At 29.6% G+C, this 122,884-nt stretch overlaps 8 protein-coding genes, 1 long non-coding RNA gene and 3 pseudogenes across 15 annotated transcripts; 6 read left to right on the top strand and 6 right to left on the bottom strand.

The window, feature by feature from the left end:
* Positions 1-16,764: 16,764 nt before the first annotated feature.
* LOC149886675 (cyclic GMP-AMP synthase-like receptor) lies at positions 16,765-25,615 on the bottom strand. Of its 3 annotated transcripts, none has more exons than XM_090091240.1 (4): positions 25,347-25,615; positions 19,452-19,657; positions 18,093-18,464; positions 16,765-17,810 (listed from the first exon to the last, which is right to left on the bottom strand). In XM_090091240.1, the coding sequence occupies exons 2-4, from the start codon at positions 19,636-19,638 to the stop codon at positions 17,047-17,049; spliced, it is 1,323 nt and encodes a 440-aa protein (XP_089947366.1). In that variant the 5' UTR covers positions 19,639-19,657; positions 25,347-25,615; the 3' UTR covers positions 16,765-17,046. The 3 variants fall into 3 exon arrangements, with proteins under 3 accessions (XP_089947366.1, XP_089947364.1, XP_089947367.1); XM_090091238.1 differs by lacking the exon at positions 25,347-25,615 and adding an exon at positions 20,518-20,636; XM_090091241.1 differs by lacking the exon at positions 25,347-25,615 and adding an exon at positions 19,994-20,449.
* Positions 25,616-32,330: 6,715 nt separating this feature from the next.
* LOC145193663 (uncharacterized) lies at positions 32,331-33,729 on the top strand (annotated as a pseudogene). The gene is made up of 2 exons (XR_016453750.1): positions 32,331-33,178; positions 33,356-33,729. The product of XR_016453750.1 is annotated as an uncharacterized LOC145193663 (transcript).
* Positions 33,730-36,929: 3,200 nt separating this feature from the next.
* Positions 36,930-55,461, top strand: LOC145189839 (tuftelin-interacting protein 11-like). 2 transcript variants are annotated; one of them, XM_090090063.1, is made up of 26 exons: positions 36,930-37,035; positions 37,190-37,436; positions 38,356-38,442; positions 38,552-38,582; positions 38,808-38,865; positions 38,989-39,027; positions 39,112-39,198; positions 39,419-39,502; positions 40,692-40,739; positions 42,661-42,717; positions 43,033-43,126; positions 43,344-43,449; positions 43,585-43,707; positions 43,895-43,997; positions 44,184-44,362; positions 44,649-44,711; positions 47,632-47,749; positions 48,464-48,542; positions 48,749-48,861; positions 48,998-49,103; positions 51,134-51,281; positions 54,128-54,186; positions 54,346-54,448; positions 54,640-54,673; positions 54,766-54,831; positions 54,994-55,461. In XM_090090063.1, exons 2-26 carry the CDS (start codon positions 37,196-37,198, stop codon positions 55,165-55,167), a joined length of 2,400 nt encoding a protein of 799 aa, XP_089946189.1. In that variant the 5' UTR covers positions 36,930-37,035; positions 37,190-37,195; the 3' UTR covers positions 55,168-55,461. The 2 variants fall into 2 exon arrangements, with proteins under 2 accessions (XP_089946189.1, XP_089946188.1); XM_090090062.1 differs by having other exon boundaries at positions 36,930-37,106.
* On the bottom strand, positions 45,056-46,985 carry LOC149886674 (uncharacterized; annotated as a pseudogene).
* A 15,911-nt stretch (positions 55,462-71,372) lies between the features above and the next one.
* LOC149886673 (uncharacterized) lies at positions 71,373-72,255 on the top strand (annotated as a pseudogene).
* Positions 72,224-74,618, top strand: LOC149886672 (uncharacterized). 2 transcript variants are annotated; one of them, XM_090091259.1, is made up of 8 exons: positions 72,224-72,428; positions 72,589-72,701; positions 72,814-72,885; positions 73,107-73,202; positions 73,620-73,801; positions 74,080-74,144; positions 74,311-74,405; positions 74,503-74,618. In XM_090091259.1, exons 3-8 carry the CDS (start codon positions 72,846-72,848, stop codon positions 74,616-74,618), a joined length of 594 nt encoding a protein of 197 aa, XP_089947385.1. In that variant the 5' UTR covers positions 72,224-72,428; positions 72,589-72,701; positions 72,814-72,845. The 2 variants fall into 2 exon arrangements, with proteins under 2 accessions (XP_089947385.1, XP_089947384.1); XM_090091258.1 differs by having other exon boundaries at positions 72,224-72,501.
* Positions 74,619-84,670: 10,052 nt separating this feature from the next.
* On the bottom strand, positions 84,671-86,521 carry LOC145189842 (superoxide dismutase [Mn], mitochondrial-like). Of its 2 annotated transcripts, XM_080066524.2 has the most exons (5): positions 86,076-86,521; positions 85,550-85,666; positions 85,269-85,375; positions 85,035-85,107; positions 84,671-84,906 (listed from the first exon to the last, which is right to left on the bottom strand). In XM_080066524.2, the coding sequence occupies exons 1-5, from the start codon at positions 86,293-86,295 to the stop codon at positions 84,764-84,766; spliced, it is 660 nt and encodes a 219-aa protein (XP_079922650.2). In that variant the 5' UTR covers positions 86,296-86,521; the 3' UTR covers positions 84,671-84,763. The 2 variants fall into 2 exon arrangements, with proteins under 2 accessions (XP_079922650.2, XP_089946591.1); XM_090090465.1 differs by lacking the exon at positions 85,550-85,666 and having other exon boundaries at positions 86,076-86,356.
* Positions 86,486-88,225, bottom strand: LOC145189841 (general transcription factor 3C polypeptide 5-like). The gene has a single exon (XM_080066522.2). The coding sequence runs from the start codon at positions 88,115-88,117 to the stop codon at positions 86,636-86,638; it is 1,482 nt and encodes a 493-aa protein (XP_079922648.2). The 5' UTR covers positions 88,118-88,225; the 3' UTR covers positions 86,486-86,635.
* Positions 88,226-88,498: 273 nt separating this feature from the next.
* On the bottom strand, positions 88,499-89,002 carry LOC145190646 (large ribosomal subunit protein mL54-like). Its single transcript, XM_080067531.2, has one exon. The coding sequence runs from the start codon at positions 88,934-88,936 to the stop codon at positions 88,613-88,615; it is 324 nt and encodes a 107-aa protein (XP_079923657.2). The 5' UTR covers positions 88,937-89,002; the 3' UTR covers positions 88,499-88,612.
* An 844-nt stretch (positions 89,003-89,846) lies between these two features.
* Positions 89,847-105,711, bottom strand: LOC145189738 (small glutamine-rich tetratricopeptide repeat-containing protein beta-like). Its single transcript, XM_090090464.1, has 11 exons — positions 105,599-105,711; positions 101,433-101,530; positions 100,675-100,741; positions 99,399-99,498; positions 96,637-96,741; positions 96,337-96,391; positions 96,109-96,205; positions 92,384-92,454; positions 92,266-92,303; positions 91,923-92,072; positions 89,847-90,106 (listed from the first exon to the last, which is right to left on the bottom strand). The coding sequence occupies exons 1-11, from the start codon at positions 105,696-105,698 to the stop codon at positions 89,965-89,967; spliced, it is 1,023 nt and encodes a 340-aa protein (XP_089946590.1). The 5' UTR covers positions 105,699-105,711; the 3' UTR covers positions 89,847-89,964.
* Positions 105,712-108,665: 2,954 nt separating this feature from the next.
* On the top strand, positions 108,666-109,606 carry LOC145189742 (uncharacterized). Its single transcript, XM_080066403.2, has 2 exons — positions 108,666-108,979; positions 109,148-109,606. Exons 1-2 carry the CDS (start codon positions 108,735-108,737, stop codon positions 109,542-109,544), a joined length of 642 nt encoding a protein of 213 aa, XP_079922529.2. The 5' UTR covers positions 108,666-108,734; the 3' UTR covers positions 109,545-109,606.
* Positions 109,607-116,093: 6,487 nt separating this feature from the next.
* Positions 116,094-117,245, top strand: LOC149886671 (uncharacterized). The gene is made up of 3 exons (XR_016453080.1): positions 116,094-116,204; positions 116,359-116,420; positions 117,058-117,245. It is a non-coding gene; the product is annotated as an uncharacterized LOC149886671 (long non-coding RNA).
* The last annotated feature ends 5,639 nt before the right edge of the window (positions 117,246-122,884 follow it).

The following is a 122,884-nucleotide window of genomic DNA, read 5'->3' as shown; positions in this document are numbered from 1 at the left end:
CATCACATTTTGTTGAATAGCTTCTAGATTTTAATATTGCTTGGCACCGAAGAGGCATAGAGTCAACTCAGTTGATAAGCACATCTTTGATGATATTTGCCCAACAATCCGAGAGGATCTTGAAGAAATCATTTTTATTGGTCAGTTTTTTGCCCTTCAATTGACGATCAAAATGTTCTCAAAGAGGCTCTATTGTATTTAAATCTGGACTTTGAGAAGGTCAGTCCAAAAGTGAAATTTTTTTTCGAATTTAAAATATTTTTGACAGAATTTGCATGATGCTTTGGATTGTTGTCTTGCTGGAAAATCCAACCACGAGGCATTTTGTCCTTTCTATGTGGCAGCATAACATTCTTGATTATATCTAAATATACATACTGATCCATTATGCCTTCAATGCGATTTGAGTGGACCATAATAATCACGAATCAAAGTGAACCAATGGAATCATGACTGAAAGATCCTCAAACCATTATATTGCCACCACCACGTTTAACTGTTGGTATTGATACTTAGGAGCAAATCTTTAACATTTCGGACGTCTCACGTACTTGATACCATCGCTACTAAACATGCAAAACTTTGATTCGTCACTGATAAAGACTTTTGACCATTCTTTTGAAGTCCAATGCAAATGATCTTTTGCAAATTTCACTCGTGCTAAGCAATTATTTAATAACTTTAATGGTTTCTTAGCAGGATGACATTCAAACAAATTATACTTACATAGCAGGATGACGATCAAATAAATTATACGTTTTGTAGTATCTACGCTGCACTTAACACCGTAGTTCTTGCTCAAAATACCAGTTAATTCGACAGCCCTTCTGCGGGGATCTTGTTTTGATTGTCTTACTAGAATTCTGTCTTCATTAGCTGTAGTTATCTTTGGCCTCCCTAGACGATGCTTGTTTTTGAGTGTCTGACGGTCTCTATATCTCTTAACTAGTATGCTAATTGTTTATTTAGCCACATCATAAGGCTCAGAAATTTGCTTATCAGGAATCTTCCTCTTTATAGCACCTATTATTACTTTTTTCTTTTCTAATGACAATTCCTTAGACTTTCCCATTAATTTTTTAACTCAATTTAAGTTTAATATTATCTCCAGTAAATTAGTTTTAATAAAATGTTTTCTTACAAAAATTTTGATTTTTTTTTAATGGGGCATGGAGCTGTTTATAAACTTTTGCATGATTATGTTTTCAATAAAATTTGAATTTCTTCCTCCCGTAACAAATTTTCATTTTTTTGAGTAAACTATGTAATAACTTTAGAAGAGCAATTCTTAAAAATTCCATTCATTTTCAGTGAAAAGGCAAAATGTTATGATGAAAAGGCTAGAAAATTTTAGCTGTTTATATACTACTGCACGCTCTATATATATATATATATATATATATATATATATATATATATATATATATATATATATATATATATATATACACACACAGTTTGTTTGATATTTGTACTCGCAAGTGCTTAAATTTATAAATTTTTTGACAGAACTTACTGTAGGTATAAGTTTTCTTGTAAATTACCAGCAGTGGAATGTGATTTTGATCCATTTTTCATCACCTGTAACAAATCGGTGATAAAAGGATTTTCTTTTACACCTTTCGAGAAGATTTTTATTCATTACCAATCTTCTTTCCAATTCTCTTTCTTTCAATCCATATGGCACCAATTTATTTTCTTTTTGGATCTTTCCCATCAATTGTTAATGCTTACTAACTGCAGCTTTTGTAACTCCAAAAAGCGTTGGACAATTGTTTTAGAATTTGAGCTGAATCTTCGTTCAATATTTCTTGTGATTCAAGGTTTTCAAACTTTTTTGGCTGACCAGGGCGCTCCTTGTCATTTAGATCAAAATTACCACAGACTTTAGTGTGGATATATCTTTTCAATTAAATCACCAGTAGTGGAATGTGATTTTTGGGTCGATCAGAATACAAGTAAAAAATGCATTACTGTCAAAGATAATACTTCTAAAACATTTAAGTTTGCAAGGAAGGAAAAAAGGAAATGTAATAAGTTTGAGAACAATCAACCAAAGATGGTTGATGAGTATTACAATAGTGATGATGACAGAGTAGAAGAATGTTGAACAGTGAAAATAGCACGTTCTTAGGTGATCAGTCAGTTGATGATTGGCATTCTCTACAAAATTGGCACAAGTATCCAGAATATAAGACTCTTTAAAGATACAAGATTAGTAACAAACAGAATTTTATGATTGCAGAAGCAGTTTTGAAAAAACTAAATCTGCTAACAAAGGAGAAGATGATTAACCCTAGTAAAAGAGAGAGTTAAAGGAAGTTTTGGAGATAACAAGAGGCTAGATTGCAAAGTGAAGAGAAAGAAACCTGCGCGTATTGAATTTGATGGAAAGCGGGATATGGCTTAGAACATGAGAGCTATGTTATAATTTCCTATTTAGGAAACAAATATTTTGATCATGTAGTTCCATAAAGCTATCGAGTTACTGATGTTGCAAATGTGGTCCATGCCAGTGCTAAAAGAAAAAGGATCTGTTGACACTCTTCAAGCAACAGTATGTTATGGAGCAAACAACAATACTGTAAAAACAATGGGATATTAACAAAAACTGAAGAATAGCTGGTAAGACCTCTACAATGACTGTTGTAGACCACTACAAAATACCAATTATAAAATACTTTTTACTTGTTAACGACGGACAAACAACAGGGTCTGTAACATTATCGGCTAAAAACAAAAATTATGTTCGATCCAAAAGACAAAAGATGGAAAAAGGTTGATTTTTTTTCCCATTTCTAGAAAATTAGTTGATATTCCTGATATGGTAAAGATCAGTGATATCTTCTAAAAGTATGTTCAACTGTGCAAGTAGATCACAATTCCAGTCAATACACGGTATTTCAAGAGACTAGCTCAATCAGGTAATCTCAATCATGGTAGATACACCTGCCCGGAGAGCCTCAAAACATAAAAGTTATGCTCAAAAATTAAAACCAATTGGGTTTGTTATCCCATACATCCATGTTTTAAAAAATAAAAAAATTGAAATCATCTGCCTACGTCCAAGGAAAAAAAATGACTTTGATTTTTTGGATTTTTTTGTTCCTTGCTTTATCGCCCGGAGAGTCTCAAACCACAAAAGACACACTCAAAAATTAGAAATAAATAATAAAACTGGTATTACTATTATTGATATGCATAGTCTATACATAGAGGCTTAAAAATAAAAAATTAAGCCATCAGCCAATGTGTAGGAAATCATTGTTACTTTGAACTTGTCAGTCATTTTGACCTTACTTTTAATGGAAAAGATTACTTTAATTACCATTTTTTCTTTGAATTTGAATCATTTCTAAACTTAAAAAACTGTCACAAAATAAAAAAACTATTAAAATAGTGTCTATAAATAAACTTTGGCAAAGTCTGTTTCAAAATTCCAAATATTATAGAATTAATTTACTGTGGGTTTTTTACAAAATACAATTACACACAGGTTAAACAAATAAATATTTAAAAAGATTTTATCTCATATATAAATTTTTGAATCAGTTTAAATAAATCCATAGGTATTTTCTCAGTTGATCTTTTTTGTCACAAACAATTATTCTAAAGTAGCAAGGTTTCAATGTTCATTAAAGATGCAACAGACATATTTCACCTAAATGTGCTTGCTATTGTATTCAACCACACATCTTTTAAGCCAATTTCCATATAATGGATGTAATTTTGAATGTTTGAATCTTTGCCACTGAGCAGAAAAATCGTGATGAAGAGCTTCTAAAGATTGTTCACTGAAAGGACCAAGAGATTTTTTCTTTATTCTGATAAAATCATCAATGTGAAAAAAAAAGATGTGCACTTTTGGGGTCACACTTAAAAATTCTAGACTTAATAAAGATGTCCGAAATTCTTAAATTTTTTTATATTCCTTGTCAAGGACTTTTCCAAAGCAGGCTCTAACAACAGCCCTGAATTTTTTGAATGCATCAATGATGGCCAAAACTGATGAATCTAGGTTCTCAAAGAGCTGATCTATCACTTCAATATTTTTCAGGAGTTTTTGGAAATCATTGCCAGCAAATTGCCCGCCATGATATGGTTGGATTGTGGTGTTGAGTTTTTTTAGCCACTCATCTGCTTCTGGCAATGCTTCTTTTAGTGCTTTGAACAAGTGATTTACAATCCCAATAAACAGATGAAGTTCCATTGGGGGAATTAGTTCGAAAACGAATTTGCTTGGATCAGCTTTTAGAAGCGGTTTATGGACAACATTGTTGAAAAACTTTCCCCTCCTAATGTCATCACCTTTTGAAAGAAAGTTTGTGTAACAATTTTGAAGATCAGACAGCGTCCTGAGCACACCTTTTTCAGCTATGTTCTTTGTTTCACTATCACAGTATAGACATGGATGTGAGCTAGAGTGACATTGCAAACCACATAAAATGTTAGCAACTTTCCAGTTGCAAGAGACCACAAAGTCTACATTTCCAGGTTGAACAAGCTCAATAAAGTTTTTGATGTAGCTGTAATTCTCATGTAGATCCTCTGCAACTGCAATTAGAAATTGCTTTTTAACTTCACTGTCTTTTAGAGCTCGAGAGGTGACAATTTTTTTTGAAGGTGGACTGCTTGAATTATCTTCATCATTCATTCTTTGAAGACTTACTGTAAACTTTAGGAAGCCTCGACCTCGATCAATCTCAACTTTTATAAGATGACCTGCTTGAAGTTATCTCTTAAGTGAAATTTCTGCTAGAAAGTCAGAGAGATTTTTGCAGTGAACAAATGTGTACTCTTTATGTGGCTTTTTTTCGCCTGATGATGCAAGTGTAGTTTTTGTAAAAAAATTTGCAAGTTGCAACCCTGCTTCATGAAAATTTGCTCAATAGTTTGGCTCAAAAAGAGGCGATTTGGAAACCAAATTTAGTGTTGTTGCAAGTTTTTTGACTTCAATATTAGATATGCCTGTAGCTTGCTAAATTTGCACCAGGTCTTGGCCACTTAACTTATACTTTTCTGCAGTTGTTGATTTTGAACATGATGCTCCTAAAGACAAATTTTAAAAAACCTTGTTATGAAATGTAATCTTAGAACAGACAAAATAAGATCATTAAAAACAGGAAAGATAAAAAATTTAAGTTACTGAGGGTAACAGGTAATGGACGACCTCCCTCACTCACTGACAGCCTGATTGTTCCGCCTAGTGATGATTCTTGACCTTTGATAGTTGCAATGGCTATCTGTTCAAAAACTTTTTTGTTTTCTGTTGAAATTTCTTTAAGGTTTAAACTCAAAGAAGAAGAGTTGCATTTATGAGGTAAGTCTTTTTCTTGTGGTGAAAAACAACCTGAAAATCTTTTTAGGGGATTTGTGGGATTTGAAGTTGTAGAATTATCCAAAGGATGTTTTTTAGTCAGCTTCAGCTTACCAATTTCGCAGTTACAGTTAAAACCTCTTGTCACCGCCTTGACATTGATAGTTTGAAAATTGTAAAGAGTAGGCAACTCGACAGATACTCCTCTTTCAACCCTTCTAAGTTGATTTCTACACGTTCCACACATTCCAGTTGGAACTCTAGAGTCCAAAAATTCAATGTCTGTTGCAAAAATGTTTTGGAATCTCTCAAAAACTACACCAGAAATTGATTAATTGCACTTTTTCATGCATACAACCCACACTATTTTTCTACACTCTTTGTGAGATTTGGCACTATTGGGCATTTTGAAAGAGTCCAAATAATTGTTAAAATTGCATAAAGTATATATTTGTGTTTTCATTTGATATAGCACTTACTTTATTGTCAGCAACTAATAAAAAAATTAATGTTTTTACAGCTTCTTTATTTCACTATTAAATGACATAAATATGTAACACTGTAACATTAAGTACTAAGCAAAAAAAAAATGGACCTAGCTATTCAAAAAATATGGGCTTAAAAAAACGTTTAAAACACTTGACTTTTAAGAGAAAGCGAATTAGCAGGTAAAGATACCAATAGGGTTATGCAATTTAAAATGGATTAAAAATAAAAGCAATCTACTTTCATTTAGTTTATTTTATATGGTCATTTTTTATCAAATTTTATTTTTTCTAGTGATTATCTATCAAATTTTATATGTATTCATAAATAAGTATCATCTTTTCTTCCTTATGCCTTTAGGAAAGGAGCCAATAACATGAGAAAATTCAAAGTCATTTTTTTTCCTTGGACGTTGGCAGATGATTTCAATTTTTTTATTTTTTGAAACATGGATGTATGGGCTACCAAACCCAATTAGTTTTAATTTTTGAGCATAACTTTTATGTTTTGAGGCTCTCCGGACAGGTGTGTAGATCGCTCACGGTGACTTTAAGCCATGTCAGCAACTTATTCTATCAACATTTCCATGCCATTAACAAGCTGTTAAACGAAAAATTTAGATACTTTAGTACCATGCTGTTCAATTACAGGGTGCAGCAGCGATTTGCGAACTTTTTAGAACACTTTTAAAAATAAGCTTTTAATGTAATAAAAGTTATATTCAAGGAATGTTAATAAAAAAAAAGTCGAAGATAAATGCTTTTCCCACTTAACATTGAATTAGGTCTCCTTTTTTTTTATCACTGCCTCAAGCCTAGGATGAAAGGACTGGCAGGTGCTAATTATGTAGCCTCTTGGTATTAAGTTTCAAGCACGGGTAATAGATAACTTTAGTAACTTGACATTCGAGTGGGCCATTTTACAAGCCTTATTCAAAAACTAGCAATGGTTAACATTTAGGTTTAAAAATGGAATTAGTTTTTTTTCTTAACATTGTAAGAACATTTTAATAGTGTTTTATTATTGCCACCAAACATTTATATGTGTGTGAGTGTCTGTGTATTACATGTAAGTACTTTTACTTTAAAAATTGGATTTTTCAAAGATATTTTGTGAGTGAATTACAGATTACATCAAACATTTACTTCAAAGAAACCTCAGTTTCTAATAAAAACTGCCTAAAACAATCTTGATATTCTCAAAACAAATTTTTCCAGTAGAGTTGTGGTTAGATTAGACCTAGGCATCTTGTAGAAGGTTCCAAGGATTATTTTTGGATGTTAGACAATGATTTTGAATATTAAAGTCTAGTTGTTCCCACATCAATTCAATAGATTTTCATATATGTGGATTGAGTCATACAATAGTTTGTAGCATGTTATTGTGTTCCTTCTTTTCTAAATCTCTACATAATATTGAGTATGTTTACGATCATTATCCTGTTGAAGAGCAAATTCTTTCCAAATAAAACTCAGCCCTTATTGGTTTGGATTATTTTTCAAAATATCTCTATAACCCTCCTTCAATAAAAAACCATGGAAACATCCCCAAACAATAACTGAGTTATTACTGTATTTTACTGTTGAAGCAATTCAGGCCGGTATTACCTCTTCTGATGAACACCGTATTTACATTCATCTATTTCAGCTAAAGATCTGAAATTTAGATTCTTCTGCCCAAAGAATCTTAGACATTTCACTCAAATAAAATTACACTCAAATCCTAATGTGTCTTTGGTTGTTTTATTCTCTTTATGCAATATGTTGTCTTAAGCATTGGCTTTTTTAAAGTAGTGAGTCCATTTGGTCTAGCATCTAATAGATGTCACAGCCATTGAAGATACTTTTTCGTGTCAGTCATTTCTCTGATGAAATAATGTGCTATGTGCAAAGTGATTTTTGCTCTTTTATTTGAAATGTTTATTTCCTTTTAATTTGGTCATAGCTATAAAATATATTCAGTGATACACTAAAACTTTTAAAGTTTGATCTTTTATTAGAAAAATCCTTGTATTAAATTTACCTATTACTTAAATCTATATACGCTTAAAAATGGTTGGGCACAAATCATTGTGTCAAATAATCAGTTAAAAATATTGAGCATTATCTTTAAACACTAATGGAATTTACCAGAAAGAATTGCTTTTCAAGTGATTATGAATTTTTAAAACAAGTATTTATTTTGTAGGTAGATCTGCGGTATTCTTATAATGGTGGTTCATTATTTGTTCGGTCAGGTTTTCTAAAAAGTACAACAAACAATTCAACAGCAACAAATAATACTGTTACAGCTGCAACAACTTGGTCCAATATTGATAAAACAAAGCCTGGTTTATGGGTGCTTCATCTCAACAAAGACCCTAATGATGCCAGTAATCGCTTTTATATGTGGGCAATTATATAACTTGAAAATAGTCTCTAATTCTCAAATCTGTAAGCTAAGACCTAGTTCTAATACTAACACATAATTTAAATATTCTTCTAACAAAAAAGTATTGTGATTTTTTAGGTGAAACTTCAAGTACTGCAGAACTAGTTACAAGTAAGTTCATGTTTACTAATGGAGAAAATTTAAATGTTTAAAACTTAAAAATAATTTTCATCAGCTTTGAAAGACACTTAACCATTCGTTACAGATAAAAGAAGCAAATGTCCCTAATTCTATACCAAACTTTATTTTTTAAAAGCCTCATTCTAAACTTCTGTAACTGTCGTAATAGTTGTGAATCAAGCGAAAATAACAGGTCAATTTATTCATAATGAGGTTGGCATTCATATAACTTCTATAGATTCCCAGCAAGCACACAACGTTAAAACAACGTTGAAATAACGTTGATTAACGTCGGTCAAAGTTATTTCAACGTTGTTTCAACGTTGTGTGCTTGCTGGGTTGTCCTAAGATGAATTGGGTATTTATTGATCTAGTGTATTTTTCTTCTAAAATTGCAAATTATTTAGAATCATTCTTGAAGCTTTTTTAGATTAACCTATAATCATTGGTTTTTCTTTTTGAAAATATCATTGAAAATGCTGTTTTTCAATTTTGCTCTTTCGAAATTAGTAAAATCGATTTAAAGCGTAAAATAAATCTTTTAGTTCAAATGAGATTTGTAAAATATTTTTCAAAATCAAAAGATTCAAGATCAAAAGATTTATTCAAAAATTACTGTTTGTTGCTAAGGTCTGTTTTTTTTAGCAGACCGTGGCCTTTTAAAAAGAACAGTCCGTGCTGCGGCACATTAATATGGTGACTAGCAACAGGACCATTGAGAGAGAGGAGGGAGTTAGGATGGGTTCGGTGGCTGGCAGGGATTTATCCTGCACCGTCAACTTTAGAAATGCTTTTTTTTTACTAGATTTTTTTGATTAATATGCATTTTTTGCAAATAGCTTAGTTTTTCATAAATTAAGTTAAGTAAATTGACCTGCATAAAAGCAGTGGAATTAGTTCTACATATTTAGCCTTACCATCCTTAATAATTTATTCAATTTTTTTGGTATCTTTAAGAATCATCATAACCAATATAATTTTTCTGGTTTACAATTTTTCTTTACTAACTTGTGTTAAACATTTGTTTCATTTTAAAATATTTTTGCTTGGTATTTGATTTACATGCATTTATAAGGAATTGTAATTTGAAATTAACCTCATAAGATTTTCATATTTCATAAAAATGTTAGGCGCTCCTCGACTTTTACTCAACCCCTGTTATTACAAAGTTTTGTTAAAATCTGATATTCTCATTTTGTTTTTTTTTATAAAATAAAGTTGCGCCCAGCGGAGGTTTACCTGTGAGCAATTACGGTAAGCATTGTGTTGCTTCATTTAACACTGAAATTGTATCAGTTATTGTCATTTAGTTATGTATCTGCTGAAAAAGAGTTATGGCAATAAGAAATTTAAAAAAACTTTGCACCCAATTGTTAAGTATTATACTTTTAAATTTAAAGATTTACACTTACAGGTGGTTTTGGACTGCGCGGTGAATTCACATTTGAAAACTTGACAATAAACAATACCGTACTATTATCAGACACCAATAATGATATCAATGTTGTGCTTGCTAAATCCACGGCAGATCCTCGATATAATCTCATGGACAGTCTAGTTAAAGAATGGGTAAACTGTTGTAGAATAAGTAGAAGATTAACAAAATTCTCTTTCAAATGTTTAAATAAAACCAGCGAGTTTTCTAAAGTTTTTCAATTTGATTTCAGCGAATTCTTATGTTTTATTTTTGCTTCAATAGATTATTTAGATATATATAGTATAATATAGTAAAATAAATATAACAAAATATAACATAATATAACATAATATAACATAATATAGCATAATATAATAAAATGTAATATAATATAGTATAATATAATGTAATATAATATGATATAAAATAGTATGATATGATAGAATATGATATATTATATTATGACATAATATAATGTAATATAACCATGCAATAAAATACAAATCAATATATAATTTTGATATAATATTATGAAATAGATATTTCTAAAAATGATCCATAATTTTTTTTGTTTTTTATAATAATTTTGAGAACTTTACTCTCAACAAATCATATTATAGATTACTGATGTCTATACAAAGGAACTCAATTTAACAAACGCTAACGTGAATATAGTAAGTTACAGGTAAAGTCTTAATGGTATCAATCATGAAAATCTTTAATACTATTTTTTTTAAATCGTTGAAAATTTTGATTATTGAACTTTTGATTTGTAGAGAGGGAAGTTTAGTAGTCGACTATTTTGTTTCTATAAATGACCCCAATTGCAATGAAATGTGTGTCAATGAAACCAAAAATAAAGTGAAACTTTTCACCCAAGGAAAGCTTATCGATAATGGTGGTTTAACTGGATCATCACTGAATAAGAATCCAATATTTAAAAGTACGTGTAACATTTTGTATTGGGGTTACCAAAGCATTGGAGATTTTTTTATCTCCATTCTTCTTATTTCTTTGCAAAGCTGAGTTTATTTTAGGCCGCGCAAAATACTTAAATCAACGTAATACGTGGCTCCTTATTACAAGTTTTTCACACAAAAAAAATTCTTATTTTTCAAGCTGCTCTATGTAAAGGTAATACGGAAGCTTGCGACAAAAATGCAGATTGCATAGAATATTCCCAAAGGTTTTCGTTTGGATGTAGTTGTAAATTGGGCTATTATGGTTCCGGTTTTAAAGGCAACTGCAAGAAAGTTATTGATTCTGGATTGAGTAAGATACGTCATTTTTTACAGTTACCGTTCATTCTTTTAATTCTAATTTTCAATTTGTTAATCATTTAGTTTGTTTATATATATTTTGCACAGTTTTTTTTTTTAATTTTTTTTTGTACTCCCGTACACTACCATCACCGCTTTTAAGCAGTAAAAACGCATGATTATACTTCCTTTAAGTTTCTGATAGTAGTTCTAAAAATTGTGATAGATAATAATATCAGGTTTTAAATTTCAGGTTTTACACCACAACTGATAATCGTTGGTTTATTTTCCGGATTCCTGGCAGAAGTTTGTTTAATATTCGTTGTTCTTCGAATTCTTCGTAAAAATTTTACAAATGAACACGTTTACGTACGCTATAGAGGTAGACGGAATATGTACAGATGAAAAAAAAAAAATTCTTTTACCTTTTTCCAATGATTTGAAGCTTCCAATTTTTATATATATATATATATATATATATATATATATATATATATATATATATATATATATATATATATATATATATATATATATATATATATGGCTGGTTGTGTGTTTATATGCTATACTGCAATAATAAAATTTAATTGTAAATATTAGACTTAAATTATAAATGATAGTCGATCTATTACTATTTGTGTGCGAGTGTTTTTTGTTTGTTTTTTTTTGCATTTATTTATTGCACTCACCAGAGTTCCATAGATTTCAGCAATTCGAGCAAAACGAAAAGAAAAAGTTTTTTTTAACTTGTTGGCTATATATGAATATATATGACGTGACAGAATATATATGATGTGACAAAATATATATGAAGTAACAGAATATATATGACGTGACAGAATATATATGACGTGACAGAATATATAGGACATAGCAAGAAAGTATCTTCAAGTGAATTTTCAATATAATTAGCTAACTGAAAGTATTGCAAACTTTGTCCTTTATTTTTTGATCTTTACTATTTGATTTGATCTTTATTCTTTGATTTGATCTTACATGAGTAACATTTACACTCACATAATTCACATATTTACTGTAACGTACTTCACACGAATTTGTCACTAAGTCACATTTCTTCTTCAGCAATTTTAGTACAAAAATTTGATAAAAGTTGGTATAACGAAAATTGTGCACAATTTTAAGTAACGTTTGATGTTCACCATTGAAGTAACACTTGGTGTTCACCATTGAAGTAACACTTGGTGTTCACCATTGAAGTAACGCTTGATGTTCACCATTGAAGAGAAAATATCAGTGGCAGTTTAAATTTTTTTAAGTTATAAAATGGGAAATAATTTGTTCTGAATCAAGTTTTAAGTAAAAATCTGTTTAGTCTTTCAGATGTTTAAAATTGAAAAAACTGTATGTCAGGAAAAAACAGTCCATTGTTTTCACATGAATTATAATTATAGACCTCAGTTTATTCATTAAAAAAAAATACTAAAAAATAAAAAATACTCTGCGCAAATTGTGTTGGCAGGTAATAATTACGTCTTCAGCTAAACTACCCCAAATTTCCAATAAACTAATATTGAATAAAAATATTATTGCTTAAGATTCAATTTGTAAAGTTGCTGATAAGTATAAACTGTTTAAGTTGGGATTAGTGTAAACCATTTTTTTCTGGAAAAAACTCTTTGTTTGTGAAATCAATCGCAAAAAATTTAAGTGGTGCATTGAGCACAAAGATTGGACTATTGAACAATGTGTTAAAGTTATTTGGTGTTTCTGAATAAGATGGAGCATTTCTTGATCTGTGTTTAGAAGGATCCATCATACAAATTTAGAAATTGGTTGTGTGATCAATTTGTTCTCTCATTTTTTTTAGTAATGATAAACCTATTTTAGATTTCACAGTTAAGATAAGATAATTTTATTCTTATCTTCTAAGCATTTCTTGCAGTGCTCACAAGCAAAAAGAGGTGCCCAGGTAGTGTCTTGGTCTTCAACTGGTATGTCAAAAAAATGATTTGTAAGGTGCACATGTTTTATTAGATGTCATTGAAAGCTTCTTTGCTCTTTTCTTGATAAGTGACCATATATGTAGCAGATTGCATCTGCAGAACAATTGCAGCCTCTTGATTCCATTTCACTTCATTTGATCAAATATTTTCTGATTATTTTCTATTGCTAATTTTTACTGCTTTCACTTGTTTTCCATATTCTACAACTGATATTTCTGTCATGAAACCTTGGCGAAGATTCTTAGCTTACCTGAAGAACAATAAAACCTTACATTGGGTTGTGAGATAAGTTCTTGCCGTTTTTTTAAATTACAAAAATTTGCAATCCAAATAAAATGCCTTAGTATGTTTTGTGTTATTCGAAAGAGAATTTTTTTCTGTACAAGATAGTCTATTTGTTTTTTTTTGTTTGGATTTGTTTTTGTTAACTTTTAGAACAATTAATTGGAGTGTCAAGTCGACAAAAGCAAGCATTTTCGTCACTACTTTCTTTTTGCGTTTAACCGAGGTGCCAAAGTCATACAGGAAAAAGACCTGATAGGTAACAAGGCGTTCTTCTGTAACTCGACAATGCCCGCTCCCACATTGTCATTATGACCAAGGAGGCAATTCAAACGCTTGGTTGGGAAAACCTATTACCTCCTCCATACTCTCTGGACTTTTTCACCTCTTCCGATCGCTTTCAGATGCTTTGCGCGACGTTTCGTTCAATAATGACGTCGAATTACGTGTGTAGTTAGACAAATTTTTCGAATCGAGGCCAGGCAATTTCTTCCGAAGGTGAATCGAAAAACTCGTTGAACGTTGGGAGCAAGTCATATTGAACAACGGAGAATACATTATTGATTAAATTCTTTTTATTTTATGTTTAAAATAAAGTTACAAAAAATTAAAAAAAAACAAAAAACGGTAAGAACTTATCGGACAACCAAGTTTATGAAAAGGCAAAACTTTAAATTTCATCATCCTGACCACAAAAGCGAAGTTTCAGCACCAAAAATGTTTTTATTCATGTTTTTCAGTTACAAAGAACTTATAGTTTTTCCCAGAAACAAGAAAAAAGTAAAATTTTGTTGCATACTAAAAAATCATCAGTAAAAAAATACAAAGACGTTTTTCTTGCATGGTATGAATTTATAGATTCTTGGCTACAATTGTTTTTATACAGCAATACATTTAATTTAATATATCATTTAGCTTTTCAATAACACAACACAGCAAAATGTTTAATTTTTCGATTATTTTTAGTTATAAAAACCAAAAGAAAACTCACTGTTTTCGTTGTTTAAGATTAAGAAATGTTTTTTACACTTATTTTGTAACAAACTTTGTTACAAAATTAGAGTGAAAAAATGCAATCTTTTCTAAAAATTGGAAAAAATAAAATTTTTTAAAAAACTTCGTATAATTATTTTTTGGTGTATATTTATTATCTTCAGATAAAAGGATATTCCGTAGTCACTTTTACCTCCGGGATCTCGAAATAACAAGATTCCGGCATCCGGTGGAAAGAGTTAAATACTATCCCAAAAATATTTTTTTCCCCCTGATTTCAGTTGCTACCATTAATTTTTATAAAGCTGTGTTTGTATAGATGGTATAACAATATCAATAATTGTAGCTGAAATAGATAATGGTAATTGTGCCAGAAATTCTTTATTTCAATTTTTCACATTAAGGATTAACTAGCATGTCTCATTATGTCTCGGTATGTCCCGTTAAAAAGATGCAAATTCCGGGAAATTGTAAAGCTCCTATTTTGTCCGGGACATCTCGTCTCGTCTCGGTATCGTCCCGGATTTCGAGTGAAAATTGAAAACTGTCTCGCTATTTATCGCTAATTGGGACAAAGCTTTTAGGATCGTCTCGTCTCGATTAAAAAAAATAACGAGACGCAGACCCTTAGTGGTGCACGCTTGGTGTCGGGGTTCAAGGTTTTTTTTATGGGTTCATTGACATTTGTATTTTTTCAATAACTCCCTATACTGCAGGTGAGCGCAGCAATCCCTTTATATTCTAAAAGTAAAAGTGTTAATTAACTGAAAAAAATATACATCTACTTGGAACTCGGTGGAACATTTTGTTTAGCTGATATTTAAAACAAAAAAGTATGTATATATTCTATATTACTTTAGAAAATTCTTCTAATTTGAACAATAAAAATCAGGATGCAATTTTTTTATCCAATATATTTGAAATATAAAAAGCTAAAAGATTATCTTTAAAGTAAATATAGACTTTAATTTAGATTAAAATGTCTCCATTTTTACTGAATAAAATTCTCTCATTTTTTAGATTTCTTTGAAAATAATATTAAAGTTTAACTTCTTTTAACCATAAAACACAAAATATAAGTTTCATGAAAAAACTGTTTTTACATTTTAAATATATATCATTTTAATTTAATATTACTAAAAAAAGTGCACTATATTTACAAAAAAGTTGTGAGGGGTTTATTTTTTTGTTGTTTTGAGTCACTGTGCGTCATTTTCTGGCTGGCAAAACAAACTTGGTTTGCAAAAAATTTTCTTCACTGCGAAAGCTCGAGTTAGATATCTAGTTAATATAATTGATCTGTCTCGTAACGTTTCATAATTATCCAGGATACAGTTTTTAAATTCCGAGACAGAATTTATGTCCCGATTTATAACTTTATTCCGGGATAATCTTTTCCTTTGGCTCGTTATTTTTTTCCCGGAAATTTCTTGTCTCGTTACGCTTGTCCCGGTTCATTTCGAGAAAACGATTCCGAGACGCAGACACTTACTCTGTACACCCCAAATTCTGTAAATTTCAAAAGAAAAGGCAGCTATTTTATTTATCTTACGGGGGGGATATCTGATAATGTTCTAGAATAGTAATGAAAATCAGTTTTGACATGAAATAGGTTTTATTTTTCAGTGTAACCCTCCCCTAACTTCAATACCCTTGCTCTAACTTTGTTTCAAAAAAATCTGTTCCATCATTACAATTTGTTACAGGTTCTGGTTTGGTTATTGTTACAAGTTTAGGTTTGGAAATCGTTGCAATTACAAACATTGCTACTACTCGTCTTGAATTACAAAAGTTAATTCAAACATCGTTACAATTCATCGTTACAGGTTCTAGCTTTGGTCATCGTTACAGGTCCAGTTTTGGAAATAGATAATATTCACTGAGAGACAAATATCGCAAATACGTAAGATGGAACCACCCTACCACCCTACCACCCGTCTTTTGTAACTTGCAGCTTTAATAAAAATATTTGAAAGAGATTATTTATTACTCGCTTATTACAGAATCGATATTGTGTTTAATTGATTTTAAGAGAAATTATTGGAATAGTTTTTTTTAACTTTTTTTTTAACTGAGTTTTTCGGACAGCTTGTTAGATTGACAGTTATTAACGAAAAGTTTCGACATTTTTTAGTGAATTAAACTGACTAGGATTTCTTTCTGAACAAACGAGTCAAATGCCGGTTTTAATATGTGCCCATAATTATGAAAGTGGTCTAAGTCATGTATTTCTTGCTTCGAGATATTTAATGATTCGCATTTGAATAAATTAAAAAATTCCGTATAACGTTGTAATTACAACTACTTTTTAAAGGTTCATTTTTGACGATATCGTAAAAATTACATTGAATATATTCAGTTTAAAATCATGTCGTTTGAAATAAGTGATAAATTCATTTTTTTTTTAAATTTTGATTTAGACCACTTTCATAATTATGGGCACATATCAAACTTTAATAGTTTTGAGAAAAAAGAAACAAAAAAATCTGATTGACTACTAAAAAACAAGCAAACACTTTTCTTCATAAATAAAATATAAAACAGTAAATCTAAAAAAGTTATAAAACAGAAAGAAAAACTTACATACGAATTACATATACAATTTAAATTGATGGCATTTCTAACAAAACATCGATTTTTGATGGGAACATAAATCTCGTTTATATCTTTTTTTTTTTTTTTTTTTTTTTCGGTTCTTGCTTCAAAAATATGTATTACCTTTTAAAATTATTTTTATTAGTGACTTTAATATACAAAAAAAAAAAATTTTCTAATTTATTCTAGTTGCATGAGTTTGAGACTAGCTTCAACCGGCAGACTAGCTTCCATCGGTAGACTAGCTTCCATCGGTAGACTAACTTCAACCGGTAAGTTAGTTTCAACCGGCAGACTAGCTTCAACCGGTAAGTTAGTTTTAACCGGCAGACTAGCTTCCACCGGTAGAACAACTTCAACCGGTAAATTAGTTTCAACCGGTAGACTAGCTTCAACCGGTAGAACAACTTCAACCGGTAAATTAGTTTCAACCGGTAGAACAACTTCAACCGGTAAGTTAGTTTCAACCGGCAGACTGGTTGTTGCCTGTGAAAGTAAACTGTTCTCTGGTGAAAGTGAAAAGATGTCCAAAAATCTTGTTCCACTTTTAACCCAGCCATTTATTGTGGTTGCTAACTGGGGGTTCTTTTCAGTTTTATCTAAGAGATTGATGCTGCGATCAAAGTAATGTCTTAGGTCAGCCTTTTGCAAGCTTTCTTTAATATAAATCAAAAAATTGAGAACATTACGCCCAAGATTATCTTCAATTGGTGAGGTGATATTTTCTCCCCAATAATGGAATGCTGCTGTTTTTATATGATATGATGTGAACTTCTTAAACAATCCATCTGTTTCTAATTTAAATAAAGCTTTGACAACACGGATACACATTTTTACATCAGGATGAATTTTACTCGCTAAATCTCTTTCACAAACTGAGTAAGATATTCTCCAAATCAAATTTTGATCATCATTTGGAGGTTTTGGAACACAGTAACATTTTTCTAAATTGTGATATAAAAAACATGGATTACACATCAAGGCAAAACTAAGGACAAATAAATCATGTTTTACTTTTTACAGTTAATTTTGTTCAACTTTTTAGAAAGAAAATTAATTTTTATTAAGTATTCCAATAAAAAAGTTTGAGCAATAATAAAAAACTAAAATCCTTTTTTCAAGTATTTCTAAACAACAATCTTTAAGAAATATTTATATTAAACTTTTCGAAATTCTTTGAGATTATTTAAGAAGAGCAAAAACCTCTGTAAAAATTTAGTTATCACCTTTGCTTGATGCGTTTGACCTTACTTCAAAGCATGGGACTAAGTCAACCTGATACCAAACCTCTCCATCCCCATTAAGTACATTGATTTGTACAGCAACGCCATGTTCTATTACAGAAAAACTTTTATTTTTATGAACTTTCATCAAATTTGACCAAATTTGTATTCGCCCCTTGAAAAAATTACGGAATTTTTTAGCATCAAGGTAGAAATCTTTGTCAAGTTGATAATTTAACATTGGATTGTTGCATTGAATCTTACAATATCCATTATTGCATTCAGTGAGGTATAAAAAATTGGAGCGTAGAGCAATGAACATAACGTCAAATTCTATTTTCTCTCCAGATATATTTAAATTTTCAAAAGCACTACCTAAGAAATATAGACATAATATGCACCTTCAAAAAAGTTAAAAATTATGAATTACAAGAAGATAAATCCGGCGCTACTGCAGTTTCTTCCCCCCCCCCCCCCTTCTTTTTTTATGATTGATTATGATAGAGAATTTTATGCTGATTCAGAAAAGTATAAAAACATGGACCTGAAAATTAACGAAAATCGCTCTAATTCAAAGTCAAAGTTGTAAAAAATTCTACAAAAAACCCTAATATTCGCCATATTTTAAAAACTTTTTTTAAACGTTTTCAGTTTTAACGAAAATTATTTACCGTTACATTGCGCAATAGGTAAACCTGGTTTCAATTAGCTTTTGCATTATTGTTTTAAAGTATTACAATGAAAGTCTTAAAACGAAATGAAATTAATGGTAAATTTCAAATAAAGGTTGAACGTAGAATGTGAGAATATAGACAAATTGATGAATAATTATTATTGTATTGTAACTGGGTTTTTTTTATTAAGAAAATGGTCTGAAAGTTACATTTTATAAATTTTACATGTGATAAAACAATTATGAACTAAATTTCAAAATTTTTTTTTAGGAAACAAAACTGTTGAATTCTTTTTTAAATTTTATTACGAAAGTACATTACTTGCATTATAGTTTATTTTCTAATAAATCAAAAAACGACTATTTTCATAGCCGCAAAAAATTGTGCAAGATAAACATACTTTAACGACTTTTTTTAACGCAAAAACCATGCTATTAGTGTATTGCTTTTGTAAGCTAAAAGATCATTAACTTAATATTCTCAAAATGGCGAATATTAGGGTTTTTCGTAGGATTTTTTACAACTTTGACTTCGAATTAGAGTACTTTCCATTAATTTTTAGGTCCATGTTTTTATATTTTTCTGAATCAGCATAAAATTCTCTATCAAAAAGGGGGGAGGGGGGAGAAACTGCAGTAGCGCCGATAAATCCAATTCAAAATATGTTAAAGGAAACAAAGCTGGGTACCTGAATAAATAATCTTATCGCAAAGGTTGAAGTTAAACTCTAGGTAAGTTCGAAGAAATCCAATATTTTCTTTAAGATCTTCCCTTGCACTTTGAGTGTTAGAAGGAATGGCAGCTTTCTCTTTATGAAAGCTCTTAATAACATCAGATGCTTTCTTCCACCACTCTGAATCAGGAGCAAACGCCATCTTTAATACTTAGTCTTATCTAAACCATAGCTTGTATTCATAAGGAAGTGAGAAAAACATTTAACAATAATTATGTTTAAATAATATTATTTTAGGTAATTTTTTATTTTTAGATGTTTTAATACTACTTTAATATAATATTATATTTGGATAATATATAATATAATATTATCTAAATATATTATCATATTGAAATAATATTATATTATCGTTTAAAATAATAAAAAAAGACATAAAGTCGTAGAAGTTTCTACAGTAAGAGAAAAAGCTGTTGTTTCTACTGAAAATTTCTACATAAAGTCGTAAAAATAATACTGTTGTTTCTACTGAAAATTAATTAGAGATATTAGCTTACATAATCAAAGCTTTCAACGTAATCTCCTGTTCCTTGTTTACAAGATAAAGTGTCTTTGGTCGACAGTGTGTTGATATGTAATCAACATACTTTTTTATAGGACACTCCTATTTACAAAGGTTGTGTGAGTGTATATCATTTTTTTAGACTTGGTATTTCCTTTATCTACTAATTTAAAACAATGCCAAAAACTTTTGATGTTAATTGAAATTTAAAAACCGGAGGAGCTTAGTTGCTGACTTGTAGTTTACTATAATGTAATATTGTTAAGCTGCACTCTTTACAGGTAAAACTTTATCATCTACAAACATACTGCGTTAAAATATTTTTTTTTTTACTAAGGGCTATTTCCCAGAATAATAGAGAGATTGTCCAGAATAGCATTGAAGTTGAAATATTCTCCGTAATGCTTTCTGGAAAAAAAATTTTTCATAAGAAAAAATTTACCTGGAAATCTAAAAAGAGTTCTTCCAAGAAACTTAACACCCTTTTTGTTTTACAAAAATTGAGATTTATGGACTTACTTTTCTCTTTTGAAATTGCACTTTAGATTCACCAATTTAAAACTTAAATAAGAAAGTTCGAAACTACGAATTTTATATAAAATAACAAAAATATTCCGAAAAAAATTTTCGTTAAAAAAATATTCCGAAAATGATTTTCATTCACGAAATCTCGTTCAACGAAAAAGACTTTCGTTCAAAAATATTCTGAAAATGATAATCTTATTTTTCGTATTTTTTTTTAACGAAGTTGAAGAAAATGAGATTATGATATTCGAAATCCGGCTTCAGAACACCTAAATGAAACGGTTTTGTTTCAGAAATTTAGCACATAGATATTAAAAATGCACCAATTTATCATTTCTCTATACATTAATAAAATCAAAGAAGCAAGAGAGTTTCCAAGGTGCAGTATTACTTATGTGAGTTTAATATTTCCAGGGTGTAATACTTCATCTGTGAATTTATCTTTTCCAGGGTGTCATATCATATGAGTTAATTATTTCCAGTGTGTATTACTTCAGAGTTTATTACTTTCAGGGTGTAGTATTATATATGTGAATTTATTATTTCCAGAGTATAATACTTCATATGTGAGTTTAAAAGCTTTCTTTGTATTTCCAGCGAGTAGTTTGTCATGTCATTTTTTATTTCTCAAGTGTAATACTTCATATGTGAGTTTGAAAGTTTTTTTTTAGTTTACATTTTAGTTTATCTTTATGATAAATTTAATGCAAATTTGCCCGACTAATAGGTATCCTGATAGCCAATAAAGATTGTTATTTCCATTTTACACGTTATCTTAATTGTTTTTTACAGAATGCATATTATAATAAAACACATAAGTTTTTTTCGTGTGATTATGGGAGTGATTTACAATTTGATTGAGAGTTAACCATTATAGCTGATGATTAGCATTAACAGAACGATTTGAGTCACTATTTTATCTACAGAAAACCTGGCACCATTATGTCATCAAGATTCTTAACCAAGTAGGGATCGCGTTACGGTTTATAGAGCTGTCTCTTTTTAGCATCATTTAAAAAAGTGTTTTCTGATGCAGTGTTTCTAAAATAAGAAGAAAAATTTTCTAGCACACTAAATTTATTGAGTTTTGCATTCTTCAACCATGGACCTAAAAGAGATGGATGTGCAACCTATTGTTTTATTTGCGAACCATGCTCATTGCGCATTGCTACAAATCTTTTGTTTCAAACAATAGAAATTAAATTATATTAAAGTCTGTCGGATTCGTCGAAAATTTTTGGTCTCGTTTAATCTGTCACATCAACTTCCTTTTAGTTATTCAAGATAACAGCAATAGAATCAGGTTTTAAGCTTAATTTTATATAGCTAGACATTCTTAATATTTTAAGAAATAACGCTGATTATAATAATAAAATTGAGGTCATTTACTTAACTACTTTAGTACATGTATAACAAGATATATAATAAATAATACAAAATATCAAATAGTTTTGGAGCTACCTAAACCGCAATGGTTTCATGTCCAGGGAACTACTCCATCTATTATATTGCTGTAGACTTCCAGTTTATGAATATTATAGAATTTTCCATTTTTATGTTTAACAACAGAAATATATACATTTAAGGATAAATAAGTTATACACAAAATGAGTGTAAATACAATATAGAAAAAAATAATTTGTCACAGCTTTAAAGAATTTAGCAAAGCCAATTTATGGCAAACCGCGAGAATAACTAAGTATTCAATTTTAACATAACATGATTTACCAGCTATGTATAAACTAACTTTTATTTGACAAAAACAAATGGGTTATTATGTGCCTTTTATGACAAATGAAATAATACATGAAATATGAAAAACGAAAACATTAAATATTTGGCCGCATTTTGCAAGATAATTATAAATTTGAATAACTTTTTAAAAGGCTTTGCTATATCAAATGAATTATAAAAAAGCCCATTAGAAAATACACCTATAAAAAAATAATAGGCCGGGTGAATAAAATCGAGCAATTGCTTTTACTCAGTTATTGGTCAGCTTTACGTGAACAAAAACTTCAACAACTTTTCTTAAGTTTTCATTCACATAAAATTGAGCAATTACTGAGTAAATTGCTTACCTTTACGTGAATAAAAATATGAGGAAAACTGCTGAAGTTTTTATTCACGTAAAGCTGATCAGTTACTGAGTAAAAGCAATTGCTCATTTTTATTCACCCGGCCTAATGCTTAGTGGAACATATATTATGGAGCTTATAGAGTAGTCAAGGCAAAAAATGGCGACATATCGGAAAAAATACTTAAAAAATACACAAAATTAAGGCTGGTGAATGAAGGACCAAGGAGTTGAATGAAACCAGAACTTGACAAAAAATTTTATTTAAGCTTTTTTATATTTCGCTATATTTTTTTTAGCCATTTTAAAATTATCCTCACAGGTCTATTTTATTATTGACAGAACTTTGTTTACACGAAAAAAGTTCCCAAATTTACAAATGTTTATCTCGGAAATATGATGAAAATCTGTTAGTGCCAACAACTAATTTCCTTTACCTTGGTATAATTTGTTTAGTAATTTGTCAACGCCTGAAGTAGTTACTTTATCATGAACAGTCTTATTAAACAAATGCTTTAAAAGTTTAAACTTATACCACGTGATCCGAGCTTCTGTTTTAAATCTGTGGGCAGCCGTTTTAATAGATTTTTTTGTTGACGGGTATGGGCTTCCGCGATCTAATTAGACATCCATGGAGGTCCAATTAAGTCGAATTTCGTCAAGATTTCAAATTCGGTCGTCTATTGACATTCAAATAAAATTTTTTGGACATTTTTTTTAACACGCTTGCGTGAACTGTTAACCGCCATTGTTTTTTTCTGTTATTGAGTTTAACCATGGACATATAAGAAATGGACGCGCAACGATATTGTTTTTTTTTGCAAACCATGCTTGTTGCGTATTGTTACAAAATCTTTTGTTTTAAACAATAGAAATTAAATCATATTAAAGTCTGTCAAATTCGTCGAAAATATTTGGTCTCGCCTAACCAGTCACATCAACTTCCTTTTACTTATTAAAGATAACAGCAATAGAAACAAGAATATAGCTAGACATTCTTAATATTTTAAGAAATAACGCGGATGATGATACAAAAATTGAGATAATTTACTTAACTACTTTAGTACATGTATAACAAGAGATATAATAAATGATACAAAATACAGCGGAGAAAATAGAATTAGCCTCACCTTTATTTTTTGTTCTAATTTAATAAAAGTTGCAGGTAAACAATTATGAAATCTACTTTATTTCTTATTACTTCTACTACAACTAAAAAGTTTATAAATTGGTATGTTTAATTAATTACAAATGGAAAAAAAATTAAAAGTATTCAATTTGTGGAGAAAATAGAATTAGCCTCATTAACGTTATATACAAAAAATAAAGAAAATATTTTGTTTTTACGCTCATTTAGTATTTAGTATTGCTTCCTGAATTTTTAATGACTTTAAATATGCGGTTTGACATACTAGTCACAAGATTTTGGATAGTTTCTATAGATATTTCATTCCAAGCTTCTCTGATACGAGTTTTCAGCTCCAAGGTGCATTCAAATTGCTTACCATTTTCATAAACCTTTCTAGAAAGTATTCCCCCAAAGATTTTCAATTGGGTTAAGATCTGGACTACGTGCGGGCCATTCCATTACGTGAATATTTTTTTCTCTAAACCAAGCTTTTGTAAGCTTTGAATTATGGATAGGAGCATTATCTTGTTGGAAAGTGAAAGTTTCACCCATCAATTCCTCACCATGTTCAAGTAAACTTATTTTTAATAAGTCAATGTAGTCCTGTGAATTCATTTTTGTTGAAATCCATGCCAGTGGAAGTTTTCCAGCAAAGGAAAAAGCCCCCCAAACCATAACATTTCCACCCCCAAAGTTACGACTCATCAGAGTTTCTTTCTCTTTTCCAAGATCGTGCCAGTAATATTGATAGCCATCAGGACCATCTAGATTGAACTTTTTTTCATCACTAAAGAGAACTTGATGTCACTCTTCTTGCCAAGACATGTGTTCTTTCGCAAATTGTAATCTAACTTTTTTATGACGAGCAGTAAGTTTTGGTTTTGGTTTACGCTTTTTCCAAACTGTGTTTGGATCTTCATGTAAGATTTGTCTCACACGTTGAACAGATACAGGTAATTGTAAATCAGCACGAATTTGAGATGCAGTCATGTGCTGAGCAGCAGCACGACGTACAATAACTCGTTTAGTACGATTATCAATTTTACGTTTGCCACCACTTCCCTTATAGGCTCCATAATTAACGCCAATCTTGAAGTAATTGTTAACCACTTTTGGAGATCTTTTAATTTTCTTTGCTATTTCCCGATTAGATAAGCCTGTATCTTTGTATGCTTTCATTACTGCTAATTCTTCATTCGTTAAACGCTTACCACGTCCCATTTCAAGTAAAGGTATCAAAAACCAAATGTTAAAAACTTTATGAGCACTGATTTCACAGTCTTTGTTTAACTTACAAATAATAATAAAAAACTAACTCACAAATGCGTATCACCAGATTAAAATATACAAGTAAACTGAAAATAATTATTGATGAGGCTAATTCTATTTGCTACCGCAAATATCAAGTATTATACATTTTATGGTTTTATCAAATGTACCGCAATTTAATTATGCTATATTATAATCTAAAAAGTTGTTGTTTGTAACAGTAATTATATGTGTGTGGATACAAAAGTTGTACCGCACAAACTTGTTTACAGATTTACAAAATATTGGATCAGCACATGGTGAGGCTAATTCTATTTTCTCCGCTGTATTAACTAGTTTTGTAGCTACCTAAAGCACAATGGTTTCATGTCCAGGGAACTACTCCATCTACTATATTGCTGTAGACTTCCAGTTTATGAATATTATAGAATTTTCTATTTTCATCTTTAACAACAGAAATATATACAGTTAAGGGTAAATTACTTATACACAAAATGATTATAAACAAAATAAAGAAAAAAATAATGTCACAGTTTCAAAGAATTTAGCAAAGCCAATTTGAGGCAAACCGCGAGAATAACTAAGTAATTAAATAATAACATAATATCCCAGGAAGCACACAACGTTGAAACAACGTTGAAATAACGTTGATCAACGTCGATCAACGTTATTTCAACGTTGTTTCAACGTTGTGTGCTTGCTTGGATGATTTACCAGCTATATATAAACCAATTAAAACCAATATAATTTTCAGTAGAAATAATAATGAGTTGCACGTCCATCTCTCATAAGTCCATGGTTAAACTGCGTGCTAGCCAATAAGTAAAAAGTCCGATCGTTATATATTTTATAAATCATAATCCGAAAATTAATTTACGAACTACGAAGCGAATTTTTTTTTTTTTTGCGAATTGTCTTTGCTGTTCCGATTATTAATCCGAAAAATTTTTAGGAACTACTTGCTGATTTTTATTTTGCGGATTCTCTTTGAAGTGCGGATTTTTAATCCGAAAAACCTTTACGAATCAATTTAACTTTAATTCTCTTAGCGAATTATATCAATCGCATTCCGTTCGCGTCACCATTAAATGGTGCGGTCCAACAAAATTACATTTTTATTATGTGCGCGCCATATAAATAGTGGATTTCTTTTTTATTTTCAATCAGTCCTATTTGGAAATCTTAACCAACAACAATTCAATCAATAAGTCCACTATTCTTCACTTACATCTATTACGGCAAGCCATTATTATATTATTTTCATTTAAAAGTTAAGAATTTTTCGAACTGAGTTTTTGCGGATTTTTTTTTTTTTTTTCTTTGTGGATCGAATTCCTTTGCGAATTAATTTGCTTTGTCGATTGCTTCATTTAGTGGATTGGTCCGATAAAATTTATATTGTTATATTTCTTCTACTTAAATGTAAATATAAATAGAAAAAAAATAGAAATAGAGATAAAAACTAGTTTGAAAAATTGTTACTTTCATTTGAACATTTAAGGCAAATAACCTTTAAATAATTAGTTCTTTAATTGAAAACTTTATGCATGCCTCAAAAATATCATTTTTTATTAAGACAAACATTAAGGAAAGTTTTTAAATAACTTTTAAATAATTAGTTCTTTTTTGGAAACTGTTTGCATGCATCAAAAAACACGTTTTATTAAGGCAAATGGTAAGGAAATGTTGAGGTAAATATTTCAATAAAAAGCCCGTAAACCGAAAATGTTATATGATCCGTGTTTTCGAATTTTTAATCCGAAAAAAAATCCGTATTATTAATCTGATCCGTTTTTGTGGATTCAATAAATAATCCAAAATATTCGTCCGATCGTATCTAATCCGAATCGTTTTTTTTTTTTTTTGTTATTTCACTTTTTTTTCTTTTCAGATGCCTAACATTTAGCTAACACTTAGCTATCTAACATTTGGGAATTCTTCAACAATGTGGAGGAAAACAAGGCAAAATATAAGGCCTGTGGCAAAACATACTTAATCAATGAAAGCACCACAAGTCCTTTAAGGAACTATTTGAAAAGAGCCCATTTGAATTTATATAAACAGTTAGAAAGGAAAGACAAGGAAAAATTAATAATTCCACACATTTTTGATCCATTTTTGATGATTTTCATGAGCTTGCCTCTGAAGACTCAGATTTTGAACAAACACAAGAAAGAGGAAAAAAAAGGAGATGTTCACAGACACAAAAAGATACACCAGCATCGCTACAGCCTGGACTAAGTGGAATTTCCAACTAAGTGGAATTTCTAACACTTAGACACGGTATGGTAGAAAACAGGCTACCAAACCAGAATGGGAAGTTACTTACATCAATCAAATAAGAACTGTTGTTGACATTACTAGATGGGTGATTGAGGACAGTCAACCATTTACTACTGTAGAAATTGTCAACCATTTTTTATTCAGAGCCATTAAAGCAAAGAATATATCTACAAAATACATTCCTCTCCTTTTTAAATTCATCAAGCAACAAGTAAAAAACATTTTCAATACAGACAAGTCAAATCTTGATGGAGTGGCCTTTACATCCGACGTGTGGACCACTGATCACACCAATTTGTCTTTCATGAGCCTTACACTCCACTTTATAGATTCAAAGATTAAAAATGTCCTACTTCCCCGAACAACATACTGGCGACAATATTGCCAAGAAGCTCAATGAATCTATCAACAAACTTGAACTTGATTTTGGAGTCAAAACCTGGATAACAGTCGACGGTGCAGCTAATGTCCAAGCAGGTGTTAGGAAATCAATTGGGGTTCAAAGTGCAATTTGATGTGTCGATCACCGTCTAAATCTAGTTGTCAGTGGTGCTGTCGATGATAAAAGATGTCCAAAGTGGTCAATTCTCAACCACAAAATAACAAAATTAGTAGGTCACTTCAACCAGTCCTCTCAAAAAGCTATGACTTTAGTTAATGCTGCCAAAGCCTAAAATAACTCCAGAACGAAGTTAGTACAGAAATTCCCCACAAGATGAAACTCTGACCTCCATCAAATGGAGTCTGTGGTGGATCTTCTTCCAGCGATGCGTTCTTTAAAAAATCCGAACCCAACTGTTTCTGGAGGTTGTAAGTTGACAGATCTTTTACCAAAAGAAGGTGAAGAGGAATCTATTCAATCTGTCAACCGGCTTTTAGAGGCTTTTCAGAATTCTCCGAAAAATGCAGCAGCGAAAAAATGTCAGCATCTGTTCCATTATTAATTGCCTATACAACCCTGAAAGAGTTTTCTCAACAGCAGCGAATATATAAAATTCTAGAAAAACCAATCTTTCAATCTCAAAGGTTGAGATATTGGTATATATGAAAGAATACAATAAGCAACTCAGTAAAATTCAAGACATTGTGTTGCCAAATGTCTTGAAATGAATTTGGAAAATGATTAGCTTTCAGTGTGGTTTTGACTTTTTTTTACTTCTTAACATGGAAATCATTTCGTTTCATTGTATATTTGAATATTATAAGTAAATAAAAATGAATCTTATTTCAAAAGCATTCTATATTCTGAATCCGTATAAATCCGCAAAAATAATATCGGTTCGGATTCCAATTCGAAAATAAAAATTTTCGGACTACAATCTGATCCAAAAGTATCGGATCGGATTGCAGTCCGAAAAAATAATCCGAAAAAATTTTAACGAATTTTATTCCGATACATTATTTTCAGACCAAATCAATCTGTAAATAATTTGAACCGTTCATCGTTCGTGGACGTCTAATATGTACGGACGAAAGGTGTTTCGTTCGGACGTCTACTAGACGTCCTTAGTAAACGTTTTAGGTCCAATTAGGACGTCCGCTGGACGTCGTTGGACGTCCAAACGCCTACTGGGTCACGTATACTTCTTAAAGTATCATTATGATTATATGTCTTTAATTGATCTTCTTGGAACATTTTCTTTTTTGAAGGATTTTAAGAAGTCTTTGAAACAGGCGAAGATACTTTTAAAAAGTTCTCTTGGATGATTTATTTCATTAAAAGAATTAACATAAATATTACACAAGCCAGATATACTTTACATTTTCAAATATTCTTTAAAAAAGTTCATTTGGATATTTTGAAGGAACAGAGTTCATAAGCCCTTTAAAAGTATTTTCATAACCTCTTTTTACAAGTTTCTCTTTTAAATGTTTATGTTGCAAAAATTACATTTTGATGCAGAACATTTGCATGTCGTTTTTTTTTTTTTCAAACATTTTAGTAGAAAATCTTTTATTTAAATTAGTAACATATTTTTAAACGTATTTTTTATTTTAAACACTTTTTTTAAGACAGCACGAAAGCTTAATTTTGCTCATTCAAAATGAGACCTCTGGTTTAATATCGATTTATTATTATTTGTTAATTAGTCTCGATGATTTTTACTAAAAAGAGTGAATTTAAAAATGTTGTAACTCGATAACTAAACATTTTTTTGTATAATAATAAAAAGAAGAGCCTAGCCAATTGAAAAACAAACTTGTTTAACTTAAAAAAACTCAAAGCACAAATTACAAGTTACTCGCACATTTAAACATTTTACACTTTAAAGACACTTTAAACAATTTGGAATCAAGATGTTTTACCAAAGTTAAGGCAGGACAAGGGCAAGGGAGGGTTAAAAAGGGTGAATATTGAAAGATTTTAAACCTTTGTTGCCATGTTTTTTTGTGTGATGGACGGGAATATTGTGTAATGGTAGCGTGATGCAGATAGCGTGATGCAGATAGCGTGATGCAATGTGAGTGTGAGAGTTGCGCAGATGTGATTGGAGCGTGGTAGGAGCGTGGGACTTTTAAATAACAATTATTAACACATAAAGTAATAATAAGAATAATAATAATGATAATAGTAATAAGAATAATAGTAGTAATAGTTATAATAATAATAATATTGCGTTAATTGAAATGCATACAAAAATAATAATACTTATCTTTCAAAATATCTCCAAATAAAAACTTTCCATATAATCTCTCATCAAATATCTAAGATTTTTTCAACCGTTCCTTTTCCATCAGTCCAGAGATTTTATTTTTTTTAATTCTCGTACAGACAATTGATTTCTTTTTCTTAAAGTTCGTTTTTTGTTTAAACTTAAAAGTCACGGAATTCTAAAACAGGTTTTACTAGTTTTCTTTTGATTAGTCTTTTTCTCAGAATTGCTACAGAACTTTCGAAAACCTTACTAATTAAACAGATATGATTGTATTTCTGGCCGTGTTTGCGAAAACAGTTTTAAACTTTAACAGTGAGAGTTATTTATTTTTCATGTAATTGAATATGTGTCCACGTGGTGTTTTGGTTGACTCGCTCTTTTCATTGATCGAATATTATATGTTTGAGTCGGGAAAAAACGTAATGACGATGTTTAAAATTTTCTCATTCTCTCTCCTCGCAATATTGAGTAAATATTTTATATACATTTATATATAAGTTTATGATGATCAAAAATTCACATCTGTTGGTTTGTTAACAAAAATTAATAATTTAAGATGGCGTATTGTATAACAGATCTAATTAAGTTGTACATTCTAAACATTAGGGGGGGGGGGGGGGGGGCTCTGATGGTGAAAGAAAATACATTACTATGAATTTTAAAATTTTTGAGGTTTTAAAGAGAGTTATATAAAATACATTCAAGTTTGGAGAATCGATGACTGGCATTCGTTTTACTCCAAATGATTTACTTCGATATGAATAGTGATAAATTAGTTAGAGATGATTATGATGATCATCATTATTTTTATTGGCACTTACAGGATACTGGGTTTTTCAAATTATAAATGAGTTTAACAAGTGTAGAGGATTCCACGTTGATAATTTGTACAAACAAAAAAAGTTTAGGTGTGTTACTACTTTCACGAGTATTAAACAACTGGAACATTATTTTGCTTAAAAGAAGGATTTTTTGATAGACTAGTGCTACAATAAATATACCAGTATATAAATATATTAGTGACAGAAATTGAATTAAACAACAATCAAATATAGAAATATACACTGTAAAAAAAAAAGGTTTCGCAAAAGATTTTTTTACACTTGCATAAAGTTTTCTACCACTAGAAAACCTTTTGGTGTGTAAAAAAAAGTTTTTTGAAAGGGTTCTATTCGAAAACGGATTAAAGTTTTTTAAAAAAGGGTTTTCTAGAAAACACTTAAAGGGTTCCACCCTCGGGACAAGTAAAAAAATCTTTTAAAGCTATTTAGAAAACCCTATTTTTTTTACAGTGTAGCTTTCTCGCAGCGAACACAATGTTGTAATTCTATATTTTCTCTTTTCCTCAAACGCTCTTCTCTACAAAAAGTTTTGCGTACAGTTTATACTTATCAAAATCTGTAAAAATGCCTTAAGTATAGTGTTAAAAAAAAAACCACTCAAACTATATTTACATTATATCAAGAAAACTACGTCGATATCCTCTTTACGTAATTTCTTCCGCGCAATTCAATAACATTCCTCCTTGATTCTTAGAGAACACATTCAATTCAAAGCAGCTCTTATATTCTGGAACATCACGTCAATGGTTTCTTTTGCGAATCCAAATCTTAGACACTGCTTTTGGCAATCCAACAACAAATACCAGTCGCACCCCCTTGCCAGGCTACTTCGCCAAATACGAGAAACGTTTTAGATCAGCAAAAATTACTAGACCGCTTTTAAATTACGATTGTCGGATAAGAACAATTTTTTTACTGTTTGATTATAGTAAAATATATTTGAGTATAATTTTTTTACTAACAGTATTTTAGGTATTGCAGTTTCATTATGTTTTCGTTATGTTTGCAATAACTATTTATAGATAATTCTATGTTAATTTTTGAAAATTGATTGAAAGATTAAGTTGAAAACACTGGTTTTTAGTTGTCTGAGATACTGTAATTAAACTATGCGCGAAAGCAATTACAAAGAGTGGACATTGCGCAGATTCCTTAAAATCCTATAAGCATACTTTGAGCGGTATTTTTATGGACATATTTGAGTTGATTTGTAAAGTGTAAATTGAAGGCGAATTTTTTGTGGATGGGAGTTTTTTATTAGAAGAGAAAATGTAGAGTTGAAACGTTGCGTTCGCAGCGAGAAAGCAACATATACGTTGTTAGTAATTTTTACCGCATATAATTTATAAAATCTATCTTCATTTAATTTATAATAAAACTATTTTGGTAATTGGGAAATATTTATAACCTAATAAGATTTTATTACCCATATACTTTTTTTATATTATTTGTTATTATATTATTATCTATTTATTGTTTGTTAATTAATTAATTTTGTTAAATAATAGAAAAACATTTTGTAAAAGTACGAAGATATAAGTAACCTTACTATGAGTTCAGACAGAACAAAACGTAGAAAAATTGCTGCTGAAATAGCAAGAATTGTGAAAGAAGTATCATGCAATAAATCCGAGTTGTTGAATAATATTTTAGTGTTTAATTCTTCTGAATCATGTCCAATTGTCAAAAATACTTTTTTACCCAAGTCTTCTCCTAAAATTCCCGAAAATTAATACTGGTCGGATGACAATATAAATTTACCTTTTACTAACTCTATCATTAGTTTTGAAGAATCTAGTGATAACATCGAATGGAAAACTTGTTTGCATGATGATTTTGACAGTGATGGTATTGATGGCAACAATTGCGTAACAAAAGTTAATTAAATTGCATCAGATGAATTAAAGCAATGGACGATTGCATTTAACATATCTCATAGTGCTATAAATAGTTTGCTTCAGAACTTGCGAAAACCAAATTTAGATTTGCCTAAAGATGCTAGAACACTTCTTAGAACTGATCGAAACAATATTACTGCTTCTGTAGCTGGTGGTGAATATTTTTATATAGGATTAAAAAACTGGTTATATTTGCTCCTAAATAAATCTTCAATTTCATCTGATATTACACAGCTTACAACTCACATAAATATTGATGGTATTCCTTTATTTAACAGCTCAAAAATTTCTGTCTGGCCAATTCTTGGTTCGATTGCAGAACTTGAAGGTAACAATGTCTTTCCTAGTTCTTGTCAGTAATGGTGGAGGCAGCTTGACACAATTTATCAAGCAAAACATGGCCTATTTAATGACATCTAAGCAAGCGCAACAGTGTAGCTTGATTGGCCAACGAAGCCAAATTAAATTTTGAGCACTGCAACACTTTCAGATTTTATTTAGTAAGTATTCACTTCAAATTTGTATGTCCACATTTAACAGCAACATATTAATCTTGAGTTATTTATTTAGATCACAACATTTAGCCCAGAAAAGTAATACTTGCTAAATGGTGTAACAATAATAATAATTTAACATGTATACTGCGGCATCAACATAATTGTTTTATGTGTATTTAGGTGCTGCTAAACAAAACTTTGCCACTAAGGACACAACCAAGGAGATGCTTGAGAAGGGACTTTCTACGTGGTTTGGAAATTAACGGGATCGTGGGGAAGGGAGCCGAAAACCGAAAGGGAAGAATGCAACAGAAGTCAATTATGTAATACAAGTTCCTGATGATGCAGTTACAAATGTTAAACAGTGAACAATGTTTTTTGATCTAGCATCAGTTAAGAGTTTACAAACTATTTGCCATGGTCTAAGTTATGATTTATTGAAAATAGTACCCAATGTGATCTGTTTTTCAAGCACTGTATACATTATACTGGTTTGTCCAGCCTGTAAATATATTTTGCCTTATACCACACAGGATCTGATTTTATATACTCTTATTTGTTTAATTCAGTTATGCTCGTTGAAAATTTAGTTAACTAATTGTTATTACTTGTAAGCATTCATGTGTATTTCTTGGTATGCTTTCCATCAGTTATGACTTACAGTAATGCAGTATTGCAATTTGCATCATTTGTATACTATATGATAGTAATGATGCATTTTTTTGAAAGCTTGATGGTATACGACTTGTACATTGTTTTTTTTTTTTTTTAAATAGACTCTTGCACATCGTAAACTGCTTACCAGTTTTAGCAATTATTTTTGGCAGTGTTATTGTTTCCATTAATAAAATGCATTTTATCTGCCAGCAATATAGCTACAGGACTTAGTAAAGTGAAATAGTGATAATAAAAATAAAAATAATAATAATAAAAAAATAACAATAATAATAATTATAATAATAACAATAATAATAATAATAATGATAGTAGTAATAATAATAATAAAAGTAATAATAATAATGATAGTAATAATAATAATAATAATAATAGTAATAATAATAATAATAATAATAATAATAATAATAATAATAATAATAATAATAACAATAATAATAGCAAAAATAATAATAATAGTAATAACAATAATAATAGCAAAAATAATAATAATAATAACAATAATAACAATAATAATAACAATAATAATAATAACAATAATAATAATAACAATATAAATAATAACAATAATAATAATAACAATAATAATGATAACAATAATAATAATAACAATAATAATAATAACAATAATAATAACAATAATAATAATAACAACAATAATAATAACAATAATAATAATAACAATAATAATAATAACAATAATGATAAAAACAATAATAATAATAGTTTATAATTATACCTACAATACCTGGGATTTATGAAGGATCCATGTGGGTTATCCCAGCTGAATACCAACTGGGTCTCATATGAGTCCCGTTTGCTATCCCGGCTAAATACCGTCTGGGTCCCGTTTGTGTTTTCTGGCGTGAATCCCGGACGGGTCCCGTCTGGATCCCGCGGACAAAAACCGGCGGGATCCGGCTGGGTTACCCTACGGGTCAGGTCTTGCGCACCGGCTGGGATCCACCCGGGTAACTTATGGGCTGGCTAGCTGGGTTATCAGTCTATAGCTTAGAAACCCGGGTAAAACTAAACTTAGGACTGCCATTATACTTCATGGCGTAGTAAAAGATTTAGACACAGTAACTGAATGTGAAACCACTTCTCAAGATATTGAAAAGGAAATCTTTAACGACCTCAACAAAATCGAAGAAAACTTAGGCGAAAGTTCTGATTCGGAATTCGGTGTAATAATAACACGATTATGTTATTTTAACAATATAAAATTTGATGTTAAAGTTTGTTATTAATAAGTGAACAAGTTAATATTTTTTATCAAATTTTATTAACCCTTTTTTATGTATTTCTTGAGTTTTGATTGATAAAATTTCTTTGAATCAATATACAATTTTATAGATACAGTTTTACAAATAATTTATTTTCTTTTTAAGTTATTTTGCCCATTGTTGGAGGGGTACTTATGTCTAAGCTAGTTTTTATTGAGTAATTATACCGTTTAATAAATTTATAAAATTTGATGTGCAACAGTTAATAATCAATATTTAACTAGTTCATTATTTTATTTTAAAATCTTTTTTTTTTTATTTCAATTTTATGAAAAATAAATTATTTTCACAACATTTAAACCTGTGGCAAAGTTAGTGGAATCTAATGTTCTAATAAAAAGCCAACTGGCTCTTAATTAGTCAACCCGGCCATTAATTGGTGTTTATTCAAAATTTAAGTTCAAATGAATTGTTTATATTGTTGTTTTTTTTTATATTTTGGTTACAATTACTCAAAATAAATTGAAAGAATGTCCATTATTAAATATAGCAAAGAAAAATTAAATCTGACAAAATTACTGTCTGCATTTTGCCTTTTAAAAAAGATGTTTTTTCCGAAATTTACTCATACGGAACTATTTGTATTTCGGATCACCGTGAAACAACGTAAAGAGAACACTTAAAAGCGTGAGAACCAAAAATGAGTTCATTTCAGATTATCACTCTGAATTTTAGTCTAAATACTGCCTTAATACAAGTTAATTATTGAAATAATCGTTTTTTAAAATCTGCATACAATAATTTTTAAAAGATCTTTACAAAAAACGAGAATATTTGATGATCATATTTTAAATCAGAACATATCCGGAAAAAGAACTCATCAAAATGTAAAAGGGACTTGTGTGACGAACCTTATGAGACAATAAATTTTAGCAAATTAATTCAAAAAGACGAAAAAATTTCAATAAATTAATTTAAAAGGTTTTCCTGGAAAAGTTCTGGAAAGTTTTTTAAACATAGTCAATGTTCATCTAAAAATTGTCCCTAGGGTACGATTGTACAACCTATACCAACAAGCTACAGCCCCATCAGGCAACTTCATAGTTTTTTCTTTGTTATTCAAATTTGGTTATACAGATCATCACATACAACAAAAAGGATCATTTAAAAAATACCTTTAAATTGTTCAGCAGAAATTTAATTTCAGTTAGCTTAAAAATAGCTAATCTCTATTCTAATCATTCTGTAATAGCAAACAGATACTGCAGGGTTGAAAGTTTTAAAAGGTTAGTTTTAGTGCTCATCCTCCTTCTGGACAAGTTATCAAGAAATCTTTGTTTTTTATCACAATTTGAAAAACTATCAGTTTAAATGCTCAGTAGTTATATGATCAGCTTTTACCAATTTTGGGCAAAGCTTGATTGGCTGATTGTGGAAAGCATATAGAACTTAAAGATCTAATTAGCAAACAATTTTTTTTAAAAGTATTAAAAAGAAACCATGAAAATTCAATAAAATCAAACACAAGAAGATATGTAGAGTACTTGACATGTTATAATTACCAATCTATTTATAAAGTATCACTGGCAGCAGTAAGGGAAGGATGTTTTCTGAAGATTGTAACACAGTTTCACAAAAAAAGCAAAAACACTGTTGTGTCCCTATTAACTGAAATTCTACATTTACTGATATAGAGGCTTTAGAAATATGATGAGAAAAATTTATTTGTAGCAACAATTAAAACTGACAAAGTTTCATTACTGCTGAACTGCTACATTTGTATAGGTTGTTTGGGAAAATTGTTTCTTTTTATTTTTTTATTTTTAAGAGTTAATATGTTTTTCTATATTTGCAGACTACTTTTATAATAGTTAATATAATATTAATGCACTACACATTGATTGGGCTACTTCATCAGTTTTCTAAGTTGTACAAAGTATTGGGGCACAGAGATAAGAGGTGTAAGAGGGGTTCAAAAGATTATTTGGGTTCTGTTTTGGGGATGAAAGTTTAAATAAAGTTTTTCCTGGGTATTATTTACATCTTCTAATTTATATTTGCCATGCACCTTCCTTAAATTACTTTTTTTACATTTATAAAACCATATTCCTAGTCTATAATGGCCTCAGATGAAGAGTTTGAAAGTTTTGAAATAACAGATTTTGATTTGGAAAGTGAGCTTTACCCTGGTCAACATAAAAAACAGACAAAGGAACAGGCTATATATGGTGTATGGGCAAATTCTGATGATGAAAATGATGGTCATATGCAAAGAAAGTCAAGAAAAAAATCAGGGATATCTGAATATGTTGATCCGATGGGATTTGTCAGTGGTGGATTATTTAATGATAAAGAAAGCGGTAAGTCATGATGCAAGTAATGTGTAAATACAGTTGTTTTTTAAGTAATGTGTATATGCAGTGTTTTTTTTTTGTTGTTTTTTTGTTTTTGTTTTTTTTTTTTTTCAAAAAAAAAAAAAAATTTAGATTTTTTTTGCTTAAAATTTATTTAAAGTACCATAAAATAAAACTAAACATGACCTCATTTTTTTTATTATTTTCTAGAGAAATTGTTCTTAAATAAATTTTGTATCAGTGTGGCATGGCAAAACATACAATTTTATTTTAAAATGTTATTAATTATGATAAAATAAATCAATTAAAAATTTTCTGATAAGTCATAAATTTTATAATAAAAAAAAATAATAATAGCAAAGTATTTGAAATATTCCCAGATGCTTTTTTGCCAGATAGGCATTTTCTTGTACATCAACAATAGATAACAAAAGTATATCAAAAGTATGTCCTCACCTGGTTTATGCCAATTGCATCTTAAATTTTTTGAGGTGGACTGTTAGTATAATGGGCATTTAAAAAGCCAGATTTTTTTGATATATTTTAGATTTTTTTTTCATTTTTGCTTAATAAATCATAGCTTAGATAAATTCAACTTAGAGAATATTGATTCTCAGTTTTTCCAAATCAATTTTAGAAAGGTAGTTATAACATATTTGAATTACATATCAGAATTGGTTTGGGACCAAATTTGTTAAAACAGTTTTAAAATACTATTTGTGTTGTGTAATGACAATTTAATCTAATTTTAGAATTTTGATCACTATTGATTTTTAGGCATATTTTTCATCTTTCTCATTTCAGTTCTTTTCTTCTGAGCAAAATCAAAGTAATCTGAAAAAAAAAATTTGTTTTGATTTGAGCTTTAATACTTTTTAAAATATTTTTCCGATTCTTTTAAATTCTTTCAAATTCAATAATTTAGAAAACAGTGAACATGAAGATAAACAACAAGATGATATAAATATACCTGAGAAATCAGAAGAAAAGAAAAAAGGGTTTCCAAAACCTGGTAATTATTTTTCTTTACAAACTTCGTTAATTGTTCTTATTCCTTGGTTATTACTTAAACATGTTTATAGCATACAGTTAAATTATAGATCCTATTTTTTATTTTACAGGCTTCAAAAGCAAATCAGTCATAAACACCAAGTAAACCAACAATTTTTTAAAACTTTTTTAAACTATATTGCATGTTGTGAGTTTATTTTTTTACATTTTAATATTAGCAATCAAATACTTTATGCAATATAGCTGAACTACAGTATTTGTAATTGCAATATTATTGTGTAGTTAATTTTACATAATGCTTTGAGCAAGCTACAAGGACAAGTTAAAAAAAACATAAGTTAAATAGAAGCTATTTTGTTTTATCAGAAATTTCGGAGCCTGGGAAAAATACACCACAGGGTTTGGCAGTAAAATGCTTGAGAAGGTGCAGAGTCAATTTTTATTTAAAATGTTTTAACTCTATTCCTGTTGATGTTGTTGATGTTTTTTCTTTTTCTTTTTTTACCTTTTTATGTAATAAATTTAAATCTGAATGTTTTTTTAACAGATGGGTTATGAAGGTAAAGGTCTTGGAAAACGTGGAGAGGTTTGTTACAGTAAGATGTTTAAAATGAAAATATGCAAAGATTGATTGCTCTGTATATAAGATAAATTCTATTATGTTTTCTAGGGCATAATTGAACCTATTGAGGCATATAAAAGGGGTGGAAGAGCTGCAGTTGGTGCTTATGGTTCTGAAACTAAAAAATCAAAAGAGGTCAGTATTTTCATTTAATTAAAAACTAGTAAAATTATTAGACATTTTAATGATCAGTTTTTGTTTTTGCAAAAGAATTGAAGCTTTGAACTTTATAGATGATGATGGTATAGTGTTAATATTTATAGATTATCACAGTGCAAATTTTCTCAACACTGGAAACAATGAAAATCTAAATTTTAAGTGCTGAAATTATGTTTTAACATTATTATTATTCTAGCCTGTTTATGACAGCGATGAAAATGAAGAAATTGAAATTAAAGCTGAAATTGAGAAATTACATCAATGGAAGAAGACTGGACAGGTAGATAATTGAGTTTACTACAAACAACTTCTTCATTTAAACAGCTTAAAAAAACCTAAAAATAATTATTCAAACTTATAAATTGTAATATGAGTGACCTAAAATTTTTTACAAATTAGATTGATTACAAAATAATCCATGTAGGAACTTTTAATTAATTTGACAATAAATTTTTATAAGAGTTATTTTTATCTGAACAGGAGTTTAAAAATAGTTCTTTTAAAAATAATTTGAAAAGGTCTTCTTCATTATAATGTTTTGAAAGAATCAATCTAGCAGATTAATTTTGAAAAGTGTCTGGCCTAAATATTTTTCTTAGCTGTAGTTTGTAACCTCATGTTTTGTCAATTTTTATTTTTGAAAGTTAATTTGTAGTAAAAATAAATAAATACTTTCTCACCATTGCATCGCCTTCAGACCATAAACTTTTTTTTAGAGTTTTTTAAAACTGCGTAGATTTGTAAATACCCTCTGCTTTATTGAGATATTTAGAAAATTTTCAAAATATAAGAATTATGCATTTTTTCAGCATATTTAGTTCAACTTACTTATATGCATTTTTTTTTTAAATGCACTTCATATCTATTTTTTATATTTTGCTGAGTCCTCATTCCAATCTTTACAGGTAGTAAATTTGATAATATTGTGATTATTAATAATAGCAATTCTTACAATAAATATTTCAATGAATGAAAAAATGAAGATTTTAAATAAGCTTCTGCATTATGAAGTTATATTATGGGTGTCGAAGTATATTGTAATAAAAGTTTCAAAGTTCATAAGTTAAACTTCAAAAGTTAAAGTTGAAATCAGTTAATTCAACTTCCGCATTCAAAAATTTCCGAATTGTTTTCTTTGAAGTGTTTTTTGAAACATTTAGAAAATAGTAAAATCCTTTTTACATTATTTTTTAGGATCATTGCATGATTTATCTATCAGCTTATCTATCAGCTTACCTATCTGCTTACCAATTATCTATCTGCTATTTCTCTATCAGCTAAATCAGTACAGTTTAGGGTCTCACAATTTGCTACAAAATCTTTTCAAAATATAATTATTACTTTTCTATTACTTTTTGTTTACTTATTTTTTTCATCTTGCAACATTTAAAAATCATGTCTTTTTTATTTAAAAAACAATAGCTGTAAGAATGAAATGAAATTTTTTTAAACGTTCTTTTATGTAACAGGAGACAGCTAAGCCAAAGTATGTTTACAAAACAGCTGAGGAAGTAAAGGTAAGAGTAATTATGTAATAGAAATCTTTTATGTCAAATGATCACAAGAATCTTATTTTTCTCCTAATGTTAGGTTGTCCCATCATGCACAAGCATTTACTTTATATTTTAAACTGTGAACCAAAGAACCGATTATCAATGTGATTGCTGCATGTTGATAATTGGTTCAAAATTTACAATTCCTAAAAGAATTTAGGACAAGGAATAATGAAGGCCAGATTCTTGTTAGAATATCAAATGATTTGAATACTATTTATCAGCCTCTGACAGCAAAGTACTTGAAAAAATTTATCTTTACATCTTGTTTCAAATGTTTGAAAATAGTTTTAAATGAGCAACTGTAAACACAAATGTCCTAACATTAATGATATTGTTCAACTAGTTGTGTAAATTTAGCTCAATCTTTTCAAATTTTTTACTTGTGGTAACTACAGCCATTATAGAACTTTAATATTATTTTTTGTGAAAAATGCCCAAAAAGCCAGACAATATCAAAAATTGTCTGTTAAATGAGGGTAATGTCAAAAAAAAGCCAAGAACTAATGACAAAAGTCCTGTTGCCAACCAGGCCTTAGTGGCCAAGGTCAAAAATAGAATCAAAAGGAACCCTCCCAAACACATGAGAATGAACATGTCAGAGAAGATCATGTAAAGTAATGTATGAGTAAAAATTTCTTTTTACTCAACCTCTTTAAGTATTGGAGCTTCAAGAAAGTAAGAAGCTTCTTTGGATTCTCAAGAAAGAAATGCTGGTAATTCAGTTTTCTGATGAGAAGTTTTTCACAATGGATCAGGTCCACAACAGCAGGACAAACAGATACATCTCTACCTTTAAAGTTGAGCAAGTCCCATATGAAACCAGAAGACAGAAATACTGGCAGCATCTTGTTGTCATTGGAAACAACTAAGTCAAACACTATTACCTGGCTAGGATGCTTTATCAGACTAAATTTTTGTTTTCTGGCTCTAGATTTGGCTCAAAGGTAGTTGCGGATAACCCTCCTGATGGTCTTTTCCAGGGCCTAAGAAGAACTAAGACAAGGTACTTTGTCCTCATGTCCTCCCTTGAATTCATGCCAATTTTGGGGACGACCAAAGTTATGTTCTGATACAAGATGGTGCCACCTGCCTTACAGCAAACTCAGTCCAAAACTAGGTACAAGAGATTATCAACTTCTGGGAAAGAAACTTGTGGCCCATTAGCTCACCAGACTTGAATTCTCTGGACTTCAGCATATGGCTGCAAGTTCAGGCTTGGGCTTGCTACAAAGAACATCCTAACCTGAATGATCATCATTGATCTGTTTGGAATTCATGGGATGATCTCTCCGTTGAGTACATCAAGAACAACTGCAAGAATTTCACGTCTTGTCTGGAGACAGTGATCAAAACTGGAGGAGGGTAATATTTTTAAGCTTAAAGACTTAATGTACAACACATGTACTTTGACACAAAGGCTTATTGTACAACATTTATTTAATAAATTATTGTTCATTTCTAACTGATCTTGTGTTTTAATTTTTTCATAATTAAATTTGATTGGGTAAATTAGCTTGCCACAAGCAGTATTATGGTGCTTTGTGGTCAAATCATGCATTATTTACTTCTTGTATGGATTTAGCTTTAGGTAAATCTAAAAACCTTCTTGAAATCTTTAAATAAATTACCTTGTCCATGCCCCCCAGTCCTGTTCTTGGTCTTCTTGTCTTTTGTGATCCAATATTTTTCAGAATTATCTTGAAACCCCATAGAAAATTATAACAATAGGTTTTAACTTTTCAGAATTATCTGTTAAATGGTGTTTAGTTTTTAAAACAAGTTAGCTATTTTCACATGACTATACTTATTTAATAATACTACCTATATTATATTAATTTTAATATTAATTATATTAGACTATACATTAATAATATTTTTTTAGAAGAGTAGTGCTACACAAAAATTGGCACCATTGCTTTCCTATGGAAACAATATCAAAGTATTTGAAATAATTTTTTCTTTAACTTTTATTAGTAAAAGATCTTAATAAATTTTACAAAGGCTCTAGGTCTTTTACTGTTGATGATAATTATTTTACTTATTGGTATATTCATTATTTCCTATTTCTGTTTTCTATTTAAGTTTTCTACTTTTTATTTGTATATTTATTTATTTATTTATTTTTATTCATTTTTTTATTTGTATATTTAATATTTATATATATTCTTTATATTAGTTATTTATTATTCATACTTAGCATTTATATTTAATTTTATATTTATATTTAAATTTCATATCAAGCTGTTTTCTTAAGGTTGTTGATATGACTGGACCAGAAACAAAAGTTTTACAAGGTTATAACTCAATTGGGCATCAACATGCAAAACCCGGTGATGGTGAGAAAAAAGGTATTGTTTAGTAATCATTAATTTATTTTTTTTTTATGGTTCAGGTTGAAATTGGTAAATTTTTAAAAAATTTTATATTTAAAGTTATTAGACTCATTCAGTTAATGCTAATTTTAAAACAAATTTTCAGAAAAAAATAAGTTTTCTGGATATTTCACCCCAAATTTATTTTTAGATTTTTTTAAAGATAATTTCCTTTTTTTTAAATTCCTTAAAGGTATTATTGGAGATGATTATAAAGCCTTTGATATTCCTGAACTCCTGTACAATTTAAACTTGTTGGTTGATCTTGCTGAATCTGAAATCATTCAAATTGACAGACAGTAAATTTTGCATGCAATAATTCTTTTTTTTTTATCTTTTATTTGCTTAATTTTGAATGACTTTTTTGGTTTAATCTTGTTTTTTTTAACCTTTTTTTTGTTTCTGCTTTAAACTTGCATATTTCTTTTTTAAAGGCTTCGTTTTGAGAAAGACAATGTCGTGAACTTGACATATGAAAAGGAGCGCTTAGATAAGGTTGTACAAAATGAGGATATAGAAATAAATAATCTGGAACATGTTCTTAGAATCATTGACAGGTCGCTAGAATCATTTTTTAGTTTTATGTTCCATTTCAAACTTTTAAGTATGGTTATATATTTATCTTATTCATGAGTGTCCATTTTGGCTTTTTTTTTGTTTTCTTTTTTTTCTTTTTTTATTATTCAAATTATTGTTTAAATATTTTAAATGATCAAATTCTTCAATTAAACTATTTTTAATTAGGTGCAAGGCAGGTCTGCAACCTGATAAGGATGAACCTTTATCTGTAGAAGGTTTGGTTCATTGTTTTCAAACACTTCAAGATAATTTTTACGAAGAATACAAGGTTAATTTTGCTCATCTTACTTTAATAGTTGAGATTAAGTGGGTTAAGTTCAAAAGCTAACGTTTTGTTTTTGTTTAAGTTGAACATTTAAGTTTTGTTTATGTTTATGTTTAAGTAGAAGGTTTAAAATTTGGAGAAGGATTAGCAGGTTTAAGGAAAAAATTTTTTTTTCTTTTTTTTGTTTAGTTATACAACTTGGATAAATTAGTTGTTCCATTGGGTTTTCCACTACTAGCTCGTCATTTTAGCTCCTGGCAGCCATTTTGTGAGCCAACGCATGGTATTGAATATGTAAAACTGTGGAAAAATGTTCTTGAGTCTGAGCAAAAAAATATAGAGTTTGAAAAAACAAAAGAAAATCGGAGGTTTTTTTTTTTTTATATTTACTGCTGCATTGTTGTTTTCTGAAGTATTTTACATTCTCTTATCTGTTAGTATAAATTTAAATGTGCAGAAAATTTTGAAAGTTATATAAATAATCATGTGTTATAAATCCTGAATAAATTTTATAATATGATTGGATCTCCAATTTATAAAGTTGATCATTTATACCTAAACCCCAGTAGAAAGTTATTTTATCTGATCTGTTAACAATTGAGAAATTTGATTGGATAGATGTTATCAAATTTTTTAGCTTTTTCTTTTGCTTAGCATGGGTCCATTTGAAAGAATTATCTGGGAGATATGGATGCCTCATATTCGTACTGCTATTGGGTAAATATTTGGTTTTTTACTTTATTTTTAGAATATTTTGTGTCATTTACAGACTAAGTTTTAAAGCAATTGAACTCGTCATTTCGAAAAGGAATCAAGTCTGTTAATTAAAACTCTTCAGGATCAACAAAAATATGTTTCTTATCAAAAAAGTCTACGTTGCTTGTAAAACTAAATATAAGAGTAGATAAATAAAAAATATATAATTTTTGTGAATTTTATTTACTAAAAAAAATATATAAATCATACAGATATTTTTAACTTAAACTTCTGGATGAATGCCTTTTTCAAAATGAATTCTTTTTTGTACATACAAATCAAAAGATTTTCAGAAAAATCTTTAGTTAATCATCTTTTATTTCTTGATATTGATTGTTTGTTGAAGTTGTTGGCCATGCAAAAACTTCTGTATAGAAGTTTTAATACTCTACTATTGAATATGGAATATATTTTTCTATTTTTTTCAAATCTGATATTTTTTTTTTCATTGATTGGCACTTTGCCAGCATATGCAGGAGTATTACTTGATGGTAAGGACAGCTTGATACCCATCCTTTGTAAGAGCTGGAAATCATGACTGACTAAGCAATCTATGGATTCACGTGTTGTCACTAGACCAGGTGTGGTTTTAGAGAAGGTAAAATGTGACACTTTAGAAATACCAAAAATTACTTTTTTGTCCTTAGGTATTCCTTCGCCATAGGAGTCCACAGATAGCACTAGTTTCTTATAATGGTTTGGCCACCATTTTTTTATGTCAATAATATCTTCACTTTTAGACCTTCCTATTTCAAAGTTTTCATTAGCCCCAGCTATGAGATTTTCATACTCAGTTGTAAATCCTGTCATTTTTTTGAATGTCTTTTCGCTGTCCCAAACATTCTATCATTTGGTAGGAATGAGTGACCTCGTTCGGGTGTGTAATATTGTATTTCATTTATATTGCTACCTAGTTCAGCTACCAGTGATAAAAGAACCCAGACCATGGCCAATATATTTTTTAATATAATCCAGCTCAAAAGTACATACTTCATTGGGACCTTTATCAGCAACTTCTTCACAATAAGAATAAAACACTGATTTACCTGTTTTAAGATCATATATGCAAAACTCATATAGCCATAGTTGATGTAGATAAAAAATCTCCTGAACAGGGATATGTGGAAGTGACAAATTTTGCATAAAATTAAATGCAATCCCATACACATTTGGATCATTCTTACACTTAGTTTCTACTTCCTGTATTTTTTTGTAAAATTTATTTGCTTGTCTTTTATGGATTTCAATATCTGCTTGATTGACTCTTTTTGCATTTTCATTTATGTGTGGATTTTTTAGTTTAATCTTTAACTCTTCACACAGTCCACAGACATCAATTTGCTTTCTACCGAATTATAAGCTAAAATTTTCCTGGAATTATTTTGAGTAAAATTTATATTTTACAGGATGATCTGGATATTTTTGTTTGTATGATGTGTGCATAATTTTCACATTGAGTTTTTCATCTAAATAATAAGATGATGCATCTTTATTATAGTAGTGCACATGTTTAACAGGAAATGACTCAATATGCTCTTGTACTTTAATTAATGTATCACCAGGCAATGTGTTGCTTTGTGATCCCTCAGATTTACCTCTGTGATCTATAGGCTGCTCATTTCTTTTTAAGAAAACTCATAAACATTTAACTTGTTTCATAGAAATTCCATGCATACTGCAAAAAGCTTTCTTGCACACTTTTTTTCTAACACCATTTATCTTAATGCGATAAGTAGAGGTAAATTCTCTTTTCTTAGGTTCTTCAGATCTAGGACGTTTTCTCTGTATATTCTTCTTTTCAATTAATGACTGCAAGTATGTGTTTAGGGCGTTTTTGCTATCAAATTTGTTAACAAACTGTATGGTACTTTTCATAGCATTTTCAGAAATAAGCTCCATACATTTTGAATTGCACCTGTAAACAAAGAAAACAATAAACATTATCTTGAGGTAATAGCATAAGAATTATACTATTACCTTAAGGTAATCATTTACTGCTAATTATTGGTGGTAAAAAATCATGAGTAAATAAACAAAATGACAAGATAGAAAAGCTAACCTGCAAGAAGCTCCTGTATGTCTTGGTGCCACATCATTCCCTTTGTGGTTTTTATGAGCTTCTCCAGCAATTTTAGCTTTTTTTATTTTAATATGTTTATATTTTTCACTGTTTGTTATACCAGACACTCTTTTTCTAGATTTATAAGCATTTTTGGTAAGCTTGCGATTCTCCATTTTTGTAAGTGATAAAGTGATGTCACATTTGTGCCATTTTCAAACAGATTTTAATTTTCATTTGCCTTAAAAGTTGACTTGTGGTTATGACAATGTTCCTTTTTCAAATTAAATATGTAAAAGACTTCAATAAATAAAATGGCTCAAAAAAGTGAAATTCAAAAAAAGTGTGACTTGTGCCCTTTTCGAAATGACAGGTTCAATTGATTATGAACTTTTATATTCATTACAAACTTCCCTAACAATAAGCATTAACACCATTAATTGATAAAAATATTTTTTTTTAAATTTCTTCACTTTTTGCTTAAAGGAGTTCATCAATTGGTAAATGAGTGTCTCATGTCAGTGTATGATATATTACATCAGTATATGATATTAAATAAATTTTAGAAGTATTATATTATATAGGACATATATGTTAACATAAGCCAATAATGTTTATAAAAGATATTTGTCATGAAATGTAAACATTTTGTTTCAGTTTTTTTGATTCTGGAATAATTAGAGTTTACTTTCAAAACTTATGACACTGGTAGACTTCTTAACAGCATATCCAACATTTTAAAAAATTTTGTAGATTGTGTTAATATGCTGCTAAAAAGCTTGTTGTTTTTTAGACATGGTATAATTTTTTTTTTAATAATAGAATTTGGCAAGCCAAAAACCCTGATCCTTTAATTTCTGTATTGGAAGCATGGGTACAACTCATTCCTGATTGGGTAGTTGCTAACATTCTAGATCAATTAGTCATGCCAAAGTTGCAAGTATTACATTACAAATTTTTGATTTTTCTTACCTTTGTTATTTTTATTTTTTTAAATCTTTTCAACAAACTTAGGTTAAAATAATTTTAACATACCTAAATTTATTCATGAAATATACTCACCATATATAGCCCTCTTTTTTTTATACCTTGTTACAAAAATGTGTATGATTTTCTAGTTGGAAATTTTCCTAACTTAAGCAACAATTTTTTGTTTAAGTGTAATTACATACAAAATTGTTTCAACTCATCCAAAACTGTTCCAAATTGACTTCTTAGTAAAAGATGTCTGTTAAATATCAAAATATTTTTGTCAAAACACAGTAAAAAATAAGTTTCACATATTTTTAGGCTGAAAGTTGATTTAAAAACTCGAAAATTTTAATTAAACAAATTTAATGAATCTCATTAAATACTTTTTATATTTTGAAGATTAGTGACAGCTTTCGGAATGAAAATTTAAGGAATCATTAGGTTTGTAATTGTTAATGTAATGGTGCTAGAGAGGTGGTGTTTTGAAACAGTTAATTTTTAATTAGACATATGAGCCTTGAATGTTGATTTCAATACATGTGGCAAGTGAATCTTAACATGAATCAAGAAATTTAGAACTTATATTTCTATACCTAAATATTCAACATTTCTATGATGTAATTAGCTATTTATATAATAATGGTTTTAAAGCAAGCTGCTGAAACAAAAATTAACTTTTTAGGCAGCAGTTGAGTTCTGGAATCCTTTGACTGACCATGTTCCAATACATTCTTGGATACATCCATGGCTTCCCCTAATGGGTATTTGATTAGTTTTTAAAGTAGATTGTTTAGTATAGCAGATTTAATGTATAGTTTTTTATTAAACAAGAAATTTTGTGTTTCACAAATTAAAATAAATAATCATAACTCTACATGTATAGATTAATGCATTTTGATTATCAGATCATTTTAAACAATTTTTCAAGTGTTCAGTTTTTTAAAGATGACAAAGCTTTGTATTTCAGGTGAGCGTCTTGAACCCTTGTATGCACCTATACGCCATAAACTAGCCACAGCACTTACAAATTGGCATCCATCAGATCCATCTGCTAAAGTTATTCTAGAACCTTGGGTTAAGGTATGTTGAGAAACCCTTTTTTTTTAAGTAAAATCAAGAGAGTAATTTGCTGTTTTTTAACTAAATTTTGCAAATTATGTTCAATATTCAGAAATTTTTAGTAATAATTTCATTTAAAAGCAAAATTTCAACGCAGGTATTTTCTCGAGGCACTATGGAAGCTTTTCTGATTAGAAGTATTTACCCAAAACTTGATCAGTGTATGAGTGAGTTTAAAATCAACCCTCATCAACAGATTTTAGGTTGTTTTTTTTTTTTTTTTCCAATTCTTTTTACATGTTTTGTTGAAATGACCTCTAGTAGTATGGTTATGGTGGTTTTACATCACTTTGTTTTTTAGGGAATGGATTAGCTTGGGAACACTAACTTTTGAATTGGGTTTAGGGTCAATTAGCTTTATTGATTTTTGATTGATTGTGGTCATCAAGTTTTTGCTACTAGTTTTTGATTATTGAGGTCAACTCATATCTCCCCCTAAATAAGGGTTGGCTCTGTGAAAACACTTTTATCAGCAGTGGTGACATATCATAGCACACAGAACACATGAACACTCGCAAGCACACACACTGTTTTTTGTCTAAAAAAAAAATCTATGAATAGGTGTGTCTAACTACCAGCATAGTATTAATTAGGACTGAAGGTTAGAGAGCAACCATTTCAGTGAGTAATTGATTTGTCTCAGGGGATAATTCTCTGTTACTACTAGATAGCACTCTCTAATTCACCTGAGTAGCATCATGTTTCATATGTCAGTGGCATATTACTTGTTTGAAAGGCAAAGCCAATTTTCCAGCAGGTTCCATTACTCTACTAGAAGCAAGCTCATGAGAGCATACAGATGAGCTAAGATGGCAGAATCCTTGACTGGTTAATAGCTCAAAATTGAGAGGTGTACACAATTGAGATAGGTTCTTTTCAAATATGGTGGTGAGGGCAGCATTTAGTCCAGTAGCAGTTGCAACATTTGCAATACTACAGAGCAGAGTTAGATTCTCTGGCTCAGCCTGGTTTTAGCAATTCTGTTTGTGCCTTTGTAGTTTTTTTAGGTACTCCCTAATATTTACAAAAGGAACTAAGGCTCTGAATTTCCTATCCTGCATGCATATGATCAAATGTTTTATGATCTCTTGATCTAGGTTGTTAATAGATCTGGTGTTCACATCAGTATCATGTGTGAGGGATGTACAAGATAAATTTTAGATAAACTTTACAAGAACCTTGAAATATTATCCAAACTTTCTATGAATAAGAGTTTCGTAAATATTTTATCTATTCACATTATGAAAAGTTTGTACTTATTAAAAACAATCAATTGAAATATTCAGATTTAAATGTGAAAAGCAAGAGGATCAAAACATTTATACTGACGAAAAATAATGGTTGAAATCTTAGAGCTTTTAAAAATATAAAAGCTTTAAGATTTCAACCATTATTTTTTTTCAGTATAATAGAGCTTTGGGAATGATAGCAAAAACACCATAGGCAGCTCAACCATGTGATTGGAAGCTTGCAGAGCAAGCCAATAAAAACATTGATAACATCTACTTCTTCGTCCAAAGTATTAACTGCACTTCAACCATTACAGAGATTTAATAAACGGTATGAGTAGCAGAATTCCAAAAAATGAGCTACAAAAATAAACTATTAAAATGGAGGAATTCATAGAAAAAGTGTTGGAAAAAGAAGAAAAATAGGAAGAAACTGTCATTGGTGAAAGATTAAATCTCTCAATTAGTGTAAAGTTGCTGGCAGATATGTGGATGAACTCACCAAGATGCAGAAAAGAAATCGCAAAAAGAAGCTTCATGTTCTACTGTGTTCCATCAGTAGTGAGCATGTAACACTGAGAATAAAGTGCAGCCATTTTTTACAAAGAGGGATTTATGCTTGGTACAGTTACAGTTACAGTTGTTAAATGTACAGTTACAGTTGTTAGATTAGTTTGTACATCAGTCAGGCTAGAATCTTAGTCAATATCCTTTGATTTATCACTTGGGAAATATGTTTGTACATAGTCAACCCTTATTTGGGGGAAGATTAAAGCTGATATCAATAATCAAAAACTGGTAGCAAAACATTGATGACTAAAGCTCAATCAAAAAGTAGTTATAAAAGCTAACTGAATCCAAAACCTCAATGCAAATATTAGTGTTTTCAGACTAATTCAGACTCTAGAAAACAAAGTAGTGTAAAATCGCCACACCCATGTTACTCCTTTTCTATAATATCTTTTTTAGATGTGTTTTTATATTCTTTAAATGTTATTACTTAGAACCCTTTCACTGGGTTATGGCATGGAAAGATATTATCAGTGTCCACCATATGGTGAGCATACTAGACAAACATCTTTTTCCCAAACTACTGCAGGTTTTACGAAAGTGGCTCCTTAATTCTCCTAACTATGATGAAGTTACGAAATGGTAAATAAATATGATAATAATAATAATGATTATCATTATACAATAATAATGCTGATTATTATCCTATAGAACAATAAATAAACTGTCTATATACTAGGGGTGTACCGGAATGGGTTTTTTCAATTCCGGCCGGAACCGGATTTGCCGGAATTATAAATATAATTCCGGCCGGAATTCCGGCCGGAACGAGAACTATATTTATGTTATTTTTTGCATCCGAGATTAAAGTGGAAGCATGCTCACCTTAGCTATATAATATATATTTCACCTATTTCATAAATTTTGTTCTTATTTTATTTAAATAATGTTGTTTTTATTTGTTTTTATTTTGTGTGTTGTAAATTTTTAACTGAATAATTTTTTTAAACTGCATTATTATTTATATTTAAAGTTAATTCTATATTTTTTATTTTTCATTTAGATTAAAATACTAAAATCATCCTATAGTTTTTAACTATTTAAATTTAATTAACATTTGAACATCTGAAAATGTCTTCATTTTCTTCATTTGTTTGGAGATATTTTAAAACAAATGATGTCACAAATACATTAGCAGAATGTAAGTTATGTCACAAAAATGTTAAACGTGGTAGCACCCCAAAAACATTTAGCACGACACCACTCCATATGCATTTAAAAAAATATCATATGGATACATATGATGAGGCTAAACAAGAACAGAAAAGAGAAAAAAAATCAAAAGCTGAGACACCACTAGAGAGAAAATTGGAAGCAATTAAGTCGCAGACACAAACTAGCATAGATAATTTTGTTCCCAAAAAAATTTGGAGCATAAAAGACTCTCGCTCCTCCAAAGTTAATCAAAGAATAATGAATTTTATTGCGATGGACAATCAACCTTTTTCTGTAGTTGAAGATCAGGGGTTTATTGAATTGATTGCTCACTTGCAACCACAATACCTAATTCCAAGTAGAAAGTTTTTTAAAGAAACAATGCTACCAGCATCATACGAAAAGTTAAAAACTGTAGTATTTAATGACATTTCTGCAGCTGATCATATTTCAGTTACAACAGACATTTGGACAAATACTCATAGTAATGATGCATTTATATCATTGACTGCACATTGGATCACAGATAATTTTATTAGAAAAGATTGTGTTCTAAACTGTAAGCATTTTCTAGGGTCCCATACTGGAATAAATATTTCAAATTTATTTGATGCGATGCTAGTTGATTGGGATATTTCCAAAAAGAAAATACATATAGTCCTTCGAGACAGTGCTTATAACATGCAACTTGGAATTGACTTGACAGAGTCCTCAGGAATCTCATGTTTTATTCATCAACTGCAGCTAGTTATCAAAGACGCCCTTTTTGATCAGGTTGCAGTATACGACTTGATAAAGAAATGCAGAAGCATCTGCACTCATTTTAACCATTCAAGTTTGGCTTGCACCAAATTAAAAGAAATACAGAAAGAATTAGATTCCAAAATTTCAAAACCTTTATTACCAATCCAAGATGTTCCAACAAGATGGAATAGTACATATTTAATGTTGGATCGAATTGAGACTCTCAAAAGATCTATACAACTTTACACAGCAGACCACCCTCATTTAATAAATTTGATATTAAGTTCAAGTGAATGGGAGTTAATTGAAAATGTATTGGGACTTTTACAACCATTTTTTATGATTACTGATACAGTCAGTAAATCAAAATCAATGTTGTCATCAGTAATTAGTCATATTCGTGCACTGCATAATTTTCTTGGAAGCCTTGCAGATGATTCTAGAGTCCAATCAATGAAGAAGATGCTAAGAGAGTCTATTGAAAAAAGATTCATGAGTAATGTTTCATTAAAAGGTCACTTTAATGTACTAATGAGTAAAGTACATGTTTTGTCCACAGCTGTTGATCCAAGGTATAAACTGTCACTTTTCCCTGATGAGCAAAAAAATTTGGCTAAAATTTGGCTTTTTTCCGAGATAAAGGATCAAATAAATTCACAAAAAGAGGCTAATATGGATAATATGTCAGAAACAGATTCATCTTCATCCGATAGTTCTAATTCCTCAAAAACCAATAAAGGTTGTCAGCCATCTACATCAGCTTTATATGCATCAAATTTAAGAATGACTATTGCAAATAGTTTTCTTAATTGCTATGAGCTAGAAGAAGAAAGAAAAAGTAACCCTAAAAGAAAAAAGCAAAGAAAAAGTATAAGAATAACAGATGAAGAGATAAAAAAAGAAATAGATTGTTTTATGGCTGGGAAAGGAATAGGTAAATTAGAAAATGAAGAAGCAGTGTTAAAATGGTGGAGCGATAATAAGGATTACTATCCTCATATATGCTGTATAGCAAGAAAACTTTTATCAGCCCCTGCTTCATCTGTCTACTCAGAGAGACTATTCTCAGAGGCAGGTAACATTTTTGAAGAAAAAAGAGCTAGTTTGTTACCAAAAACTGGAGAGCAGCTCTTATTTTTGCACCACAATATTACTAAATTTCCAGAAATCCTTACTTGATTATATTTACTCCTTATTTGATTATTGCAAATAAAGTTTCATTGTGTTCATCAACAAATTTGTATTTTTTACCTAGGTTTAGCTATTGTTATTTATTTCCCTGTAGAACAAGTATTTTTTGATTTAATTTACACTGTCTGTGTCACATGTATTAAAAAATAAAGTTGAAAAATAAATTCCGGCATTCCGGCTTTAATTATTGTAATTCCGGCCGGAACCGGAATGAACTGAATATCACAAAATCCGGCCGGAATTCCGGTACACCCCTACTATATACATATATGTGTGTGTGCGTTTTTATGGTATCGAAGGATTTAGAGTTTTAGGTTTGTAATTAAAATTTTATGAAGGTACCTGGGATGGAAATCCATGTTTGGTGCCGAGTACACTTCGAACCCGACTATTAAAGGTAAGTTTTTTCGTTTTTTTTTTTAATCATTTGTTCTCTTATTTGTCTTAATATTTCAGTCATCTAAAAGACTTTTATGGCTTTTCATTTTTTTATAAATGCATTTGTTTCCATTTAATTTTCGCGTTAAAAAAAGTATTTGAAATATTTTGTCTGTAGAACAATTTAATCGAGCCTTGACATTAATGAATCAAGCTGTTAGTGGAACTATGCAACCTGGCGCGAAGGAAAATGTTGCTTATTTAACAAGCACCGAAAGGAGGTTCTTACTTGTTCACTTTAATGTAACAGACGAGCGCTACGTTTTTCTTTTATTTTGATTATTTTGACAATCCAACTTTTCGGGTGCTATTCTATTTTATATTTTTATTTAATGTTTTTAATTGCGCTTATCAATAGTGTTAATGCTGATGATGTTATTGTAATTAGTTGTTTTTTAATGATTTTTTTTAGGCGCGAAGCAGAACAGGCCTTTCTTTCCGAAAAAGTAAATTATATATTTTTGTATTTTTGAAGTGTTTTATTGCTGTTATTTGGTCGTCGTCTTTTTTTAACTTTCTACAAAATGATAAATACTAGGTTCAGACATCAGTAATAACTGCCAGCTCCGTTCCTACGCGTTTTAAAGATCTTGTAGAACAAGCTGTAAGCTGTTGTCTTTTTTTTTCATTGTATGCATTTGTTTTTATTTTAACATTCGGTAGATATCTTTTAAGATGGCGTTTTCACTGATGACGACGATTATGGCGGGAGGCATAAGAGGAAAAGAGTACCGCAACAATAATAATAAATTATTTATTCTTTTAGGCTCTTGAGAATGGTTTAATGTTTATCCCTTTACCTTATCGCTGGCACGAGGGAAAGACAGTTTATTCATTCGGAAAATGTGTAATTTACATTGATCGCGATGTTGTATTTTACTCATCGGAAGGCAAATGGAAGCCTCTTTCATTGCAAGAGCTTGTTGAGTGTGCGAAATAACTAGCTTGCATTCAAAAATCTCACAATTAATACATATTTGCTAAACCTCGATTGCTCAGCCTGAAGAGCAAAGCGTCCTGTATGCGAAGAGTTTCATATTTGAGACGTATATGATAGAACCGACAAAACCAAAGTTAAATCTTTCTTTCAAAGAAACTTTTTTCGTAAAAACTTTCACCGAAAGAACAAGAAAATCTTTTTTCAAAGTTTTTTTTTAAAAAAAAAACTATTCGTGAAGAAACACTTTGACCAATTGTAAAACTAAATGAACAATACCATCAATTGGTACCTGGCTCTTTACTGGTTTTTTCAATCGTTTTGTTTTTTTCGTTATATCTCAATTTAATTCCATCTTCTATAACCATCCCAATTAAATCTAACGTTGAGTGCTTTTTTCTAGCGCGGTGTCCAAGGTTTTCTGCTCCAAGCTTAAGTTGGTTTAGACGCTCATTAATTTTTGCTCGATCAACCGAATTTACAGAGAAGTGAAGCATATCGGAAAGATCTTTAAGTTCTAATATTACATCCTCAATATCTTGCAGCAGCGTTACTACGCTGATAACTATTTTAAGCATGTTTGTTAGAACGTCTTTCATGTCATTTATGATTTGCGTTGTGTCTTGTTTTACACTATATATCAGTCCCATTTTAATTACTTCTAAACTGATATAAATATCTTTAGTTCTTTGATAAGCACAACATTAAACGGCAGTAAAACATTTGTTTGTGCGGTTGCACACCGAATGTGAGTAAACAAACGGTTGGTTCGTTTACATTTATTTACTGTTCGCTAAAATAAAACGTGTGAGTAAAATACCTTTTAATGCACAACATTTTTTCGCGATCTTCCAATGAAATTCAGTCAAAATTTTAGAAACGCCCATTTAAAATCTTTAATAAGGATCTTTCGCAAATAGTATGGAGCAGCATCAATTCAGACTTTGTCAATATTTGATGTGTTAACTTTTTTTGGGAGGCAAAGTGAATAAATGCATCTTTTTGAAGGTGCACATCGACTACCATTTGTCTAACGCCCTGTTGTTTTCATCGATCTACTTTTATATTTCGTTTTATTTAGCTAGGTTGATCTGCTTGTTTTGGTTTTATGTATATTTTTAAAACCAGATAAATAAAATTAGAAAGTGCTAAGTGGAAGTGGAAAGACTTCTAAATATTAGAAATATTTAAATTTAGAAATATTTATAAATCTAGTTAAAATTTTTTTAACTTTGCATAAATAATCATTAATCGTAAACTTTTTTTGTAAGTTTAAGAAAAAATATAGATTTAAAAAAAAACTTTAACGCACCCTGCTTGAGATTGAGTAGGGTTTTGGCAGACAAAAAAAATTTAATGGCAAATAATTTACTTTTCAAAATTCTAATTGTCATTGAATGAATCGTCAAGCAAATCTTTACAAGAATCTCGTTTCGGTCTTTTTCATCTCATTATTTGTGTGATTCGCGTGTTTTAGCGTTGGATTAAGGTTTGACGTAGAAGCTTGTGTTTGCGTACCACTCGTAAAAGGTTCTGTTGCTAAGATAAACAAAAAAATCACCAACTGGTAATTTTGCGTATAGGTAAGCTAATTATGAAGAAAATATTTCATCAAAAGTCCAAATATCCAATATCAGACATTATAAATATGGTAGCTATAATAGTTGCTAATGAGCTATCAGACCAGCCACTATTTGTAATCTATTATTAAAAGCTCTTTGTATCCACTCAAAATCAAAATATACCGCCTAAACGTTTTGTCTATATTGCGGCTGAATGATATGACCTTCAAAGTACATTTATCTCGTGATGTGCTTTAAGTTTGTGTATTCTTATGAGTATTCTTATGTGCTTTAAGTTTGCGTATTCTTATGAGTGGCCTTTGCTCCAAGAAAAGTTTTTTTTTTTTTTTTTTTTTGCTAGATTTAAAATAGTTTGTAATGAAAAGTTTGATAAATAAATACTACAGCTGCTGATTTAAACTTTGTATTAAAAAAAAACAAAAAAAAAAACGCATAACGTAACGGTAAATTTTTTTTTTTCGGCTGATCCCTCTGACTGAGGGGGGTCTCATTAAAACTGGTGATAGACTTAAGCTGTGTGTTTTCTAACACTTATTGCTCTTTTGACATTCAAGTATGTGAACCATGGCGACAAATGGTTCTGACATGATAGAATATTTGAAGCGCAATATATTTTAAAAATCGGAATATCAAAATTATCGAACAAATACAGCTTAATATTGTTGAAAAATCGTGCTGGTATGGGACAGAGCACAAACAAAAATAAAGTCAATATTCTTTTTGCGTGTACTTTTTAAGGTTGATACTTTTTTTAGATGGGATACAAGTTCAAGTAAATGAATCTTGTTTTCTAAGAAAAAAAAAAATTCAGAAAATTCAGAAACCAATAAAATAAGATCTCGGATAATCCAATAGAAAAATTTTAATGGTTAAAAAAGAAAAACAGAAAATGATTAAAGATAAACAGAGAGAAAAAAAAAAAGTTGCTAAAACTCGCGGGAACTGTTTGTTTAAAGAATTACAAATATAATTTTGCGAACAATATTTTTAATAGTATATTTAACTGATAATTGAAGAACTTTATTATATTATAAATATGTGCTTCTTAACGGAACCCGAAGAGTACTTAATACACGTTTTAATATTCTATAAATACAATCAAACTGATAAAATTTGAAATATTGTGTAAATTCTGAATTAAATTCAGCTAATTAAAGCCTTTCAAAGCATTTTTAACCAAAGTAAGGAAAAAGCCAAATGACTTTTATAAACATCCTTACGAATGACGAATAACTTTAGTTGTGATCTGAAAGGAGCTTAAAACCGAATAAAAGAAAATGAATTAAAACTTCACCTCCTGAGGTGAAAATTCTGTTGTCTGAAGTTCTGTTTTTTTTGTATGAAAAAACTTTTTTTCTTTTTAAACCTATGTTAAACATTAAAAAAAAAAAAAATTTTTTTCCCACAAATCACATGTTCACATGCTTCGGATCCCGAAGAAAAAAATGAAATGGCTTCGTGTAAACAAAAATAAAAAGTGGAGCTCCTGAAAAATTGTTGTTTCTATAAATGAGATATCCAGAAAACTCTAAATATGGTTCTTACTTTAAAGTTTAGTTACGAAACCATTTCACTTTATAAACAATATTACTTAGGATATTCTGAGATCTTTCACCTTGAGGTTTTTAAAAAGAAATTCCGTCCACAAGGTTGACTTGGGACAGCAGGTGTAACTTGTGACAGCAGAATTAAAATTGGAACAAAAACTTTAACTTTTTAACAAGTTTGACAGCCCTTGCATTGAAATTAGCGCGTTTACTGGTGTTACTAAATGCCAGTTGACGGTAATGTATTATTTTTTTTGCCTGTTGGTTCAAAAATTCGATTTCAACAGGGCCTTTTTCAGAAAAAACTACATAAAAACGCCATTCTTATTTACTTAAACATTTTTATCTGAAATATTAACAACTATTAACCAAATATACAAAATTTACAACTATCGACATTATTTACTGATAAACAGCCCTTCACCCAACGATGAAGAACTTATCTATGACGTTTGAAGAACTGGTTCCAACATGTCTGGAATGCGTCATTAAAGTCATTTTCGATACTTTTAAAACTTCCGAAAAAAAAAATTTACGTAACTAAAATGACTTCGTGTGTCCTCTCGAGAGAACTGATTTTTTTTCTGTAACCGCGTTTTAAATCCCCCTCAAGAATCGTTTCATTTGGTATTCCGTATGTAGGTTTTTCTAAAACTATTTCAAAATCTTCTCCATTTTTTCGATTATCTGGTATTGTGCCCCATATTTTTATTTTATATTCTGACAATGAAATCCGTCCAATAAACACGCGCACTTCTGTTGATCGAACTCTGTGAGTTATTTTGCACTTTCTAGTTTTTCCGGGAACGCTTTCTAACAAAGTAATATCCCAACTGCATACACATTCGCAACAAGGCTGTCCTTCACTAGGATACAAGTTTAAAAGAAACTTATTTTCCTTTAAGTTGAATGTTTTTGATAAAAAGTAACTATCTTCTGCCAAACTTATATCAAAGTCATCCCATGAACATGTTGAAAGTCTTTTAAAATGATATAGAGAGTCTTTAACTAGAGAAAAACTCTTTTTGCCAACATGCCGAGCAGCGCTCTGAGTATTTTGTCGAAGAGATACTTTTTTTATAAAACTCTCCATTCTCACTAAAGCACTTCTTGTCAATAAAACAAATTTTCAAATTTAGTCTTGCAAACCAACTGAACGCTCTTAAAAAAACGCTTTATCAATCTTTAATTAAATATTGTAAGAATCGGCAAAATAACTTTTGTTAAACAGCGAATGTTTACGTAAGCTTTTTATGATCAGAGTGTGTGAAGACGAACTGTCGCCAGGAAATTTGCTATTCAAGAACTGACGTTTTCACGAAAAGGAGAAGTATGTAAAATATCTAAAAAATGTCGAATCAGCAGCTTTACTAAAACTTAAGGCAATATCCGCTCTTTATACTTTCATAATAACGATGCAATGAATGAGTAATTGCGAAAAAATCAACGCCAATGTTATTTTAAGAATTTACGATTGCGTTTGTCTTTTTTTTCAAATTTAAAATATCCAAGAATGCGTGTTAAGAACGAGTCGTAAGATTTTGAACAATGGACACTTATTAAATAAGTGATTGAAGAATTTCCCTCAGAATTTTTTCAATATGAGAAGGGAATTTTTGTTAAACAGCGATGGGAAAGGAAATTGTACTTTAAACGATGTGTTTTTTGGTTGTGTAAAGTGACTTCATGTCAATAGAATTGACAGCGTTTCTGCATAAACGTTAAATATCTAACCTTAGAAGTGACTTTATAAAAATATAATCATAATTAGAAAACGTCTTTTTGACCAACAGCTGTAATAAAAAGTAAAATTAACAAAAAAGACAAGAGTCGCCATTAAATTTAATACAAACCAAATATTTTAGTAAAGAGAATTTTGCTTTTTTTTTTTTTTATTTTAGTTAAACCGAAATAAACTTTTTAGTTTTTAATTATTTCATAACAGTATTTTAAAAAGTTGATTGCATAATTGTAAAAATTTTCATTGTATAATTTACTAAAGATTTGAAATTGATTCGCTAATTGTTTTTTTTAATAACTTTTACGCGTTAGAAGAAATTTTATCTACGACCATCAAACGATCAACGCACCAATATTAACAATAATGTTTTTTTATTCTAAAAAATGCGTTACTACGACCAAATGATTTAGAAGAAAACTAATAATTTGCATATCATGAGTCAATTTGAATGCTATGCGTGCAATTACTCATTGTTTTATGAGCCTGAACTTTCATTTATAATAATTAATACGCGCGGTTGCAAATTTTCCATCAGCTTCTGCGAATTTATCTTTTTTCTCTCGCAATACTATCTTGTATATATTAATTATATAAAACTTATTCTAAAACTGATCCATCTATCCAGAGAAAAAAGTAAGATTAAAATGCAGACCAGATCTCAAATAGTAAACGTGTTTTTTTTTAACCCATAGAGTTAAAACTTTGTTAAGTTTTAAACAACATTATAAGTTTATTTTCACATTTCCTTTAGCATCGGCGTTTGGTTTTTTAATCAACAAGTAATTACGAATAAAGCACAAACTTCTATATTAGTCTTACAAGACGGATCGAATTTTCTGAACAAAACTAAAATAGAACTTTTTTATGCATTATAAAAGGCTGAATTTTTTAGGGTGACAAATTTATTTGCATGCATAAATTTGTTTGGTATTGTTGAAAAATAAATTTCATTGATTCACATAGCATCATCGAACATTATTTTCAAACGATTAAAACTAAATGATAAAAGGTAAGGCAGACTGGTATAGCAAATTTTTGATGAAACTTTATAACTTTGTATGTCGCACATTGTATTTCAGTTTGATATTTTAAACAAAGCTTCTAAAAAACTCAATGTTTTTTAACGCCTGCGCTTAGCAAGCTATACTGAAATACGAAACACCGATATTCCATTGCTGGTAAAATTCGAACTGGAGGTAAGAATAAGTAATAATAATTGAGCGCGGTGTTAAAGTTAGGCTAGTTCGAGAGTTAGTTCGAGCGGTAAAAAAATCATTTGGTGAACTAGTTTTACATTGTACGGTAGATACCCAATGCGCCCTAGATCCACAATCCCAACTACATTTTGACTTGGCATTGTGGATTTATATACTGCACAAAATGACTTTACTAACATAAGGTGGTAGCGTACCGTCGGGAAATACGAGGTAGATTATTTAAAAAATAAATTTAAGATAATCTTGCTGCTAAATACCTAAAGTTGCTGATTTCGCTTACGCAAACTCTATAAGTTACAAAAGGAACCGATAACGTTTTCTGTAAATCAACCTATGTAAGAGCAGGCCAACAGCCCCCCAGGATCTATTTAAAGCTTTTGAGAAAATTTGTTTTGACAAAGTTATATATAGGCTCTTCCTATTTTAACTATTACCTAATCTTAACTGTTCTTAATCAATATTCATTGTTCTTTCTTCAAATTAAATGGGTTCAAATAATTAATAGAGACAGATTTTAATCGGCGCTTCCTGCCATTCCACCCTTTGTACATCTTTTAACACTGGCTAATTTCCATGCGTTGTTCTAGTCCAGATATCTTGTCACTCGTTACCGCAATAAATAGATAAAAGCAAACGGACGAAACATTTCTTTTATTTTGCCGATCAATTCCCTTCACTTAAAATTATCAAGTTGAAGTTCAAAATTTATTCGGCGCTGACAGAAAAGCGCTCTGCAATTCGATTTTTATATAACGAATAAACAACCTCATCAAATACAGACCAATTACGATAATCAAGAAAACTTTCTGCTTTCTAATTGGTTCAAAAGTTAACTTTTAAAATTCTTCGAATTCCGCTTTAATAAAATGTCAATAAGCGGGCGTGTGCAAACAAGTCTGCTTTTTAGTTTCAAAAAGTCGTGTGAATAAGTGAAGATATGTACAGTTAAACATGAGAGATAAAGGACAAAAAAATAGTTGAACAAAGTAGATAATTTTTTCATGGCTAAAACGAAATGCACATCACCATTTATCAATACTCTATGCGTAAATAGTTGCTTTTTGCTGAAAAAGTCTTTAAATGAGTTTAACCGGCTATCGGAATGCTCGTGGGACGATTTTGACATCAGTTTAGCAGAAAAACAAATTCCGCAGACAAAGAACTTTAACTTCAAAGAAAATTTATTTAAAATAAATTTATACCCAAGTGAAGGACAACCGTGTTCATGCGTTTGTAGCTGGGATATAACTTTATTAGAAAGCATTCCGGGAAAAGCAAGGCGATGTAAAATAAAGCACATGGTACGATCCTCCGAAATACGTGCGTTCGATGCTTGGATTTCTTTATTTGAGAATAAAATAGTAATCTGGGGTGTCATATCGGATAACCGAAAAGGCGGCGAGGATTTTGAACTTTTATTGGAAAAACCTTCATATGCCAATTCTGTAGAAAATTTTCTAGAAGGATCCTTGAAACGCGGTGACAGAAAGAAAGCTAAATTGCTTGAAAGGACACACGAAGCCATTTTAGTTTGCTGAGAAAATATTTTCTTCAACAACGATGAATCCGAAAAATTACTTTATTTAAAACAAACAAAAATATTTTAAATAAGAAACGCAAAGTAGCTATAGATTCTCTTCCACTGTAGAAATAAATGTTTGTAAGACGCAAAATTGTTCACAATAGAGAAAGATGATAAATTAAATTTTCGAAAAGAGATGCAAAGAAGTAAATGTTTTTTGTAGAGATTTTGTTGGCCAAATTCATTTTCATATGAAAAAAAAAAAGGATTAAAAATCATTAGAATTTATAAAAAAAAATTACGTTAAGTTCATATCTAAACTTTACTGTTACAACTCAAATGTACAATATACATTGTATACGAATATACATTACATATTCGTTATGCGTGAAAACTTTTTTGTTTAAAATGGATAGATTTTTTAATTTATTTGTAATGATGTTGTCACAGTTACTATTATTATTTTTTTATTTAACTTATTTTTGTTTGTTTATCATAAACAAACATAAAAATATTTAACGTTGTTTTCGCTGTTCCTTTTTAAATTTACGGAAATTAATAAACAAACAAACATAGTGTAAAAACCAATATATATATATATATATATATATATATATATATATATATATATATATATATATATATATATATATATATATATATATATACGTATGTATGTATGTATGCATGTATGTATGTATGTATGTATGCATGTATGTATGTATGCATGTATGTATGCATGTATGTATGTATGTATGTATGTATGTATGTATGTATGTATGTATGTATGTATGTATGTATGTATGTATGTATGTATGTATGTATATAATGCTTTTTTTCTTTTTTTTAACATTAAATTATCCTCGCGTTCAAATGGAACATTTTCAGTTTGTATTAAGCAAAATATCTTTTACGAATAAATAAGTTAATCGAGTTTTGTAGGTCATAAATAAGTTGATAGAGTTTTGTAGGATTACAAATAAAAGTTCAGGATCATTAAAAACAACGTTCATATTTAAACCCGAACTGTTTGGTTTTTATGAATTCTCATAAAAGCTTAAGAATTTAAATAAATTAAGCCGATGTGAATTACCAAGAGATCAATATGGCCATTTTTAATAGCGTAATTTTAATTGGCGCCTTAAGCCAAATTTTTTTTTCTCAAAGAGCTTTTATTTTGTCAAAAAGATATCCACAAAAAAATGGTTTAGAGTGGCATTAATTTTAATCTTGAAGAGAAAAACAGTGGATATAAAAGATTACTTTCCACACTGAGCTACTCTAGCAGTTTATTCTTCGCACTAAGTTATTGTATATTGAACGAGACATACATACGCGCGTTATTGTATATTAAACGAGACAGACGTTCACGCGTGCGCTTAACAAACCATCTTTTACTCAAGCTATTGTGTAAATATTTAAGCGAATATTTTAGAAGAAATGCAATTTACAAAAGTTTTCAAATATTTAGTATACATAAAGAACATCGCAATTCCATATCTTTCAGCGAAAAATCTATTTTCTTTTTAACCCCCTCTGCTGTGGTTGTTCTTTAGATCTGAACAGTAATCACCCTAACGCTAAATTAAACACTTACATTAAGAAATTTAATTAAATCGTGAAAGAAAATTCTCAAGGGATATGCCGCCTGATTTTGAGAACGAAACAACACTTTCAGTTGACTCAAAATCCCAGACGCATTGAATGAAGATTTGGCAATCACGATTTACTCATTCATATTATTGTTTGGATAAACTTTAAGAATAAGAAACTTACCGAAGATTTTTATTATTATTATTGTAATCTTGATAGCAAATAATGATATACAAAAAAATTTATTAAAAAATGAGGTAAGCTTTCGAGGCGTCTAATTGAAAAATATTTATAGCTCCTGTTAATTAAATCATTCTTTCTGGCGTGGTCAATTTTTTCTAAACAAATATTTCTCTGCAATAGTGGTTAAGTGTTTTATTAGTGATAGTACTATTTATCAGTTGAACACACTTTTAGACGCAATACATTTCGACTTATTCTTTTATTTTGTCGATCAATTTTCAAGTTCTAGACTTCTAGTTTTTTACAAAAAAAAAAAAAAACACTTTTTTTTTTACAAAACAAAACAAAAAAAAAACACTGGTTCTTTTTATTGAAAATTAGTATTTAATCGTTTTAATTTATAAATGCCAAAGAAGATATCGTTCCTTTAATTGTAACAGGACTTAAGTCAAAGCGTCAACTTTAGCGAAGAAGGAAAAAACAGGTTTAAATGGCGCTGTGAGTTATAGCAACTTCATTAGACTAGTTTTTTTGTTTGTTTGGTACATTCCATGAAGAGTGAGGTGGATATATTTCCCTGAGTACTACTTCATGGAAAAAAAACTAAGCGAACCTTCAATTATTCAATAATTTTGAGTCATTCAATTTAAAAATATTTTTCCCCAAGTTGTCTGGAAAACAAAATATGTTATTTATGTCTTTTCATTTGAAATCGCTTCTATAACGAAATCTAAATCACAATCTGAATCGGAATTTCACCTGAAACTATTTGTAAAGAAACTTGCTGTTCTTTTTTTTCGTCGCTCATTTAAAAACAAGTAGGAAAAAATGGCGGTAAATCTACAGTTAACCGGTGTCATGTTAATATTTTACTCCGTTAAAATTTTACTGCGCAGTTAATTTTTAACATTAAAATTTTACTGCGCAGTAAAATTTTAACGTTAAAAATTTACTGCGCAGTAAAATTTTAATGTTAAAAATTTACTGCGCAGTAAAATTTTAACGTTAAAATTTTACTGCGCTCGTTATTTTTTTACTGTCATCAAGAAAAGAAGAGATGTTAAAGTTTGTGGGAGGGGCGGGTAAAAATATACATGTTTTATAAAACTAAGGGTACTTCAATTTTTCTTCCTATGAAACTTTTATTATTTAATGCATACGTTAAATGATAGTTTACTTTCCAGGCTAGATTTTGATTCACTTTTTTATGTAAAGCTATGCATTTTCCCTTATTCTTAGCATTAGAAGATTTTACATTTAGGAACATATATCAAATAAGTTTACCAATAACTGAAGGCCATAAATTATTGACGTATATATCTGACGAATGGGTTCAGATATACTTTAATAGGACTGTATATACTTCTAAAATAACATGAAAAACAAGTGGAACCAACAACATTTTATTTCAGTATAAATTTTTCTTACTTTAAAGTCTTTAGTGACAAAACAACATTAAAATGATTATTGTTTTTATTTTCTAAAAGAATAGTATGAGATGTTAGTTGATCAAGTTTAGTGGAAGCTGGATATTTTAGCCATGTTAGTTTTTGTCCTGTGAATGACCACACTGCTATATCAATTCCAATAAGATTTGCAGTACCAAGAATCTCTACATCTGTAGCCCATATACCATCTGCAGCCATGTCACTTTTGGCGAGATAACTTTTCATGTCATCACCTAAATATCCTGATAAGAGACTGGAGCAGGGTTCTGTTGTCATGTGTTTCACAACCAGATTGCGAACACATACATGTTGACATTCAGAACCTGACGGCAAAAACGAAATTGCTCGAAAAAAACAATTTCCATCAGCGTTGCATGCATGCATTTTCAAAGGTACATCATTTTCTTTTCCATCAATAAGATCTGGCATAACAAGTATTTTGAGAGCAAGTTTTTCAGCAATTTTCTGGCGAATATCTTTGGAGGGATGTTTCATAAGGTTGAGGTGCCGTTGAAATTCATCTTTATCACCACATTCTGAAGATAATTCAGACATTTTTGAATTACTTTCCTTTTCAATAAATGGTTTAAGATGATGTAGAGAATATTTTTTTTGCAATGTGTTATCCCCTTTACTGTTCCTTAATAAGCATGTAGAATTTGATAAAATATCAAGAATCTCATATGGACCCAGCCACGAGAAAGTCATTTTTGCACCTTTCCTATCATCTCTTTTAAGATTTCTTAAAAGTACTTTCTGACCAACACAATACTTTGATGCTGTTGCATGCTTTCTGTCATAGTCAATTTTTTGTTTCTTTTGTGAACAAACAATATTTTTCATGGCTTTTTCTTCAATTCCTCTTTTCATTTCTAAAGCTTTTTGTAAAACCTCTTTATCATATACAGGATTATATTCATCATCATTGAGTCTATCTATGTATTTTACATCGATTGGAAGGCAGGGTTGTCGGTTATATATAAGGAAAAATGGTGAGTACCCCATTGAATCATGCACTTTAACGCGTAAAGCAAAAAGGATTCCATCTAAAACTGACACCCAATTTTGAACATTTTCATTTAAGACCTTAATAATTGCTTTTTTAATTGTTTGGTTCTGTCTCTCTACAAGGCCATTGGCTTGTGGATGGTAAGCCGAGGTAACATGCTGCTGAGTACCTGTCATTTCATGTAATGCAATGGATACAGAGTTTACAAACTCCCGACCTTGGTCATTGATTTGTATTTTAAAACAACCATGTCTGCATATAACCTTATAGAGAAAGGATGCTACTGATACTGCTGTTTTGTTTCTTAGAGGTTCAGCTTCAGTCCATTTAGAAAAATAATCAATAAGAACAATCACAAATTTGAATCCATTCGATTCAGGTAATTGAATTAAATCCACACCAACTTGCTTCATTACTTGTTGTTCCACTTTAACAGGTTTTAAAGCAGGAGAGACTTTAAGATTTCTGTTGGAGGTTTTCTGGCATCGCTCACATTGATTTACATGATTTGTGATATCCTCCACTATTGAATGCCAAAAAAATCTTGAAGATATTTGCTTTCTAACAGCATTAATACCAAGGTGACCGGCTAATGCAACAGCTTTCTCTGAAGTTCCAAGGCCCTCATGAACTTCTTTAACTATGTTTAGTTGCTCTTCTCGATCTATTACCACAATCACCTTCAAGAAACAAAAGTTTGTTTTTAGACATTTAAATAAAAACAATAATTAGAACTAAAAAATGTTTTAAACGCTAAAATACTTTTTGAAATTTTGAATTAGTTAAAAAGTTTTTCTTACCATGCCAATATTTTTTTTGCAATACATCAATTTGTTGTCTATAATTGCAAAGTTTTTACATTGCCTTTTAAAGTTTGCCTTTTTTCCTCTCTCATTTACATCTTCAGGAAACTTTTTGTCATTCAAATATTTCCTGATATCATGAAAGTTAATATTTTTGTACATCTTGAAAACGCCAAAAAAAATAAACGCCAGAAACTGTATATTAAAAAAGTCAGTAAAATAATAACGATAGCAGTAAAATTCTAACGTTGAAATTTTACTGCGCAGTAAAATTTTGACGTTCGAATTTTGCTGCGCAGTAAAATTTTAATGGCAGTAAATTAAAAACGCTACACCGGCCTAAATAAATTTAAAATTTTTGCTTTTAAAAAATACGGCGGAGAGTGAAGAATTGCGTTTAAATAGATTAATAGTATGCACGCATGAGTGATTTTAAAAACGAAATCAATTTTTGAAGTTGATAAAATAAAAATAGTGCAACGCGCTTGATTTTAAATTACTTTATCATATATTCAGGGGCGGATCTAGCTTTTTTTTTGAGGGGTGCTGAGCAAGTATGTACTGCGAAGATATGTTCATTACCCCCCCCACCCGCAAGCTTTGCGAAGGGGGGGGGGGGGGTCATAAAAAAAGTACGGGGGAGAGAGTCACCCAAAAGTGTACAAGTTTGTTTAAGAGGTGTTCAAGGCAACGAATACGTACGTAGTTTGACTATATTTTTCATCAATTTTTTAAATTTTCAACCTCTTTTTTAACAAAAGAAAAGGCTATACCCCTCTGGCTCTTTTACCTGTCTGCCCATTTTTTTATACCCTTTAAACTGCCCGTATTTTGATTAAATAATCAGATAAGAAAGGTTACAATTCTTATAAACATATCTATTTTATTTCCATAATAGTATTTTGTATGCAAAATAATGCAGCAACTTAATTTTATTAGCAGTAATTGACTTTTATATCATTAACAATTCAATAACAGAGTTACAGCTAATAAAAATGATGATAAAAATAATTACTCTCGCCTGCCGAATAAACGGGGTTTAATTTCGTGAACCCAAACATTGAATACACAATTATTATCATGGCATATAACATAAACTAGGAATGGCATAAGAATTGAACAATAAAACCCAGTTTTGAAATGTTAAAAGTAAACAAATTTCTTACCATAACTGTGCTAAATTTCTTTTTCTAAACTGTTAGCTTATGACTAATATAGTAAATTTCAAATCATGAAACTTTACTAAACTAAAACCATATTTCAACAGTAGGAAAACTAAAATAAACTAGTAGAATGGTTACAAAATGTAGAACTGATAAAAGAAACTTTTAATAAAAATCTAGTTTCAATGGAACTATCCAAATTTTGCTTCTAATATGATTTTTAAACAGAAACTTAGAAATATATAAAGTAACCATCTAGTTTAACTTCTAAAAACATCTGCGTCATGCACATTATATTGCAATTATAACACAATTGTATTACAACTCACTATTAAAAATAATTATTAATACTATGATATAACATATTTATGTTTTCATCAGTTCTTCGAAATTTGGTAACATCAGTTTGAGAAAAAATAATTTGATGGTTTGAATAAAAATCTGCATTTGTATATAATTCGATACTGGTCAAATATCTAAAGTATTCTGACAAAGATTCGTTTCCAATTAATGATATAGAACAAGCATTAAATAAACAGTTTCCGTTTGGAGAAGTTCTAATAAAAAAACAAAAAATTAACATGAGCGAGGTAACATAATTTAATAATGTTATGCCACATTATTTTCTCCTTGAAGTATGATATAAAAATATATTATACTTAAGCATGAACAAAATTTTACTAGAAAAATATATTTTTAAATTTTAAGCACCTAGGACAAAATTTTACACATCTTTCAGCTTAAAATAAAAATAAGTTTGTAGTAAAATGTTTAAGCAAAAAAAGTTATATATGATTTCTTTATTTGCTATTATTTTAACTATTAATCAACACACACACACACACACACACACACACACACACACACACACACACACACACACACACACACACACACACACACACACACACACACACACACACACACACACACACACACACACACACACACACACACACACACACACACACACACACACACACACACACACACACACACACACACACACACACACACACACACACACACACACACACACACACACACACACACACACACACACACACACACACACACACACACACACACACACACACACACACACACACACACACACACACACACACACACACACACACACACACACACACACACACACACACACACACACACACACACACACACACACACACACACACACACACACACACACACACACACACACACACACACACACACACACACACACACACACACACACACACACACACACACACACACACACACACACACACACACACACACACACACACACACACACACACACACACACACACACATAAATATTTCGTTTGTTTTTTTATTTTTAAATAAATATAATTATTTAAGAAACAAATTATTACCTCACTGGTTGAAAATCGCTTTCTGCTCGAAATCATTGAGATGGGAAACTGTATATTTGAAACTTTGCATATTTTATGCAATACACTTAGTTTAGATTTTTATTAAACAAAAATTTTTCTCTAATAGTATTATGAGCTTTGACAATAACATTAGATAAAAACGATACCTTTTTTGATTGAACCCTATTTTCATCTAAAATACATTTTAAAATAATTTGAAGCATTGAATCCGCCATTTTCATCTAAAATACATTTTAAAATAATTTGAAGCATTGAATCCGCCATGTTTAGAACACTTAACCTACGAGTTAACCAAAAGCTTAGTGAAAATCCATTTTTCTGATTTATGCGTGATTGGCTTGCACCCTTCAGAGATCTTTCTGATTGGGTCAGCACCCCTCAGAACCAGTTTTGATTAGCTTAAGAAACCAAGCCAATCAAAAATAGCTTCTGAGGGGTGCAGGCCAATCAGAAATAATTCTGAGGGGAGCAGGCCAATTAGAAAGCGACTATACTGGAGTTTCCTAGTCGAAACATAAATATATATAAAATACGCTAGCGCTAACACAACAACAAAGATAATTATTTTCGACATCCTTCACAAAAAATTAAATCGCAAATTTTGAGTTGAATAAAATATTTTAACAATTTAATTTTTATATATAAAAAAATGCAACAAAATAGTAAACTTTGCTTGTTGAAAGTTGACGGGTGCTGGAGCACCCTTTGAACCCCTCTGGATCCGCCCCTGATATTTATATATAACATACAAAATTATCAGGTAAAACTTGTTTTCAATCTTTACTATTGTTTAATTAATTGTTATAATAATTTTTTTAATCAATTTTTAAAACGCAATTGTTAAAAAAACATAACAAAATGTTATTAACTATGTGCTCAATTAGATGGCAATGCAACATGCTGCTCGTGGGAGACTGTAGTTGCGTCATTGTGTAATTCATTGTGCACAATGAATATGTAGTTCAATGACTATATATGGCTCGTTGTGCATAATTCATTGTGCACAATGAATTAAGAAATGATATTTAAATTGTAAAAGCGAATGAACACGATAATGAAATACTTAACGTAAATAGAATGTAGTCGTCTTAGTATTACAGAGACCAAGTGCTCCAACAAGAATCATTGAAGATATTCTTCCGATCGACGTTGTGTTGAAAGAGAATTGGCGTTTGATGGATCTGGGGTTTAGCATTCAACAGCCAATGCCTGCTTTACAGTGGTTAGCACGACGCAGACTGATCAAAAACAGTGTGTATTGTGAAAATTGTAACACAGTTTGGATTGCATAGTTATCAAGATGCAATGGATAGGTACCGTTGGAAATGTAATGGATGCAATAAACGCCAAAGTGTAAGAGATGGCTCCTTTTTCAGCAAGAGTAGGTTGTCTCTTCAAACATTAATCTGTTATATTTATTGTTGGAGTCGAAATATGCCACTGAGTGAAATCCAGCATGAAGCAGGTATGAATGACGCTCCCAATACATTAGCAGATTGGGCAAACTTCTGTAGAGAGGTTTGCGAACAAGATCTTGAGACAAATCCTTCAGTTATTGTAGGAATCAACGCTGACGGGACACCAATCGATGTTGAAATTGACGAGTCCAAGTTTTTTCACAGAAAGTATCAACGTAAACACTGGCAACCCAAGTCATTGGGTGTTTGGCGGTATTGAAAGAGAGTCGCAGTTCTAGCTGGAACTTCTACCAAAAAAGTGTTTTTTGGTAGAAATTCCAGTTAGAACTGCGGAAACTCTTCAAAATCTTGTATTGCAGTTTATTTTGCCTGGAACTCATAGTCCCAGATGGCTGCCCAGCCGGCATCTTTACGTTGTTTCAACGTTGATATTAGGTTGAAGCGTTGTTTCAACGTTGGGTAACCAAATCGCAACGTTAAAATAACGTTACTATTTAAACGTTGTTCAGTAAACGTTATTTCAACGTTGACAAAAAAACTCAAACTTATTTCAACGTTTTAAAATAACCATGCGTTAGTTGGTGTTTAAAGTAAAATAAGTAAAGGCCAAAAAGTAAGTGAAATAATCTTTTAGTATGACACGGAATCAGAAAAGTTTCCATTAATAAAAGTTAAATTCTCTTCAGGTATTACATCTATTTCTTAAAGTTATTATTTTTTAAATAATGGGCTAAAAAGAAGAGCTATTATAACTTTTTCATTTCCACAAAAAGCAAACAGGATTGTGAAAATTTTGAGTTCACAACCACAGAAGAAAAAAGTGACAATGAGGATGTTGATTTTCTTCGAAAATATAAACAAAGAGAATTTCCTGGTTATTTTCCAAGTAGGCATTGGTTTATATGTTGGAAATATATAAATTTCAGTTTTTATACCTGAAAATAAAAATACCTGAGTTATCACAATTTATACTATAAAACATTAACTGTATTTTATAGGTTCAGTTATCAAAGATTTGGATAAAGTGTCAATGCACCTGACCTCCAGTAGTTCATCAATTAAATCTAGAGGTAAATGTATATACATACATACATACATACATACATACATACATACATACATACATACATACATACATACATACATACATACATTAAGTTTATTAAGAAATCATATATACATTGTATATATGATTTCATAAATACAATGACATGTTATTATATCATTGTATTTATGAAATATATTTTAATGGTTTGCATAACTTAATTTTACTTTCAATTTATAATTTTAGAGCCAAAAGTTGATGTGTATGGAAAGAACCTAAACTCACCTTGCCAAAAGTTTTCCCAAGAAGATATCAGTTCTTCTTTGTTTTCTCAAGATATAGGTTATTGTCTCATGAAATTTATTTAATTTATTTAAAATAAGATTGTTATTTAAAACAAAATGATACAATTATAATATAAAGTGTAATATTCAACTGATAGTGATACAAAGTGTTGACAAAGCTTTTTTAATCTATGTGTTTTAAGTTCAATTTGTATAAAGAAATTACTTAAAAACAATTTACCACACAATGGAGTTTAGAAAAATGGAAATAAACTACAGAAATTAGATAACGTTGATAAGTTTCCTATGTCTGAATGCAGTATGATATTTTGTATTTTAAAGTAAATTTTTATTTAAATTCATTTTTTTTGTAGAAATATAAAATTTATATAAGATTTAAAAGTTTTAAAAACTGAGGAATTTCCTTACTATTCAAATACTAAAATTCTTTTGTAAAACTTAATAAAATTTGTAGAGTTTCAAAAGAGAGTGTCGCATCTACTTACCGATATAAGAAATGAGATGCGAAATCAAAACAGAGTGACTGAGCCTGCTTCTAATAGTGAATTTGTAAGCCAAATAAGGGTTATTTCATCAAAAGTGGACTTCACTGAAGTGGATAAAGCATTAGATGATGAAAAAGTCCACTCATTGCAGGTGAGTTATAATAAGTATTTTATTAAATAATTATTTAGTCATTGAACATTACCCTTTAGTTAAAAAAACATTATTAAAATGGACAACGGTCCTTGAAACATTAAAAAATTCTGGAATTTTATAAGTAAAAAATTGTCCTGGAAAATTTTTGGAATTTGTCCTAGAAAAATCCTGGATCACTTTATTAAAACTTGTTTTGGAGATCTGAAATAATTCAATGTTTTGATATCATATTTGACCCAAACCATAATGTTAGATTTACTTTATGTTTTTTGTAGGTAAATCAGCTACAATCAATTGATGGAACATCCTCAAAAGATAGAATACACAAAATTATGCTGAGGTAATTAACTGATAGCTCTTATCTCATTCATAATTACTTTTTACAAAAAATATTTGTTTAATAATTTTAGAAAAAAGTTATTTCATAATGAATTCAATTTAAATATTTGAAAAATTATTATTTATTTATAATCACTTCACAGTTACATTATCTTTTAAAAATTTAGAATATTTTCAAACAGTTTTATGGCCTCCATGAATATGAAATGCAAAGGTGGAAAAGTATGTTTTAAGAACACTAATTTATATAGGATTGTTAAAGGTATATCTTTAAAAGTTATGTGAAACTTTTTCATTCATTATATTATTGCAGTTCTTCCTTTTTTGATTTTTACTTTATATTTTCTTTTTTTTTACAGCTTCTACTATTAAATACGAGGGAGCGACAGAAACTTTGATTAATGGAATATTGTCTAACTTCCTAAAATACGCTCCATTTCGAAAAGGTGGCAGTAAAGAAAAGGAATTTGTGTAGATTTTATTCAAATATATGTAAATATATGTAATATTTAAATATATATATCATAAACAAATGTTATCTTTTTCTTTACTAATATATATCTAACTAAACTTAACTAAAAATAGTCTAACTGTAGACTGAGTCTACAGTTAGACTATTTTTAGTTAAGTTTAGTTAGATTGATAGTCCAATAGACACAATTAATTGAGTCAATTGAAGATTGATTTAACGTTGATAAATCAACGTTGAAAAAAACTGTCATTCTAAACGTTGTTTCAACGTAAATTCAACGTTAGGTTTCAACGTTATTTCAACGCTGTTTGCCGACTGGGTGGGCATCTTACGTTGGAATACAAAACTTACGTAATGGAATTTATTCCCATGCAGTTGTCACCCACGAAAGCAATTTCGTCAACCTTTAGATAACGACACACCCAAAACATTGAAAATCTATGGATACGGGTTAAGCGTAAATTGAGGCAACAGTTTGGTACATACGAAGGTTTGTTCACTTCCCATCTTCACGAATATATGTGGCGTCAACAGTTTAAAGATGTCCCTATATTCTCAGCATTTGTTTCCTGCGTGTCCCGTCAGTATCCTCTGTAATTGTTAAACTAAACGGCTATTTTCATAGTCAAATCTATTTAAAACACATCAGCATGAACAATTATTATATTAACCTATATTCTTTAACTATAATTAATCAAAAACACTTTTACACATAGCATATAGAGTAACAAGATAATAACAATATCATAAAAATAACATAATCACAATAAAAAAGGTTATAAAGAGTACACAGTTCCAAAATGAGAAAAAAAAAAGAAAGTAAAAAAACTACTTTGAAACTTATCTAATTTGCTTTTAATAAATAATCTATGACGTTTTCACTCTCCGCCGTACTTTTTAAAAGCAAAAATTTAAAATTATTTTAGGCCGCTTAACTGTAGATTTACCAAAATGGCTATGGCCATTTTCTGAAAACATTTTTCGATATATTTTAAAATCCATAAGAAATCTATTTTTCCTTACTAAAGTTAGATATGAAAATTTGCTTTTGATAGTAGGGTTAGACCCTGACTGATCACACTCTAAAATTTAATGCTGACTAATCAAACCCTAAAAATGGAATTGAGTTTAAGCATTACACTATTTTATATAATAATGCGCATGGCACGCCTCTTATAATACCGCACTCTACACCTCAATTATTCAAAATAAATCGCAAAAGAATTTCTTTATTTTCTAAAATCCACATCCGATAAAGTTAGCAGCATTTTTACTTTTTTGAAACTTCACTAATTGATGACATCACTTCTATCTTCATTTATCGTTTCAATAAAAAAAAAGGCTTCGAGCCTTAGAGCTTATAATCTTCGGAAGAAAATATAAAAAATAACGTGGAAAAACAAGTTCAAATTAAAACAAAACGAGATAAACTAAAATCAAAACAAAAACTTTAACTAGAAAAACATTTCAAGTTTTAGATTTCTTCCTGATAAATATTTTATTGACGTCACTTAAATCTCTCTCGTAAAAGATTATCGTTTCGTTTACGTGCTGTATTTTTTGATTTTTTTTAATGAGTAAATTCGTGAGAATTTTTTTAAAAATGAGGTCATATAAAGAGCGAGTTGGAAAAGTTGCTTTTTGTAAATTGCATGCAACAAAAAAAAGTTCTTTATTAAGTTTCTTAAAATTCATAACAATACTAAATACTACAATTCGGCAAACACAAAAAAGATTAAAACAAGTATTTTTAACAATAAGATAAAATTGCTCAATCAAATTAAATTTACTCATTTTTAAATAGTGGTAAAAAATATTCAACTTTAAATCCTTCCGTATTCTAGTTCCAGTATTAAACAAGTCTTAGTTTACACTAGCAGTTCTATTGTTGACCTTTTTTTCTCATTCTTTCGAGCAATAAACTTACAATTATTACCTGTTTTGTCAAATTCTTGTGGTTGTTCATTCAGGTCTGGGACAACGTGTATTGATTTATTTATTTTTAAAAAAAAAAAAAAAAAAAAAAAACGATATACAATTTGTTATATAAAAAATTGTTCAGACCTTGGAATTTATTACCTTTACCTTAATCAGACAGTCTTTCCAACGCATTTGTACCTGATTATACAATGCGTCCAGAAAGTTTATAGGAGGGAAAATTTCTTTTATGTTATTGGTCAAGTTATTTTAACGATAAAATTGTCAAAAAAAAAAGATTTTTAAATAATTTTTATCAAGTAACCTTCATTAAGCTTTAGTTAACAAATTTAATTTTACAATGGAATTTTATAAACTTATGTATGTAAAAATACAAGAGCAAGATATAAGTATTAAATTTATTTTACAAAAGTGACAATTAAATATAATGGTATTGAATTAACTCGAAAAAACATTAAAATTGGATGTAACGAGGCATGGATTCTATCAATCTCACGCAATAATCTTTGACCAATCAGCCCAAATCTCTGATAACTGTTGTTTAATTTTTTCGACTGAAGTTATCTTGTATCTGGCATGTTTTCGGTAAAATTAACTCCATACATGTTCAATAGGATTTAAATCAGGCGACCGAGCACACTAAGGAATAACTTTGCTGTCTGTTTCATTGAACCAGTCTTGAATTGAATGCACAGTATGAGGTGTGGCGCCATCCTGCTGAAATATCCAATTTATGCTTCTTCCATAAGATAATGAAACAAACTGTTTTAAAAACTATTCTAGAGTATCTTTTTAGCTATATTGATTGATTCTTCATATATATATATATATATATATATATATATATATATATATATATATATATATATATATATATATATATATATATATATATATATATATATTGAGACCTTGACCTTGGTGAGTAATACACTCCCATATTCCAGCCTCCACCTCTACCTCCTTGTAACCATGGTATAACATAGCGAGATGAATGCTTCTCAAGTTCGCATTTTTTAACATACACTTTTCCTTTGCGATTTAGTTCCTCAAAATTAGCCTTATTACTGAAAAGCACACGAGAGCATTCTTCAACAGACAAGTTGAATCTTTATCACCATTTCAATTGTTTTAGGCGGTCTTTACGGTTAAAAGTGGTTTTTAATGGCGATATATGATCCTATGCCTTTGTTGAGTAACACTTTTCTCACTGTTTCTTTGACAATTGTAACATTCTTCAGAGAATCAATGAATTCTCTGGTTTGATTATTATTATTATTATTATTATTATTATTATTATTATTATTATTGTTATTATTATTATTATTATTATTGTTATTATTATTATTATTATTATTATTATTATTATTATTATTATTATTATTATTATTATTATTATTATTATTATTATTATTATTATTATTACTACTATTATTATTACTATTATTATTACTATTATCATCAACACTGAATAATTTTGCTATAGGAGCTTTGATTGGTTTCCTTGTTTATTTAAACCAACAATTTGCCAATTAACGCTTTTAGAAATACTTTTCTTACCTGTTTGCTTAAAATCTTATTTATTTATTGTCTCATGATAACTTTTGTGTACAAAATTAAAAAATGTTATCATTTTCTAACAAATAACAAATATCATTTTCAGTGGAAACGGAGGTCGGATGGATTACATAAATCAAAACTAACACAACTCGTTTAAATTTATAGGCCATTTATTCCCAGGTAAAAAATTGCTAATTAATTGATTATCAAATCAATTAATCACAGATCGGTATCACAAAAAATTTGCCCAAGTGTAAACTTCCTTAACTCAGTGCAGGAGAGCTGGGGTAGATTCCCTACATCCCCGACCGGGAAAACCTTAACTGATTAAAGGGCCTTTAACAGATTTTTATCACTCCCTTTTTTTTTTGTCAAACTTTTGTAATTTCCATTTGTTCTTTCAAAAAAATCAAGTCTAGAAAAGTTTTCCAAAAATTATTTTTAAAGAGATTTGGTAATTGGCATTCAGTCTGTTTTAGGTACTGCATACATACATGCATAGAAGCCAATTACTTATCATTTCGGGAAGCCACATTAACTATTTGTGGGTGAGACTAGCAAAATAGATCTAGTGCCACCACTGGTCGTTACTATTTAATTGGTTATAGGTTTTTACCCCATAAACATCGTAGTTGAGACGACTAGTTGTTTTTTTTCACCCTCTAAACCAAAAAACACTGTTTTATTTTTTGAGTTATCTTTGATTCTAAAATATCATCAAAAAAAGCGTAATCAAAGTTGCTCTGGTTACCCTAACTGTGCAATATCATAAAGATCATGACTTTGTTTGAGGAAATTTTCGCTTACACAGACACCTAAGTAATGACAAAAAAAGGTCTGATCAACTTCATTCTTCACTAACTGAAGATATAGAATTCAGTAACATTTGCCTATTTTACCTGGAGAGAAGCATAGCATACATACTTAGGAATCTGTTATATAATCTGAAAGATAGTCATCCCAAACAACATATTCCTCCTTTGAAAACATATCCTACCATAAAGCTTTCGTTTTAAAAAAAGGGAGCTTATCGGGATAAAGTATGTTTGATATACCAAAAGCCAATCTTGATTTTCCGGTTCCAGGTAAACCATGAAAATACAAACACATCGTTTTAAAAGTATAACTTTCAAATTTGCTATCATAATACATACTCAGGGATCTGTTGTTAACACGCCACATACTGAAAAGCTTTTCATCATTAGCTATATTACTCAATGCAATACCTCTATCAATCAATCAATTACCTTCAAATAATCAATTACCCTCAACTAATTTAAATACTCTTTGCAGCTTAATCTCTTACTAAAATTAAAATTTTGCACTTTTTTGCAATTTTATTGCCAATTCACATTATTTCTAATCTAAGCCAGCCATTCAACTGATGTTCTGAAATCTCCTCGCACAAAAATGATAAATATACACGTTAAACTTTTAGTTTGATGAGCCATTTTATTTAAATGTAATGTTGCGTGTCATTTTATATTTGTAGGAAGAAAAATAATTTTCCCCTGTTGCTGTCCATACCTTTAAATCAGTGTTGCGTAGGACTTCAAATAAAAAATCCTACCTCCTTCCCACCGAATGGTTTTATCTGAAACAGATCATATTACGAGAATCAATTGTCATAAAAATGATGACCGATAGATCCTTTTTTAATTGCATGCTCCTCCCATCAAAATATCTTATTTTAGTCAAAAGTCAAGAGGTTACACACTACCTCACTAGCATCGCTGAAATTTGGCAGAAAAGTTTGGAACAATAAGTTTTTTTCCTAAAATTCCTGCTTGTTTTGGATTTACAACTACTTGCAGTTTGTTCCATTTTGACTGAAAAATGAGGGGAGAAAAGAGCTGAAAGTATTTCCTTTACTATTGTGCTTATAAGGTGCTTGTAAAAAAACTACAATGCTGAGAATTGATAGCAAAAGAGTTTGAAATCTGCTGAATCCAAAATTTATGTTTTTATTTCTAAAGACAAAGTAAGTGAATTTATTTTAAGATTCACGTAATGCATTTAACAATAATAGTAAAAAAGCAAGACATATACAGGAAAATTTTCTTAAAATTAAAATGAACATCTACTTTATGGAGTAATTTTATTTCAGCCGACGTTTAGGTGTATTAGTCAGTTGACTTGTAAAAAAAAATAGTATATAGGTATCCAATTTATAAAAACTATATATAACTTTAAAGTTGTTACACAGTATTGTGCAATATTTTGTAAATTTATCATTTTGTTACTTATTAGTTTGATAACATAATAAATATACCATTTGAATTATGTAATGTTTTTTAAGTTTTTATTTTATTTCTTGTTCTATTGTATTGATAAAATAGTATTAGTCATTAACAAAATTAATAATTAAATTACATGTGTAAAGTCCGGCTACGTAAAATTTAAGCACCTTTTAACGGGAAATTTTAAAAATAAAATATCAGTCTTAAATTTCGGTTAATGTCTTAAATTAAAGCTCTGTGTCTTAGTTATTGAAAAAATTAAATATTGAAAAGAAATTTTTTATACTTTTAAAAATCCCGTCAAAACAAGAAAAAGCTCGCGAAAATGTTCTGCACGAATTTATTTCGATTCTAAGCGCTTCACATTCTTCAATCGCAAAGGCAATCAAAGTACCTCTATTAACAGCCCAATGTGTGATTTCTAGATTCTGGGAGTCTGGAACTATTCAACGGAAGAAAGGTTCAGGAAGAAAACAAGGGTTCCTCGATAAGAAATTAGTTGAGAGCTTAAAACAATCATTCAAGCAAAACCCCAGCCTATTGGATAGAATTCGAGCTCAACTTTACGGAACTTTAAGATCATTTATAATGAAAGTGCGTAAATTCTGTAATTTGAAGCCTTTTAAAGTCATGAAAGTACCTAATCGCAATCAGAAACAGAATTTGGCTACCAAAAAGCGAGCTAGAAAATTATTTGACTCGGTGATGATAAATCAAAATGGCTGCGTTATCATCGACGATGACAATTATATCAAAACTAACTTAAAACAAATCCCAGGTCGTCAATTTTATGTTTCAAACAAGCAATTTGGTGTTCACAACAAATTTAAGTATCAAAAGTGCGGCAAGTTCTGTAAAAAGTTTATGATATAACAAGCGATATGCAGTTGTGGCCGTAAGTCAAAGGAGTTTGTCACTTTTCAGACAATGACCAAGGAACTTTACGTCTCTAAGTGCTTGAAAAAATGTCTGCCATCTTTTATCAAGTCCCATAATGGTCCCACCACCTTCTGGCCAGACTTTGCCTCATTTCATTACGCCAAACACACGATTGATTGCATGAATGCCAAAGAGTTAGTTTTTGTTCCAAAAGAGCTGAATCTTCTAAACTGCCCTCAATGGCTACCTATTGAGAATTTCTGGGCGATTATCAAAGGATATGTCTAAGAAGTCACAGGTAATTAAAACTGCCGACGCTCTGTTAAAAGCATGGGAGAAAGAGTGTGAAAAAGTTCCAGAATCTGTTGTGCGCAAGATGATGAGCAGTATCAAAACGAAGATTCGTCCATACCTCCAAGGAAACCTCTAATTGTAATTTTTTGTTATGTAGTTAATAATTGAGAAACATAGCTTTAATTTATAACAAAAAACGAAATTTTGGACTGATGTTTTATTCTAAAAATTTCCCGGTAAAAAGTGCTCAAATTTTACGTAGCCGGTCTTTACGTAATATTGCTCAATACAATTATTATCTCGCAAAGTGATATTTTAGTGAATGTAAACTATATTTTGCCAATAGTTAGCAGATACTTAGACATTTTAGAATATGCTTAGCAATCTGTTCTAAACAAATATAAGTTTATTTTGAACAGATTGCTTGTGTTCAAGTGCATCATATTTTTTAGGAACAGATTGCTGTTTAAACATTTAGATTATGCTTTTTAACTAAATTTTATGCGGACCAAGATACTAATCATTGCTTTGCAAAAATTTTACCTTAAATTATCTTTTAAAAAACGTGCATCATTTTTTTTCTAATCAAATTGATCTTCGTTCGGGAACATCATGAATACTTTTTTTATTTTGGGTTTACTGTTTTCTACAATATGTTAAACGAAACGTGTATTTAACAAAATAAGTGTAGCTGAATAAATGCAAATGTTGCTATTTTGTCTAGATATGTGCAAATCAATGCAGTATCGATAAAAATTCATAATAATTCACGGCTTTGGAAGCATCCTGGTAACATAAATTTAAAAAGAAATGACGAGCTTGTCAAAATTATGTGCCCAAATGGTCCATGCGCATTCGTTTAAATGGCTACCAGTAGATAGCCGATGCTGGATTCCGGTCTTACCATATCATTTGCAAAATACCAAATACATTAATAGAACTACTTTTTAGCCAGAAACGACTTGAAAAAATCAATATCCTAAAGAAACAGTCATTTTTGCATTTAAACTAATTTACCGTGAGATTGGCATACCTTTTACATACTAAAATCTTTTTTTTTTTTAACATTTATATTAAGTTTGATACATAATTATTACACAAAAAATTGGTGTTTTGTGTATTTTTTTAAAAATAATTATTTCTATTAGTTATTTTATTTCTATTATTATTAAATTCAGTTTGAAAAATGCGTGTTGAAAATCATACTTATATTCGCCATACCCTATGCTACTTTGAAAAAGGATGGAAAGAGCCATTTCACTGTCTCAAAAAACTTTTCGGGGAGGGAGCAATCAGCAAAGGCCAATATAAAAATGGTCCAAGAGGTTCAAACGGGTGAAAAAAAACCTTCCAGATGAAGAAGGAAAAAGACAACCATTGGATTTCGACAACCAGACCCTTCTCGCAACCGTTTTAGAAGACGAAAGCCTGACAACAATAATGCTAGTCCACAACTTGTCAACCAATCAAAAATCGTTCATCGTCTCAAAAAGCTCGAGATGAGTGTGGATGGGTACCCCACGAACTCATTGACAACAATAAATCATAACGCCCCCATCTTTTTACCGATTTGTTGTAATCTAATTGACCAGCTCCGTTTCTGCAGAATTTCTTTAAGGGTGATGAATCATGGCTTATCTTCAAAAACGTGAATAAAAGTAGGCTTACGTATTGCTGTGTTTCCACAAAAGGTTATCAAAAGAGATCCACTGTAACAATGCTATGTGGTGTGTATATTGGAGCAGAAGCAGAATCATCCACTGTAAACTCATCTTAAACGATATTTGTTATTGGTTGAATGACAACGATGAGCTTTAACAGAGGCGGATTAGGGAAAAAAATGGGAAGCGGCAATTCAACATTAACAGCGATGCTTGACTGCCTTCACGCTGAAATCAAGACAAAACGACCACGAAAAAAGAACCATATTGTCATTCACCGCGATAACGCCTGTCCTCATGTTGTCAAATCGCTCATCGAAAAACTAGTAAACGAACAAAACGACGATTTTGATGACTTAGTAACCGATGTCAGTGTGGATTACAATCCAAGAACCATGACTTCTATGCCTATTGAAAAAAATGGGAGCAGTTTTTGTGTTTGATTGTGAATACGCTCCGAAATAACATTTACCCTATTTGTAGTAGATGGTGAATAACATTTACCCTATTTGTAGTAGATGGTGAATAACATTTACCCTATTTGTAGTAGATGGTGAATAACATTTACCCTATTTGTAGTAGATGGTGAATAACATTTACCCTATTTGTAGTAGATGGTGAATAACGTTTACCCTATTTGTAGTAGATGGTGAATAACATTTACCCTATTTGTAGTAGATGGTGAATAACATTTACCCTATTTGTAGTAGATGGTGAATAACATTTACCCTATTTCTAGTAGATGGTAAATACGCTCCAAAATAATCATTAACATCTGTTCGTTAAATATTTTTTTTATTTTTGTTGAGTAAAATTTGCTAAAAAAAAAGCCGCAAATAATGCATCTATATAAATACGGCAAAATTTTGTCTATTTAAACAATTAATTCATAAACGTAAAGCCAAAAAAGAAAAATCCCTCAAGTTGATGTAAATTCAATTTAAAAAACTCAAAACAAGCACTTTTTTTTTTGGTCAAACTTTTTGTAGAGCAATAGTTGTCGACACCCTTTTTTTATTAGAGTATTTGTAATTCGTGACTCCTAAAGTAGTAAATCCTAATTTGCAGTTTTTAGAGAAAAAGAAACTACGATTTTCAGATACAGCAATACCAGATTTCAGCGTAATGCCATTATTACAAGTTCTTTATAAGTGTCATTTTTAATCAAAATTGACCAGATTTCTAGAAATCTTGAACGGATAAGAATTTTGAAGAAAACATTTTGTCTCTCCTAAATTGTTTAAACATTTGTGACAAATTTCATTCATTTTGGTGAAGGTGCAGATTGTGTGTGTGTGCTTTTTGACATAGAATGGCTTTAAATACAATGACTTTAAATACATGAATGGCTTTAAATACAAAGTTACGATTTCCATGAGCAACTTTAGAGCGATTTTTATGAGCAAAAATTTATCAAAACTTAGTTTTATGATAGCAATCGTAACTTTTAAAATTAAGCCAGATGATATATAACAGACATGAATAACAAGAAATGCACATTTTTAAATGCTTCAAATTTACATAAGATTCTTCGAGGAAAAAGTCATATTCATTATAACATTAATAATTCATTCAATCATTTACTTGCAGTAAACCTTGCAGACACATTATTCCAATCGATAACGTTATATATCGCGTTGACATAGTCAAGACGAACATTCTTATACTGCAAGTAATATGCATGCTCCCAGACATCAATGCCCAGTAATGGTATCAAACCTGGATACCAAAAAGTAAATGAAAAGTTTTAAAAGTATTATTTAGAGGAAAATCATTCAGAGTGAAGAACAAATTCAAAATGAAATACTTTTTAAAACAACGATATTATTTTTAGCAATCAATCTTACCAGTGGAAGCTTGCAAAGGATCTTGGTTAGGTAAAGCAGCGATTGCAAGTCTTTTACTCACAGGATCATAACCCTAAATAAAGATGATTGAAAAAAAAAATTTACAAACAAAAAGACAAGAGCATGAAAGGAAAAATACCAAAAAAGTATTTAAAAAAAGACTAAAATCGAAATTCGTATGAAACCTAAAATACTGGCAAACTAGCAAAATAACCATGAGTGAGTACTACCTACCAACCATCCCCAGCCTGAGCCTTGTACTGCAACAGTTGAAGCTGACAGCCTCGTTTTCATTGATTCAAAAGAGCCAAAGTCTCTTATAATAGCTTCTAACAGTTCACCTAAGGAATGCAATCTAATAGTGAATAAAGATAAGAAAATCACAAAGTCTAACTATTTTATCTTATTATCATAATAAGCATTTAAGATGAACTCCAATCATGCACTGTAGTTGAAATAAGCTTCTTAAAAGGTCAGTGCACATCATAATACGTTGTCATAAATACATAAGTTACCTGTTGGTTTTCCTCCGCCGTTCGGCGAGAGATTAGTCCAAAAAATGGAATGATTTATATGTCCACCTCCGTTAAATTTCAACGCAGGAGCAAGGGAAATAATCTTTGACGTATCGCCTATAAAACATCGAAATCAACTTATGTTACAGATTTATGCTTATTTAATATTCAGAGAGGTGAGAGGGAGTCAAATTGACTTTTTCAATTCCAAAACCAAACATCGAAACAACGAACAACCGAACATTCCTTACGAAACGAATTGCACTACTGAAAGCGGTTTAACTGATTAAGAAGCTTTTGTAATTATAACAATTATTTCTACTACACTTGCATATGAATTTTTTTTAGTAGGATATGAAGCAGTGCCATTAATCTGTAACATTTGATGGTATATACTTTCAATTTAAAATGTAATACCTTGCAAGTATACAAATGAAGCGCTAGCATAGAAAAACTTCCGTGCTTTACTATGCAAGCGCTTCATTAACTTGAAAAGAGAAAGATTCCAATTTATATATAGGATTACCTTTATGAAGTGCTTCAGCAAGTTGCTCCTCTGCAATATTCAAATTGTTTACATAAGCTTGGTGGTGTTTACGGTGATGTAGTTCCATAATATGGCCACTGATTGTTGGTTCTAATTCATTGTAGTCATAACCCAGGTCAGGCAGCGTGTGTTTTCCTGCAAATATTACTTTTGATGTTTTTTTGAATGCCGAAAAACGACGGATTCCAACCGAAAACATTTTGTTGCTTTGTTATAAGAAGTAAAGATTGATACGTGATTTTATTTAAACTTATTTTATAATAAAAATGGTCAAAATAAAATTAAGCGTTATTTCTAACGAAGAAAAAAAAAAAAAAAAAATTAGTATGTCCATTTTTTTGTCCACAACTTTAACTCTCAAACTTTCTTAAAGGAAAAAAAAACATCAGTTTAAACTTATTCAAATTTATGCTACCTAATCAGTTAACTTATTCAAATTTATGCTACCTAATCAGTTAACTTATTCAAATTTATGCTACCTAAAAAAAGTCTCGATAAAAAATATTAGAAATAAAATAAATTAAAATTCAAAGTAAAACTCAATCATCAACAATGTTTTCCCCAGTATTATTAAGTATCTGAAGATAGCTGAAATTCTCTGAATGATTTTCATTTATTATACTGTAATTCTCAAAATGCTCTTCGTCACCAACAGAGTCGTCGTAATTTTCTTCTTCAGCAATTAAACTAGGATCAAGAACACTACTTTCGTTACCTTGTCTCTTAAAATAGTCTACAGCAGCTTCAACTATAAGAGAACGAATCTTGTTTAGAACACCTGGCTCAAACCAACCGTCTTTATCCGTGCAAAGACTTTCTTTTCCGTCATTACTATGAATTATTTCCTGAACTCGCGGTTCATGCAAATCACACAACTGATACATCATATATCGAGTGTATATTGGTTTCGTAGTAGTAAAAATGTATGGAAATAAATCTTGAAAAGTATTGTCACAATCACTTTTAACAGGATCAATCACAGAACTATTATGCGATGAAACACGCGCTTGAAGATTTCGTGGTATATAATTCATATTACTTCGTTTCGGCACCATTTGCGCAAAATTAAAGTTAGAATCCTTTGAATTGCGAATACGAACTTCCAGGAGCTGATAGATTTTAGATTTGGGATCTTTCCTTGGATCATACCCCATACGGCACCAGAGTGTCCTCCAAGGACCATTTAACCAATAATAAGCAAAATATGGCAAAATTTTTTTGACTCGCTCGTTGCCTGTGTGAACATGACATTTCAGCGCTGCTTTAGACCATAAAGGTCGTTGTGCAAACATCTCTTCAATCATTTTAATAGCTTCAGCATCGGGACCATTTTTAATTGCATTAAAATTTTCAACAGCTTTAGCTGAGGGCTCATTCACAATATTTTCAGCATCAAAGAGCGCAGCTTGAGATTCAGTCTGTCTTCGCTTACGCGCCAATCCAGTGGCATGTTCAGCTTCAATATTTTCATTTGCTAATTCTTTTATATTATCAGTTTTTGAAAGAACAGGGTCTGGTCTGTAGTTATAATTGCCACATGAGTCAATACGTCCAAATATCGGCGGTGGAAAATGAGGCGGAAATTCTTCTAAATTTAACTCACTACCATGTATTGTTTTAAAATAATCCCACATCGGCTTCGGAGTAAGATATTGGTAGTCCATTAGCGTTTGGAACTTGTATGACTGCTTTACAATTCCACAAATTTCTTGGTTATACTCCATTCCACTCCCATCTTTTTTCAAGCGACGTCTGACCTTTATTAGTACACCACTGCATGGGACTAAATCGGCACATATGAAGTGAGCATTCAAATCTTCTGGTCGATAAGTCATTTGTAATCGACATTTTTTCTTATAAAAAACCTCACTGAGAACATTTTCACCACCCAAGGTTGCCAACATCTTATCCACATTCTTTATATATCCTGGATATTCAACAAGAACAAGTTTCTTAGTACTTATTTTGGAAAAATTTATTGGAATGTCATCATTTTTGTTTTCATCTGATTCTTCATTCATTTTTCTTTTTGAAAAGGAAAAAATCTCAAACAAATTCTATAACAATAAACAAAAAAAAAAATCTCAAAATTCTTAACTGTAAATTTTTAAAATTCGTACTGATATTTTTAGGTATAAAGAACTTAAGTAAGGTATATCTAGGCAAGTAATAACCAATAAAAAAGGAAAAAAAAAAAGAACATAAAGTTTCTATCAGAGAGTATGATAAAACAAAAATGTAAAGAAAAACAAAATCTTCTTTGCACCAATAAACCAAAAAAAAAAAAAAAACAAAATCTAAAAAAATTGCTTCTATGTAAAAAGCAATAATTTCAAAAACCCTTCTGTCTTTGGCAAAATTATTTAACTAAAAATAAAAAAACTGTAAAAAACAAAACAAGATATGAACCACAAAATTGTATAAGTGGAGCAGTATTTATTAGATAGAAATGAAAAATGCAATCAAAATGTCAAAGCTGCTTTATTCACTAACTTAAAATCCATGCAGTCTTAAAATTATAATTTTTTACTCTTTAAGATCATATTCTGCTGACGAATGTGCATTTTTCTACGCCTCTTTTCGTATGCTTTGCCATGAGTCTCTAGTGACATGTCTTTGAAGTCTATTTTTGGACCTCCAAGAGTCCATAGCCAGTCTGGATATTCACTAATTGGTTTAAGTTCTATTTCCTTACCATCCTTTGAAAAATCCAAACCAGGGCAAGTAGAAGGTAATGGCTTGGAACAATAGCTTTTCCCCAAAGTTAGCATCACATTTCTGAATTTCTGCACAGACCTAAGCAGCACAGGGTTGAAGTAAGACTTAGTGCAGACAAACATGTAAATTAAAAATGGTTATGACTCTAAATTTTAACAACAAATCTCATTATTTATTATTTACATTAAGAGAAACTAAAAATCAAAATCTTTGTATCAACCTATAATCATTTTTGAACATTCTTTTTTTTAACATTAGAAAAAAAGTTACTTTATCTCAATTTTGTGTTAAAATTTAAATTTATTACATAAAACTTAACTTTTATCATGAAAAATTAAATTCTTTAAACTTACTCAAAGTTTTAAATTATGCATAAAAAAGACTAAACACTTCCACAACTCAAAATATCTCTCCAGAAATTTTCATTAAATGTACATTTGAAAAATATATTCTAAACTTTAAAACATCCTTAATTTTGATATTATTTCATTGACTAAAGCCATTTGACAATAAATCTTCAGCAACAAATCTTGCCTGAGCAAGTTGAAAATAGAGTTTTTGTATTTAAAGCAGAGACATTTATATATCATGTATAGTTGTATAATAGAAGTGAAGTATTTTTTATAAAAACATCACTTATCTTTATCTTATTTAAACTTCTTGGTCGCAGGTAAATCAAGGTTTGTCCTATACAGCAAAAAAAGGTTGAACCAAAGCTCTAAAAACTTTAAACCAAATTGCGTTTAATTTTGTGAAGACTTTAAATTTAAAACTTATTCAAACTTTTGAAAAAAGATTCCTTGAAAACTTGCCCAAACATGGACCACAAGCCATGCTGAAAACTATATTATGATAGAAAGATAAAAAAAAATCATAAACAAGCACTATTTGCTAAATTGACCTATAATACTCAGATTTGTAGGTTTATTTATTCACAAAATTGATGTCAAAGATGGTATTATGAGCAAAACCTATTGAAATAATTCTCTAAGAGCTTTCAAGACCAAAAATCATGGGTAAAGAAAAAATGCATTTGGAATTCACTTATCTCTTGTACAAAATACCAAAAACAACACACAAAAAATCAAAATACACCACTTAAAAAAATGTTTTTGATTCAAACATAAGTTATTTTAATTTTTTTAGTAATTTATTTTATGTTGGAATTATCTGGTGGATTACCCCCCGGAGAGTTTTGATTTTGCTGTTGACGTGCTTGTTGGAATTGAGCTGATAAATTGGCCACCATTTCAGGGTTCTGTTGACGCATTTGCTCAGCAAACGAGGATGTTCTACACACAAAAAGATTTATAGAAATATCATTTCCATAGCGATTATTTTATGGTAACAACAGGTAAATCAAGTTACAAAAAAGTAAACAACATATAATAAATACATTGCTTTGGACTACTTTAAAACAAGTTATTTTTCATTGTAATACCTAGATACATATAAGAGAAAATTAGTTTTCAATAATAAAAGTATAAGAAAAAGATTAAAATACTTTTATATTTTCAACAATTTTCACCAAATATCTGTGAATTATGTACTACGTGGCAGTAAACACAAAGTTGCTGTATTATCTTTTAAAAGCAGACAGAGAAAAAAGAAAAAAAAAGAAATGTAGTGTGTGTGCATTTACACGAATAAATTGTTTACAGCGATAAATTTGTCTATATTTTCAATATCGTATATATCTCAACTCCAAATGCTATTTTTATAAGACGAATCTTTATAAAAAAAACCTGCCCATTTTGCTGTTGAACTCACTACTGTCTTCATCTAACTCATATTCCTGAATATCATTGTTAAAAAGTTCTGAAATTGAAATTAGATTCACATCTGAATGAAAAGGTTTTTGAATCCAGTTTCTTATGCTGAGTTCTTTTTGTGTTAAAACAAAATCCTCATTCAAACAACAGAAAATAAAAAATTGCCCCTGCTTTTCTGATTCAAAGTGATTTTGGAGTAATACTTAACGCTTTTTATGCACACAAGTCTGACTTAAAAACAAAAATCATAAAGAGCTCAACAATGTTGAATCAAAAATTATTCAGGAGGAAAATTCAGAAGGAAAATGAAGCAAAAATAAAAACCTAAAAAAACTTTTTTTTTTTAAACCAATAGATTTGGTTTAAAAAAAAAAAGTATTTTAAGTGGTATGTCCTCCAAGAATTTTCAGAAAAAAAGAAGTCTGAGGCCAAAGAAAGCGAGAGTATGATATAAAACTTGTTTTCAGTATAAAAGACTGCGTATTATTTACATTTCAAATTTTGCTACAAGATCCTTTCAAAACAGGGATAAGACCCATGTTTTTAATACCTATTGAAACCATCAAAAACTTATAAAATGCTGCATCTAAATCTCTCACAGTTGCTCTGCAAAGTCATACAAATGGCACCAGCCATCTACAAAGGAAATAAAAAGAAATTAAGAAACTAAGAACTTAAGACCTGAGTAAACTTCTCTCAATTTACTATATTTATAGGAAAATGAAGAAATCCATACTGCTTGTCACTTTTATTGTTCTTGTTCTTTCATTATGTCAAACTCTTTTTTTTTATTATTATTTTCCTCTTGCTGTTTACTGGCACGCTCTAAAGCTTCAACTTCTTCTTTCTCTCTTCTTTTTTTTCATCTATTTAGCAAGGCCTATTAAGTGAGGCCTAATAGATGAAATAAGGTGATATAGGTTGGCAAAAAGACTTAAAACTGATTTAACCAAACCAACTCCTACATTTTTTACCCTGAAGGCCATGGACAAACTGATCAAAACCTTTATCAAGCAAACACTTCAAATAACCTGCACCTGGATGAAGCAACTAAACAAACTGGAAGCCTAACATCTTCAAATGGATTCAGATTAACTTAGTTCTCCATACCTTGACCCCTAAACTATTCAACATACATGGGTTCATTCTCGATACAATAAAAATTGAAGTGTGTTTTGAGACTGCTGCTTGTAACAAAGCTGCCATTGAGGCTGTCTTTTAATCATGCATCCTATATATTAGCTCTTATAATTGCACCAAGTCCCATAATATACACAAATTTGATACTCAAATTCGATTTAAGCTAATATATGATTTAATAATATTTATAACTTACGCATTCATTATACTTCCAAAATCTAAACCAGGAGGAAATGGAATATTAGTTGGAGGTTGCGAAGCAAATGATGAGGGATTATGCTCTTCAGCTGTTGGTGGAGCTGTTGCTGGTGCTGGAGGTGGTACTCCTCCCATTAAATTAGCAAACCTTAAATACATTTTAGATATTTTATAATAAAGTGAAATAGTATAGCATATCCAACATGCATCATGTTGCAAATTTAACATCAATTTTATCATAATTTATAAATTATATTGCAAATTATTTTTCCCCTAGGAGGGAATTTATTTTTTAATTTACAAGCTTGCAAAGTTTTAATTCTTCATAGAAAAATACTTACATGCTTTGCATTTGAGGATTTTGCATAAAACTTTGAGCCTAAAAGTAAAGTTTAAAAAACAAACAAAATAAACAAAACAAAATTTGTAAAATGAAATGAACTAAAAACTCAGAAATACCATATTCATCACAGCAGGATTGTTCAACAAAGCACCAATATCCAGACCAGCAAATGGGTTTGCAGTATTTGCTAAATTTGAGTTTGGATAAGTAAAAAATTAGTTTTATGCTTTATATGCAGAGTAGGATAAAAAAAGAAATACAAAATCAAATTGGATTGACTGATTTAAATGGCATTTAACTTTCATATTTTTAAAATTTTGTATTTTTTTTTTTGCAGATTATAAAGAGGGGTAAATAAATTTTATGTCTTCATACTCAGTGCAAAAACATATGAAAATTGCTTAGTTTAATTTTTTTCCAGACAATCTATTGCTACAACACATAGGAAAAACCGTGCAGTATGTGAACTATGTGTAGTATGTGAACCGTGCAGTATGTGAACTATGAACTATGTGATGGGCTAGGAACAAATGTTAAATTAAAAACCTGTTCACAATGAACAAGTCGAGGAGGGTGTACAAGAAATTTTCAACAATGATCCAACTGTACTTGTACTGTACTCAATTGAGCATCTCCAGAACATTTCTATGATTCTTTTTTCACAATTAGACTATAAAAATTTAATAAACACTTTTATTAGACAAAAAAAAAAAAGTATTTTGAAAACTATATGCATTTTAAAACTGATTTAAAATGCATACAATTTTAAAAATACAAAAAAGTTGTATGTATTTTAAATCAGCCAGTCAAATTTGACTGGCTGATTTTATGAAAAATGTTGACATTACATGTTTTTTTTTTTTTTCTATTTGTTTTGTAGTTGTTAACAATTGATGTATATTCATAGATATTTGACATGTTCAAAAAGTGTTAGGAACTTACTATTGCTTTTTATTACAACATAAGAAAGTAACATAAGAAAGTTTATTATTTCCATGTAGTATAGTCTATATCACACCTTCTGACATCTTTACAGTAGTTATACAAACATATCAGTTAGGTTATGGCTTAGCGTTTGTTCAGCATAATCCATCCAAACTTTGTTCTCAGCCTTTGATGGCAAGTTGTTAAATAGTATCCAACACTTGTCCTCTGCCACCCATTACTGTAGGGATTCCACCATTTTATAGTTGTTCATTCAATCACAATTGGGTGAGTGCAAGCAATCTGACTCTCTTTGTTTTGTTGAGACAGTTGGTGAGGAATCCAAACATAGCAAAGTTTTCTTAACCCAAGACATTTGGTCAAAATGTTATGCACAGTTGCTAGACATAATCCCATGTTTTCAGCAAGCATACATACAGTTAGCTTTGGCTCTACTGTTATCCAGTTCCTTCACCAAATCAATGTTTGATTGTAAGGTTTAGATGGAAGGCCAGACAGATTGCACACTACCCATGAGACTTGTTCTTGTATCATCTTCAAACAACTTGCATCACAAATATAATGTTGACTTTGTGAGGATACTATTGACTTTGAAAGGATGTTATCTAATGATGTCTCATTCAGCTGTTGAATAGAATTAGGCTGTAAGAACTCAATATAAACATATCCTTTACATTGCTCAGAATTTAGCTGCATTTTCAAAAATGATCAATTATAATAAAGCTATACATACATACATACATACATACATACATACATACATACATACATACATTGGCCCAGAGGAAAGGAAATGAAAGAATTCTTCCAAAAAGTCCTAGAGCCTTCATGATTTTTTAAGAATGTTACAGAAATGTGTTGAGGTTATATCTAGAACCACTAAGCATAGTATAAATACTCATGGATTTCTTGACTAGATGACAATCAAATAAAATGGTGTCCAAAAAGAAAAAACATAATAATGATCTTTGAACTTTAGTAATTTAGCACTATCAGAATGGTGATTTGTCAAAACAATCTTGACCAAGCTAATTAAGTTTTGGGAAACTGTCATTTGATCTGATGAATCGAAATTTAATCTGCTCAGGTCTCATGGGAAGATAATGGCATGGAAAACACTCAAGGAGGAATTTGATCTGCATTGTACTGTGGTTATGGTCAAGTATTTTGGAAATTCTGTTACCATTCAGGGTTAATTCTTGCTAAGTAGGACTTAATTTTGAACAAAAATCTTTCTTCATCTGCAACAATGATCGCAAGCATCCATCAGATCTAGTTAAAAATTGGCTCAAGCAAAACAATATTTAAACCTTATTAAAAAATATAAGGTTTGAAATTTAAAAAATAAACTAAAATATCATAAATTGGCCTTCATTCTTGCCTAATCTCAATCCCTAGACCATCTATGGGATGAGATTGAACAGAGGATGAAGAAACACAGGCAGAAGAATATCCATGAGCTTGGGAACCTAATGAAGAATGAATGGAATAATTCATTCTTAATTAGATTCCCAAGCTCATGGATTTTAAGTTGAGTTGTCTGTTTTTTAGAAACTTATTGATTCAGTACCAAATAGAAGAATTTCAAAGTTTTACAAGAGTGCATCTAAATCAAAGGTTATCTGAAATGATACTAGATTTCATTAAATACCTGTTTTGCAACAGACAAAATTTTTTTTTCTTTCTCTGGGCCAATAATTTTTGTAAATGATATTTGAACAATCTTATACTATTTTGTCAATAAAACAAGAACAAGTAATTGAAAAGCTGAAACTTGTAGTATATACACTAATTATAACAGACCACACAATGATTCTAGCACTCAGCAATTTTCTCCTGTAATTCTTATATGATAGCATATACATAATATGCAAGAGTGGCCAATAATTTCTGGAGTGTGTGCGTGCATGCGCATGTGTGTAGCACTCTACTCTTTCTTCTTATTGGCTGTATGCATATTTAAATATATTTGTTATATTATGCTTTTTATATCTATTATATGTATAATATTTTTATAAATGAATGATGCACTATTCCTAAGACTATTTGAACATACCAAAAATATACTTTAAAAAAAATCAAAGAAACTGATGGAAAACCCACTTTTATATTCAAGAACATTATAAAATTTTTATTGGACATTGCATTAATATATTTTAAATAACTATTTTTCAACTTTGCTCAAAAGTATTTTAACTTTTAACTATATTTGAAAAAAAATAAATAAATAAATAAAATAAAAGTAATAACAATAACAACAACAACAACAACGATAATAATAATAATAATAATAATAATAATAATAATAATAATAATAATAATAATAATAATAATAATAAAATAATAATAAAAATAATAATAATACAGATAACCATCAAAGTCCATGAAATTTTTAATATAAATCAATTTTTTTTGTCATCAACATACATACGAAACTAGTCGACTAATTTTAGTTACCCTAAAAAGTTAGTCAACTAAATTTAGTTAGACTAAAAAGTTAGTCAGCTAATTTTATTTAGACTAAAACTAACCTTAACTCTCACCCCTATTTACAAGTTTTTAAATAAGTAAAGGATTTATAAGTTTTTTTAATAAGTAAATGGTTTTTTAAGTTTTTAACAAGTGAATGGTTTTTTAAAGTTTTTCATATAAAATCTGGGATGTTTTTTTAATTTGGTAACTGAATTAAAAACTTTTTTTTATTTACAAAAAATTTAAAATTGTTTCATTTCAATCAAAAGAAAACTATGTATATTTAATGTTTTAAGGAAAAAGGGAAAACATGTTATGATTGCATTTCTTGGGAAAGCTCTAAAAAATGAAAGTTCTTTTTAAGATTTTTGATCTTCTTTTTTTTTAGAAACGAATCAGAATATTTCAAATAAACAATACATACATGTAGGTGGTTGCGTTGATTTAACACCATGAAGGTTTTTTTCTGATAATTCTAAATTAGTTTTATATGTATTGTTGGAAGGTTCTAATGAAACAGCCTATAAAAAAAAAAGTTAAATAGATTCTTAATACACTGGTTCACAACCAACAAACATCTACTTTTTCAAACCATGAAACATAACAATATACAAATTTACAGATATAACTTTGCAATAAAAATAATTTTTACCTTTTTATAGTTAGCAACAGCTTTGTCATAAAGTTTATCATTCATATATACCAGACTAAAATAATCGATAGAGAAATATCATATATCTGAAATGCATTTCTAAAAAGAATTGCATTTTGATATTAGAGATCCATTTCAGTTAGAACTGCATTTAAGCAATACTGACCTTAAAGTGTGTAGAAACACACTTAAAGGTTAGAATTGCTTTTAGAAACATTCTTTAAGATTACAATTGTCATGTTAGTATAGTATTTCATTAAAAAAAAACATTATAAAGAGCATACCACTACAATTTCTTACCCTAATCGACCATATGCTTTGCTATATGTGGGATCAATTTTTATAGCATCTTCACAGTCTGAAATTGCTTTTTGAGTATTGCTTAACTTTGTCCAGGCTGCAGCCCTAAAAAAGCAAAAAAAAAAAAAAAAAATTGAAGAAAAATTAATTTGATTATAAATAATATATCAAGAATCCTATCAATTAGCTATTTAGACAGCTTTTTTAAAGAACTCAAACTTAAGAAATTATTTTTAGGTTTCTAAATGAAAAAGATAAACAATTAGCAAAATAAAAATAAGGAAATTACATATAAACATAAAAAGAATAAAAAAACTTTTATAAAAACTTAAAAGAAAACAAAATAACCTACTTTTAAGCAACATATTTTCTAATATATTTATTTATAATATATTTATTTATAATATATTTATAGGACTTTTACACAACATTATTAGGATTACTATAAATAAGTCATAAAGTTTATTACATAAATAATCTCCAGTCAAACAAATTTAGTTTCAGCAGGATCTCTTTTCAAGAAAAAATCAATACCTTCTGAAATATATAATTGGAAAGTTAATAAAATTTTTTAGGATAGACATGAAGGATAACACATAATTGAAAGATAACACTTAGAAATGCCAAAGATTAATATTAGGCCCATCAAAAAGTATTTGGAACAAAATGATCCATATATAAAGTGTGCTACATTTCTGAATGCAAAAGACTTTATTAGTCAAAATAAACACCTTCACAATCTAGTTTCTACTAACTAACCTACCACCAATCAAATCTTCAACCAGCTAACTTTTAGAACTCAATGCTTCTCTCTCAAATCTGTCAATTCTAGCAAGTGAGAAATCTGTTTTAACTTATGTTTGTTATTTCCTTCCTAAATCTTGGCAGTAATTGTTGCCCATTTCTTATGAACCACTCCTAATCTGGCCCAAGAGAGGCTTGTGTGGATGAGGTCAGTTCTAGGCACTTTTTGGAATAGTTTATTTTGGTCCAGCCAGGGGTATGGCCAACACACTTCTCATCTTAGGTGAGGATACAGGCAAAGAAAGGATCTTGCTGTATTTTTTCCAACTTTTCTTGTGAGCAGTAGAGTTTGCTTACTATTTTAGAGGGGGTCTGATGAAAATCTGATTTGAGAATTTTAGTGTATCATTGTAAATACAGGATGATCAACCTAAAAATATCTCATCTATCAAATTTTAAACAAAATGATAGATATTGTAATCAAAATAAATTACCACAGAATTCAATCAACTTTATCTCTTTCTTCAATAATAGAATTGTAATTTGTCAAGTACTTTAGGAATCAAATTAAAATTAGGAATAAAATGTTTCTGTGATAAAATTATCACAAAGACAATTCTTAAAGTTGAGCAAAAATGCACTTTGAGATAAATGCTTCAAACTAAACACTGCCATTGATCATTAAATAAACTTTCAAAGATATTATTTTTGACTCAACTACTAAATTTAAAAAATTTGAAACTATAAAAATCAGTAGAATTCCCAACCTTATGTGAAACACAATGATTATTGAGCAAATTTTAATTATCTAAAACAATTTTTATGCTCTCCATGTTTTATAGAAATAAAAAGGGACTTCAGCAAAAGGTTGTTATAGTTTTGATATCTAAATTAACTTTCTAATGTATATAGCAAGATTTTTGGTCAAAATACTTTGTGCTCAAATGTAGTCTAATTAACAGGAGTGCCTTTTGTTTTAATTGCTTATTTTACTCAAAGCCTGTCAATGCCCTTTTTTTCAGACGTTAATTAAAAATATTTTATTTCAATTACTACAATTTCTAACTAAAAATTGATAATAAAAACCATTATTTAAGTTAAAAATGTAATTTTATGTAAAACTGATGTCTTTTTTTTTTTTTACTTTGTATGAACTTTATTCTCAAAATTATAACCTTAAACATTAATTGACATGTATTGTTTTGTTTTAACTTTTTAGTTGCGTCTTGCCAATGTCCCCAAAAATAGGAATGTCAGTATTTCCTGATTTTGCAAAAAATGTTGAAAAAACTTTTTGAAACTAGTTACAATTAGACAAAATAAGTAAGTTATTTTTTTATTTACAATTTTTGAATTTATGGTCTAAAAACTGTGCAATAAGATATACTCTATAAAGAGTTACCTATCAGGTATTCATTTAAGGAGTACGCCGTATTCAGACAATCAAATATTAAACAACTCCCTTCCCCTCCACTCCCCCCCCCCCCCCCATCCTTTAGTAACATTTTGGCTAAAATTTATAAGGAAGAGTTAGAGAAAATTTACTTATTAGCTTGATTATTGTCTTGTTAATTCTTTTTAAAGAGCAACAAAGCAACAAACCTCTAATACTTCATAAATAGTTTCCTTTTTGATTTAGAATTTTAGTCCCATTATAATTATACTTTAGATATTCAATGATTAATTGCTTTCACTACTTCTAACAACAGCTGATGGAGCAAATTTGTTATACATGATTAATGAGATCAATGATTAATGAGATTGATTAGATCAAAGATTAATAAAATAAATGGATGTTTGTTAAACATAAGATTATGGAAGTTAAAAGCAAAAAGATTTTTAACTAATAAACATTTTCCATTAACAAAATATCAGAGATTTAAAAAAAAACAAAAAAAAACTATATTCTAATTAGCTAAAATCTTTTTTTGTGCATATAAATAAAATAAAATAGTTGATGTAAAAGCACAAAACAGAAAAACCACATAAAGATTAAAAAAAAAAGAGAATAAATTTACCGATTACAATAGTATACTGCATTTTTTGAGTCAATCTCAATAGCTTTGGTGTAAGAATCAATTGCTTCATGATATTGTTCCGTCTTCATATATTCATTTCCTAATATGATAAAGCTCTTAAAATTTATAAAAAGTGTGCATGCTTATATATATATATATATATATATATATATATATATATATATATATATATATATATATATATATATATATATATATATATATATATATATATATATATATATATATATATATAGCATATTAGGCTGCTCCAAAGAATACTTTTTAAAGCAATTCTCCTGAAAGGCTATTTTTGTTCCATATATTATAAGCATTTAATCTGTCATCTTGAAGAAAACATAACAAGGTTTACTGGCTTCAGTTTTCTGCAATTGTTTTAGTTGCATCAAAAATAGCAAAAAATTTATCCTTTGATATATTAACTATGAAGTATCAATTTCAAACTGATATTTTATTAACGATATGAATTATACTGTTAAACTTCACAATTTAATGCTAAATCAATATTACTCGAGAGAATGACAGAATTATCAATATCATTATATACAATAGCAATAAGTAATAGAAACGTCCATAGCATTAAACACAGGTTTAATTAACCAATAACAACTAAAAAGATAAAGTCATGCTGACTGATCAAAACTTAACGTGCCAGTTCCAACAAAATGGAGCTCCTGCCCCACACAGCTTGCAAAGCTGCTGAAAAAGAAATAAATTTGATGCTGCAGCCAGATTGATCACCAGATTTGAATGGAATACAACCTACTTATGCATGGATGGATAACAAATGTTTATTTAGAAGCCATTTGGTAAACAGTTATAGTTAAAACTAAAATCATTTTTGTAAAAATGATACAAAAGAATGGCATAGATTGCAATATTTTTAGCTTACAAAAAAGCACATGTGGAAAGTTTTAATAATAATTTATCATTTGGTCATTAAATTATATTATTTATAAATATTTAAAAATTAACAAATATTTGTTAATAAATAATAATAATAAAAAAAATGTTTTTTTATTGGTGCCATATTATTGTATAAGATAATTTTTAATTGCCTTTTTATTTTATTTGTTTCTATAAAAGTCTGTATTAAAATGATGTTTATATATTTTTTTTTCATAAAAAAAAGCAAAAACATAAACATCATTTTAACCGTTTCTGTATAAACACTATAAACACCAAAATAGCTATTAAATATACTTTTGTTTTTAAAACTTTGTTAGGAAATCAACTACTAAGAACAAAATCAGACCTTTATTTTTCAAATCTTCTGCTAACTTGTGTTTTTCATGTTGATCACTAGAAAAATGAGTTGAATCCTGAAAATTAACCAGTAGAGAAATTAGATATTAAACAAACATTCAAAGCTATAATTAGCCTAACGCCTATAGTATTTCTTAACAATTTCTTCATTTTTAATCTCTGATTTTCGGGATTTCAAGTTGTAAATACTTATAATATATACATTAGTTTTACAAAAGTCCAGTTTGCACTCCAAACATTTAAACCTCAAATTTTTGATTCTAAAGTATTTTAAAATTCTTTGTGGAGTTCTTAAGTATGGTAAAAATTCTTAGTGCATTTTTTTTTCTCTAATAAAAAAGTTTTAAAAGCGTTTTTTAGAAAAGTCTAGACTTTCGGAGCTTTAAGTTCCTTGCTAAGGTCTAAAATTTTTTTAAATATATTTTAATATAAATACTTTAAACTTTTTAAAGATAATTCGATTATTTGTTTTTCTCATTTTTTTCATAATTTGTTGTATTACTATTTCTTTAAAATCTTATCTTCAGTTTAAAAATATATACAACAAAATATTTGTCTTTGTTTTAAATAAAAAAAAAAACAACTAGGATGTGAAAATATTTAGTAGCTGAGTTTTAGTTTAACTACTTTAGTTGAGAAGATTGCATTTTCTATTAAGAACAAAACTTAATTTCAGACGATTAAAGTCAAATAAATGGATTTTTACGGAATTTAATTAAAGAAAAACTTGTAACAAAAAAACGAAACCTTTTTAGCAGCTGAGCTAAAAACATCTAACAAATTTAATTCATGCTCAGGCTTAAAACTTTCAAGTCCATATGCTGACTCAATACACTGAATTGCAACTATAAATTAAAAAAAAATATGAGAAAATATAAAAAAAAAAAAAAAAAATAAATAAATAGAAAAAGTGAAACAAACAATAAAAAAAATTTTTTTCACCAGTACACAGCTCTGTAGACCGCACTATACACCACAACATACACCTCACTCTACTTAGTGTAAATAAAGCAAAACAAGAACTTAAAAAGTTAAATTTGTATAGAAAAAGAAATGGAATATCTATATGTAAATCTTATCTCTGAAGTTGAGAATAAATACAAGATCAATTTAAATCTGAAAAAGATGTAAGGTAATTGTTAAGGTAAGAAAATTTTTCACATGACTAAAACATCCTTAAAAAAATGTTCGTGCAATGCAATCCTGAAAATATTCATTAAACTATATAAGAAAACAAAATTGCATCCAATAAAAAAAAAAGCTGAAGCAAGTCATTAGAAAGCTTAAATTTTAACTGTGGTATTATAAAAACTTTTTGATTTGGACACAAATTTATAGATGTTAAAGAACCATCCACAAAAAAAATGTCTTTTGATTTTGATACATTAAGAGGGAAGAATTAACAACGCAAACAAATCTGAATATTAGGACGATGCAAAAGCATTGTTTTTTGCAACAGTTCTTTTGATCATAGTAATTTGGTTCTCTAAAAGATTCATATTGTTTAAGCCAAAACAACACTTTAATGAAAATTTTCCCAGAACACTCTTTTTAAGTGTTTACACTAATCACTAAAATGGCAGAAATAAGTTCAATAGAGACTAAGAGCAGAGGATGATTTACAGATGTCCTAATTGTCCATAACTGTTTAACCCTCAAGATACTAATTGGGAAAACTTTTAAAATGAAAAGGTTATAAGTTGTATATGAACTTTAAAATCAACAATTCCTACTTCCAAATTTTATTAAGCCGAGAAAAATTCATTAAGCCAGAACTTGGTATAAAAGAAGATTTTGTTGAAAACTTTGATATAAGTTTGTTATACAGGATGTATTCCAAAGCTACCAATGAAGCCAACAAAAATTTATCAAACAAAGTCTTATTCTAATAATTCACTTAGATTATGATAATTATTACATAGTAATCAGATTTTAAATGCTGTGAAAAAACTATTATTCTATAACAATAATATTAAAAAAAAAATTGGCTTAATAGCTGTGTTCTACTGATTAATATCCACAATGGGCACAACAGTTGGAATTTGGCACCATCCTAACCCTGGATCTAGTCCTCTCATCAGCATTTTGAAGTCAACAGTTTTTAAAACTGTTGACTTCAAAAAACTTGAGAGAGACATCCCACATTGAAAAATGGCAGCTTTCACAACAGATGGATGGAGTACAAGAAATAATGCTCCCTTTAACTCCCTTATATCGAATTATGTTACCAAAGACTTTGAACTCAAAAAGTTGCCTTTGGATTACCAAAACTTCATAGGGAGACATACAGGGGTTTTGCCTGCTCTAGGATTAGACCACATGATTTCTCAATTTCCTGCTCTTCAGAGGAAAGACCTTTACAAAGTGGGTGTTACTGATGCTGCAAAGACTGTAGAAAAATTAGAAGGACTCAATTCTATAATCAAGGAATTAAACAGACTTTCTCAAAGGTCCCACCAAAATTCACTGGACTGACAAAACATCAAGAAATCATGAATGGCAGCAAATATATACCAGTCAAAATCATTCAGCTTGTGATAACAAGATGGAATTCCAACTTTATGATGATTAAATCAATCCTCAGATTTAAGGCTGGTTTACTGGTTGCTCTCGAAACCCTAGACAAACCGAATCTTCAAAGCTTGATTCCAGATGAGTTAGAGTTAAATAGTATTTACAACTTTTTACAATTTCTGGCAGAATATAAACTATGCTCTGATTTCTGGTCTTCAGAAAAACAGGTGACAACACACAAAAATTAAAAAAACATTAAAAATCCAATTGCTTTGCAAAAGAACTAAGTGATATTAAAAAGCTTGACCTTCAAGTTGCAGAGTGCCTACAGTACTTTATGGAAGTATTTGAGAAAAGTTTACCCAATAATGGCATTAGAGTCAAATACTATAATGTGGGTTCACTTCTTCACCCATATTATAGAAGCTATACACTCAAATATAGCAAACAGCCAGTAAGGAAGGAAAGCTGCCATCAAGGAATTGGTTGACAATCACCTAACCACAATTCAGTTCAATAAATTATTGGATGATAATCATTCTTTACTAGAAACATCAGACCTTGATGAGGCTATGGATCCAGTGGACATTGAGTTTTTGAAAGAAAGTTTTTTGAGTTTTTTAGCAGAGTGCCATGGGACTTCACAGTCAAGGCAATCAAAGTTCAAGCCACCTTTGATGCTTGAATGAGAAAAATCAGACAATCATCTTACCTAAAAGGCATGTGGATGCTTTTGAATAGTGGATGCAAAATAAAAATGAGTTATCTTTGCTATCTGGTGTGGCTAGAAGTTACTCGGCTATACCTATGACTTCTGCTTCATCTAAAAGAATGTTTTCAGTAAAAGACAATGTAGTAGTGTACTAGCAAAAAAGCAGAAAAAGGGGAATGAGAAAAAGAAATACAGAGCATTTGAGCTTGCAAATCTTTTACTAGAAACATATGATGAATTATCTAATCATAATTTTTTTTTATCAATTACTAGTTTGTTTAAAACTGTAAATGTAAAATTAAGTAATGGAAATACAAAGAACAATTTAAAAAATCTTTGCTTTTTGCTTCGATAATTGGCAAGAAAAGTGGTAAATAGTGATAAAAGTGGGTAATAAGTGATAAAAGCAGTGAAATGTGATAAATCTAGTAAATCAGTGTATTACACAATTTACACAAAATTAGTGGTAATTATGCATTTTTACACAGATTTATGATTTTTTACTGCTGGTGCGGTAATGTCTTTGCTTAACTGTGGCTGGCAAAAATGCTCCAGAAAACAAATTCAGTGGTAATGTTCAAAAATTAACTAGCAAAGCTGAAAGTCTATATATTGCTAGAGAAATTCTGAATATTTATCTCAAAAAAGTTCTTAATGATCATGAGGAATTAGCTCTTTATCTATCAACTATAAATTATTTGTATAGAATAATTAAAGCAATTATAATTGGCACTTTTCATGGCTAAAAAAGAAGTAGTAGTCAGTCCACATAACTATGCAAAATGGGCAATCTTGAAAGTAGACTGGTGAGAATATGGTGCTCTCAACATGAACTAGAAGGGGAGAACTTAAAGGACTTGAAATTATCAGTACAGCTCACAGTAAGAGTTTATTCATTAACATGTTTTGAGATTAAGGTATGAGATAATTTAGAAAAAAATTACATAAATAACTGATTAAACCAAGACTTTGTTAAACAACTTTTTTTTTATTTTGCAGACCAAATTTGTTTAAGATTTAGAACAAGTCAGTTTAGAATACTGTTAATCCATACATCAGCTCTTCTGCTTGGAATACCTATACTGAAAACATTCTACCAGCAATTTTTTCTCTGATAAGGCAGAAAGACAATTTGCAGCATAGAAAATATTAGGGTTAAAAAACCATAAAAAAAAAGTAAGAAGTAACATAAGAGTAAAAAGTTTAAGAAAAATTTCCTGGATATTGTAAAATACTTACGTTTGTAAACTTATGCAATCAAATGCTAATAAATATATGTAAAAATATTTACAAGATGTGAGAATTTTTAAAATACTAATGAAAATGAAAAGTTTAATAGTTAAAAAAACAGCCTGTAATTAACAAATTTTTATGCTTAAGAGGTCTAGTTAGGGGTAATTGATCTATATTTTTAGAATTATTTGAGCAAAAGTAAAATTAAAAAAATTTCAACTTTCTACATGTAAACAACAACTTTCCCAAAAAAAAAAAAAGTTTGAGGCTGAAAATTTAAAACTGAAATTTTTCAAAAAATCAACTCTTTCATTTAAAAATGGTTAAAGACATAAAAAAAATGCCAAGCCAAATCTTGATTCAAAACTTGTTTCGAAAGTGACCAATCATAGTGTACACCATATATTTTTAAAAAAATTTAAATAAAAACATAACTCTACAAAAAAATCTTTACCTTCTAAACCCTCAATGCCATCAGCATTAAGGCATTCATTTTCCACTTCTGATTTTAAAAAGGAAACTATGGAAAGAGCCAATTCTTTCTTAACTGACATTATTTAACTGAAATGTAAAAAAAAAAAATTAAAAGTATTTTAATTTACAAGTATTTAACCTTGTTTCATTTAGTAGGATAATTCATTTTATTCTTCTAAATTTACTGTACATGATATTGTGGTGGTAGATCAAAATTAGGTCTTATTAATGCATATCATAAGGTCTTTCAGAAAAGTAAAAGCTAAACTATTCTTGTTAACTCACTACCTACTCTGTATAAACTGGAGAAGAAGACGGTGGAATTTAATAGTGAAATTTTAAAATAATCATAGTTCTTTAGTAGTAATTATTTTTAAAAAGGTAACTGAAGTCTTATGAAGGTGAAGATAAGCACGAATGAAAAGTTTTATAAACCAACGTTTCAATCAAATCAGAGTTGTCACCATATTTGTTTCGAAAGCTCTGGTACATGCTGCTATATTAGTGTGTGTCTACACTTAGCCAGTTTACAACTGTCATTTATGAGACAAATTAATGACCGAAGCACTTTGTACCATATTAATTTTTGCAGACAATAGTTAATTTATTCTTTGGAACTTCCGGTGACTTATGATAGGGCAGACATAACAAATAATTTTATTTTTATTTTTCTAAGTTCAACTAGAACTTGAATCCTGCTCTTGATTTTTAATTCAGTGAAAATATATTTAGAAAAGTATAGGCAAATGTTTCATGACTACAGAATGCCCATTTTCCGGTCTGCAAAATATAAGGTTATCGCATTTTATCATATTATAAACACAACTACCATGGCTAGTAGTGGTTGTTATTATAAGAACTACAAAAACATCTCTACATCTGCTGTTACTATTTTAAACAGTTAAAGAGTTGACACATCTAGAAACCTTCAGATATAGTAGGTAAGGCAGATAAATATTCTTCTAAACGCAAGAAAATGCTACACGCTGAAGAAGTAAACTGTTCTTGAAAGTTAACCACACCAAACGGCACGTTGGAGTTTTCAGCAACTGAATAGGTTATCAAAGCCAATTTCGTTGATTAAATTGTAAGCTATTGCTCTGGGTTTTTCTAATCAATTCAAGATTGAATGTTAAGAACTGAAAAATTGATTTTACATAATTACAATAAAATAAGAAGGGAAAGACGGCGTAAAGATTGAGAAAGAATTTTCTTTTGTTTTAGAGCCACTTTTGAATTAAAAACAACGTAAAAAATCTCACTGAAATCTTCAGTATGTTCTAGCTTTCAATATTACAGCTATTTTTCACTTCCCAGAATTACCGCGCGATATTTTTTATAAGTTTATTAGGCCTCAGATGAATATTCGATAATCGAAGGTTTATTATACTTGCTGGCTTTAATGTACTCAAGATAATAAAAAGTGTGTTAGAGTAAGGTGTTTCAAAAGGCCTTAGGTGGCAACTGCACAGAAAAAAGCAACGAAATCAAGATATAAAAAGCTCTAGAGCATTTTTCAACACCAAAACGTTATATTGTCTAACAAATCTTACTTTAGAGAATACATTCTGGCTGACAATGACCGATTCTATTCGGAAGATATTCAAAAGAAGCTCATGAAGTAGGGAGAAGATTTAAAGAAAAATATGGTCGAAAAATACTAATCTAGAAATTGATTTCACCTTGAGGAATCAGCAAAGGTTTGTTATAGAAATTTGGTTTCGATCAATGAAAACACCAACCGTAAGCAATCTTTAAAAGCCGTCTTGCTTCCGTTTACTAGTCAACGTTATAAAAATGTTATAACGTTGACAAGTAAAGCGACATATTTTACTCAGACATGCGAGAGCTCAATATGCCGAACCCGCTCTCGTATTTTCGATTTCAACTACTCTCTTTGCATCCAAAAATATGAATCCGACTAATGCTCTTTAATTGGAAAAATCAAAGGAAACATTTAGACACTATTTTATGTCATTTGAAAAGTTCTTCACCTTTAAAAAAAACACCGTTTAACTTTAGTTAAAAGGAAATAAAAACCGAATTCACTTTAAAGATCTAAAGTTTGGCCGTCTAACATTTCATTTATTATTTCATTTAATATTTCCATTAACATTTCATTTAATCTTTTGTAATCTTATACTTAACTTAACGTTCAAAAAGCGTTAAGAAATAATATTTCAAACGAACGATCCGTAATGATGACGTAACGAACTGTTTTATTGCAAACCTAAGATGTAAAGTTTTACAGCGTTTTTTTTTTCGTGTGCGAATACTACATAAAGCTTAAGGAATTTCTATAAAATTCCTACAGAATCTCAAAAGTCCATAGAAGTTCTTTAGAATTTCTAAAGAACATTTTGTACTGGGAAGCAAAGACATTTTACAAATAATTTTAAAATAAAAAAAGTTGAAACAACCTTAAGAATTGCGTTTATATTTAAGATTGGTGCTTTGATTTCACTCTAATAATCGAGTAATGTAGAGTTTCTGACCAAGTTTTATAGAGTTCTGCTGTGAAAACTATAATAGAGATGCTTGTTGCTGCACCCAATAAATCTTAACCTTTCAATAATATCTCGAACCATTAGACCTAAAGTTAATATATATTTTTAAAATTAACTTTAAGCAGCTGTTAAATCCAAAGACATAAATTTAAAAAGTAAATGCAGGAGATAACAAAGAATAATAGCCAACTATTTAAAAAATATTTATTTGGCCGATCGATAACAGTGATAAATAAAGTGCATTACGGCTGATATTTCAATGGGTAAGTGTGAGCGCATTCCGCTACATTGAAACCCCTCTTTGTTACTACTCCTATGAATAGTCTTGAAGGTTTGTCGAAGGTTTGATCAAGTTAGATATTTAACAAAATTATTTTTTTAATCAAATAAGAAAGTGTAAATTTAATGTAATTGTTTTATAAAGTTTTGTGTTGGTTTTGTAATCAAGCAAACATACCTTTCCAAATATTGATAGCTTCTATCCAATCAAAGTTTTCCATGTATTTAAAAAGAAAAATGCCTAATAATCATATTAAAAGCTGTTCAAATGTATAAAATCCTTTTTTTAATAAGAAACTAATTTTTGTCCAACGGTTAAGATTTGAAAAAATGATGCTCTTAGCAATACTTTTTCTTTTAAACGCTGCAGAGAAATGTTATGCACACGGATATCTCCAAAATCCTCCTGCTAGAAACTCAATGTGGAGATTTGGCTTTAAAACTCCACCAAACTACAATGACAATGAATTGTTTTGTGGGGGTGCAACAATTATGAATGAGAAGAACAATGGCCGCTGTGGAGTTTGTGGAGATCCTTGGCATGTTAAAGATCAACCACATATGGATGGTGGAAGGTCAGAATTTTTTTATGTGCATTATTATCACACTTCACTAAATACAATTTTTTTTTATATTATCTTTATCTATAAGAGTGAATAAGATTATTATTCACTCTTCTAGATAAAGATAATAAAAAAAAAAAATTCGATCTGTTACTATTTTAGGATTTTTTTTATTTTTAGCTTCGCAACAGGAACCATTTCAAAAACATACAAAAGTGGACAAGTTATTGATTTAGAGGTTCTGCTGACGATGAGCCATAAAGGATACTTTGAATTTCGAGTTGGAGATTTCTCAAACACTCAAGTATCAGGCGATTCGATAGGAAAACTGAACGGCCAATTGTTAAAATTGGAATCTGGAGGAACTCAATTTACTGTAACAGAACCTGGAAATTTTTTGTATAAAATAAAGGCTCGCCTACCTTCAGGCTTAAAATGCAAAAGATGTGTTTTGCAGTGGTGGTACAAAGGTGGAAACAATTGGGGTTGCGATAAAGGAACAAAACCACAATGTGGCATGGGATTTGGTCCGCAGGAGCATTTCGTCAATTGTGCAGATATAAGGATTGAGGCATAAAAGTTGAAAAAGTTGTAACTATATATAATAAAGCTTTTTATTAACTAAGTTACTAAAATAAATGAGTTATTAAAAATCATTATAAAAATTGTAATCACAATTAATAGTGTACTTTACATACATACTTAAATGTAATGCATTTAGTGCAAAAAAAGACTCCATTTTCTTTTTAAAATACTATGGAAGTCTTTTTGAAATCTTTTTTCAGAACTGTAACGCTTTCGGCATATGTGATTACAAAAAATAGCCAATAGCCTAATTACTTTTTTAGCAACTGTTCTTTAAAGTCAACCATGTTTTATAGCGTTTTAGATAAAATATTTATCTGAGAAGTTTTTAACTACATTAAGCTAAATCTTCTACGTAACTTTTAACTTAAAATAAACATTTTATACAAATTTTCAGGACTGCATATAAAACAGTAAGTATTTTTACAAATAACTTTGTGCACTTTTATATTAATAAACGTGGTGTGACTTAACAAAGTCCTATGCTTTAAGAAAGTCCCAATTTAAGAAATAACAAATTTCTTGACATGTGCCGTGTATATAAAATTAACATTTAGAGAAAAGAATTTAGTAATTTTAACTAACTAGACATCTAGTTAAAATAGCTAAGTTTATTTCCCCAAATGTTTATTTCATATATACGAAATTTGTCATATTATAAAATAGGTCTTTCTTAAAGCATAAAACTTTCTTAGGTCACTCCACGGTGCGTTAATAAAATAAGTCTCTACCCTGCTTAACAGTATATGATTTCTTACCAAAAAATGAAGGCATTAAATTTAAATGTAGAGAAATTTATCAAGACTGCAATATTTTTCCTCCCTGAAAAAAAATTACATTTGGTAAGTATTCGTTTGACATTTCATCTGAAACACCTTGTTGAAAATTATTGAACAACGAACAATCTGCATTTATTTCTCCTACAAAAATATTCCATCAAACTGTAAAAGGTTTATTATAAAGTTCTGTAAATATTTTACTGTCAACAAAAACGTTTTTTTACTAACATTAACTGAAGTAGACGAGATAAATGAATAACTGAAGTAGACGAGATAAATGAATAACTGAAGTAGACGAGATAAATGAATAACTGAAGTAGACGAGATAAATGAATAACTGAAGTAGACGAGATAAATGAATAACTGAAGTAGACGAGATAAATGAATAATTGAAGTAGACGAGATAAATAAATAACTGAAGTAGACGAGACAAATCATGGTTAAAACAACCATGATGAGCTATATAAAACTGATAGCTAACATTCCAAGTTCTAAGTGCTTTAAAGTTTCTTTTTACAAATCATCCTTCCTTCCCCCTCCCCCGCCCATTCCTTCGAGCATGGAACTGGTTACCTTGCAAACTACTTTAAAAGCAGTTTTAACAATAAAATTACCATAGCAATCAAAAAATCCAGAGAGCTACTTAATACAATAATCTATATTTACATTCCTATCTTTTAAGAAAGGGTAAGACAAAGGGATGGAATGCAAGTAGCATTTCACTTAAGAGGTTCATAGCCAGTGTGTGGGCGCACATTGTAGTTATACAATACAATTTGTATTACATTATCATGTTATGAAAATTTTTTTGTCCCTTCTGGTCCAGAACTGAATTAGTCTGAATCAGAAACTTCTAGTGCCAGCTTTGATAGCAGGATTCCATGATCAAATTACAAATATGTGGACCGCAGCTCATTAACCTAAAAGACTTCAAATATTTTGTCAGAGATCTGAGCATGCCCAAAGGTTGAGCAGAATTCTATTTTCCTGGTTAAAAGAGAGGAGCTTGCTTAAAAGAAATATTTTAATAAATATTTATGGGAAGCATCATGAAGCATTTTTTTGCAATTTTATAAAAGAAGACCAAGTTTGTTATTGCAATAATGTGAAAGAAATCTTTGAAGAATCTGAAATCTCGTTCTGACCGGCATCTTTCCAAAGATAGTTCTACAAAAAACAAGAATCTTCTTCACAACCAAAATAAGTTTTCTTCTCATCTGTTGGCTCATTCTGCAAATTCATTCGAATAAAATTACGAAATGTAGAAATCGTGCTTTAGAGTTTAAAGTATAGCCGAATTTTCATCAATCCATCAATAAACTCCAACGTAAACTCCACACCGTAACATTGCCTCCACCAAATTTCGCTGCTCCTCAAATACAACTGAGTTTGAATGCTTCGCCTTCCTTACTCCATACTTTTTGAGCTCCATCAGACTTCACAATATATCAAAATTTAATTCACAATTCGTCAAAAATTTCTGTTTACATCTTGTTTACATTTTGCTTAGCAAATGCTACCCTCGCTCTTGAAAAATTTTTAAAAAGAACTCCTGCTTTAAATCCACTCTCTTTCAATCGATTTCAAATAGTAAACGGGTTCACTTGAATTCTAAGTTGTTATTCAAGAAGGTTCGATAATTTTGGTGCTGATAAAAATCGGTTTTCCTGTACCATCTTCACAATTTGTCGATCTGGGTTTCGTTTTGCGGTTTGCTCCTGATCTTGAGTGATTTTTCACGTATCCAAACCTTTTTGTGTTTTTTAACCAAGTTGCTGATGGTTCCTAATGCAATTGTTTGAATAAATCGTTAACTAAGTTGCACTGAGCTAGCGACCATTCCTTGGCTATAACTCCCATTTTTGATGGTTTTAATGATAAACCAAACAGCTTTGAAAAATATGTCAATTAATAACGGTTATTCATTACTTCACAATAAAATAACTTCAACTATTGCTTAAAAATATTTTTTTAATTATCACTCAGAAAGCGTTGTTTATGTTCGGATAATTATCCTTTCTTCGAGATTTCTTCAAACTTTAAGCAAAGAAAATTAATTACGGTAATTTCGTTTCTGTTATTTGAAATCTTGATTAAATTTACTTTCAGAACTATAAAAGATTTCATCAAAAATCTGTTACTTAAATAAAGTGTTGCTTTGATAGCAATCGTTTACCCCCTCCTAAAGAGCTACAAAAATACTCAAACTATCCAATGTATTATAACAAAAAACAAATACAAATTGGCGATGAAGTATTTTGCAGACATTTATTTTTACATGTTTTAAAAAAGATGTGAGAAAGAACGGATTAACTAGATAGTATTAATAGAATGATTTAGTTCCAAAGGAGTAATGGACCTAGTGGGCATGCATCGTCCGCAAGACGTTTTATGGACGTCTTACAGACGTCTTACAGACGTCTTACGGACTTATGGACGTCTTACGAACGTCGTGCGGACGATGCATGCCCACTAGGGAGCAAAGCGCTAGCAGCAAAAATTTGAATTCTGTAACAAATCAATTATAGTAAATGGTAAGAATATCTAAGAATGAATTTCAAGCCTAAGGATAATGCTCAAAATATGGTAAAAATGCTGAGTAATCTTAGAGATAACACTTTAAGCGCGATATGAATGGGCAAAAAAATTTATGTTAATAATTCTAGATAAGATTATGTTGTATTTTATGTATATAATTTACTTGCTGATGTTGATGCTGATCTTGGAAATCGTATTAATTTATTTCAAAGTATGACTTGTGATTTGCATAATTCTTTATCAAAAGTTATAAATGATGTCAGACACACATTGTCTTTAGAAGATTTTCGATATATTAGTGAATATCTAAACAATGCACATTTATTATTTTAGAAAAAAAATTCATGATATACAAGGTCTAAATTGTTGAAGCACATATTCTTTATACAAATGTATGAAATATATTTTATATACAAATAAAAGAAATATATTTTATATACAAATAAATGAAATATATTTTATATACAAACAAATGAAATATATTTTATATATATATATATATATATAAAGTATATTTGCAGCTGAATTGATTTAAACAATGAAATTTCTATAGAGAAAGTTAAGAAATGGAAGCTGTTATACAATTATTATAAGAATATATTTCTGAACTTATAAAGAAAAAAGGTATATATTGAGAAAAATAATAGAAATATAGTTATAGAAATATAGTATAATAAGATGATATATACACATGTAAATGTAAGAATATCTGAAGGGAAAAAGAAAAAAATGCAAGAGGCTCTCGTATCAAAATGAAATGTAAAACTTGTAAAAGTAAGAAACTGGAGAAGAGTTTACTTGTTTCCCATAAAAAAACAATTCTGCAGATCAAAATCTCCTTGATTACTGAGCTGTTTGCATTAAACGTTACAAAATATTGTTACAATAGGTTTATAATAGTTGTTTAATCTTCTTAACTTTTTTCTACAGAGTTTAAATGATTTCATTTGTTGAGTCATATCTCTAAGTTCATAAGAATCTTGAAAAATTTGTCTATCATTATTCTTAAAAAGTAAGTTTTCAGTATCTGCAAATTTATTAACTAGAAATTTACTAAGCGAAAGTTTTTACTATACAAGAACTGTTATCATGCAAGATTTTTTAAATCGTTCCGAGATATGGTTTCAAAGAAGCTAAAGAGTTATAAAGTATAAAAAATTCCATTTAACATGAAAACGATATCAAAAATTCTGTTTCTCGTAAAAATAATTTTTACATAATAAAAAAAATGTTAACGGTAAAAGAACCACTAAATGCTACAAAGATTTTTGATCGTTTTTAAAGATAACCTCACTTATGTTTTGAATAACCAGTTACGTTATTCAATATTTTCTCAGTTTTGAATAAGCCAACTGCTTATTCAAAACTGAGAAAGACTGATTTAATTCAACTGTTAGATGATTCCTCTGGATCCAGTGCTTTGCACAGCGACACCTTTTGAGCAAACGAATCAAAAACATACAGCTTAAAAAGAGCCAACGATAAATTTCTGGCATAGAAAGAATTAAAAAGTGCGGCAGAATATCTGTGTCTAACTTGCTATTCAAATTTAAAAAAGCCTCAAATGACTAAATTAATATTAAAAGCCGCTGGTGTATCCAAGGCTCTTTTGGAGGTAAGTGATTTAACTGTATTTGATGATGAACCTGTGACAGATCAAATAGCAAACGAAAAAGTGAGTTTGTATGAAACACTCAAATTGAATCGGATAAGTGACCAGCTGATGTTGATAAGGAGATTAAAAAAACAAAGAGTATAGATATTAAATTGTATTTACAATTGCTCAAAAAAAAAAAAGATTAAAAAAATATACAAAAAACAAGACAGGTGAAAAAACTTTCAAAAGTACAAACAATAAGTAAAAATAAACTCTGCTTTGAAAAATTTTCCGAACGTTTTTATTACTGATACTGATGCAGTACAACGAGTTAATGGCGAAATATATAACTAAATTTAAAAAGTAAAGATGTAAATGACTTGCATATTACAATAAGTGATTGTATTATTGATAATCTCTCAAACTTTAATAGGAATGGTAGTGGATGGTCAAAAATTATTATTCGTTTACAACCCTTCAATTTATTTTTATATTAATTTTTAAATAACGAACTTATGCAGTGGCTGATCAAGTTTAGTGGGAGCCCTAAGCGGTAAAAATAGCTCGGCTCTCAAAGCTAAATTAGAGAAAAAAAACATTTACAAACTCCAAAATATTATAAAAATAATACTTATTACATGTTTTTATTACAAGTTAAATAAGATTTATTTAAAATGAGTTGATCCGAATGTTGGTCTTCTTAAAATCAAAGTTTATATTTTAGTTTGCATAAGTATATTAAAAGTACGTTTAGCATTTAATTTTATTGAAAAATTGATAAAAAGTAATACAAATACTTGATAAACAATCAGAAACAACAAACAAACAAACCGTGTTTAAAAAACGCACGAAGAGGCACTAAAAAGTACAGTTTTATAACATATATCATTTAACACTTTTTAGAAAAAAAATCGCAATAAACATATTTACTTTCTGGTTCACTATTTCTCAAAAGTTACGTTTTTAAACTAGAATAAAGCTGTTATGAAATTTGGTTAAAAGAATACTTTCGCAATTCAACAGTTTTGAGGTGAATCATACTCTTTTATTCACACCGAGGCAAGGGAAACGTAGTATAGATGATATTGCAATCACTGTCAGTTACAATAAGTTCTTTTTTTATTTTTTTAAAGGTGAGAAGTGAAGATAAATGCAAAGAAATTTTGCTGAATTCAAATATTAGAGATTTCCACTTTTCTAACTTTAAGTTAGGTCTGGTAAAATTAGCGATTGTATATAAACTAATGGATATGGGGGAATGTTGTATTTAGTTTCGACGAAAGCCCGATCCAGGGCATTTTAAAAGTACGAATAGTGGAGAGAATTTTCTCAATATATCTAACTTTATAAAGTATATTTAGGTGATTTTCCTTGGCCGGCTCTTACGACAGCAATTTTACGCTTTATAATTCAACTTTAATTTTGAAGAGGATATTGTTGCTAAGTGTGTTTTTAAAAATAATAACTTTTTTAGCCATGCCCATTTTAATACAATTGCATTTAGAAGTCTTTATATAAAGCCGAAAAAGCTAATTATTTGTAAGAATGTTAATTATGATAGCATTGTTTTAAAAGAACTAAAGGGATTTAAATTAACCGGTTTAAACTGGATAAACGTGAAACGTCTAGCACTTTATAAAGAACGGGCAACGGGCAAGATTCAGAGAAAAAAACACAGCTTTGCACGAAAGTGAAAATGCGTTTGACGTTAGTTTTTTTGACTGTTTGCTTTTCACTGGTAAGTAACATTACGGCACCGTAACCTTGCCAGATTTTCTTATATCGCAGCCGTAAAACATTATTGTAAAGTGATGTTTTACGGTAGCTGTAAAATAAAAGATCAAGCTAACTAATCATTATTTGCTTTAAATTCAATTTTACTTTATTACTAGGTGATTGCAAAGCCGTTCTACGATGAAGATTACAATGACAGGCAGATGGATGATTATGAGAGGTAAAGTTACTGATGACAAAAAAGTTTTTTTTTTTTTTATCTAGAGTGTTCTACTAAAAAATGCTCGTACCATATAAAAACGCTTTGACCATATAAAAATGCATTGATCATATACGCATAACTTGCTGTCTACTTTTTGTAATAACATATCTTACTTTTATATACTTTTTATGTCAATAAGACAAACAAAGCGCTGTACATCAAAATAAAAACATTTTTAAGAGTGTATATGTTGCAGCGTTTCATTTTTAAGTTGAAAACTTTTGCTTTTTTTACTTTTCTGAAATCTTCTGATTTATATTTACAGTTATTATTTTAAATGCTATTAGCTAGAATGCAGGAACTATTCAAACACTTTTTTTAATGTTATGGAATCTGTATATGGCTAACTAATTATATTTTCTGACTTTGAAACATAATTCGAGGACCCCAAATAATAAATAGAGATTTATTAGACTCTCTGTAACATTAAGAATTTTAATTTGAAAACATCAGACTTTATAAAACTTCATGGTATATAAATTGTCGCGGCGTATTTAAAATGGCCTTAGATTTATTTTTCTTAAGTTCAGAAGGTTTTTTAATTATTTTCGTAATTGTTCTTGTTAAAGTTTTGTTTTATTTTGTATTTTTTAAGTGAGGATCTCTCCCGAAGGGATTTGCCTTACGAAGGTTACCCAGCTCGTGTGAACGCGAAAAGGAACTTTCATCGTTTTGGCGTGGAAAATATACCAAGCAGAAAACGTGACAACTCGAATCGAAAACAATCGCCCTACTTAACTTTGTATACTCTTTAAATCTTGATACAAAATCTTTTTTGTAAAAGGTTGTTAAAATATTTGTAAAAATGTTTAACATTTTTCAAATTAAAATAACTTTTCAAATATCTACGACCATTAAAAGTCTTGATGATGTCAAAAGCATGATAAATAGTCATTTCGTTCAAAACCATTGTCAGGTAGAGTGCGAGCAAGTGAGCAAGGACTTTTTTCCATGTTTAGTATGTTTACTAAAACATCATCAACTGACCAATCGCTTAAGTTATTCCCAAATTTCTTAAAATTTTGTGCAAGCCTGAGGTCCGTCATTCCCTGTGACCAATCAGGGTCTTAAAATGAGAAATTTTATATAACTTCAAGGCCCAATCCAACTGATCAATCCTTAGGCCTATTAAAAACTATATCATTGTTATCTGTATAATCGAGTAATGAAGTCATGTTTCAGTTGATTAAATAGATTTTGTTGTAAGTAAGCACTACATTGTCATTATGAATGAACCTTTATTTGATATTTACAAAAGGAAAACCTGCAATGTCACAATGCGTTACAATTTTAGTAACCAGAGCATTCAATTCTCTTATCCAGGTCAAGAGCATTAGTTTTAAATTTAAACAAGGGTAATTTGTTTTTAACGAAGCCTCAGTTGATTAATAGCACTTTGTGATTGTACGCATGCGCAAATTTACAGGCAAATTTTTGAATAGGTTTAGGCCCTATCAACGAATGAAATTTTGCACTTGCAACCATCTACTGACATACTTCTCAAGTTCATTGGAATTTTTCTTCCTTCTTTGAATTAGTTTAACGATAACTCAGTTGCGTAACTAAAGACTTAAGATAAAAGAAGCAACATCCAAACGTTCGTTAACATTTGTTGGGAAAGATGAGTAGTTAGCTCTAAGTGATTTGTTTACATTTTTTAGGCGATTAGCTTTTAGAACTAAGCGCCCAAAAAATATCCGGAATATTATTGAATCATTTGATTTTGAAATATTTCAAGAACCACTCAATCGATTTGATGATTATTTTATAATTTTTATGCAAATTTATCTCCATTTGCATTAAAGCTTTTTGAAAATATCTTTGAGTTGAAATTATATTTTTTCAATTTGTCTACTAAATACAAACTTAGATTTATTAGATACTATTAATTTCTTTGCATTTATCTTTGTTTCTCTCCTTTTAAAAAAGTAAAAAAAGAACTTGTTATAACTGATAGTAATTTCAATATCTACAATATTTTCTTCTATTACCTAGGTTCCTCTTCGCTTGGTAAGAACAAAAGACTAAAATTTATTTTAAAACTGTAGAAATGCGAAAGTATTCTTCTGAAAATTTTTCATAACGTTTTATTCAGCATTTTTATTTTTTCTCTAATTTAGTTTTGAGAGCCTAATTATTTTAACCGCTTAGGGCTCCCATTAAACTTGTTCGGCCACTGCACAAATTTGTTTTTTAAAAGTTGATATAAAAATAAATTGAACGATTATAGGCAAATAGCAATTTTTGACCATCCACTACCATCCTTATTAAAGCAATATTCAAAACATTTTTATTTCTAGCTTTTGTCGATATAAATATATACACACACACACACACACACACACACACACACACACACACACACACACACACACACACACACACACACACACACACACACACACACACACACACACACACACACACACACACACACACACACACACACACATATATATATATATATTTATATAATAAAGTAATTCAGCATCTCTTTCTAAATACATCGATCTATCTCAGAACCATCTTAATCTTTGTTTTTTTTTAGAAAGACAATTTTTTGCTGTTGATCCTACAGATTTTAAAAAAGATTAAAGATTGTTATATATTTTGCCATTAACTCGTTGTACTGCATCAACATCAGTAATAAAAACATTTCAAAGCAAAGTTTATTTTTTTTATTGTTAGTACTCTTGAACTTTTTTTCACCTGTCTTGTTTTTATATACTTTTTTTATCTTAGATCCAGAGTAGGCATCTAACAGTTTAATTAAATTAGTCTGAGAAAGTAACTGGTTATTCAAAACATAAGTGAGGTTATCTTTAAAAACGATCAAAAATCTTTGTAGCATTTAGTGGTTCTTTTACCGTTAACATTTTTTTTATTATGTAAAAATTATTTTTACGAGAAACAGAATTTTTGATATCGTTTTCATGTTAAATGGAATTTTTTATACTTTATAACTCTTTAGCTTCTTTGAAACCATATCTCGGAACGATTTAAAAAATCTTGCATGATAACAGTTCTTGTATAGTAAAAACTTTCGCTTAGTAAATTTCTAGTTAATAAATTTGCAGATACTGAAAACTTACTTTTTAAGAATAATGATAGACAAATTTTTCAAGATTCTTATGAACTTAGAGATATGACTCAACAAATGAAATCATTTAAACTCTGTAGAAAAAAGTTAAGAAGATTAAAGAATAATTAGCTACAAATATAGACCTATAGTAACAGTATATTGTAAAGTTTTACGTAAATAGCTTAGTAATCAAGGAGATGCTGATCTGCAGAAAATGCTTAAGAAAAAAGAAAAGATTATGTCACCATACATTAAGAAAAACTTTATCAAAAATAAGGTGTTACTATGATAGCAGATTTAAATATGAATATCTTTTAAGTGAAGAGTATCACTGAGCCAACTTGTGTACAAGATGTTGCTACTAAAAATTACGTTGATAATATTAGATTGTTTTTGAAAAAGACTGGTGGTACAATAAGTGGTTCTTTAGTCATGGGAATTAATAGAATAGCATATTTATCAAATCCTGTTAGTGGTATAGGTGCGGCTAATAAAAATTACTTTGATGAAAACTTTGGGAAATCTTTCATCATCATGACAAAACAATCCATTAATTATGCTATAAAAAAATGGAGCTGTTTTTGGACCTTTGAAAAGTTTTTACAATTCTGAATATGATTATTTGATGGTTACAAACCCAAAACCTATGACAATTTACGATATTGATTCAACAGTTCGAGAGCAACATACAAAAGCTTTCTCGCCATCTTAATATACAGAAAGAATTTCAGGCATCGAGCAAATCAATCCTGAAACTTTTGAAGATGATGAATCATGATGATCATCAGTTACAGATTGTGCTGCTCCAAATATAGTAACCACCATTCCTGTAAAAAGCGTAGAAATGACTGTAGCGCATGCTGATGACATGGAGCCTGAAATATTTATAGTACATGTTGAAACAAGTATGTTAAACAAAGTGTCAGCGAGCAAAATGTCAGCGAACAAAATGTCAGCGAGCATTGCTTCTGTAATCTCACCTGAAGTTTTGAAACCTTATCCAAAAGCATCTGCCAGAAAAAATAGTGTAGAAGTAGGCAACTAAAAACAAGACTTAAATTCGTTTATCCAAAGCAAACTAAACTCTAAAGCAAACTAAACAACAAAAAAAGTCTCCAAAAAAGAAAAGAAAAAGAGGGTAGCTAAGAACTAACTGCTTAAGAATAAATAACAATTTAAACAAAAAGCTGCTTCACAACATGACTTTGACAAATGATGATAATGTAAAAGAAGGTTTGTAGTCTTCATAAAAATCTTTACAATCTTTTTAAACTTAAAATTGTGCATTCTTATGGTCTTTATAAACTTCATATGTAACATATATAAATTGGATAACATATCATGTATGTAGCATTTAGCTGCCATACATACGACTTCGCATACAGCTACTATATATACGATTTAGGTCAATCTTTCAATTTACTGCTATACTTTAAAATACTTCCATTATTTTAGATGTTTTATATAATATACACTATTAGGCTTCGACTAAATTATTTACAGCATTTAGATATAAAAGCATTAAACATTTAATTAATGTCACTCATATAAGATCATTGCGCCCCAAGTCGGAGATCGTAGTACCCCTTATGTTGGGTAGATTAATTTTTTGAAAGGGTTGTTGTAAAGTTAAAATAAATCATGTTTATCATTTTTTAAATTAAAAGATTTATATATTCTAAAAGCCAGATTGCTCTACTTGTGTTATGTATTTTTTAAATTAAAAGATTTATATATTCTAACTCTACTTGTGTTATGTATTTAATAAGTTTTTAAATCCATTTCGGGTTCTTAGCATTTTAGAAAATACACTAATCAGTGCGCCTCCATCTCTCCTATCTTAAGTCGCAACAACCTAAAATTAATTGTTAAAAACCCACATGCTACTTTAAACTATTATATTTAAAATCTAAAATTTACAAAAAAACGTTAATTTACAGAACAATTTATAAAATCGTTAAAATAAAAAAAAAATCCTGGTAAAAATCAAGACATATCCATGCACTAAATCTACCTTTATTCGACAATCTTCTTTGTCTAACCAGTTATAAAAGTTTTTTTGATTGACATTGTTTTCCAATTATTTGAAGTAATAAAAAACTTTTCATAATGTTTTTTTTTTTTAGTTTTAAATGGCTTTTTTTTAAAATACGAAATTTTTTGGTAAAATAAAATTGGTTTGGTTGTGAAATTTAAGACCTGCAAAATATATTCTACAAAGTTTATATATTTACATCTTCGCTTGATGTTTCATACAGTATTTTTGTTTTTACACGGTATCTACATTCTTATATACAATCTTAATTGTGTACGTCACTTTTTCCCAAATGTTTATCATTAGGTTATCCTCGTATCACGTGGGTAACACCTTTCCCTCATTAGGTAGTTGAAAACATAAGCTATATCATTGAAATAAGAACCAATTCAGAAAATCTTATTCAAGAAATAAAATGGTTTTTTTTTATAGACGTTGCAATTGTTTATTTAATGAACTACCCAGTTAACACAAAACGTTCAAATACGTTCGAAAAACGTTGGAAACGTTCTTAGAACGTTTTTAGAACGTGCTCGACCTTTTCTAACGTTCTACGGACGTTTCTTGAACGTTTTGTGTTAGCTGGGAATATTTTTCTAGGTAAAATTGTGGTTATAGTATCCTTTTGGTCGGTGATTTTTCTTCGTTCAAAAGTACCATCGATGTTGTTGTGTATGAAAAACCAACAATTTCAGTAAGAAGTCCATTATATCTCAAGAGAAAAGCATGTTAAATGCATATATGCGAGTATGTATGTGTGTATAATTTGACCACCATGACCGGGTAGTATAAACGAAATAGATCAACATCTACAACAACAAAACCAGACATATGTACTGCATTTATTCTATTTATGTTATTACATTTGTATTATTTACATTTATTCTATTTATATATATTCTTATTCACTGCATTTATTCATAGGCGATTACAGTTGCGGCAGCAGGACGTTCATTTTTAAAGCTTAAATTTATCGGAGACGAAGAACGACTTTGTTATTTCTATTAAAAATATTCAGACCTTGCATTAAAGTAATGATTTACTGGTTTTCTCCAAAAAATAAGTTCGAAAAGTTTATTTGAAATGTTTAAGTAATGCAAAACTAAAATCTTTTGGACCAATTATATTGTTTTTTTTTGTTTTTTTTTTGTCACGTAAATCACAAATGATTGGATAAATTCTACTGTTGGGATATTTTTGAAATGGTAAGTTAGCTGTCCCTAGGAGAACCAAATTGATACTTCGCCACCGATTCTTTGGAAATCTTAGACGCGTTTTTCTAATTAGAAAAAACAGCAATACAAA

This window comes from Hydra viridissima, unplaced genomic scaffold (genome assembly GCF_058129835.1).
Source record: "Hydra viridissima isolate aposymbiotic clone 2 unplaced genomic scaffold, HvirCarnegie_v1 scaffold_6, whole genome shotgun sequence".
Lineage (NCBI taxonomy): Eukaryota > Metazoa > Cnidaria > Hydrozoa > Anthoathecata > Hydridae > Hydra > Hydra viridissima.
The sequence above is the reverse complement of the archived record's forward strand: the minus strand, read 5'-3'. Positions and strand labels throughout refer to the sequence as shown.

Bases quoted from the DNA above. Each gene is read 5' to 3' on its own strand.
- LOC149886675 (XM_090091240.1), bottom strand. From the start codon at position 19,638: ATGGCGTTTGCTCCTGATTCAGAGTGGTGGAAGAAAGCATCTGATGTT. The intron at 18,465-19,451 runs GTACCCAGCTTT...TATATTTCTTAG, and splicing joins CGATAAGATTATTTATTCAG to GTAGTGCTTTTGAAAATTTA. The intron at 17,811-18,092 runs GTGATAACTAAA...ATCACAATTTAG, and splicing joins GTCAAACGCATCAAGCAAAG to AAAAATGTTACTGTGTTCCA.
- LOC145189839 (XM_090090063.1), top strand. From the start codon at position 37,196: ATGGCCTCAGATGAAGAGTTTGAAAGTTTTGAAATAACAGATTTTGAT. The intron at 39,028-39,111 runs GTTTGTTACAGT...TATGTTTTCTAG, and splicing joins GTCTTGGAAAACGTGGAGAG to GGCATAATTGAACCTATTGA. The intron at 54,187-54,345 runs GTAAGTTTTTTC...TTTTGTCTGTAG, and splicing joins TTCGAACCCGACTATTAAAG to AACAATTTAATCGAGCCTTG.
- LOC149886672 (XM_090091259.1), top strand. From the start codon at position 72,846: ATGCACCTGACCTCCAGTAGTTCATCAATTAAATCTAGAG. The intron at 73,802-74,079 runs GTGAGTTATAAT...TGTTTTTTGTAG, and splicing joins AAAAAGTCCACTCATTGCAG to GTAAATCAGCTACAATCAAT. The intron at 74,145-74,310 runs GTAATTAACTGA...TTAAAAATTTAG, and splicing joins ATACACAAAATTATGCTGAG to AATATTTTCAAACAGTTTTA.
- LOC145189842 (XM_080066524.2), bottom strand. From the start codon at position 86,295: ATGTTTTCGGTTGGAATCCGTCGTTTTTCGGCATTCAAAAAAACATCA. The intron at 85,667-86,075 runs GTAATCCTATAT...GATGTTTTATAG, and splicing joins TGCTGAAGCACTTCATAAAG to GCGATACGTCAAAGATTATT. The intron at 85,108-85,268 runs GTAGGTAGTACT...ATCTTTATTTAG, and splicing joins GCTCAGGCTGGGGATGGTTG to GGTTATGATCCTGTGAGTAA.
- LOC145189841 (XM_080066522.2), bottom strand. From the start codon at position 88,117: ATGAATGAAGAATCAGATGAAAACAAAAATGATGACATTCCAATAAAT.
- LOC145190646 (XM_080067531.2), bottom strand. From the start codon at position 88,936: ATGTTTGTCTGCACTAAGTCTTACTTCAACCCTGTGCTGCTTAGGTCT.
- LOC145189738 (XM_090090464.1), bottom strand. From the start codon at position 105,698: ATGTCAGTTAAGAAAGAATTGGCTCTTTCCATAGTTTCCTTTTTAAAA. The intron at 100,742-101,432 runs GTTTCGTTTTTT...GTTAATTTTCAG, and splicing joins TTAGCTCAGCTGCTAAAAAG to GATTCAACTCATTTTTCTAG. The intron at 92,455-96,108 runs GTATGTATTGTT...ACTCAAATTTAG, and splicing joins ATCAACGCAACCACCTACAT to CAAATACTGCAAACCCATTT.
- LOC145189742 (XM_080066403.2), top strand. From the start codon at position 108,735: ATGATGCTCTTAGCAATACTTTTTCTTTTAAACGCTGCAGAGAAATGT. The intron at 108,980-109,147 runs GTCAGAATTTTT...TTTTATTTTTAG, and splicing joins CCACATATGGATGGTGGAAG to CTTCGCAACAGGAACCATTT.